The sequence below is a fragment of the Rana temporaria genome, chromosome 1 (assembly GCF_905171775.1).
Source record: "Rana temporaria chromosome 1, aRanTem1.1, whole genome shotgun sequence".
Taxonomy (NCBI): domain Eukaryota; kingdom Metazoa; phylum Chordata; class Amphibia; order Anura; family Ranidae; genus Rana; species Rana temporaria.
Window position 1 is genome coordinate 33,123,014 of NC_053489.1, and position 144,179 is coordinate 33,267,192.

Here is a 144,179-nt window from a genome sequence, read left to right on the forward strand (position 1 = left end):
AATGAATATTTTTTACTTTTTGCTATAACAAATATCCCCCATAAATATATAGAAAAACATTTTTTTTCCTCAGTTTAGGCCGATACGTATTCTTCTACATATTTTCCGTAAAAAAAAAAATCGCAATAAGCGTTTATTGATTGGTTTGCGCAAAAGTTATAGCATTTACAAAATAGCGGGTATTTTTATGACATTTTTATTAATATTTTTTTTTACTAGTAATGGCGGCGATCAGAGATTTTTTTTCCGGTACTGCGACATTATGGCAGACACTTCGGACACTTTTGACACATTTTTGGGACCTTTGGCATTTTTATAGCGATCAGTGCTATAAAAATGTATTGGATTACTATAAAAATGCCACTGGCAGGGAAGGGGTTAACACTAGGGGGCGGGGAAGGGGTTAAGTATGTTCCCTAGGTGTGTTTTAACTGAAGGGGGGGTGGCCTCACTAGGGGAAATCACTGATCGCTGTTTATACATTGTATGAACAGAAGATCAGCATTTCTCTCCCTGACAGGACTGGGAGCTGTGTGTTTACACTCTGTAACGAGCGATCGCGTGTGCCTGCCGGGCACGTGCATGGGAGTCGGGGGCGCGCACGGGCCCCTAGTGGCTTGCGCGAGAGCCGATGTATAGCTACGGGCTCTCGCGCAGGGGAGCCAACCTGCCGCCGTAAAACGACGGCAGCTGGTCGGCAACCAGTTAATGAAAGCTGCAGAGTAAAAAAAAAAAAAATGATATAAAGGACTTTTGAAATGACATTACCATGATTAGGGTCATATAAGGTTTACAGTAGCAATTGGGTTTACAGGTATTATTTTTACTAGGTTTTCATATTTTATATTGGCTCAGGTCCTGGAGGCTAAACTATTTTTTTGTTTTAATTATTATTATTTATTTATTTATTTATTTATAAAAAAAAATTAATTGGTATACTACATTATTATTTTTTTCTATATCAGGGCAGTGGAAGAATACATACTGGGTTGATTTACCAAAGGGAAATAGCCTGTGCACGTTGCAAGTACAGTTGCTCCAGATCTTAGTGAATGAGTTGAAGCTTCACTTTACAAAGAATATGCAACTTTTTTGAGTTGGGAAGGTATAACCCCTTTATGATGGAGAGTAAAACGAATCTTAATACCTGAACACAGTCTTAACCACTTGAGACGCGCGCTATTGACAAAAGACGTCAACAGTGCGGCTCTCAAGTGCCGGGTGGACGTCTTTGGACGTCTTTTTAAAAGCATTACCCGCGCGCGCCACTGGGTGGCGTGCAGCTGGTAAAAACTGTCCTGGCGCATCGCTGAAGAGCCGATGCGTGCACCTGGTGGCCACGATGTCCGCCGGGTACACGCGATCGGCGGTGACACAGCAGGTGACAGCAGGGACGTGGAGCTCTGTGTGTAAACACAGAGCTCCACGTGCTGTCAGAGGAGAGGAGACCGATCTGTGTCCCTTGTACATAGGGACACAGCATCGGTCACCTCCCCCAGTCACCCCCCTCCCCCCACACAGTTAGAACACACCCAGGGAATACATTTAACCCCTTCCTCACCCCCTAGTGTTAACCCCTTCCCTGCCAGTCACATTTATACAGTAATTAGTGCATTTTTATAGCACTGATCGCTGTATAAATGTGAATGGTCCCAAATTTGTGTCAAAAGTGTCCGATATGTCCGCCGCAATATCGCAGTCCCAATAAAAATCGCAGATCGCCGCCATTACTAGTAAAAAAAATCATAAAAAAAAAATCATAATTCTGTCCACTATTTTGTAGGCGCTATAACTTTTGCGCAAACCATTAGCTTATTTAGATTTTTTTTTTTTTGCAAAAATACGTAGAAAAATACGTATCGGCCTTAACTGAGAAAAAAAATAGTTTTTTTTTTTTTTAAATTGGATATTTATTATAGCAACAAGTTAAAAAAATATATATTTATTTTAAATTGTCGCTCTTTTTTTGTTTATAGCGCAAAACATAAAAACCGCAGATGTGATCAAATACCACCAAAAGAAAGCTCTATTTGTGGGGAAAAAACGACGTCAATTTTGTTTGGGAGCCACGTCGCACGACCGCGCAATTGTCAGTTAAAGCGACGCAGTGCCGGAAGCTGAAATTTCGCCTGGCCACGAAGGGGGTTTATGTGCCCAGTAAGCAAGTGGTTAAAGGGGTTGCAAAGGTAAAAATCCTAAATAGCTTCCTTTAGCTTAGTGCAGTCCTCCTTCACTTACCTCATCCTTCCATTTTGCTTTTAAATGTCCTTATTTCTTCTGAGAAATCCTCACTTCCTGTTCTTCTGTCTGTAACTCCACACAGTAACGCGAGGCTTTCTCCCTGGTGTGGAGTGTCGTGCTCGCCCCCTCCCTTGGACTACAGGAGAGAAAGGAGCTCTGTGTTAGTGGGCGTCTTGACTCTTCTTCAATGGGAGGAAGAACTGGGGAAGCAGTTGGACCCTGAGGACTGGAAGGTGATGACACTAACCTTGTCCAAGTGCTCACGTAATGTGTTAATTCTGGAAAATGCCTATAAAGTACTGTATAGGTCAGGGGTGTCCAAACTTTTTTCAAAGAGGGCCAGATTTGATTAAGTGAACATGCGTGAGGGCCGACTATTTTGCCTGACATTCTTTGAACCATTAAAATTCTGTCTAAGTGTGTTCGTCTGAGCACTAATACACGGCCCAACAAGAATCCTCTTGCCTTAGTGGCTGTGTGTGGTGAAGAGATGAGCTTGGGCGTGTTATTTGGATATACTGTATATATTTTATTTGTGGCCCCAACGAATCCCAGAGCGCTGCTTAGGACTAAGGATGAGCTTGGGCGTGTTATTTGGATATACCGTATTTATCGGCGTATAACACGCACATGGCTTACCATTGCCATGAATGCAGCCTCACCATTGCCATGAATGCAGCCTCACCATTGCCATGAATGCAGCCTTACCATTGCCATTAATGCAGCCTTACCATTGCCGTCAGTGCAGCCTGAACGATGCCCATCTGCAGCCTCGGAGGGCAGAGGGAGGGGGTGGGACAAATGCCGACAGATTACAAACAGGAGAATGTCTTGTTTACCCTGTGGCCTCTTTAATACAAATTCCGCCTCCTATGATAGACAGGACAGTCGTCCAATGGCATCCCAGGAGACGGGACTTCCAATAGAGACGCTGCTGAGTAAACAGGAGATTCTCTTCATGTAATCTTATGGCGCTCGTCCTGCCCCCTCCCTGTCCCCTCCAAGGCAGCGCCAATAAATACAGTATATATCTTTTGTGGCCCTGGGGGCCACAAACAATATATATATATCCAAATCCCCAGGGGAGCCATATTAAATCAACAGGGGGGCCGCATTTGGCCCCCGGACCTGACTTTGGACATGCCTGGTATAGGTGGTACTACACACCGGCAAGATTGGCTCGCTTTATTCCAAATTATTCTCCACTCTGTTTTAGGGGATGTCCCCAGGAGGGCTCCATGGCACATATTTGATGGTCGTGTCCGCGGGCGTGCAGACTGTGGGTTAGGGTATACACTCTCCTCCGCAATCTATTTCAGATTAATGTCAAAAGGGACCCTTATGTAGCTCTCCTTGGTAAGCCCATTATGGAATTATTACGTCCAGAAAGGCAACTAGCCCAGCATCTGTTTACAGCAACTAGGTTGACAATTGCGAGAGCATGGAAAACCCCCACACTTAGCTTTGAGGCAGTCAAAAACCGCCTGAACGATGTCATGGTTAACGAGAAACTAACGGCTGTCCTTTCTGACACGCATGACAAGTTTCTCAGGGTTTGGCAGCCCTGGATTACATACTACCACCCTTCTAGGTTTGACACTAAATTGGTTATAGTAGGTACAAAAGTAGATGAATGACCATATACATATACTCATGGACCAAATTGGATGGTGTAAGTCCAGAAAATGACCACAGTCCCTATGTGGAAAAAATCAGTGCAAGAGAAGGGGGTGACATCATATCTGGCCAATGAGAAAAAAGTCCAATTATGCGACTATGCTGAACATGTGAGATGAGTCGCATCACTTCAGAAGTATAAAACTCAATGGAAGGGCCACCATACAATCCAATAACACACCACATATATAGAGGGAATCAGGGCTGTCTTTTCCATTGGGCACACTGGGTAGTTGCCCGGGGGCCCCACTTGCCTGGGGGGCCCCCATCGGATGCCCAGCAACCCCAGTAAAAAATGGTGGAGAGCAGCGGGTCAGAACTGTATCGTGTCTCTGAGGAAGAGTCTGAAGAGGAGTCAAGAGTGGGAGCGCCTCCAGGATGGGGGTCACGGGAGAAGTCAGACATGAGGAGACAGTAGGATAAAACCAGAGCAGCCAAGCTGGAGCCATCTGATTGAGCCGTGCATGTTGCACCTGAGAGGAGGTCAGTGATAGCGCCGCCAGGCCAGTCTAATGGGCGGGTGGTTTCTAATGTAAGGGGGAAGTGAATACAAAAATATTAGTGACCCCCCCCTTACCTTAGTGTATTTACTCTACGGAAATTGGTCTCTGGTCACCAGAGTGCCCCACACATGAGAGTTCCTGGTGTTCCCCTTTACATCAGAGTCTGCAGGATTACCCTTTACAGTGCAAGGACCCTGATGTAAGTGGGAACTCTGATGTAAACAGAAAGCAGTGGACTCTGATATAAGGTGGTCTCTGGTCACCAGAGTCCCCCTCCACATCAGAGTTCCCCCTTACATGATCTGCAGCGTTCCCTTTTACATAAGAGTTCCCTTTCACTGTAAGGGGGAATCCTGCAGACTCTGATGTGAGAGGAAACTCTGAGAAGGCTGGGTTATAGTAACCTGACCTTCATGTCAATGAAGAAATTTGTAAAACTGTAATTTTAGGTACTTTTTTTGCAGTGGCAGTAAAAAAATGTGGTTCTGCCAGTAAATTTCATGATTTTTGTTAGTAAATTCTCGTGCACGATTGTGTAGACAGGGCCCCAGTGCACTGTATTGCCCGGGGGCCTATAATGCTCTTAAGATGCCACTGGAGGGATGGATACTCTTACCAGACGTAGTGGACACACTCACCAGCGGTGGTGTGTCAATCAGGCATGTACGAAATCCTCGAGATGATAACGTCCACGGAAGGAGCGTTTGAAGGCTGCAAAGGATATCGCAATAGTTCAGCGTCCTCAATCCAATGCGTCCACGATATGGTAATGTATGGGTACATAGCCTGCCACAGCTATTTGTTCACCACGCTTTGATACCCTTTTTGTGATCACTTGTACCCGCCTCTTCATAGGGCCAGTACTTTCTACCATTTTTATTCTATTTTAATCTTGTATATGCCAATAAAGGCTTTTTTACCTCCCATTGGGATTAACTGCACTATGTGGAGCCTCCTTTAATTTTTTCCATATTCCTCTATGTGAATCTGCTCCCCCATTGCATTCCATGAGGAGTCTCTGCTTCGATTTATCATATCGTGGACGCATTGGATTGAGGACGCTGGACTATTGCGATATCCTTTGAAGCCTTCAAACGCTCCTTAGATTCTATGGTGGCCCTTCCATTGAGTTTTATACTTCTGAAGTGATGCGACTCATCTCACATGTTCAGCATAGTCGCATAATGGGACTTTTTCTCATTGGCCAGATATGATGTCACCCCCTTCTCTTGCACTGATTTTTTCCACATAGGGTCTGTGGTCATTTTCTGGACTTACACCATCCAATTTGGTCCATGAGTATATGTATATGGTCATTCATCTACATTTGTACCTACTATAACCATTGTTGTTATTTCTAATTTTATATTTGATGCTTTATTATGCACATAGTGTTATTTATTAATATTCACGCTTCCACTTGTTACTGGACTATAGTTCATACTATATTCCTCTCAGCGCCGCACATTTTTTCTTTTTCTTTTTGTATGCAATATTGTTCTATTGTTGTTGCAGGCTGCTACATTCACCTTTATCTATTAGTAGCGCAACTTTTTCCTTCCATATTTCTTGATACTGCATTACTATCATTGTAAGACCCCTCCTGCGCGCACCCCGTGGACCTCCTACTCCCCTCTTATTTTCCTCTCTCTTGGCCTTCTACTCCTCTTCTCGTTCTGCTCTGTTTTTTTTTTTTTGTTCCTCTTTCTCTCTCTCTCTCCATTCTTTTTGTAGCGCCCCCTTACTTTCTGCTCTGCTTACCGTCGAGGTCCCTGGCTTGACCCACAAGGCTGCTCTGCAAGCGTCTCTTCCGCAGGTTGGGTCCCTGAGTTGATCATCACCTGAAGTTTCCCGATTCTCCACCGTGCTCTTTCGGTGAGAATATGGTTCTTTTAGTTACTCACTGTGGTCTCTGCTAAAGGTGGTTGGTCCCTTTGTGGCGACAGCCTCCCCTCTACCCCCGACCACTGAGAGGTTCTCTGGCCGGCAGAACCGTCACTTCTGGTTGGACTGCAAGCCGCAGTCCCAACCCTGCACTGCCCTCTTACTTCTGGATCGGCCCTTACACGACCTGGCAGCCTGATGCCCCTGGGATAGGCCCAATCTCCAGCCTAGCAGCCTGGGGCATACGACACACATCCACCCAGACAGCTGTCCAGGTGGCACAGAACCGAGATCAACTGACCTCACTTGAATATATAGGTGAAAAGGATAATGCGCTAAATCAACTAATTAAATAAGGTGTCAAACACATCAAAATTACTGGAGAAAAAAAGAGAAAATGATACAAAAAATAGAGTTCCAAGTTCCATGTGTATCGTCCCTAGTTGCTATGATCCTGAAAGCAACTCAGAGGCACTTTGCCAGACCACACACACAGATTGTGTGCGAGATATAATCAGCTTGATGGTGTAGTGATCAGACCTGTCAGGTCAAAATGCTTTTCACCAGGTATTCACATGTTGATATATGCAAAGAGAAGGGAAAAAAAGAGACCAATAGTGTGATACTGTGATTGAAACACCAATGTTTCACAGCACTCAGAACATTACTCACGAATCCCCGATATTAGATAGGCTTCAGCGTGTGTGCATGTAAACTGCTCAGCTTGTCAGGCTCCTCATCCGGCACCTCCGTGCGTCCCGTCACTCAAGCTCCTCCCCCACGCGTATCGTCACTAGACACGTGACTTAATCATGGGTCAATGTGTGACTGAGGCTTACTAAGGCTATAAATAGCCTATCACACACTCGCAACGGCGCGAACGGACCAATGGGGAGGCACCAATGACTACATCATTGCAGATACACCACAACATTTCAGCCAATTGTGGTTAATAAAAGTATCTCTTTAACAAGTTTAATATGATACAAATTGAGTTTTTTTACAAATTGTCGTTACAGAAAACACAAATAGGTTTCTCTCAGGTTCTGTTACGTACGAATCCGTGCAACTCAGGGGAAAAAACAACTTATGTATATGCAGACAGTATCCCGTAGTTCTCATTCAGTGTTATTACCACATAGGCAGGAGAATATTAATATGTATATAAATATAAATATATATAAAAACTAATATATAAAGAACTAAAAATACATATATGTAAAAAGTCACCATATTTGATATTACATGTAAATCAGACCAAGGCCGATAATCACATATCCCAATCTACATTATCAATTAGATAGCATAATGGACATAATATGCATACTAATATATAAGAGCACTACCCCACTATCCAACCAGTGGGTGCAAGCTCAAATTAAATAGCAAATAAATAGCATATGGGATAGCTATTTGGGAGATGTGAGAAATATGTACATATATATGGATAAAATATTAAAAACTTATAAAAACTTTAAAAATCAGATATAAAACAATTAAGATCAAAGTCGATATTTAAACCATTCGGAGAGAGAGATCCCATCTCATGGATCCATCTCGATTCTGCTTTACTGATCTCTCTCACCCTATGGCTTCCTCTCCAGTGGGGACTATATTTTTGTATGCCCCAAAATTTCAAGCCCTTTGGGTTCCCTTGGTGACATACCTCAAAATGACGGGAGACATTATGTTTCGGGTATGTATTTATAATATTTTGTACATGCTCTCTTAATCTTTTCCATAAGGGTCGTTTGGTGCGGCCTATGTATTGTAAGGAGCATGGACACTCCAGGACATACACGACACCCTCAGTTCTGCAGGTAATCAGGTCATCAATATTGTACTCCTTCTTGGTGACATTTGAAGTGAATTTGGTACATTTTTGACCATTAAAATTCGTATTCTTACATGCAAAACACCTCTTACATGGGAAGAATCCCTTACCCTGGAAGAAGGTGAGTGCATTTTTCTTTAATGGAGGATCAGGAACGTTTTTAGCTACTAAATCCCTTAGGGTGGGAGCTCTACGGTATACCACCCTAGGGTTACTCGGTAGAATACCCTGTAATTGCTGGTCAGCTCTCAGGATAGGCCAATGCCTTTTGAAAATGGTTTCTAACTGTCTATGTTGGACAGTATAGTTTAAAATAATCGGGAGATTTTTATCCATTTGCTCAGGTTTCACTTTATCCTGGATCAGGGTAATTCTAGGTGTGTCATATACTTTCCGGATTTGTTCTTTAATAAAATCCTCATTGTATCCTTTGTTCACAAACTTTGTTCCTATTAAATTGGCTTGCTCCAAATATGCTTTTTGATCAGTGCAATTTCTACGGATGCGTAACAACTGTCCTTTGGGGATATTAATAAGCCAGGGCTCGTAATGACAGCTATCCACCGGGATATAACTGTTCCGTTCTACTGGCTTAAAATATGTTTTAGTTGATATTAAGTTTTCCTCTAGCGTGATTTCTAAATCCAGAAACTGTATGGTCTGATTGCTGATAGTATACGTTAGGGAAATATTTTGTTGATTTAGATTCAGTTTTTCAAAAAATGTGATTAAAGATTGTTCATCACCATCCCAGATGACAATACAGTCATCTATGAATCTTTTATATAAGATCAACTGGCTGGGCATATCGTTGTAAATAGCCCCCTCCTCCCACTTGGACATGAATACGTTTGCCACGCTGGGTGCATATTTCGCTCCCATTCCAATGCCATTGAGTTGCCTGTAGAACTGGGATTGATGCCAAAAATAATTATGCTGTAAGCCATAAGCCAAACATCGCAAAACAAACTTCTTTTGCATTGGGATGAGTTGGCTAAACTGGTTCATTGCCCACTTCGTTGCACTAATCGCTTCCTCATGATTAATGTTAGTGTAGAGCGAAGCTACATCAGCTGTTGCTATCAGGAACTTATGTTGTGGGGAAATTACTACAGTTTCCAATAATTGGATCAGGTGTTTTGTATCTCTGAGGTAAGCCTTAGTATTAGGTACCAAGGGCTGTATGAACTTGTCAACATATTCTCCTAGGCGTGAGTTAATTGACTGGATACCGTTGATAATTGGTCTCCCAGGAGGTTTTATTGGATCCTTATGTACCTTCGGTACCGTGTATATGATAGGAACTCGACACATATCTGGATTTAGGTATTTACTTTCTCTTTTAGATAAAATACCTTTGTCTTTGCCCTTTTGTATGAGCACAGCCAATTCCTCCTTGTACTCCCCAGTGGGGTTACCTGTAAGCTTAGTGTACGTGTTCTGATCTTGGAGTTGGTTATTCAATTCCTCATAGTAATAGTCTTTTGACAGTAGTACTATTGCTCCCCCCTTATCTGCCGGTCGTATTATTACTTTCTTGTTCTTCTCCAATTCTTTGATGCCCTTTTGAATAATTTTGGGATCTGGTAGCCTCCTTATTTTTAATTTTTCCAGATCTTTTAGCACCATTTTGTTGAATACTTCTACGTGCTGATTGTTGTGTACTTGAGGGTTAAACAACGATTTGTTTCTTAAAGAACTGTGTTGAATTCTACCCGGCAAATTTCCAACAGATTCTTCCTTTATGGGTTGATTGAGCATGTATTTTTTAATATTTAATTTTCTTGTGTATTTCTGAATATCGACATACACATCGAATTTATTCAGATTTTTCTTGGGTGCAAATTTCAAGCCCTTATCTAATAGGGTTATCTCAGGAGTAGTCAGCTCAACCCCGCTTAGATTTATGATTCCTTGCCCTATTTGACCTTTCTTCTTTTTGGACCCTTGTCCCCCCCTACATCCTCTCTTTCGTCTGGACTGCGAGCATACATTGATTCTGCTCCCCGAGGTGGTGATCTGTCGTTCCGGCGATGATCTAAAAAAGACCTGGAATATGTTTCTTCAATATAGTTGGATAAAGGTTCATATTTATTTTGTATATGAACCGGACTTTTCCTATATTCCTGTTGAGGGTAATCGCGATTTGGCGGTACCCCTTGTGAGTGGGAATATGGGCCCTGATTTTGATACTGATAAGCATCTCTCACATCTCGGGGATCCTGATTGTATTGATTGGTGTTATATTGAGAACCTTGTGTATACCCTCCTTGATTCCCTGTTTGATTGGGGGGGTGATACACCTGCTGAGTGTTCTTATTTTTCCAGGCTAGAGGAAAACTTAATATCAACTTAATATCAACTAAAACATATTTTAAGCCAGTAGAACGGAACAGTTATATCCCGGTGGATAGCTGTCATTACGAGCCCTGGCTTATTAATATCCCCAAAGGACAGTTGTTACGCATCCGTAGAAATTGCACTGATCAAAAAGCATATTTGGAGCAAGCCAATTTAATAGGAACAAAGTTTGTGAACAAAGGATACAATGAGGATTTTATTAAAGAACAAATCCGGAAAGTATATGACACACCTAGAATTACCCTGATCCAGGATAAAGTGAAACCTGAGCAAATGGATAAAAATCTCCCGATTATTTTAAACTATACTGTCCAACATAGACAGTTAGAAACCATTTTCAAAAGGCATTGGCCTATCCTGAGAGCTGACCAGCAATTACAGGGTATTCTACCGAGTAACCCTAGGGTGGTATACCGTAGAGCTCCCACCCTAAGGGATTTAGTAGCTAAAAACGTTCCTGATCCTCCATTAAAGAAAAATGCACTCACCTTCTTCCAGGGTAAGGGATTCTTCCCATGTAAGAGGTGTTTTGCATGTAAGAATACGAATTTTAATGGTCAAAAATGTACCAAATTCACTTCAAATGTCACCAAGAAGGAGTACAATATTGATGACCTGATTACCTGCAGAACTGAGGGTGTCGTGTATGTCCTGGAGTGTCCATGCTCCTTACAATACATAGGCCGCACCAAACGACCCTTATGGAAAAGATTAAGAGAGCATGTACAAAATATTATAAATACATACCCGAAACATAATGTCTCCCGTCATTTTGAGGTATGTCACCAAGGGAACCCAAAGGGCTTGAAATTTTGGGGCATACAAAAATATAGTCCCCACTGGAGAGGAAGCCATAGGGTGAGAGAGATCAGTAAAGCAGAATCGAGATGGATCCATGAGATGGGATCTCTCTCTCCGAATGGTTTAAATATCGACTTTGATCTTAATTGTTTTATATCTGATTTTTAAAGTTTTTATAAGTTTTTAATATTTTATCCATATATATGTACATATTTCTCACATCTCCCAAATAGCTATCCCATATGCTATTTATTTGCTATTTAATTTGAGCTTGCACCCACTGGTTGGATAGTGGGGTAGTGCTCTTATATATTAGTATGCATATTATGTCCATTATGCTATCTAATTGATAATGTAGATTGGGATATGTGATTATCGGCCTTGGTCTGATTTACATGTAATATCAAATATGGTGACTTTTTACATATATGTATTTTTAGTTCTTTATATATTAGTTTTTATATATATTTATATTTATATACATATTAATATTCTCCTGCCTATGTGGTAATAACACTGAATGAGAACTACGGGATACTGTCTGCATATACATAAGTTGTTTTTTCCCCTGAGTTGCACGGATTCGTACGTAACAGAACCTGAGAGAAACCTATTTGTGTTTTCTGTAACGACAATTTGTAAAAAAACTCAATTTGTATCATATTAAACTTGTTAAAGAGATACTTTTATTAACCACAATTGGCTGAAATGTTGTGGTGTATCTGCAATGATGTAGTCATTGGTGCCTCCCCATTGGTCCGTTCGCGCCGTTGCGAGTGTGTGATAGGCTATTTATAGCCTTAGTAAGCCTCAGTCACACATTGACCCATGATTAAGTCACGTGTCTAGTGACGATACGCGTGGGGGAGGAGCTTGAGTGACGGGACGCACGGAGGTGCCGGATGAGGAGCCTGACAAGCTGAGCAGTTTACATGCACACACGCTGAAGCCTATCTAATATCGGGGATTCGTGAGTAATGTTCTGAGTGCTGTGAAACATTGGTGTTTCAATCACAGTATCACACTATTGGTCTCTTTTTTTCCCTTCTCTTTGCATATATCAACATGTGAATACCTGGTGAAAAGCATTTTGACCTGACAGGTCTGATCACTACACCATCAAGCTGATTATATCTCGCACACAATCTGTGTGTGTGGTCTGGCAAAGTGCCTCTGAGTTGCTTTCAGGATCATAGCAACTAGGGACGATACACATGGAACTTGGAACTCTATTTTTTGTATCATTTTCTCTCTTTTTTTCTCCAGTAATTTTGATGTGTTTGACACCTTATTTAATTAGTTGATTTAGCGCATTATCCTTTTCACTTATTTTGTTTGGTTTAGTTCACCGTTTTTAATTGCTGCTTTATCATTTATTCATTGATTAAGTAATATAATTACTTTCACTGTAGTAGCGCTGTAGATCCTTTACATATACTTGAATATATAGGCTCTCCCAGTAGGCCAATAAATCCAAGTAAAACCCCTGCCCATTGACTGAGATACTCCATATACTCATAACCTGACCATGGGTTGCCCTTCTCATATCTAGTACCACCATGTACCTGGCCACCTAGTGGTAGAAGAGAAAAGTGCAACAAGGCCAAACTTAGGGAGAAATCAATAGATCTCTATCAATCGACAAAGATAACTACTCTTGGCAAGGAAATTTGCGAGGAGCTCCCTGACTAAACCCCAGGGTGCTACAAGCGCAACACTGTATTTAGACATTTAATCCCACCTTCCCCACTAATGTATTGTGAGGAAATGGAAACATTTGCCAAAATCTTTTTTGATGAAATTTCAGGGAATTAAACCCTTACCCTACTGTTTTTTCGTTATACCATTGAGTACGCCATCTGAACACAATTCAAACACTAGCAGGTAGTAATTTAATCTCGTTCGGTAAACATTGCACAGTGCATCCTTTTTATCCTCTATTTTCTCGTCTTTGAGAAAAGCATTGGCAAATATTTTTATTCCTCTTAATTGGTAATGGGATTCTGAAAGAACAAGAATGGCAAATAAATATCTAAGGGAAAAAAAGGCGTATGAGATGTTGTTGAGTGTTTTTTCATGGCCTCAACGCTAATGAAAAGAAAACATGAGTCACCACTTTCGCTTCGAATGCCAGGCTCCATTACCTCAATATGTTGTGAACATTATTGGTTGTTGTGCCAAGTAAAATATATATTTTTTAATATAAACAAATATCTGCGGAATTATCTGCAGAGAGCTAAACATTTGCTAATAGATTAATGCAAGTCCAGGGCTGGAAGTAGTTGTCTGTACTTTGTACATTCAGCCAACTTGTTTTTCCAAGATAACATAAAAGTACTGTACAATCCATCGACTATTGTAGAACCACTCGACACGGAATTCTTACTGTAACAAGATTAGTGTGCAAAAACAAACATTGTACAATGCCCTTAGATACACTCTGAATATATTACATACAAGCGCATTCCTTGCTATTACACCCCAACTGCTCAGATAACCACACTGGCAGGAAGGGATACAATGAAGGGTATTGGATTAAGTAAAACATGTTAGGAAAAATAATCTTTGTACTAGGGATGCAATAATGCAATTTTTTTTTTTTTAAGGAATACCAATACTTTTTTTTTTTTATTACCCGCCGATACCAATTACCGATACTTACCACAACTGTTTTGTTTACACTTCAGCTGTCAGAAATGGTACAAAGTAGGGATGTCCTGATTCAGATTCCCCGGGTACTCGGGGAAATGCTCCGATGCTTCACCCGATACTTGGGCAGTCAGGGTGATCGGTGCGGCAGGGGAGTTACAAGCACTGAACTGCCCCCTTTTCAGCTGCTTTAGTTAAAGTTATACAGCGGTGATCGGTGCTTGGAACTTCCCCCAATGCTGCACAAATTACCGCTGATTCTCCCCATGCTGTTCCCCTCCGTCCTCAGTGCTGTCCCCCTCCGTGCTGTCCCCCTCTGTCCTCAGTGCTGTCCCCCTCCGTCCACCGTGCTGTCCCCCTCCGTGCTGTTCCCCTCCGTCCTCAGTGCTGTCCCCCTCCGCGCTGTCCCCCTCTGTCCTCAGTGCTGTCTCCCTCCGTCCACAGTGCTGTCCTCCTCCGTGCTGTTCCCCTCCGTCCTCAGTGCTGTCCCCCTCCGTGCTGCTTTCCCCCCTCTGTGCTCTGTGCTGCTCTCCCCCCTCCGTGCTGCTCTCCCCCCTCTCTGCTCCGTGCTGCTCTCCCCTCTCTGTGCTCTGTGTTTTTCTCCCCCCTCCGTGCTTCTCTCCCCCCTCTGTGCTTCTTTCCCCCCTCCGTGCTTCTCTCCCCCCTCCGTGCTGCTCTCTCCCCCCTCCGTGCTTCTCCCCCCCCTCCGTGCTGCTTTAGTTAAAGTTATACAGCGGTGATCGGTGCTTGGAACTTCCCCCAATGCTGCACCGATTACCGCTGATTCTCCCCATGCTGTTCCCCTCCGTCCTCAGTGCTGTCCCCCTCCGTGCTGTCGCCCTCTGTCCTCAGTGCTGTCCCCCTCCGTCCACAGTGCTGTCCCCCTCCGTGCTGTTCCCCTCCGTCCTCAGTGCTGTCCCCCTCCGCGCTGTCCCCCTCTGTCCTCAGTGCTGTCTCCCTCCGTCCACAGTGCTGTCCTCCTCTGTGCTGTTCCCCTCCGTCCTCAGTGCTGTCCCCCTCCGTGCTGCTTTCCCCCCTCTGTGCTCTGTGCTGCTCTCCCCCCTCCGTGCTGCTCTCCCCCTCTGTGCTCCGTGCTGCTCTCCCCTCTCTGTGCTCTGTGTTTTTCTCCCCCCACCGTGCTTCTCTCCCCCCTCTGTGCTTCTTTCCCCCCTCCGTGCTTCTCTCCCCCCCTCCGTGCTGCTCTCCCCCCTCCGTGCTGCTCTCTCCCCCCTCCGTGCTTCTCTCCCCCCCTCCGTGCTGCTCTCCCCCCTCCGTGCTGCTCTCTCCCCCCTCTGTGCTTCTCTCCCCCCTCTGTGCTGCTCTCCCCCTCTGTGCTGCGTGCTGCTCTCCCTCTCCGTGCTGCTCTCCCCCCTCAGTGCTCTGTGCTGCTCTCCCCCTCCGTGCTCCATGCTGCTCTCCTCCCTCCTCTGTGCTTCTCTCCCCCCTCCGTGCTCCGTGCTGCACACCCCCCTCCGTGCTAAATCCGGCTCCTGCCTTTTCCGAATGAACGGAGTCAGCGATCACTGAGCATCATAACCTGTGTTTTTACGATGCTTCAGTTTATGAATGGAGAGGAGCTTCTCTCCATTCATTTTAGCTGAGGCTGCCGAAAGGGACTGGGGAATCTGTGTCCATAGTCCCTTTCTCTGTCTTAAAGGGGAGATGTCAGGGGTCTGTTAAGACCCCTGATATCTCACCAAAGACCCCCCAACAGGGCTGATAAAAAAGAAAAAAAATGCAATATATATATATATATATATTTTTTTTTTAATAATAAAAATGTAAATATAAAAACCACACTGACAATCCACTCCCCCCCTAAAAACAAAAAGAGGAAAGAACTGTTAAAAAAAAAAAAAAATACTGCTACTGTCACATGACATTAAAAAAAGTATCGGTAATCGGTATCGGCGAGTACCTTTTTGTAACCCATCTTTGTAACCCATCCTCCAAAATTAAAATGTTATCTTTTTAGTGAACCAAACCTTTGATTGCCCAAAAAAATTCTGCATCCTAAAGCCTGGCACCATGGATACACACAATAAAAGATATCTCGGTAGTCCTGGCCCACGCTCTATTTGATATCTGAGCAATTACTGACTGTAAAATAATTAGGCCACTTTGTATATCTTGTTTACCTTAGCCTTTCATTTAACAATAAACTAGAGTGTGGTTAGCTAATGCAAATTTGCATTCCGGCAAAAAGACAGAAATACATTACCTGATAAATAATGTGAAAAAGACGGTAAACTCTACATGGTGGAGTCCATGAAGAGCTTGACAAAAAAAAAAACCCCCACCTATTGAGCTCTCTATAGACACTGTTGCAATATTTGTCTAAAGCATGTTCGGTGGAGAGGTTTTGTGCTAACTGAATGGAGCCTGACACCGATATTTCACTTTATTTGCTTTAACCACTTCAGCCCTGGAGGATTTGGCTAACCAATGACCGGGCCATTTTTTTGCGATTCGGCACTGCGCCGCTTTAACTGACAATTGCGCGGTTGTGTGACGTGGCTCCCAAACCAAATTTACGTATTTTTTTTCCCACAAATAGAGCTTTCTTTTGGTGGTATTTTTTTTAGTTTTTGCGCTATAAACAAAAAAAAACGATCAACAATTTTGAAAAAAAAGCATTTTTTTTAACTTTTGCTATAATAAATACCCCCCAAAAATATATACAAAAACTATTTTTTTCCTTAGTTTAGGCCAATACGCATTCTTCTACATATTTTTAGTAAAAAAAATCGCAATAAGCGTATATTGATTTGTGCAAAAGTTATAGCGTCTACAAAATAGGGGATGGTTTTATGGCATTTTTATTAATATTTTCTTTTACTAGTAATGGCGGCAATCTGCGATTTTTATCGTGACTGTGATATTGCGGCGGACACACGGACGCTTTTAATGCTATTTTCCGACCATTGTCATTTATACAGCGATCAGTGCTATAAAAATGCACTGTTAGGCCCCGTACACACGTCCGAGTGGGGCCTAACTGTGTAAATGACACTGGCAGGGAAGGTGTTAACCACTAGGGGGGCGGGGGAAGGGGTTAAGTGTGTCCTAGGGAGTGATTCTAACTGTGTAGGGGCATGGCTTACTGTTAAACAACACTGATTACTGCTCCGTGACGATCAGTGTCACTAGGCAGAACAGGGAGGTACCTTGTTTACAACAGCATCCCCCATTCTGCCACTTAATGACGCGATCGCAGGACACCAGCGGACATCTAGTCTGGGAGTCCCTCGGCACAATCACGGAGGTTCGGGTCAGGGCATGCGCGCCCACTAGGTGGCAGATTCAAAGCAACGTATATATATGTTGCTTTGCCTGTCTGTGCCATTCTACCGATGTATATCTACATTAGGCAGTCGGCAAGTGGTTAAAGAGAAATTAGGTGTACTTTAATAACATACACATTTTAAGGTCCTTAAAGCGGGAGTTCACCCATAAAAAATGTTTTAGCCTTAGATTGAGGCTCATTTTGTCAAGGGGAATCGGCTAGTTGTTTTAAAATCGAAGCAGTACTTACCGTTTTAGAGAGCGATCTTCTCCGCTGCTTCCGGGTATGGGTCTTTGGGAGCGGGCGTTCCTATTTTGATTGACAGTCTTCCGACAGGCTTCCGACGGTCGCATCCATCGCGTCACGAGTAGCCGAAAGAAGCCGAACGTCGGTGCAGCTCTATACTGCGCCTGCGCACCGACGTTCGGCTACTTTCGGAAAATCCTGACGCGATGGATGCGACCGTCGGAAGCCTGTCGGAAGACTGTCAATCAAAATAGGAACGCCCAGTCCCGCAGCCCATACCCGGAAGCGGAGGAGAAGATCGCTCTCTAAAACAGTAAGTACTGCTTCGATTTAAAAAAAAATAGCCGATTCCCCTAGACAAAATGAGCATCAATCTAACGTTAAAAAATGTTATTTCCGGGAGAACCTCCACTTTAAAGACATGGATGAGCAAGTTTGGGGTGGAGAAAGCCAGACCTTCTTGTCCAACATCAGTGCCTAACCTCACAAATGCACTTCTGGAAGAATGGTGAAACATTCCCATAGACACACTCCTAAACCTTGTGGACAGCCTTCTCAGAAGAGTTGTAACCTACTATAGCTGCAGAGGGTGGACCAACACAATATTGAACCCTACGGACTAAGACTTGGATGCCATTAAAGTTCATGAGCGTGTAACAGCAGGCGTCCCAATACTTTTTATCATATAGTGTATTTCTAATGGGCCCCCAATGTACTGTATGTCAACACAATAAATAAAGCAGATGACTCTTCCATGCACCACAATGCTTGGATGTAAATGCATGTGCTGTATACACATGTTTTGGTGTGCTCCGCTGGCAAGAAAATGAGCAGGTACATTTTTTTTTGGCATGCTGAATGAAGCTTGTTAAGAGCCCATAGACAATGAATGGGCTGCGACAACACAACACGTGCCGACTCACCAGGAAAAAAAACATTGTTAACGCCCATGCAAGAGTGCGTACCAACACAAAACATCTAGCCGGTTTGGCCATAAAGACTGTTCATAATAAAAGCATGTTAAATGTGTATATAAACCCTAACAATAAACTTCCCATAGTTTATCCGTTTTAATCTGTTAGGCTCTCTTACATCAGGCATTCCCAGCGGAGTCCCCCCTTACATCAGACATTCCCAGCGGAGTCCCCCCTTACATCAGACATTCCCAGCAGAGTCCCCCCTTACATCAGACATTCCCAGCGGAGTCCCCCCTTACATCAGGCATTCCCAGCGTAGTCCCCCCTAACATCAGGTATGATGCCCCAGCAGCAGAGACCCTCTCCGCCGCCATTATAGAACAGAGTGGACAGTGGAGGAGCCGGCCAGGTGGCTGTCAATAGGAATTGAGCTGCGGCGACTCCCACCCCCGCCCCTCCCCACATCATTTATACAGACAGACATCAGAGGGCGGAACGTGGGCGGTGCCGCAGCTCAACTCCTATTGGCAGCCACCCGGCCTCCACTTGTTTGGTCTTCAAGAAAATGGCGGCCGGCGGAGACATTGTCTCCACCCGGCCGCGGACCTCTAGCGGCGGCAACGAAAAATCGGGGGCCCTGAGGAATTTGCCGGGCCCTACGCAGCTTGCGTAGCAAGTGTATAGGGCAGATAGGGGTTGCAAAGTGCAGTTGCTCCAGAGCTTAGTAAATGAGGTGAAAATTCACTTTGCAAAGAATCACGTGCAAGGAAGATAAAGAAAACACAATTTTTCCTTGCACATGATTGGATGACGGAAGTCAGCAGAGCTTCTGCTCATTTACTAAGCTCTAGTGCAGTGGTTCTCAACCTGGGGGTCGAATCACGATTTGCCAGGGGTCACCGAATCCTAGGCTGTTCCTGAAGCCTGCACCACTCTCCCAGCCTTTTTGCGACCGAGCCAGAAACACAGCAACACTACCTGTGATTATAGTTGCCATTAAAAGTCCCCACTACAGTTCTCAGATCAGCAGATAACCTTCATCAAGAGCACCTAAGTTGGCTGATCAGAACTCCCCCCAGCACTGCCACTGATCCCACCCCTCACCAGCACTGCCACTCATCTAATTCCCTCCACCGAGGAGTAAGAGAAAGAATACAAATAGAAAATACATGGAAAGGAGAGAAAAAGAGGGGGAGGAACAAAGAAAAAAGGGAGAGAAAGAATAATAGAAAGAACAAGAAAGAAGGCTAGAGAGAGGGATGGGGGAGAAAAAATATATATAAAATTAGGATAGAGAGAGATAAAAAGGAAAGAAAGGAGAACAAATAGAAAGAGTGGTACATTCTAAAATGTACTACAAGGCCTCGTACACACGACCGAACATGTCCGCTGAAACTGGTCCGTCGGACCAGTTTCCGCGGACATGTCCGACCGTGTGTAGGGCCGACCGGACAGTTTTCCGGCCTAGCGGACAGGTTTCCAGCGGACAAATGTTTCTTAGCATGCTAAGAAACATGTCCGCTGGAAGCCTGTCCGTCGGACATGTCCGATGGTCAGTACGACTCATCGGACATGTCCGCTGGCCCGAGAACCCGCGCATGGCGTCGAAGTGATTCGACGCATGCGTGGAAGCATTGAACTTCCGGGTTCGCGCACGTCGACGCGTCGTCGCCGCCACGTCACCGCGTCGTCTGTCCGTGGGGAATTTGGTCTGATGGTGTGTACAGCCATCAGACCAAATGATCCCAGCGGACATGTCCGATGAAAACGGTCCGCGGACCGTTTTCATCGGACATGTCCACTCGTCTGTACGAGGCCTAAGGGGTTTTAATACTGTGGAAGGGACTCAGGGAATGTCCGTGGGTTAGGGGTGCAAATTACTTGGCTTGCCTTGGATGCCGACAACCCACGCTATGGAAATAATTTTACTTTTTTAGGGGTCCCCACAACTTTGAAAAATGTATCAAGGGGTCACGGCACTAGAACGGTCGAGAACCACTGCTCTAGAGCAATTGCACTTGCAGAATAAAACCGCACTTTCTAAATTGCACAGTCCATTTGCCTTTAGTAAATCGACCCCTTATGCCTCGTACACACGATCAGTTTTCCTGACAGATAAAGTGTGATGTGACGTTTTTGTCAGGAAAACCGACCATGTGTATGCTCCATCACACTTTTTCTGTCAGTTTTCCTGCCAAGAAAAGATTAAGCGCGAATCGCGTCCGTCTGTATGGAATTACGACGCACAAAAATCACGCATTGTTAGAATCAAGCAGAAGAGCCGAACTGCCTATTGAACTTTTTTGATCTTGGCTTGTCGTATGTCTTGTACGTCACCACGTTCTTGACAGTTGGAATTTCCAACAAGATTTGTGTGACCGTGTGTATGCAACACAAGTTTGAGCTGTTTTCCTGTTGAAAAAAAACACGGTTTTCCTGTCGGAAAAAAACGATTGAGTTGATGAGGACTCATTAATTAATGGATTTCCTGATGCAATCTCAGGGTTACCCATTTCTGCAGCTGATTTCAAATTACTATGGGTGAGACAATGCAATCTACAGACAAAAAGATTCACATGCTCACCTCTTAGCTGGATTCCAACCAGTGGCGTTGCTAGGGGGGTGCGGGGGGTGCGGGCCGCACCGGGTGACACCCACTAGAGGGGTGACACCATCCCGATTAAAAAAAAAAAAAAAAAAAACATTTTTTATTTTTTTTATTTTTTTTTTTTTAGCTGACATGACCAGAGGTGCAGGTGGCTGTGTAATGTAAAAGGGGTGCAGTGATGCAGGGTGTTGTGTAATGTAAAGGGGTCCAGAGGTGCAGGGGGCTATGAGATGTAAAGGGGGCCAGTGATGCAGGGTGCTGTGTAATGTAAAGGGGTCCAGAGGTGCAGGGTGCTGTGTAATGTAAAAGGGTCCAGAGGTGCAGGGTGCTGTGTAATGTAAAGGGGTGCAGAGGGCTGTGTAGTGTAAAAGGGTCCAGAGGTGCAGGGGGCTATGTGATGTAAAGGGGTGCAGAGGTGCAGGCGGCTGTGTAATGTAAAAGGGGTGCAGTGATGCAGGGTGCTGTGTAATGTAAAGGGGTCCAGTGATGCAGGGTGCTGTGTAATGTAAAAGGGGTGCAGTGATGCAGGGTGCTGTGTAATGTAAAGGGGTCCAGAGGTGCAGGTGGCTGTGTAATCTAAAAGGGTCCAGAGGTGCAGGGTGCTGTGTAATGTAAAGGGGTCCAGAGGTGCAGGGTGCTGTGTAATGTAAAGGGGTGCAGAGGGCTGTGTAGTGTAAAAGGGTCCAGAGGTGCAGGGTGCTGTGTAATGTAAAGGGGTCCAGAGGTGCAGGGGGCTATGTGATGTAAAGGGGTCCAGTGGTGAAGGGGGCTGTGTAATGTAAAGGGGTGCAGTGATGCAGGGTGCTGTGTAATGTAAAGGGGTGCAGAGGGCTGTGTAGTGTAAAAGGGTCCAGAGGTGCAGGGTGCTGTGTAATGTAAAGGGGTCCAGAGGTGCAGGGGGCTATGTGATGTAAAGGGGTCCAGTGGTGCAGGGGGCTGTGTAATGTAAAGGGGTCCAGTGATGCAGGGGGCTGTGTAATGTAAAGGGGTCCAGTGATTCAGGGTGCTGTGTAATGTAAAAGGGGTGCAGTGATGCAGGGGGCTGTGTAATGTAAAGGGGTCCAGAGGTGCAGTTGTGGAGAGGGGTACACAGTAGTAACAAAAAGATATTGAAGGATGCAGAGGTATGCAGGGGGCACAGTGGGGTGTTTTTACATTTTAACGTGGGGGGTGCCAGATATTGGATCCGCCCTGGCTGCCAAATGCTCTAGGTACGCCCCTGGCCTATAGGCTCCTGAGATGTGAATTCGGGTTCTGGAGAAAGAGAGGTGGGGGGAGGGGGACAAAGGAAAATGGAGAGAAAGAAGAAGGAATAGAACGAAAAAGAAAGATGGATAGGGAGAGAGAGAAAAGGGGAAGAAAGGAGAACAGAGAGCAAACAGTAGGGTAAAAAATATTTGAATTTTTTTATTGGGGGGGGGGGGGGGGGGGGGTGACACCATATTTTACCGCACCAGGTGACACCAACCCTAGTGACGCCACTGATTCCAACAGAGAGGCCAAACCCATTTATTGGTCTTTTTATAAACAATATGACATCACACACACAAGCACATTTGATAGGTTCACATTATACATTCCAGCACCTTATTACCATCCCACTCACCCACCCCCTCTGTGACTCTGTAGCACATGGCACATATTGCTAAAGTCCAGGAGCCATCTTGATTTCAGACGGAGATGGAAGTCCATGTTTGGGCATGCTGCCCACATCATCCAATGTAAAAAAGTTCATTCAGCTGTGCACGTTTCTGAGGAATCTAGAAGGAAGGGGTGGCTTGGGAGTGAGAGCTTAGAGTGGAGAGTGGGGGGGATGACATCTGCTCTTAATAACATGTCCTTTTGTTACTCCATTTCAAATGGTAACTTTTACAATGTAATATCTGCTTCTTTATATTTTCAATGCTGGGTTCATAACTTTAAAACAATATCTGATAAATCTTATCAAGGAAAATAAGCAGTATTGATCATTCCCATACATACATTTGCATAATGCGTATGAAACAAATAAACAGTTTAAGGAATATAAAAACAATATATAAGAATATAAGAAAAGCAACATTTGAGTGATTCTAACACTAGTAAAATATTCATTTTATTTTCACGTCCATCACAGTGTGTACAGGGCATTAGTGTCTGATTTGTCTGCCACAATGTCGCAGTCCTGCTAACCGATTGCCAACCGCTGCGATCCGATGTACGCCGGCAGAATGGCACGGCTGCGCATATTGGCGTACAGGTACGTCCCCTTTAATATGCACAGCCGTGAATCGCACGCACCGCCGGCGAGCTCGTGACTCGGTTGGGTACTCCGTGACCACGCCCGCGGGACCCATGGACCCGATCGCCGCAGGTGTCCCGCGATCAGGTCACAGAGCTGAAGAACAGGAGAGGTAAGTGTAAACAAATCTCTCCCGTGCTTCCTAGTCAGGCTGTCACTGATCGTCTGGTCCCTGTCATAGGGAACGACATTCAGTGACGTGACACGCCAAGTCATGCCCCCACACAGTAAGAATCACTCATTAGGGAAAACTTAACCACTTCAGCGCCCCTACAGGTTAACCCTTTCACTGCCAGTGTCATTTTCACAGTAATCAGTGCATTTTTATAGCACTGATCGCTATGAAAATTACAATGGTCCCAAAATAGTGTCAAAAGTGTCCGATGTGTCCGCCATAATGTCGCAGTCATGATAAAAAACGTGACGTTTGTTTGTAGCGCAAAAAATAAAAACCGCAGAGGTGATCAAATACCACCAAAAGAAATTATCAATTTACAGTACAGTATTGTACAATTGTCAGTGTAGCGCTACCCCCGGGAGGAGCCGCTGATTAGATTTGGGATCAGCGTATTTAACCGCTTGGGATCCGCGCTATGGACGAAAGACGTCCACAGCGCGGCTCTCAAGTGCCGAGTGGACGTCTTTAGACGTCTTATTGTTGTCATTCCCCGTGGGCGCCGCTGGGGGCACGCAGCAGGGAAACAACGTGCCCGGCGCATCACTCGGGAGCCGATGCGAGTGCCTGGCGGCCGTGATGTCCGCAGACACCCACGATCGTCGGTGACAGCAGGGACGTAGAGCTCTGTGTGTAAACACAGAGCTCCACGTGCTGTCAGGGAAAGAGGAGACCGATCTGTGTCCCTTGTACATAGGGACACAGCATCGGTCACCTCCCCCAGTCAGTCCCCTCCCCCCACACAGTAAGAACACAATGAGGGAATACATTTAACCCCTTCCTCACCCCCTAGTGTTAACCCCTTCCCTGCCAGTCACATTTATACAGTAATTAGTGCATTTTTATAGAACTGATCGCTGTATAAATGTGAATGGTCCCAAAATTGTGTCAAAAGTGTCCGATACGTCTGTCGCAATATCGCAGGCCTGACAAAAAAATCGCAAATCGCAGCCATTACTAGTAAAAAAAATAAAAAATCATAAATCTATCCCCTATTTTGTAGGCGCTATAACTTTTGCGCAAACCAATCAATATACGCTTATTGCGATTTTTTTAGCAAAAATATGTAGAAGAATACGTATCGGCCTAAACCGATGGAAATTTTTATTTTTTTAAAAAAAATTGGGATATTATTATAACAAAAAGTAAAAAATATTGTGTTTTTTTTCAAAATTTTCAGTTTTTTTATGTTTATAGTGCAAAAAATAAAAATCGCAGAGGTGATCAAATACCACCAAAAGAAAGCTCTATCTGTGGGAAAAAAATGATAAAAATATAATTTGGGTACAGTGTTGTATGACCGCGCAATTGTCATTCAAAAAGCGTCAGCGCTGAAAGCTGAAAATTGGTCTGGGCACGAAGGGGGTTTAAGTGCCCAGTAATGAAGTGGAGTAATGAAGTGGTTAAGTTACCTCTATACTGTGTCTAGGGGTGATGGTGGTGTTGAGAGCAGTAACAGAATGTCCAGATCGTTGGTTGACGTTTTCAATGCTTTTATTATCTGGTCAAACACGACCAACATGTCAACTTGAGGTAGACAGGATAGGTTGGTGAAGGAAGAGCAACTTCACAGAATCAGGCTATGGATATTAAAGGCAGTCCTGCCCTTTAGCAATTGTATTAGTTTAACGTCGCCACTCCAGCCGGAGTGGGTAAAGTGCCCCTGGACAGACCTCCCTCACAGGCCTGGCAGCCAGAGCGCCACTTAGAACTTCTGAGAGGAACGAGTCTCTGCCACAGACTTGGCTCTAATTTAAATTGGGATGTCCAGATGAGACCTCTGCCACAGGCCAAGTGCTTGGAAGTTAGGACGGTAGAGAAAATCCTCCCAGTATGTGTTTGGGGTCACCGACTGACAGTTTGAATGTAACCTGTCAGTATCCGGTCACCCAGATCCCTGATGGTTCGTTCAAGCCCTGTTGGATCACCTGCCTCCGGGTTCTCCTCAGACCGATCCCCCACCGAACAGCACCCAGCGCTTGGGATCTTCTCAAAAGGTTTGGGAACCCAGAAAATCAATGGGGTCCCCTGGCAGCATCAGTAGCTCTGGGCTATGAGAGCCCAGATTCAGGAACCCCGCGTAGCACGTGACCCCGGCCTGGTAGGCCATAGTGGTGGGGCCCGTGATGTGCGCACACCCGAAAGGTGGGTGCCGCACCTGGAACCAGGAACCCGTGAAGAACCCCGAACAACGGCCAGCATGCCCCGCGAGGGAAAACTCCTCCAATTGGCTCCTGGGAAGAAGCGATTCCGCCTGGACCCCCTCTGGCGCCACCTGCTGCCCAGAGATGAGACCGCATCTCTGGGGCACAGACTGACCCACAGGACAATCCAGATTTGGCGACAGCCAAATTTGACAAATTAAGGAATGAGAGCAACATAACTCTCTCATTCCCCCACTAACTTTAAATATAGCCCCTGTACGAAAGTACACAGGCGCTACATCAATTAAAGTAACTAAGTGCTGTATGGCAAAAAAATGTCCTGGTCATGAAGGGGGGGGGGGGGGGGCTAAACCTTCCAGTGCGGAAGTGGTTAATTAAACAAGCTGATGTTAGAAGCTGATTGGCTAATATGCACAGCTGCACCAGATTTTGCATGCTCCAGTTCTAGTAAATCAATGTCCTATGTCTTTATCGTTGTCCATGTCTCAGGTTTTGGCTCCGGTTCATTGAAACAAGAAATAAACATGAATGTAATAAATGATATCATGACAAGAGACCAGCAACAAATCCGAACAAAAATATTCTTGTATTTATTTTTATTGCATTTCTCGAAAGCTTTTTCGTTTTTGGCAACCTTTCCCCATGTGTATTATTTTTTGTGAATGATATTTCCACAGAACTGGGTCTAAATGACCGCGTGACGCACGTTTTTGTGTTTGTCCTTCCTGGCCAGCGGCTAGAATGCTGGCAACAAAAGCCGAGTTGTCATGGAAAAGAGAGGCTTTTTCATTTTACAACTAAGCAACGCAGACTGATCCCGGCTGGGAGGGAAAGCAAATAAAACGAGGAGACCTGCATGCCGTTAATGTCAGACAAGCTCATTTCCTGTTATTCAAAATACAAAATATTGTTTTATAAAAAAAAAATTATCAATACATTTTTTATTAAGTATTAAGTAAAAAAAAATGGAAGGTTACAACGAATGTAAAGATAATCGGTAATCGGCTTTTCCTCACTTGCGTCTGTCAGACGCGAGTAGAGGAGAGCCGATCGGCTGCTCCTCTGACAGGAGGGGGTTTGTGCTGATCGATTATCAGCACAGCCCCCCCCCCCCCCCGAGGATGCCCACACTGGACCACCAGGGATGCCACAAGACCACCAGGTGTGCAAAACACAGGTATGCCACCCTAGACCACCAGGGATGACAATCACAAATAATGGATGCCAATCAGTGCCCACAATGGATGCCAATCAGTGCACACAATGGGCATCACTGATTGGCAGGCATTGTTTGGCACTAATTGGCATCCATTAGTACAACACATACTTTAGTGCCACCTATCAGTGCCCATCTATGCCCATCCATGCCAACTATCAGTGCCCATCCATGCCGCCTATCAGTGCCCATCCATGCCGCCTATCAGTGCCTATCCGTGCTGCCTATCAGTGCCCATCCAATGCCGCCTATCAGTGCCCATCCGTGCCGCCTATCCATGCTCATCCGTGCCGCCTATCCATGCCCATCCATGCCGCCTATCCGTGCCCATCCATGCCGCCTATCCCTGCCCATCCGTGACGCCTATCAGTGCCCATCCGTGCCGCCTATCAGTGCTGCATATTAGTGCCCATCATTGCCACCACATCAGTGCCACCTCATCAGTGCCCACCAGTGCCGCCTTATCAGTGCCCGTCAGTGCAGTACCATCAGTGCCCATCAGTGAAGGAGAAAACTTACTTATTTACAATGTTTTATAACAGAAACAAAAAAAATACTTATTTTTTTCAAAATTTTCAGTATTTTTTTTATTTTTTTTGCAGAAAATAAAAATCCCAGAGGTGATCAAATACCACCAAAAGAAAGCTCTATTTGTGGGAACAAAATGATAAAAATTTTGTTTGGGTACAGTGTAGCATCACCACGCAATTGTCATTCAAAGTGAAAGCTAAAAATTGGTCTGGGCGGGAATGTGTATAAGTGCCTGGTATGGAAGTGGTTAAGCAACCTTTAAGTCTGACCACAAATTTTCTATTGGATTGAGGTCTGGGCTTTGACTTGGCCATTCCAACATATTTACACGTTCCCCCTTAAACCACTCAAGTGTTGCTATAGCAGTGTGTTTGGGGTCATTGTCCTGCTGGACGGTGAACCTCCGTCCTAGCCTCAATTTACACACAGAGTGGTACAGGTTTTGCTCAAGAATATCCCTGTATTTAGCACCATCCATTTTTTCCTCAACTCTGACCAATCTCCAGTCCCGACTGCTGAAAAACATCCCCACAGCATGATGCTGCCACCACCATGTTTCACAGTGGGGATGGTGTTCTTTGGGTGATGTGATGTGTTGGGTTTGCGTCAGACATAGCGTTTTCTTTGAATATAAAAATGCACTGATTACTGTGTAAATTACACTGGCAGGAAAGGGGTTAACCACTAGGGGGCGAGGAAGTGGTTAAGTGTGTCCTAGGGAGTGATTCTAACTGTGGGGGGGGGTGGGCTATGACTGAAATGACAGAGATCACTACTCCTGATGACAGGGAGCAATAGATCACTGTCCTGTCACTAGGCAGAACAGGGATCCCTGTTCTGCCTCTCCGTGTCACGATCGCAGGCCACCGGTGAACATCGAGTTTGCGGGCCCTGTGGGCATGGTCACAGAGAGTGTGGCAGACGCGCGCACGCCTGCCGCACGGCTTCTTAAAGGGAACATACAGTTACATCCATTTGGCCAGCGCTGCCATTCTGCCGACGTATATTGGTGTGAAGCGATCGGAAAGCAGTGTTGCCAACCGTCCGTATTTTTACGGACAGTCCGTAAAAACGGGCACTTTTTTCCCCCGTTCGTAAAATGTTCGTGGTTGCGGGAATGTTCCAGTAAAAATAGCCGAGATCAGGTAGGCTTGAAACTGCGCATGAAGATTGGAGGCAGGGGGTGATGGTGGCTGCAGTGGCACCGCAGAGGGGGATGGAGGCAGGGGGAGATTGGAGGCAGAGGGTGTTAGTGGCAGGGGGTGATTGGAGGCAGGGGGTGTTGGTGGCACCGCAGAGGGGGATGGTGGCACCGCAGAGGGTGGGGGATGGGGACAGGGGTTGTTGGTGGCACCGCAGAGGGGGATGGAGGCATGGGACGATGAAGGCAGGGGGTGATTGGAGGCAGGGGGCCTGGGGGAGATTGGAGGCAGGGGGTGTTAGTGGCAGGGGGTGTTGGTGGCACCGCAGAGGGGGATGGTGGCATCGCAGAGGGTGGGGATGGAGATAGGGGTTGTTGGTGGCACCGCAGAGGGGGATGGAGGCAGGGGACGATGAAGGCAGGGGGAGATTGGAGGCAGGGGGCCTGGGGGAGATTGGAGGCAGGGGGTGTTAGTGGCACCGTAGAGGGGGATGGTGGCATCGCAGAGGGTGGGGATGGAGACAGGGGTTGTTGATGGCACCGCAGAGGGGGATGGAGGCAGGCGACGATGGTGGCAGAGGGCCTGGGGGACATTAAAGGCAGGGGGAGATTGATGGCAGGGGGAGATTGAGGGCAGGGGGAGATTGAAGGCAAGGGGGTGAAGGCAGGGGGTGTTGGTGGCAGAGGGTGATGTGACTAAATAATTTGCCTTATTATATAGAAAATATTTAACACAAATGTTTTCTTTACCTTAAATAACATTGCTATTTATTTGTAGCCTAAATACTGAAATTTGCACCCAAAAGTTTAATTTAGTAACTTTTGTGAAATGCCAGTAAAAACGTGGATGTGCCAGTAAATTTCGGGTGTCGTGCCAGTAAATTTCAATCTGGTAGGTTGGCAACACTGTCGGAAAGTGGTTAAAGCGACACAGTGCCAGATCGCCAAAAAATGGCCTGGTCATTAAGAGGGCAAATCCTTCCGGTCCTTAGGTGGTTAATATAATTATTCCCTGCTCACGACTATTACAGATAATTGTAACCTAAAAAAAGAGCAATTATAGGATTCTAAGTATTTTGAAAGGAAACCTTGCAAAAGTATGATATTCGTGTTCTGTGCTCCATGGGTGGAACCTTTTATATCGTCCTTTAAACAAGCATCTACCTGTAATTGCTCTTCAGGGCCGGAATAAAAGGGATAAGCAGTCCCCGATGGAAGAGAATCTCCAATAGATAAGCGTGCTTCCAGAAATTGTGCTTCTCTACCTACGAGTTTCACTCCCACACAGCAAATTAGCTGTACAAAAGTTCTGTGTCTGTCCTCATTATCTAAAAAGGATGACCTGCAACAACAAAAAAAGCTTTATTGATTTACTTATACCGCTACAAGATGCTAACATGGCCTGCTTATGTTTAATAAATGAAAAAGAGAAAGAGAAAGATGGAAGCTTGTAGTGCTGGACTCCGAAAAAAAAGATACTAGGGGCCAGATTCACAGAGCAGATACGACGGCGTATCTGTTGTTCTATCTATGCGACTGATTCATAGAATCAGTTACACATAGATAGCCCGTAGATCCGACAGGTGTAATTGTTTTACACTGTCGGATCTTAAAGCGGATCTCCACTCTAAAGTGGAGTCCCGCTGATCGGCACCCTCCCCCCCTCCGGTGTCACATTTGACACCTTTCAGGGGGGAGGGGGGTGCAGATACCTGTCTACAGACAGGTATCTGCACCCACTTCCGGCTCTACGATGCGGGAAAAAGACGGGTTTTTCCCTTGCTTCCCGTCCGTCCCCCGTTGTATGCTGGGAACACTCGGCTCCCAGCACACAGCGGGAGCCAATCGGCGGGCGCAGCGAGACTCGCGCATGCGCCGCAGGGAACCGGGCAGTGAAGCCGCCCGGAGCGCTTCACTTCCTGGTTCCCTCACCGTGGATGGAGGGGGGAGCAGCAGGGTGACGAGCGATCGGCTCGTCATCTGCTGCGATCACTGCTGGACTCCAGGACAGGTAAGTGTCCTTATATTAAAAGTCAGCAGCTGCAGTATTTGTAGCTGCTGGCTTTTAATATATTGTTTTAGTGGCACATCCGCTTTAAGATGCAATACCGCGGCCGCCGCTGGGGGGAGTTCGCGTCGTAAACCAGCGTCGGGTATGCAAATTAGGAGTTAGGGCGATTCCCGTTCGCTATGTCGCCGCTAGTCTAGTTTCCCGTCGCAAAGTTAGTTGTTTTTTTTGGTGCCTTAACTTTACACAGCAATCGTATTGCTGTATAAAGTATGGCCGTCGTTCCCGCGTCGAAATTTAAAAAATAACGTTGTTTGCGTAAGCCATCCGGGAATACGGAATTACGCTACGCGCGTCGCCGTTCGCAAAAATTACGTCACCGCGCGCAAAGCACAGCGGGAGTTCGGAAACGGAGCATGCGCAGTAGGTCCGGCGCGGGAGCCCGCCTAATTTAAATGGCACACGCCCATTTAAATTGGCCCGCCTTGCGCCGGAGGCTTCCAGCGTAGGTTTTCATCGCAAGTGCTTGGTGAATCAGGCACTTGCGATGAAAAATTGCGGCGGTGTAACTTATCTACGATACACTACGCCGCCGCTGCCCTACGTGAATCTGGCCCTAGATTCCTGGCTGGAGTTTCAATGTTTTCTGAGTCACCAACGTGAAACTTTTCTTTAATCACTTAAAGCGGAGTTCCGCCCAAAAGTGGAACTTCCACTTAATCCACTCCTCGCCCCTCTACATGCCACATTTGGCACATAATTTTTTTTGGGGGGGGAGTGGGGGGCTTCAGGAGGAGTGGGACTTCCTGTCCCACTTCCGCCGAGGGGCTGCAAAGGCGAATAGTCTAATCGCCTTTTGTCAGCCCCTCCTGTAGGCGATCGCCTGGGACACGTGACAGGTCCCAGGCGATTGCCTGTCCAATCAGATGGCGCAGCGCCGCTCGCGCATGCGCAGTGAGTGCCCGGCCATGAAGCCGAAAGCTGTCATGGTCGGGTGCCCACAGTTAGGATGGAGACGCCGGCGGAGAGGGGGGGAGAGAAGCGGAGCTCCGTGCGGCGCTGGACGGCAGAGCAGGTGAGTGTATGTTTATTAAAAGCCAGCAGCTACACTTTTTTGTAGCTGCTGACTTTTAATAAACATAAAAATTGAGTGGAACACCCCTTTAAGGACCGCCGCACGCCGATGTTAGGGTGACCACATTTCCAAACTACCATTCAGGGACACCCTCCCTTCCCAAAAATCAGCTTGTGCTGTAACGAATCACAGCACAGTGATTGGACACAAGAGGCGGGATTTATGATTTCTCCAATCACACTGTATTGTCCTGGAATGAATGTGCCCGGGACAGACTGCAAAATGCGGGACTGTCCCGGGCCATGTGGTCACCCTAGCCGATGTACGTCGACAGAATGGCACGGCTGGGCACAAAGGCGTACAGGTATGTCCCCTATAAGATCCCAGCCTGAGCTACGTGACCGCGCCCGTGGGACCTGCGGGCCCGATCGCTGCCGGTGTCTCGGGATCAGGTCACAGAGCTGAAGAGCGGGGAGAGGTAAGTGTAAACAAACCTTTCCCAATTCTTCCTAGTGGCAGCGTCAGTGATCGTCTGTTCCCTGTCTCAGGGAATGACGATCAGTGATGTGTCACGCCAGGCCACGCCCCCTACAGTAAGAATCACACACTGGGGCACACTTAACCCCTACAGCGCCACCTAGTTGTTAACCCCTTCCCTGGCAGTGACATTTTCACAGTAATCAGTGAATTTTTTATAGCACTGATCGCTGTAAAAATGACAATGGTCCAAAAAATTGGTCAAAAGTGTCCGATGTGTCCGCCATAATGTCGCAGTAACGATAAAAATCGCAGATCACCGCCATTACTAGTAAACAAAAACTATTAATAAAAATGCCATAAAACAATCCCCTATTTTGTAGTCGCTATAACTTTTGCGCAAACCGATCAATAAACGCTTATTGCGATTTATTTACCAAAAATATGTAGAAGAATAGTGATGGACGAACATCTGACGGGACGGTTCACGAAAGCTAACCGCAAACTTTCGCAAATGTTCGCGATCCGCAAGTTTGCGGCGGGCCCCCCTGACTTTAATGGCAAGCGAACATATTTGCAGAGGAAAGTCAGATGATGTAGTCAGACACCTGTCAGTCTAGGCCAGGGGTCCTCAAACTTTTTAAACAGGGGGCCAGTTCACTGTAGCCTCATAAATGCCCAGCAGCGCAGCCTGACCAGTGCCAAGCAGCACAGCCTGACCAGTGCCCAGCAGCGCAGCTAGCCTCTCCAGTGCCCAGCAATACAGCCTGAACAGTGCCCAGCAATGTAGTCTGCCCAGCAAGGCAGCCTGATCAGTGCCCAGCAATGCAGCCAGCCTGTCCTGTGCCCAGTAATGCAGCCAGCCTGTCCTGTGCCCAGTAATGCAGCCTGCCCTGTGCCCAGTAATGCAGCCTGCCCTGTGCCCAGTAATACAGCCTGCCCTGTGCCCAGTAATGCAGCCTGATCTGTGCCCAGTAATGCAGCCTGATCTGTGCCCAGTAATGCAGCCTGACCTATGCTCAGTTATGCAACCTGACCTGTGCCCAGTAATACAGCCTGCCCTGTGCCCAGTAATGCAGCCTGATCTGTGCCCAGTAATGCAGCCTGATCTGTGCCCAGTAATGCAGCCTGACCTATGCTCAGTTATGCAACCTGACCTGTGCCCAGTAATGCAGCCTGACCTATGCTCAGTTATGCAACCTGACCTGTGCCCAGTAATGCAGCCTGACCTATGCTCAGTTATGCAACCTGACCTGTGCCAAAAAGGCCAGGAGGGACAGGCAAAAGACCTTGGTGGGCCGTATCTGGCCATAGTTTGAGGACCCCAGGTCTAGGCGTTCCCTGATGCTGGATCCGGAGGACAGCTGTCGATGGGTCGGCTGAAAGAATAATCTCATATCATTAGTGACCAAGACATCTTCAAATCGCCCTCTTCTTGCAGGCGCTGTTGGATTGGTTCCCCCGAAACTGTTTCTCTGTGAGTGGAAATTCCTCTGCCATAAACAAAAGAAGACGACAATTAAAAAAAAAAATTGCAATAAGCGTTTATTGATTGGTTTGCGTAAACGTTATAGCGTCTACCAAATAGGGGATACTTTTATGCCATTTTTATTATTCCTTTTTTTTACTAGTAATGACGGCGATCTGCGATTTTTATCGTGACTGCGACATTATGGCGGACACATTAGACACTTTTGACACAATTTTGGTATCATTGTCATTGATACAGCGATCGGTGCTATAAAAATGTGCTGATTACTGTATAAATGTCACTGGTAGGGAAAGGGTTAACACTAGGGGGTGATCAAGTGATTAAATGTGTTCCCTTATGTGTGTTATAACTGCAGGGGGATGGGACTTACTAAGAGGAGGGTGAGAGATCGGTGTTCGTGCATTGTATGAACACACAATCTGTCTCCTCTCCCCTGAGAGAACCAGGATCCATAGGTGTGCCCAGCCTATTACATTAGGGTGTGCATCCCAAAGCTCAAACACATATGCGGTGTCAGTAAAACAGTGGATGGTGTCATAAGGTCAAGGATTGGTGGCAGTAGGGCAGTGTCAGTCGTTTTTATTTTGATTATTTTTTTATTCATAATTTTTTTTTTAAATTGTATTATGTATTTTTTTATTTTTTTAAGAGCTTTAGTGAAATATCAGTCTAAACCAGGGAATCTGCGCCACACGGGGTGATTAGGGTGTGCCCAGGCACACAAGGTGATTAGGGTGTGCCCAGGCATACGGGGTGATTGGGGTGTGCCCAGGCACATGGGGTGATTAGGGTGTGCCCAGGCACACGGGGTGATTAGGGTGTGCCCAGGCACACGAGGTGATTAGGGTGTGCCCAGGCACACAAGGTGATTAGGGTGTGCCCAGGCACACAAGGTGATTAGGGTGTGCCCAGGCACACGAGGTGATTAGGGTGTGCCCAGGCACACAAGGTGATTAGGGTGTGCCCAGGCACACAAGGTGATTAGGGTGTGCCCAGGCACACAAGGTGATTAGGGTGTGCCCAGGCACATGGGGTGATTAGGGTGTGCCCAGGCACACAAGGTGATTAGGGTGTGCCCAGGCACACGGGGTGATTAGGGTGAGCCCAGGCACACAAGGTGATTAGGGTGTGCCAAGGCACACAAGGGGGCATATTCTTAAAGATCTGAGGCGGCGGAACGTATGTCCTTTACGTTACGCCGCCGCAAGTTTAAGTGGCAAGTGCCTGATTCCCAAACCACTTACCTGTAAACTTGCGGCGGCGTCGCGTAAAGTCCACCCGCGCAAGCCCTCCTAATTCAAATGATCCTGGTAGGGGGCGTGGATCATTTAAATTAGGCGCGCTCCCGCGCCGATCATAATGCGCATGCTCCGTCGGGTAAATTACCCGACGTGCATTGCGCTAAATGACGTCTCACGGACGTCATTTGTTTTGACTGTAACGTAAATGGCGTCCAGCGCCATTCACGGACGACTTGCGCAAACGACGTTAAATTTTCAAATTTCGACGCGGGATCGACGGCCATACTTAACATTGAGTACGCCACCTAGGGGGCATGTTTATCTTTACGCCACGTATCGCTTACGGAAACAACGTTAAAACACTACGGCGGGCAAGCGTACGTTAGAGAATCGGCGTGACTAGTCATTTGCATATTCTACGCTGACCGCCACCTAGCGGTCAGCGTAAATATTGCAGCCTAAGATACAACGGCGCAGGCCGTCGTATCTTAGGCATGTTTAAGTGTATCTCAGTTTGAGAATACACTTAAACATAGGATCGGACTTACGTCGGCGTATCTGCTGATACGCCGGCGTAAATTATTTGAGAATATGGCCCAAGGTGATTAGGGTGTTCCCAGGCACATGGGATGATTAGGGTGTGCCCAGGCACACGGGGTGATTAGGGTGTGCCCAGGCACACGGGGTGATTAGGGTGTGCCCAGGCACACAAGGTGATTAGGGTGTGCCCAGGCACACGGGGTGATTGGGGTGTGCCCAGGCACACGGGGTGATTGGGGTGTGCCCAGGCACACAGGGTGATTAGGGTGTGCCCAGGCACACAGGGTGATTAGGGTGTGCCCAGGCACACAAGGTGATTAGGGTGTGCCCAGGCACATGCCAATGCCAGGATCTTTGTGATCTTTACACACACAGATCCCGGTTCTCGCTCTGCCATGAGTGATTGCGGGTGCCCGGCGTTCATCGCGCCCACCGGGCACTCGCATCGGCTCCACTGGCGAGCCCCCTTAGTTGCCAAAAGGCGAAGCTGTAGGGGGGCTGGGCTACTAGTGACACGACATTGATCACTGCTCCCGATGACAGGGAGTAGTAGATCACTGTCCTGTCACTAGGCAGAATAGGGAAATGCCTTGTTTACATAGGCATCTCCCCGCTCTGCCTCTCCCGAGCGCAATTGCGGGAAGACGGCGTACATTGAGTTCCTGGTACGCGCGAGCACACTCCTGAGGCACGCGGCAGGCGCTTGAGCCCGCTGGGCGGCAAGTTCAAAGGGATTTGTACAAATGGTTTAATGGTTTAAGTGGTTAAACAAATATATATAATATAATTTAAATATAAATAAAATTGTAAAAAATAATACAAAAATTAAATAATAATAATAAACTACTGACATCATCCATTATCCTACTACATTTTAAAATGTTTACATTTATTTACAGTGTGTGTATATATATATATATACACAGTATACACACGCATGTGTTTTTGCGTTTTGGGGTGAACACCCTAATGCAATGGGCTGCGCACACCTATGGTGCTTCGTATGATGATATGAAGTCAAATGGCGGCCATACACTTGGCAATGTTGTTGGCGGTTTTTGTTGAACACACGCACCATGAAATTGAACAATCTGTCGCACAGTTGGAATCATCTGCCAGCTTCAAGCATAAAAAGGATGAAATCGAGTTGGAAATGGATGTAAAAGGCTTTCAAAATTGTCATCTGGTTACCGGATGTCATGCGATGGAAACACTAGCTGGGAAATTGCCGTGGTTGGAAACATCCAAAATTGCCAGACGATTGCCTAATGGGTCGCCAATGTAATACGGCGATGTTCAGCAAGCCATAGGCCGGGATTTAAACCGAAGGCACCATGGAGGGAGCTCTGCTGCCATCTGGTGGTAAAAAATAGAAGCTGTTGATGTAAACCCCCAACTGAAAGACGTTTGCTACAGCAAGATGTGATATAACCACTTAAGACCCGGACCAAAATGCAGCTAAAGGACCCGGCCAGGTTTTGGGATTCGGCACTGCGTCGCTTTAACACACAATTGCGCGGTTGTGCGACGTGGCTCCCAAACAAAATTGGCGTCCTTTTTCCCCCCACAAATAGAGCTTTCTTTTGGTGGTATTTGATCACCTCTGCGGTTTTTATTTGTTGCGCTATAACCAAAAATAGAGCGACAATTTTGAAAAAAATTTAATATTTTTTACTTTTTGCTATAATAAATATCCCCCAAAAATATATAAAAAAACTTTTTTTTTCCTCAGTTTAGGCCGATACGTATTCTTATACATATTTTTCGTAAAAAGAAATCGCAATAAACGTTTATTGTCTGGTTTGCGCAAAAGTTATAGCGTTTACAAAATAGGGGGTAGTTTTATGGCATTTTTCTTAATATTTTTTTTTTACTAGTAATGGCGGCGATCAGCGATTTTTTTTCGGTACTGCGACATTATGGCGGACACTTCGAACAATTTTGACACATTTTTGGGACCATTGTCATTTTCACAGCAAAAAATGCATTTAAAATGCATTGTTTACTGTGAAAATGACAGTGCAGTTTGGGAGTTAACCACAAGGGGCGCTGATGGGGTTATGTGTGACCTCATGTGTGTTTACAACTGTAGGGGGGTGTGGCTGTAGGTGTGATGTCATCGATTGTGTATCCCTATAAAAGGGATCACTCGATCGATGCCGCCGCCACAGTGAAGCACGGGGAAGCTGTGTTTACATACTGCTCTCCCCGTTCTTCAGCTCTGGGGACCGATCGCGGGACTCCAGCGACGATTGGGTCCGCGGGTCCCGCGGTCCCCGAGCTTCGGACCGGGTCGCGGGCGCGCGCCCTCGACCCACGGCTGGGTACTAACACAGGACGTACCTGTACGTGCTTGTGCCCAGCCGTGCCATTCTGCCGACGTAAATGTGCAGTCTCTGGTAATCTTGTGCAGTATGTCCGCAGTCTCTGGTAATCTCCTGCAGTATGTCCGCAGTCTCTGGTAATCTCCTGCTGTATGTCCGCAGTCTCTGGTAATCTTTTGCAGTATGTCCGCAGTCTCTGGTAATCTCCTGCAGTATGTCCGCAGTCTCTGGTAATCTCCTGCAGTATGTCCGCAGTCTCTGGTAATCTTCTGCAGTATGTCCGCAGTCTCTGGTACTCTTGTGCAGTATGTCCGCAGTCTCTGGTAATCTTGTGCAGTATGTCCGCAGTCTCTGGTAATCCTGTGCAGTATGTCCGCAGTCGCTGGTAATCCTGTGCAGTATGTCCGCAGTCTCTAGTAATCTTGTGCAGTATGTCCGCAGTCTCTGGTAATCCTGTGCAGTATGTCCGCAGTCTCTGGTAATCTTGTGCAGTATGTCCGCAGTCTCTGGTAATCCTGTGCAGTATGTCCGCAGTCTCTGGTAATCCTGTGCAGTATGTCCGCAGTCTTTGGTAATCTTGTGCAGTATGTCCGCAGTCTAATCTCCTGCCCATTTCGAGTCCTTCATTACTAACAGTGTCATATTTTAGTTTGTTTGCACCGATCTGTAAGGCTGCGCTATATACCATGATTTGTGATGCTGGGGCTATATACTCTGTGCTGTGACGCTGAGCTGTATACTCCTGACATTGAGTGGAAGCAAGTGGAATACAGGGGACGGAGTGGTGGATTCTATAAGGGGTGTGGCTTATGAGAAGTGGGAGGGACCAAATGTGGAAGGGCGGGGTATTGCGCCCCCCCATCATAAAACTTCACCAGCTGCCACTGATGTATACGTTTGTAGATGTAGAAAAATGATCCCTCTTGAAGGTTTAGGATTGCAGGGGATGGTTCAATTTTTGGCTCTTATACTTGTTGATTCTAGGAATTTGCATGGGGACAACGTTAGGTGTTGGTCTTGTAGGCTAAGTAATGTAACTTTCCTTTTTGGAATACTTGTGCCGTATTGTCATACCTTTTGATTGTCATAATTGTTTCATATTATTTTAGAATATCTGGAAAATTTCGTAAAAAAAAATTATTGTTTAATAAAAAAAATGCACTACATATGAAATGGAAATATATTGCAATAAATACAGTGAGGTATGAATGTGAAATCAGATGATTCATTTCATACTTATTATTTATAAACACGTTAAACGGAACATAGCAAATCTTCTGAAATAAAAGAACAAAAGAACAACAAATGAATACTCTCCCGAAATATTGAGTGGTTCCGAAAAAATAAATTATTCAAACATAACAATTATGATTTTAACCACTTGGCGACTATGGACGTCCTCGGCTTTGTGCGGTGATATCTGAATGATGGGTGCAGCTACAGGCATCATTCAGATATCACCGTCTTCAGCCGCAGATTCTGTGCACGATAAGAACGATCAAAGCGGCAGTTCCGCCGATTGATGTCCCCCCCCCCCCCCCCGCTGCCATCCGGTGCTTCTCCGGGCTCTCCCGTGCCATCGGGGGCCCGGAGAGCGAATCGGCCGGCGCTTGCTGGGAAAGCATAGAGATGACTGGTGACCAGATGGTCACCAGTCATCTCTATGACCGTCGGAGGTCCGGGCGCGACGTTATGACGTCACGCCCGGTACCCAGAAGTAAACAAAGCCACAATCGCGGCTGTGGGCATTAGATCGGTGAATTTTTTTCACCGATCTAATGCTTGTAAGCCTGAGGCCCTGTACACACGAGCGGATATCCGCTGAAAACGGTCCGCCGGACCGTTTCCAGCAGACATTTCTGCTCCGGATTTTGATCTGATGGGCTGTGCACACCATCAGATCAAAATCCCAGCGGAAAACATACGCGGTGACGTGGCCGCGCCGTCGCCGCGACGATGACGCGGCGACGCGCGCGACCCTGGAAGGTAAATACTTCCACGCATTCGCGTCGAATCACTTTGACGCATGCGAGGGATGGGGATCGCTTGGACTTATCCAGTGAGTCTGTACAGACGACCGGATCAGTCCGACGGACAGGTTTCCAGCGGATAGATTTCTTAGCATGCTAAGAAATTTTTATCCGCTTGAAAACCGGTCGGCTGGACAAATGTCCGCCGAAAAATGTCCGCTAGGCCGTACACACAACCGGATTTGTCTGCTGGAACTGATCCGCGGATAAATCCCAACTGACAGATCCGGTCGTGTGTACGGGGCCTGAAGGAGAGATGTGGGGTCTTATTGACCCCACATCTCTCCATAAAGAGGACCTGTCACAGTGATTCCTATTACAAGGGATGTTTACATTCCTTGTAATAGGAAATAAAAGTGATAAAAAAAAAAATACGTAAAATAAAGTGTAAAAATAAAAAAATGAAGTAAAATAAAAATGTCCCCGGTAGCTCGCGCTTAGAAGTGAATTTGCCTGCAAGTCCCGCCCACATATGCAAACGTCCTTCAAACCCCACATGTGAGGTATTGTCTCGTGCGTTAGAGCGTGTGCAACAATTCTAGCACTAGACCTCCTCTGTAACTCTAAAATAGTAACCCGTAAAAAAAATTAAAGCGTTGCCTATGGAGATTTTTAAGTACCGAAGTTTGGTGCCATTCCATGAGTGTGTGCAATATTAAAGTGTGACATGTTAGGTATCTATTTATTCTGCGTAACATCATATTTCTTATTATACAAAAAAATTGGGTTAACTTTACTGTTTTGCTATTTTTTAATCCATGAAACCGTTTCCCCCCCCCCCCAAAAAAAGGCATTTGAAAAATTATTGCGCAAATACCGTACGAGAAAAAAAGTTGCAATGACCGCCATTTTATTCCCTAGGGTGTCTGCTAAAAAAAATATATATAATGTTTGGGGGTTCTGATTAATTTTCTAGGGAAAAATTTAGATTTTTACATGAATGAGAAAAGTACAGACAACCAGTTTTAGGAGCATTCTTCTCAATGGCCACCAGTGTAAGGAGCATTCTTCTCAATGGCCACCAGTGTAGCAAGGTCTCTGCCTTGTCCAGTCTAATGAGAACTTTCCCAGCCGGAGATAGCTGACATCCTTCTGTATGTGGTGGGTTGTGAGGCATAGTGTGGACAAAGTTATTGGGTGCCAGACACAATTCTTGGATGTAAAAGAGGTTTTATTTCTCTTAACAGTCCTTTTTATAGTTTTGGAGGAAAAGAAAGGCCCCAGCCAGGCGCCACGTCTGCACATGCAGGATTGCTGTCTCCTATGACAACAGTTCCTAACTCGAACGTAACAGGTTTTTTAGCTTCACTACAACTACAGTACCTCTTGTAGTTGTTCAACACTTAGCTCCTGGTCTCTCACTAAACCCTCTGATTTACTGACTCTGAATCCCTTGAGCTCCTCCAATATCTGCAGTGGTATCTCCCTCAAGCGTCACCCCCGCTTCCCTGCTGGGTCCCTAGCTTGGCACTACAGATACTTCTCAAGCTTCACCACTGCTGATCGGCTCAGTCCCTGGCTTGACTCATGTTGTGGAAATTTTATGAAGATGTATTTAATATGTATTGTCATGGTGTCGCCCAGTGTTGGTACTCCCGCAGCCTTCTCTCTAAAGAGCTGACTGGGGCAAACTGACGCTGGTTGAGTCCCATCTGGTAGTGGAAAACTTCTTGAGGTTGGAAAGAGGTGTTTGCAGAGTGTTTGCTGGCCAAAGGGCCCCTGTGTGATGCACAGAACGATCGTCTGGGTTGGATATGTTCACTCTGCAAAGACATTATCGGTTATAGGCAGATATACACTCTTGTCTCGGCAGTGTCTGATCAGCACAGGTCGAGATTCGTAGCGTACACCGGCAGATATCATCCCATCCACAAGGAACGGTAGTATAATCCGGGTATGCGTTGTTCTCTGGAACAACACAGAATAAGGATTCCTATCAGCGGTAATACGGGAGCTTTTGGGTTGTTATGGTCAGAGTTCATGTTTGTTCAGCCATGTGGCTTCCTTTGTTTAGTTGAGCCTCATGGATTCCAGGTAAAGACATGCACCCTGTCTCTGCTCAGATATGCCCATAAGACTCCTTTAGCTATTATTCACTGGTTGTTTGTATTAACTCATCCTGTTGGAAGGATTTCCTGTGATGTCATTTCCCATGGAGGAAGCGATTGGCTGCTGGAGCCATTACTTCCTGTTTGTCAATGCTTTTGTGATGTTACGAATAAAAAGCCAAGCACACTGCTCCTGGGGAGGTCATGCTGATGGAGCTGAGACGTAGGCTGTGGTGATGTCTGTTTACTTGGGGATATATGGGAAATAGAGCTATAGGTAAGATGCATTATATCATTAGACGAAATGTGTGCTTATTAGTACAGGATGAGCACATAGCATACAGTCAAATTTCCCTGACACTCACAAGGCTGCTCTGCAAGCATCTCCTCCACTGGTCGGGTCCCTGAGTTGATCACCGCCTGAAGTTTCCCGATTCTCCAACGTGCCCATTCTGTGAGAATACTGCTGCGGTACTTGCTTCAGTTACTCACTGTGGTCCCCAGTAAAAAGGTGTTTGGTCCGTTTGAGGCGACAGCTTCCCCTCTACCTCTGACCACTGACAGGTTCTCTGGCCAACAGAACTGTCACTTGCAGTTGGACTGCAAGCCACAATCCCAACCCTGCACTGCTCTCTTACTTCTGGATAGGCCCTCACAAGCCTAGCAGCCAAATGCCCCCCAGGATAGGCCCAATCTCCAGCCTAGCAGCCTGGGGAGTACAACACACGTCCAACCAGACAGCCATCCGGGTGACACAGAACACAGATCACCTGTCCTCACATGAATATATAGGCTCTCCCAGCAGGCCATGGTATTCAAGAAAATCCCTGCCCATTGTCTGAGATACACCATATACCTATAACCTTACCTTGGGTTGCCCTTCTCATATCTAGTACCACCAAGTACCCGGCCACCTGGTGGTAGAGAAAAGTGCAACAAGGCCAAACTTAGGGAGAAATCAAAGGATCTCTAACAATTGACCAGGGTAACTATTCCTGGCAAGTAAATTTGTGGGGAGCATCCCTGACTAAGCCCCAGGGCACTACACCAGTGTAAGGAGCATTCGTCTCAATGACCACCAGTGTAAGGAGCATTCTTCTTAATGGTCACCAGTGTAAGGAGCATTCTTCTCAATGGTCACCAGTGTAAGGAGCATTCTTCTCAATGGTCACCAGTGTAAGGAGCATTCTTCTCAATGGTCACCAGTGTAAGGAGCATTCTTCTTGATGACCACCAGTGTAAGAAGCATTCTTCCAGTATAAGGAGCATTGTTCTCAATGACCACCAGTATAAGGAGCATTGTTCTCAATGACCACCAGTATAAAGGGGGCATTCTTCTCGATGACCACCAGTGTAAGGAGCATTCATCTCCATGAGCACCATTGTAAGGCGCATTATTCTCAAATGCCACCGGTGTAAGGAGCATTCATCTCAATGAGCACCATTGTAAGGAGCATTCTACTAAATGGCCACCAGTGTAAGGAGCATTCTTCTCAATAACCACCACCAGTATAAGGAGAATTCCTCCCATTGACCACCAATATAAGGAACACTCCTCCCAGTGACCACCAATGTAAAGAGCATTTTTCCCAGTGACCATCACATTAATGTACCATGGTTGTTGATTCCCCTGCTGCTTTTACTATGTATTAGTTTGTAAATGAACAGTTGCTTAGCACAGAGCACTTCCCATTCATTTACTGTTCTGTGCAGCTGAGGCTGCAGAGAAAGGGAAGGGGGAATCTCTGTCCTCAGTCCCTTGATCTGTCTCAAAAGGGAGACATCAAGGGTCTGTTTAGACCCCTGATATTTCACCAAACCCCCCCAACAGGGCTTATAAAAAAAATTGTAAATAAACAAAATATATTGTAAACAATAATAAAAAATAACATTGAAAAAAATAAAATAATAAAAGTAAATAACTGCATACATCGTCCACTTTCCTACTGACAACAATCTCTTCCCTACTCACACCGTCCCCTGCTCTACTGACACCGTCCATGTTTGAATGCAGGCCAGTCAAGTCCCCCCCCCCCCCCACCTCCAAACTTGCTCATCCATGTCTTTATGGACCTTGCTTTGTGCACTGGTCCAAATCATTTGGTGGAGGGGGGATTATGGTGTGGGGTTGGTTTTCAGGGGTTGGGCTTGACCCCTTAGTTCCAGTGAATGGAACTCTTTAGGTAAGGTGACCAGATTTTTTAAATGAAAGTAACCCCGGCTACTACTGGGTGGTGAGTGGAGGAAGATCACTCTGCCAGGGAAAAGACAGAGATAAGCAGGCAGGCGGCTGGCCGGGTCTTGAGCCAAGGCAGAAGAACATGCGAGCGGAGCTGAATGGGAATGCACCCGAAACTGAAGAAATATTCCCTCCACTCCGACCAGCACATGATTATCAGAAAGGGGCACAGATAATGGAAACAAAGCTAGTAGGAGCGACGGAGCAGGGGGTTTAATTCAGATTTAATTCTGCAGTCTGACTGTCTTTGAACCCCAGCCCACGTTCAAATCCAATCCGGGGACTGTCCCCGGAAACCGGGGATGTCTGGTCACCCTATCTTTAGGGGTCAGCATACCAAGACATTTTGGACAATTTTAGGCTCCCAACTTTGTGGGAACAGTTTGGGGACGGCCCTTTCCTGTTCCAATATGACTGCACACCAGTGCACAAAGCAAGGTCCATATAGACATGGATGAGCGAGTTTGGGGTGGAGGAACATGACTGGCCTGCACAAAGTCCTGACCTCAACTTGATAGAACACCTTTGGGATGAATTAGAGTGGAGACTACAAGCCAGGCATTCTCATCCACATCAGTGTCTGACCTCACAAATGCGCTTCCGGGAAGAATGATCAAACATTCCCATAGACACACTCCTAAACCTTGTGGAGAGCCTTTCCAGAAGATTTGAAGCTGTTATAGCTGCAAAGGGTGGATCAAGTCAATATTGAACCCTACGGACTAAGACTGGGAGGCCATTAAAGTTCATGTGCGTGTAAAGGCAGGTGTCCCAATACTTTTGACAATATAGGGCCAGATTCTTGTAGTTTTCCCGTGGCGGTAGCGTAAGCCATTTACACTATGGCGCCCCAACTTACAGGAGCAAGTGCTGTATTCCCCAAACACTTGCTCCGTAGTTTGGGGCGGCGTAGTGTAATTGGTCCAGCGTATCCCCGCGTAATTCCAAGGGGGCGGCTTGTATTTAAATTAAGCGCGCCCCCGTTTCGATCGAACTGCGCATGCGCCGGGCTAAAAATAGCCCAGTGCGCATGCTCCAGTTCTCGGCGGAAAACGTCAATGACGCCGACGTGTGCGTCATTGACGTAAAGTCGTATTCAAGAACGACTTAGTAAAACGACGTACCCGACGGGAAAAGACGACGCGGACCCAACGCCATACTTAACATGGCATACGCGGGACTGGCGTAAGGTTACCCCTCATATAGCAGGGGTAACCTTACGCTTACGCAAACGACGTTAGCGACGGTTACGCGACACGATTTCGTTCGGGAATCGGCGTACCAGGCTCATTTGCATAAACAAATGAGACCTGAACGTAAACGCCACCTAGCGGCCGGCGGCGAATTACATTTAGGATCCGACAGTGTAAGTGACTTACACTAGTCGAATCCTAGCCTAAATCCGGCGTATCTTGTTTTGTGAATACAAAATAATGATACGCCGGCGGGAAATTCGATTTACGCCGGTGTATCAGTAGATACACCGGCGTAACTTGTTTGAGAATCTGGCCCATAGTGTATATATGATTAGTATTTTAGGTTATTGACATGGCCTCCCTGCAGTTTACTTTTTCACCACTAGATGGCAGTATGCTACAACAATACCGCCTTCATACTCTGCAGTAATTAGGATATGTCTGATTTTGCTCTTTCTGACTGATGATTAAGGTGACTTCTGCTCTGACGGCTCTTCAGGATGCTCTCGTTGCTACGGAAACTCACCCTATGATAACCAGATGTTCAACATGCCTGATGCTTTGGCTGGAAAATGAATATAATGTCTGAATATCAGCCAGAAATTCAGTCACATAAACACGTAATTGCTTAAAGTGGACCTTGCATTATGATGCGTGCGTTGCTCAGGCCCCCTCCCTCCCCACAAATCACCTGCTATAGGTAGGTGTAATGTGTACCTGTAAAGAAAAAAGTTTTGATTTATACTTAGCTTACCCCCATCTTCCACCCATGGGGCCGGATTCAGATATGAGATACGACGGTGTATCTCCTGATACGCCGTCGTATCTCTGAGTCCGGCCGTCGTATCTATGCGCCTGATTCATAGAATCAGGTTACGCATAGATCTCCCTAAGATCCGACAGGTGTAAGTGACTTACAACGTCGGATCTTAGGCTGCAATTCCAGGCCGGACGCTAGGTGGCGCTTCCGTATTATTACGCGAGCAATATGCAAATGAGGAGTTACGCCGATTCAGAAACGAACGACTGCCCGGCGCTTTTTTTTTACGTTGTTTGCGTTCGGCTTTTTCCGGCGTATAGTTACCCCTGCTATATGAGGGGTAGCTAATGTTAAGTATGGCCGTCGTTCCCGCGCCGAGTTTTGAATTTTTTTACGTCGTTTGCGTAAGTCGTTCGCGAATACGGATGGACGTAATTTACGTTCACGTCAAAATCATGATGATTTGCAGACGTCATTTGGAGCACGCGCACTGGGATTCAGTCGCGGCCGGCACATGCGCAGTTCGTTCGGCGTGGGGACACGCTTGATTTAAATGTTACACGCCCCCTACTCGCGGAATTTGAATTCCGCCAGGGGGATTTACGCTACGCCGGCTCAACTTTACAGGCAAGTGCTTTGTGAATAAAGCACTTGCCTGAAAAACTTGCGCCTGCGTAACGTAAATGAGATACGTTACGCCAGCAGAAAGATCCGCTGATCTTTCTGAATCTGGCCCCTGGTGTCTGGTTGATGTCTGGCTAGATCCTCCAGAATACAGAATACCCCAAATCCCATGAGAAGACGCTCTTGCAATGGAGTGGAGTGTCTTCTCGGGAGATTTCCCCCGCTCTGCACTCCCTGATGGGCCAAGGATATGGAAAACCGGCCTATGGTAAGTATAAATCTATTTTTTTTTCTATACAGGTACTGTCACTGTCCGGTCACAATCACACTAGGAACTGCATGTGAATCACATGTAGGGACTGCACCGCGTTCCTGTGTGATTCGCATGCAGTTCTGTGCAGTGCGATTGCGGCCCTACTCATTTTGAATGGGCTGAGTGAGTGAAAAACTTGTATAGCGCAAAACATGCGAACTGAATCACCTCAAGGCACTTGGTATCCATTCCCTACTGTATTTTGCTTTCAGAATAGATGGGTTTTGAGTTTTTTTCTGAAGGGTGATTCACTTCCGTTCGGATGCTGGTTGGTAGAGCGTTCCACAGTCTAGGTCCTTGGACTGCAAATCTTCGTCCTCTTTTGGACTTGTATCTGGCCTTGGGTATCTGGAGTAGATTTTGGTTAGTAGAACGGAGGACGCGATGGGGGTTGTGACATTTTAATTTTTCACATAGATATTGGGGGGCATTTCCTTGAACACATTTATGCGTCAGGCAGAGTGCCTTAACCACTTCATTAATGGGCACCTAAACCCCCTTCGTGCCCAGACCAATTTTCAGCTTTCAGCGCTGACGCATTTTGAATGACAATTGCGCGGTCATACAACACGGTACCCAAATTATATTTTTATAATTTTTTCCCCACAAATAGAGCTTTCTTTTGGTGGTATTTGATCATCTCTGCGATTTTTATTTTTTGCGCTATAAACATAAAAAGACAAAAAATTTTGAAAAAAAACCACAATATTTTTTACTTTTTGTTATAATAATATCCCAATTTTTTTTTTTTTTTAATAAAAATTTCCCTCAGTTTAGGCCGATACGTATTCTTCTACATATTTTTGTTAAAAAAAATCTGAATAAGCGTTTATCGATTGGTTTGCACAAAAGTTATAGCGCCTACCAAATAGGGGATAGATTTATGATTTTTTTTTAATTATTTTTTTTTACTAGTAATGGCGGCGATCTGCGATTTTTTTGTGAGACCTGCGATATTGTGGCAGACGTATCGGACACTTTTGACACAATTTTGGGACCATTCACATTTATACAGCGATCAGTGCTATAAAAATGCACTAATTACTGTATAAATGTGACTGGCAGTGAAGGGGTTAACACTAGGGGGTGAGGGAGGGGTTAAATGTGTAGCCAGGGTGTGTCCTGGGTGTGTTCTAACTGTGTGGGGGGAGGGGGGTGACTGGGGGAGGTGACCGATGCTGTGTCCCTATGTAAAGGGACGCAGATCGGTCTCTTCTCTCCCTGACAGCACGTGGAGCTCTGTGTTTACACACAGAGCTCCACGTCCCTGCTGTAACTGACGACCGCGTGTACCCGGCGGACATCGCGACCGCCAGGCACACGCATCGGCTCCCGAGCAATGCGCCGGGCACGTTGTTTCCCCGCTGCACGCCCCCAGTGGCGCGCACGGGGAAAGAAAACAACAGGACGTCTAAAGAAGTCCACTCGGCACTTGAGAGCTGCGCTGTGGACGTCTTTTGTCCATAGCACGGATCCCAAGTGGTTAAACATAATTCTGTCTTTTACTGGCAACCAGTGAAGGGATCTCAGGGAGGGAGAAATTCGTATTTTGGACGACTTGTAGACAAAAGCGATTTGGTACTTTGGGAGTCCGAGGTAAAGGGCGTTTGCATAGTCAAGTCTGGAGTTGATAAGTGTCCCCACCACGACTGCTGCTGTGTCTTCTTTCGGGATAAAGGGAATGAGTCTACGTAGCAGGCGCAGCAGATGGTGGGATCCGATGACTACTGAACTTATTTGTGCATCCATTGACATGTCGGAGTCAAAAGTGACTCCAAGACTTTTGACTTTGGTGCTTGGGACGATGATTTGTCCCAGAATGGGCGGGGGTGTCCATGTTGTCGTGGCAAGTCGCTTTCGGTTGGCGTGGAGCAGAAGAAGTTCTGTTTTTGAGCCATTGAGTTTAAGGTAACTCTCCGTCATCCAATTTTCTATCAAAGTAAGGCATTTCGCCGTTGTCTACGGTGCCCGTTTTTGTGAAAATATCTCCTTAACCATGTACTGTAGGTTAAGGAGATATTTCTTGCACCTACAGGTAAGCCTTAATCCAGGCTTACCTGTAGGTGGAAGTTGTAACAGTGGGTTTACAACCACTTTAAGTCATGATTAGTTAGTTATTATTTCAGATTTTCGAATTTTCGGATTTTTAAATATTCGTTCTTATTTTTGGATTTTTGTTCTTTTGAATTTTCGTTCTTATTTTCAGATTTTCTCATTTAGAATTTAGAATTTCCAATTTTCCCACTTTTTGAATTTACGACTTTTCGAATATTAGAATATTCTGAAAAAAATGATTAATCAGGTTTTCATTCATTTGGATATTTCATAATTAACGAATTTGTTGAAATTAGTTAAAAAACAAATTCGGAACTAAACGAATTGCACATGTCTATTGTTGGTCTAACAGGCTCCCGATGTCTCCATAAAGAGTATATGTCACCTACCTAATGCCTATGCTATCACATAGCAATAAAGTTTAAAAAAAAAAGTAAAAAAAGAAAATGAAATTGTAATAAAATAAATAAAAATTCAAATGCATGCATAGGTTCCACGCCTATCTGTAAATAGCAATTGCACCACATGTATTACTGTGAACATAATGTATATTGCTGTGAGAGCAATAATTCTAGCAGATTAATGGTTAATTCTAAACCAATAAACTTTAAAGGCTCCTAAAGAGTCACCTACAAATTTTGTATGTACCATAATTTTTCTCCATTTCATGGGAGCATGCAATTTTAAGTTTTGACATGTTTGGTATCTATTTTACTTGAGGAATTGCCATATTTTATTTATTTTTTAATATTTTTTAATGGATATTAAAAAAAAAATAGTGTTTTTTTCCTGAAAAAATGCGCAAATAGTGTGAGATATAAAATATTGCACCTACCACCATTTTATTTTCCAGAGCCTCTGCTTTCAGAAAATATAAAATGTGTGGGGATTCTAAGTAGCTTTTTAGCAAAAAAGAAATATATATTTTTTTAGATTTTAACATAAAAGTGAAAAATTGTAAAAATGTCCCAAACAAAAAGTGGTTAAAGTGAAACAATGAGAAATGCAATGTAAATGTAAAATGTCAGTTCTCAGTTGATTTGTTCCGTTTTTTTTTTCTCTCTAAATTAGGGTATCATATTGATGTTAATGGGGGACCCCCTGCAAATTCTATACTATGTATGGATTTTAAGGGGTATTCCTATGCAAAAATCGTAAAACAAAAAATAATGAGGTCCCCCCCAAAAATCCATACCAGACCTTTATCCGAGCATGCAAGCCAGGAAAGGTCCTCAGCATGGGGGTGCCATTCCAAGAAGGGACCCTCCAAGGAAAGCACCTTGTCCACATGTTGAAGAGGACAAGGGCCTTTTCCACTCAACCCTGGCTTGGTGGTTTGCAGGTGGGGGGGGCTTACTAGACATGTGCACTGTCGAAAAACGTGTTCCTTTTCGTTTTATTTGTTTATTTGTTTTTTCCATTTTTCGGGTCATTGGTTATGATCAAAAATCGTAAATTAGAAAATGCAGAAAAAGATGTGGTATTCGTTATTTGATCATTTCGGTAAACAAAACTAAATTTGAAAATCCGAAATTTGAAAAACTGAAATTCAGAAATTGGAATTAATAACCAACTAATAATAACTACTATTAAATTATAGGTATTGGAATTTCCTTGCAAATTTGGCTGTTAGTGAACTTAACGAATACAAATTTATCCGAAGTTACGAACTATCCAAAATAACGAATGCCACATCTAAACGTCTGGAACGTAATGCATTAATAATAATAAATAATAAGAATGATAACAAACAAAAGTTTAGTTACGTTCCATTAGCTTAGATGCGGCATTCGTTGTTTTGGATAATTTGTAATTTCGGATAAATTCATATTCGTTACGTTCACTAACAAACAATTTTGAAAGGTAATTCCAATACCTATAATTTAAAAGTTAGTAATAGTTATTATTATTATTATTATTATTATTATTATTATTATTAGTTAGTTAGTTATTATTTCCAATTTTCTAATTTCTAAATTTTCTAATTTCCGAATTTTCTAATTTCAGACTTTTTTCCTTTCCAAATTTCAGTTTTTGGAAAAATCTGAAAATTAGTTAATTTGAAAATTTGTCGAGGGCTTACAGGAATCTGAAATCCTCCTTTAACCACTTGGCGCCCGCGATATAGTCGAATGACGGCTACAGATATCCTCCCCTTCGCACGCTCCCTGTGCGCCCCTGCAGGGCGCACACGGCGCGCGCTGTGATCACCCGAGTCACTGAGACTCGGTTGATTACAGATCCGAGTGAGGGTCCCAGCCCCTTATCACATGAACAGCTGTCAGCCAATGACAGCTGATCACGTGATGTAAACAAAAGCCGGTAATCATTTTTTTTTCTCCTCACGCTGACAGCATAAAAGGGACATCGGTCTTGAAGAGGAAGGAGGCACATCATCCTCTGTGCCGCCAGTAACCCCTGCCAGTACCCCCTGCAAGTGCCACCTGCAAGTGCCCGCAGTGCCCACCAGTGCCACCTATCAATGCCCATGAGTGTCACCTGTCAATGCCCACAAGTGCCACCTATCAATGCCCACCAGAGCCACCTATCAATGTCTCATCAGTGCCACCTAGCAGTGCTGCCTATCAGTGCCCATTACTGCCACCCATCAGTGCCAATTACTGCCAGCTATCAGTGTCACCTATCAATACCAGCTTTTAGTGCCACTTCTCAGTTCCCACCAATGCCACCTATCAATGCCCTTCAGTGCCACCTCTCAGTGTCACCTCTTAGTGTCCACCAGTGCCACCTATCAGTGCCCACCAGTGCCACCTATTAGTGCCCACCAGTTCCGCCTTATCGGTGCCCATCAGTGTAGCCCATCGGTGCCCATCAGTGCAGCCCATAAGTGCCCATCAGTGCAGCCTCATCAGCATACATCAATGAAGGAGAAAAATTACCCGTTTGCAAAATTTTATAACAAAATATAAACAAAAAGTAAAAACTGTAGAGGTGATCAAATACCACCAAAAGAAAGCTCTATTTGCGGGGAAAAAATTCATTTGGGTGCAGTGTTGTATGACCGAGCAATTGTCATTCAAATTGCGTCAGCGCTGAAAATTGGTCTGGGCAGGAGGGGGGTTTAAGTGCCCAGTAAGCAAGTGGTTAATGATGAGTGGATACCAGGACAGTTTTTCTATGTTTTGCATTTTCCCGCGGCCGGCAATCGAAATGTTCCTATCCTGAACATATTGCTGGGCGAATGGTTTAGCCCGAGCATGATTTTGGGCCAAACTATTTCCTGTTCGACCATTCGTAGAACGTCCGAATTTGCAGGGTGTTCGCCGCGCCAAACACTCTGCAATGCATTCTGCACCCTGGTTGGGCAAAGCTAAGTCTAAGCTGGTTATTAGGGAGCGGGGCCAGAAAGCTGGCCAAGGCATCCTCAACTGAAGAGTCATCAGCTGTCAATGGGCTTTCCCGCTGACAGCTGGAAAAAAAATGGCGTTGAGTTTATGAGCTTTGGCAAAAAGAAATAAAAAATGCCAAAAGCTCCTAAACTCAAGTTTAGGAGCTGCTAGTGTACATGAAGCCTTACTCACATTCATGTATACACATACTACACCTTTTTTTATACATGAGCCAATTAACCTACCAACATGTCTTTTGGGGTGTGGGAGAAAACCCGAGTACCCATGCATGAAGAACATGCAAACTCCAGGTAGATAGTGAGGATTTGAACCGATGACCCAAGTGCTGCTAGGTGCCAGTGGTGACTGGTGCTCAAATTTTTTGGGGGGGACACAAACAAACTGAAAGATTCTGAAAAATACTTATAACAAAACATCAATTGAAGCCCATCAGATGCAGCCAATGTGCCCATCAAATGCAGCTACTGTCCCCATCAAATGAAGCCACTCTGCCCATCAAATGTAGCCACTCTGCCCATCATATGCAGCCACCGTGCCCATCAAATGCAGCCACTCTGCCCATCAAATGCAGCCACTCTGCCCATCAAATGCAGCCACTGTGCCCATCAAATGCAGCCACTGTCCCCATCAAATTCAGCCACTCTTCCCATCAAATGCAGCCACTGTGCCCATCAAATGCAGCCACTGTGCCATCAAATGCAGCCACTGTCCCCATCTAATGCAGCCACTCTGCCCATCAAATGCAGCCACTGTGCCCATCACATGCAGCCACTCTGCCCATCAAATGCAGCCACTCTGCCCATCGAATGCAGCCACTGTGCCCATCAAATGCAGCCACTGTGCCCATCAAATGCAGCCACTGTGCCATCAAATGCAGCCACTGTGCCCATCAAATGCAGCCACTGTGGCCATCATATGTAGCCACTGTGCCCAGCAAAAATAGTCACTGCGGACCAGCAAATACAGCCACTATGTCCATCATATGCAGCTACTGTGCCATCAAATACAGCCAGGCGCCTCCCCCGGTTGTCACTTCACCAACCCCCCGTGGCTGGGGAGGCGGCACTTATCGCTCATGTGGCAGGGCTCTGCTCCTCTCCCAGAGTGACGGGGCCCTCCTCCTCCTCTCTTGCAGTGGTGGGCAGTGAAGTGGCCTAGTGCTTTGGGCAATCGGGAGACATGTCTCACTGACCTGCCTCCTGATTGGCAGGGAGAAACGTTAGTGTGAAATTAGCGAAAATTCTTTTGCTATGTCACACAACAGGGCGGGATCGGGAAGTGGTGCTTTGCCCCCCGAGCCCACCCTCTTTTGAAGCTTTAATCACAGGCTTCAAAATACAATACACCCCCCCCCCCCGCCATAGTTTTTCATGTGTCCGACGTCCTTAAAGGGGCCAGGCACATGAATAGGGAGGGCGACGGGAGGTGTTGGGGGGCGGCGCTCATGTGCCCACAATGCACGGGCCACCACTGCTAAGTGCCATGTAAGTGAATGGGACCAGTGATGTTACTGGTTGGAGAGGAGGGGCGGTGACATCACAATCTCCACTTTATCCAGAGAACACATTGCATTTATTGAGAAAATGTAAAGTGTTCTCTGAAAGATGCCCATGCCGACGTTCGCTAAGCAGCAGGGCATGGGACCCAGAAGCTAGGGCAGATCATCGGAGTAGCAAAGCCTATTTCCAGCTTCCACAGCTTTGGCACTTAGGCCGCGTACACACGATAGGATCGCCAGAGGAGAACGGTCTGAAGGACCGTTTTCATCAGTCCAAACCGATCGTGTGTAGGCCCCATAGGTTCTTTAACCTTCGGTCAAAAAAATGAGAACTTGCTTTAAAATTGAACAAATAGACATCTAACCGATAGGTCAAAACCGATCGTTAGTATGCAAAAGCATCGGTTAAAAGCCCAGCGCATGCTCAGAATCAAGTCGACGCATGCTTGGAAGCATTGAACTTCGTTTTTTTTTTCAGCATTTTTTTTCAGCACGTCGTTGTGTTTTACACCACCGCGTTCTGACACGATCGTTTTTTTAACCAATGGTGCGTAGGCACGACGGACCATCAGTCAGGTTCATCGGTTAACCTATGACAACGGTCCTTCAGACCGTTCTCATCGAATGGACCGATCGTGTGTACGCGGCCATACTGTACATACTTTCATTGGTCCAAGCTTGACTAATATACTATGTAGAAAATTGTCATACCTGAAAATCAGCTTAAAGCGGGAGTTCACCCGAAATTTTTTTTTTAACATTAGATTGAGGCTCATTTTGTCAAGGGGAATCGGGTATTTTTTTTTAAATCGAAGCAGTACTTACCGTTTTAGAGAGCGATCTTCTCCGCCGCTTCCGGGTATGTGGGTAGATTCAGGTAGGGGCACGCAAAACTAGGTCGGCATAGCCTAGCGTGTTTACACTACGCTGCCTTAAGTAAGAGAGGCAAGTACATGATTCACAAAGTACTTGCCTCCCTACTTAGGACGGCGTAGTGTAAATGCGGCGGGCGTAAGGGCGCCTAATTCAAATGGGTTGGGGGGGGCGTGTTTAATGGTAATGAGGCTTAACCTCGCGTTTTTGACGTGTTTTTGTCACTGCGCATGCGCTGGGCGACTACATTTCCCAGTGTGCATTGCGGTTACGTACGCCGCACGGGCCTATTGATTTCGACGTGGACGTAAACAACGTAAATCCCGATTTGTGGACGACTTACGCAAACGACGTTAAAATTTCGAATCTCGCGGCGGGAACGGCGGCCATACTTTAACATTGTTATTCCACCTAATAGGTGGAATAACTTTAGGCCTCCTAAGGCCTTACGGAAACGGCGTAAAACGACTGCGGCGGCCGGGCGTACGTTCGTGAATCGGCGTACAAACTCATTTACATAATCTACGCCGACCGCAATGGAAGCACCACCTAGCGGCCATCCGAAAAATTGCAATCTAAGATACGACGGCGCAAGCCGTCGTATCTTAGATATGTTTAAGCGTATCTCTGTTTGAGCATACGCTTAAACATACGTCGGCGTAGATTCTGAGTTAGGCCGGCTTATCTACTGATAAGCCGGCCTAACTCTTACTGAATCTACCTAATGGTCTTCGGGACCGGGCATTCCTATTTGATTGACAGGCTTCCGACGGTCGCATACATCGCGTCACGAGTAGCCAAAAGAAGCCGAACGTCGGTGCGGCTCTATACGGCGCTTGCGCACCGACGTTCGGCTACTTTCAACCTGTCAATCAAATAGGAATGCCCAGTCCTGCAGCCCATACCCGGAAGCGGCGGAGAAGATCGCTCTCTAAAACGGTAAGTACTGCTTCGATTGTAAAAAAAACTACCCGATTCCCCTAGAGAAAATGAGCATCAATCTAATGTTAAAAAAAAAGGTTTTTGGGTGAACCTTCACTTTAACTAATGAATGTAAGATGATTTCACATCAGCACGATGATGTGATTTTTAGTAAAGGGAGAGAAAACGTGTAAAAGTTTTTTTTTTTTTTTTTTATATTTGAATAGTAATCAATTGTAATGAGCCGGTTTTAGTAATTATATTATCTCTGCAATTTGCAGGATATCGCTGCTGAGTTCAATCAGAGTTTGGCAGTCAGCAATAAAGATCATTTCATTTTATTTTTACAGGATATCAGGCAAAACGGTTATGTGTGCATATAAAAATTTAGGAAGCAGATTAGGCAAATCGTAAGTAAACGCCATAATTGCGTCTCCGAAGCTGCCCCTCCACTGTGAGGCTGATTGCAGCCACAATTCACCGTATTCCTTTGATAATCAACAATGAAAGGAATGTTCGGTTTCAAATTAAAGGCAAAATAAAACTATCAATGGCGATCATAGATTTGTAATACATTCAATTAGGTGGAACTGGTGGCCGTAGATCTGCCTTCCAGAACCTCTTAGACGATGCGGCTTCCTTCTCCATTATCTATGTGCCAGAATTTGTTTATGAGTAGAGAAATCTTCTCTACGCTTTTTTTTTTTTTTTGTAATGTATCCATGGAAACGCTACTCAGGCTCCATCTAAAGAGAGCGAGCGAACCGCGCTTCATTAAGAGGGAGCGAGCAAAAAAAAAATGTGCAGCAGACTAACCTCGATTCACTCTGCAGGTCTGTGTAATAGGTTTCGCAGTGACAGGTTATTGTATACGGGAGGGCAATCTGGCGTTATAAAACTAGGCTGCTTAGCTGAGAAAGGTAAAATTCATTGAATTCATACTTAGAAAAGTCTACATTGTTTCATATATGACTTAACAGGTTCCTGTCTGAAAAAGGAATGTACTGTAACTTGTGTTACCTTTTATTTTCCTTCAGAAACCTGCCTAATTTGCCCTATGAAGTTATAGACAAGATAGGGGGCCATATTCAGAGTAAAGTTACGATGGAGTAACTCAGGATACTCCATCGTATCTCCCTTTTTTGACCCGTGTATCTATGCTCCTGATTCTTAGAATCATTTTTGCATAGATACACTTAAGATCCGCCATCTGTAAGTCACTTACACTGGCGGATCTTAAATGCAATGACACCGGCCGCCGCTAGATGGCATTTACATGAAGGAGTCATTTGCATATGCAAATGATCCTTCTACGCCGATTCACGAACGAGTTTGCGTCGCGTAACCGTCGCTAACGTCGTTTGCGTAAGCGGAAACTTACCCCTGCTATATGAGGGGTAAGTTTCCGCAAGTCTCGCGTAGGCCATGTTACGGATGGCGTCGGGTCCCCGTCGTGTTTTTTCGTCGGATACGTCGTTTACGTAAGTCGTTCTTGAATACGACTTTACGTCAATGACGCACACGTCGGCGTCATTGACGTTTTCCGCCGAGAACTGGAGCATGCGCACTGGGCTTTTTGCAGCCCGGCGCATGCCCAGTTCTTTTGTATCGGGGGCGCGCTTCATTTGAATAGAAGCCGCCCCCTTGGAGATCCGCCAGGCTACGCCGGGACACTTACACTCCGCTGTCCCAACTTATGGAGCAAGTGGTTGGGGAATACAACACCTGCTCCAGTAAGTTGGGACAGCGGAGTGTAAGTGCCCTAAGCGAAGCAGGCGGATATTTACTCAGAATATGGCACATCTAAAAAGATCTTCATGGGGAATTATAATCTTTTAAAACTAAAGTCGAGTTTTACTTTTTATTCTTACAAAAAAATCTGTTGCCCAATTTTTTGTTAACCACTTAAGACCCGGACCAATATGCAGGTAAAGGACCAGGCCCCTTTTTGCGATTCGGCACTGCGTCGCTTTAAATGACAATTGCGCGATTTCAATTCATTTCCTGTAAGCCTCTGCACCGGTCCTCTGCTGGGTTGATATGACATATCTTACCAATCAGTCCACTTACTGTAAGCCCCAGATAAGGTCCTCTTCTAGGTTGAATGATGTCCATCATCATTCAATCCAGTTCTTGTAAGCCCCAGAGTAGGTCCTCTTCTGGGTTGAATGAAATCTATCAGCATTCAATCCATTTATCAAAAGCCCCAGAGCAGGTCCTCTTCTGGGTAAATGACATCCCCATCATACAATCCCATTCCTGTATGACCCAGAGAAGGTCCTCCTCTGAATTCAATTACGTCCACTGCCATTCAGTCCACGTCCTGTAAGCTCTAGAGCAGGTCCTCTTCTGGGTTGATATGACATATATCACCATTCAGCCCCAGAGTAGGTCCTTTTCTAGGTCGAATGAGGTCCATCATCATTCAATCCACTTCTTGTAAGCCCCAGAGCAGGTCCTCTTCTGGCTTAAATGGCATCTATCATCATTCAATCCACTTCTTGTAAGCCCCAGAGCAGGTCCTCTTATGGGTTAAATGACATCCATCATTTAATCCACTTCTTGTAAGCCCCAGAGTAGGTCCTCTTCTGGGTTGAATGACATCCATCAGCATTCAATCCATTTCCTGTAAGCCCCAGAGCCGGTCCTCTTCTGGGTAAATGACATCCCCATCATACAATCCACTTCCTGTATGGCCCAGAGAAGGTCCTCCTCTGGATTCAAGTCCCAGAGAAGGTCCTCCTCTGGATTCAAGTCCAAGATTATTCTACATAGAGAGAAAAGATTCGACATTAAAGAGACAGTGTTGGGGGAGACATTCGACATGAACGACGAAGATTTGATGAAGCAGCAAAAAACATACAAACGTTGAATTTGTCATTGAAGGCTTATGGTGTCTGTCGAAAGTTCTAAGAAGACTCGACAAGCAGCTAAACTGTACGACGCCGCAATCATACATTTCAGGTCAAATGCTCGGCCCATAGGCTTTAGAAGAATTTGAATGTTGGTTGACTAGTAATAATAATTTATAAATATAATTATTACTAGTGTCATATAACATTAGATCTCTTCTATAGCTTGTAGGCGGAGCATTCGACCGGAAATGTACGATCACGGCGTCGTACAGTTTAGCTGCTCTGTCGAATCTTCTTAGAAACTGTCAGGACCTGGATTTGAACCTGGGACCTCAGCTATGTCTGGCAGTGAACCTTCTCACTGAGCTATCTGGGATGCTGGACAGCTCCCTGTCTGATCTGCTGGACAAACCCATCTGATCCATTGAACATTCCTGCCTTGTGTCTTGATTGTCTTGAACCTTGAACCCCTTGCTCCTCCCACGAACTTCCTGATATAAGCCATGTCTCTGCACTTCCTCCTTGCCAGAATATTGTGCTATCTCCAGCCTATATCTCGCTCCTGTCTTCCCTGCTGCCGTCCATATTTGCTACTGCTCGTTACCGACCACTTGGCTTGTTATCGACTACGCTTCTGCCTGATCCCAACCTACAAATACTTATTACCGACCCCTTGGCTTGTTATCGACTACGCTTCTGTTTGATCCTCACCTGCTTATCTGCTATTGGACCCCGGCTTTCTCACCTCCTGGTGGGGCAATCCTGAGGACCGCGACCTGGCGCTAACACGCAGCAAAATCCATCTTCACCTTCAGAAGCTCTGGTGAATACCGGTTAGCGCTTAGATTCCGCACCTCAGGTGACCCCGTGTCATCAGCCAGGGTGACCTGTTCTGCTGCTATAGCTACTGGCCTCTGAGCCTGACTCCAGACCGTGACAGAATATTCTGGCCCAAAACATGGAGGCCGTTGTAGCAGCTGCTGTAGCTCCTCTCAGGGTGCAAATCGCTGAGTTGCAGACGTTTGCTGTTAACTACCAGGAAAAATGTTCTGAGTTACAAATCGAAGTGAAAGCACTACAAGAGGAAATCCTTGATATGAATAAACAATTGCGTGACTTTCGTGCTCGAGACACTGCTGCCGTAGATACTAATACACGAATGCCCCTACCACTTAAGTTTAACGGAGACCGCCGCCATTATAGAGGGTTCCTTAATCAATGTCGCATATACTTTCAGATGCAACCTGCTGCATTTACTTCGGACAGGAAAAAGGTGCTGTTTATTATCAACCTCCTGACTGAGGAAGCTTTAGCCTGGGCCTCCCCTTATGTGGAGAAAGATGATGTCGTCCTGGATGATTTCAATTCTTTTGTGACTGCGATGAACCAAGTTTTCGATGATCCTAACCGCTGCACTACTGCTGAGGCAAAATTGCACAATTTACGGCAGGGTAGACGCTCTGTTGCAGAGTACACAACTGAATTTCGACGCTGGATCTCAGATACCAATTGGAATCCAGCAGCACAAAAGAGTCAGTTCCGTCAAGGACTCGCGGAACAAGTAAAAGATGAGCTTGCCAGAGTAGAAAGTCCTGACGACCTTGAGGCTTTTATTAAATTGTGTATTCGAATTGATCAAAGACTTACTGAAAGGAGAAAGGAGAGACTGGGAATCTTAGGCAGTAATGGTGGCATGCGTTTTTCTACTACTCAGTATCCTCCTAAGGTTTCAAGATTTACTCCTGATTCTGACACTCCTGAACCTATGCAGGTGGATGCTCTTAAAAGATCTATTACTACTCAGGAGAAAGAAAGACGACGTTCAGAGAACTTATGTCTTTATTGTGGAGACTCCGGACATTACGCAGTTAATTGTCCCAATAAATTTAAAAGAACAATTGCAGCAACAGATATTACAGTATCTGAACAAATAAACTCAATTTCTCAGTCCGTCTCTCCTTTAATTCAGGAAGCAAATAAGGTTAATTCTTTATTAACTCATTTTGTCATGCCCATTAAGCTAATTTCTGAGGGCCGTGAAATCCCCTGCTCTGCTATGCTGGACTCTGGGGCTGGAGGAAACTTTATGGATATAGAGTTTGCCCACCACAATAACATTCAAGCCATAAATACATCTTCTCCTATTGAGATGGAGACAGTTGATGGTTCACCCTTATCCTCAGGACCTGTTACCCATAAAACCGTTCCTTTGGTAATCCAGTTTGAGGCGGATCATCGTGAGACCATCAGCTTTCAGTTGATCACATCACCCAAATTTCCCATCATTTTGGGCATTCCGTGGTTCTCCACTCACAATCCCTCTATCAACTGGGGAGCACGGACCATAGATTTCACATCCTCCCACTGCAAGGAACACTGTAGGGAATCTTATCAAACAAGTTCTCCGCTGGTCAAGGAATTGCAAGTTGGTGTGGTAACTACCCAGTCATATGACGACTTGCCTCCACAATACCATGCATTCCGGGATGTCTGTGATAAGAAAAATGCAGATCAATTACCTCCTCATCGCCCATACGATTGCCCCATTGAGCTGCTTCCAGGGGCCGAAATACCTTTTGGCCGCCTTTTTAATCTCTCAGAACCTGAATTAAAAGTGCTCAGGGAGTGGCTTGATGAAAATTTAGAAAAGGGTTTTATTAGACACTCAACATCTCCTGCAGGAGCAGCTCTATTCTTTGTTGAAAAGAAAGACTCCACCTTGCGTCCATGCATTGATTACAGGCACATGAATAAGGTCACAATTAAAGACCGTTATCCACTCCCCTTGATCTCGGAAATGTTGGAAAGACTTCGTTCTGCCAAAGTGTTTACAAAACTTGACCTACGGGGGGCATATAACCTGGTCCGTATTCGTTCAGGAGATGAATGGAAAACCGCCTTTAGAACCAGATATGGACATTTTGAGTCCTTGGTCATGCCTTTTGGTCTCTGCAATGCCCCTGCGACCTTTCAGCACTTCATAAATGATGTTTTTCGAGATCTGTTGGACCAATTTGTCATTGCTTATCTGGATGACATCCTTATCTTTTCTGATAACCTGGAAGAGCACCGCAAGCATGTTTGCATTGTCTTTGAAAGATTAAGGCAGAATCGACTTTACATCAAATTGGAGAAATGTGAGTTTGAACAAACCCAGATCCAGTTCTTAGGGTATATTATTTCTCCAGATGGTGTGGGCATGGATCCTGAGAAGATTAAAGCAGTGGTAGATTGGCCTGCCCCCGGAAACATTAAGGAAATCCAACGATTTGTCGGGTTTGCCAACTTTTATCGAAAATTTATAAGGAACTTCTCTAAGGTGATAGCTCCAATTACCCAGCTAACAAAGAAAGGGGTGCCCTTTGTGTGGTCATCTGAGGCACAGGCTGCTTTTGGAAAGTTAAAAACTCTTTTTACTTCTGCACCAGTATTGGTACATCCCAATCCTGAATTACCTTTTATAGTGGAAGTGGATGCTTCAAACTCTGCCGTGGGAGCTATCCTCTCCCAACGACATGGTGAAAAGATGCAGCTACATCCTTGTGCTTACTTTTCTCGTGTAATGTCTTCAGCCGAAAGAAATTATGACATTGGGAATAAGGAGTTGCTAGCAATTAAAGAAGCATTTTCTGAATGGAGGCATTTGCTGGAAGGCGCTAAGCATCCTGTAACCGTCCTCACTGATCATAAGAATCTGGAATTCATTCGTTCTGCCAAGAGATTGTCTTCTAGACAAGCACGTTGGTCATTATTCTTTTCCAGGTTCAATTTTATTATCTCATATCGACCTGGGTCAAGGAATGGTAAGGCTGATGCCTTATCACGAATGTTGTCTGGGCCTCTCCAGGAAGACAACTCTGAATACACAGTCCTGCCTCAAAAGAACTTTCTAGGTGTCACAAGTTCTAAAGCATTCTTGAGTCTTCTCAAGGAAGGGTATGAGAATGACCCACTCCTCAAAGATCCTCCTATGAACATCATCCTTGATTACAAGAATGGCTTCTGGACTCAAGCACATCGCCTCTATGTACCTGAAGTTGCTCGGGTTGAAGTCCTCAAGTTGGTTCATGACTCCAAACTTGCTGGACATTTTGGAGTTTCTAAGACGGAGGAACTTTTATCCCGTTCCTTTTGGTGGCCTGGGTACAAAAGAGATGTCAAAAGTTATGTAGCCTCGTGCCTGGTCTGTGCTCGCAATAAGACACCCCGAGCTTCTCCTTTGGGGTTGCTCCAGCCACTCCCTGTCCCATCAAGACCATGGGGATCAATTTCTATGGACTTTGTGGTTGATTTACCCCCCTCTAAAGAAATGACCACTATCTTGGTTGTTATTGACCGCTTCACTAAGATGGCTCACTTCATACCAGTGAAGGGGGTACCCTCTGCAGAACAAACTGCAGAGTTGATGGTTCGAGAAGTCTTTAGACTACATGGAATTCCAGAAGATGTAGTTTCTGACCGAGGAGTACAGTTCACTTCAAAATTTTGGAAAAGCTTTTGCTCAGCTTTAGGAGTAACAATTAATCTATCTTCTGCTTTTCATCCTCAGTCTAATGGTCAGACCGAGAGGACCAATCAAACGTTAGAGCAATACCTCCGATGTTTTGTTAGTTATCTTCAGGATGACTGGGTGGACTATCTTCCTACAGCGGAGTTTGCTTATAACAATTCTAAACATAGCTCCACCTCTCAGACCCCTTTTTTCCTAAATACCGGGCTTCATCCAGCTTTTATCCCTGATCTCCCTATCTCAACTCCAATTCCTGCTGTTACCAACAGATTAACTGCTTTACAGGAGATCCAGGGAAAATTGATCGAGACTTTGAGGGAAGCTCAGGAAAGTTACAAGAAGGCTGCAGATAGACATCGCAGAGCACTTCCTACCTTTCATGTGGGTGATCAAGTTTGGTTATCTACTAAAAATCTGAAGGTTCATGTTCCATCTGCAAAGTTGGGACAAAAGTTTGTGGGACCTTTCCAGATCTTGGCCCAGATCAACCCAGTTGCCTTTCGCCTAAAACTTCCAGCAAGTATGAAGATTCACCCTGTGTTTCACATTTCGCTACTTAAACCTTTTCACGAAAATACTTTTTCTGGAAGAACACTTCCACCCCCTCCACCTGTTGAGGTACAGGGTGAGGAAGAATACGTGGTGGAGAAAATTCTTGATTCCAGGATCTATAGGAACAAATTGCAATATCTGGTTCAATGGGAAGGATACGGGACAGAAGAAAATTCTTGGGAGCCTGAGCAGAACGTTCATGCTCCTAGATTAACAAGAGAATTCCACCAGAGGTTCCCTCACAAACCAGGCCCTAAGACGTCCAGTGGACGTCCTGGGAGGAGGGGAGTACTGTCAGGACCTGGATTTGAACCTGGGACCTCAGCTATGTCTGGCAGTGAACCTTCTCACTGAGCTATCTGGGATGCTGGACAGCTCCCTGTCTGATCTGCTGGACAAACCCATCTGATCCATTGAACATTCCTGCCTTGTGTCTTGATTGTCTTGAACCTTGAACCCCTTGCTCCTCCCACGAACTTCCTGATATAAGCCATGTCTCTGCACTTCCTCCTTGCCAGAATATTGTGCTATCTCCAGCCTATATCTCGCTCCTGTCTTCCCTGCTGCCGTCCATATTTGCTACTGCTCGTTACCGACCACTTGGCTTGTTATCGACTACGCTTCTGCCTGATCCCAACCTACAAATACTTATTACCGACCCCTTGGCTTGTTATCGACTACGCTTCTGTTTGATCCTCACCTGCTTATCTGCTATTGGACCCCGGCTTTCTCACCTCCTGGTGGGGCAATCCTGAGGACCGCGACCTGGCGCTAACACGCAGCAAAATCCATCTTCACCTTCAGAAGCTCTGGTGAATACCGGTTAGCGCTTAGATTCCGCACCTCAGGTGACCCCGTGTCATCAGCCAGGGTGACCTGTTCTGCTGCTATAGCTACTGGCCTCTGAGCCTGACTCCAGACCGTGACAGAAACATTCGACAGACACCATAAGCCTTCAATGACAGATTCGACTTTAATTAATTCAGATTTTCAGATGAATACATTTTTTTAACGAAAAAAAATAAAAAAAAAGGATTTCGGGAGTGACTAAAGACTTTTTTTTTGACGAAAATAAAATTCAGAAACAAAACATTTCAGTGTGCACATGTCCATTATATTTGTCCCCAAGCTTGGAGCTGGATGAGAGGCATCCTCTCTGGAGCTTTAATCCACTTTTGCTTCTCATGAACAGGTTGCCTTTGCATTTACTCGTGGCTCAAGCTGTGAGACTGTGAACCATATACTATAGTATAACGTGTATAACAAGCATCTTGCTGGGATGTCCTTGTTGGATCACACAGGCTTTCTGATCAAGGTTGCAGGCAGTTAACCTTCTACCTTTTCAGAAGGATAATTACTGATGCCAGATTCAATTTCAGTGATGTTCTGCTCCTTTTCCTGCAGTAATGGTGGAGCTTCTAGCAGAACACCCAGCAAAAGAGCAGAAGACAGCGGGGAGAGAGGACAGCGCAGAGAGGGGAGAAGGACTGGCAGAGGGAGGAGCTGCCTTAATAAAATATTTTAAAAACCTGTGTCATGTGTTTATTTTTGAATTTTTTTTTAAGTGAATGAGTAGGGGTTCCATGTACCCCATACTCATTCACCTAGGGTGGTTGTTAAAGGGGACTTCCAGATCCCAATAACCACTGGGGAAGGGTTGTCGAGAAGAGGCCCTTGTCCACATCAACATGAGGACAAGGTGCTTTAAGGTGGGGGGCCCCACAGCACCACCCCCCATGTTGAGGGAATGTGGCCTTGTATGGTCCTGGAGGGGGGGCTCGCTCGCCCCATCTTTCCTGACCTGCCGGGCTGGGTGCTCGGATAAGGGTCTGGTATGGATGTTGGGGGGACCCCCACGCCATTTTTTTTTGGCGTGGGTGTTCCCCTTCAGATCCATACTAGACTGAAGAATTTTGGCGGAGTCCCCCCTTCGAGATTCTCAGCACACAAGTCGCATCGCAAGTCGGATCATCTTGATCGGACTTCTATTCAATTCAATGGGCTCCCATAGGGAACCATTGATTTTGAATAGAGACAGAAACACGGCTGAAAGTCAGCGCAGCTAAACGTGCATTGAATTCAATGCAAAACACGAATAAAATCAAGTTTTTAACTCCGCTTTTGTCCTGGTGTCTGTTCTAGCTTTACAGACGTTTTTTAAAACGTCCGTGGGCATGAGGCCTTGTTGTATTGAACTGCATCAGGTAATTTTTCTGGTTTTATACCAACAACTTGTTTTGATTTGGTGTCTCCTCCTGTTCTGCCCTTCAATTTAGTTCTAGCTAGTTCAGTCCTGGCTAGACCCTTCCTGTTCCTGAGAGGGTTCACCTTGTGGCTGAGTGCAGGAGATGCTACGCCCAAAGAAGCACAGGTTGCCAGCTGCAATAGGCTGAAGTGCTGAGATGATGTTCACCAGATGATGGCTGGATAAGCCGTGTCCCTTTAGAATTACCAGGTGATACTTGGCAGCAGGGGGAGGCAGGCTCACTGGCTGAAGAAGAAAACAATGAGCTGTTCCGAAACACGTCCCGCCTCTATGACACACTTCCTGTCCACTTCCTGTTTGTGTTCCATGCTAGTTTCTGTCTCGCTTCCTCTAACGTCATCCCCAGGCTCCAGCGTTATTGTGTCCTCTGAACATTCACAGCATAAGTCGACTGTTATCTCGTGGACTTCCCTGGAAGCTTTACCATCACAGACTGGGACTTCCCTGCCACTGGAACATCTCCTGGACGCACTTACCTGCTACATGCCTGTTCCATCCACTATCTTGTGTTTTTAACCCCTTTAAGGGATATTAAAAGTTTTATACTTCTGCACTTAGAGGCGCCTTGTTTGTTTTTTAGCAGGGGGAGGCAGGAAGCAGGATCTGGAGCGAGGCCAGTGGTCATGCATGGGAAGTCAGCTAGAAGCAGAAGCAAGAAGCAGAGTCAGGGACATGGTGGGTCATACTTAGGAGATCAGGCAGCAGCAGAGTCAGGAGAACAGGCCATGGTCATACACGGGTATTCAGGTAGCAGCAGAGTCAGCAGAACAGCCAGGGGTCAGAGCCAGGGATAGGGACAAGAGAGGTCAAAGGCAAGCCGGGTCCGTAACAAGGAATTAAATAATAGCATAAACAGGAGCACAGGAACACACAGGGGGACTGACAAACATCCACCAACTTGTGGATTAGACCACTGGCTTTACAGTAAATAGGCCACTGGGCTCCAGGATCTATCACGTATCGTGCGGTTTGCGCACCAAGGTGTACAGCCATGCGTGTGCACGCGCATTCTCATGGGCGCAAATTAGCGTAAAAAAATTGGAAAAAACATCTTCTGTACGGCAATTAGTTAAAAGTCAAATTGTGTTGGATTCAACATCTGTATCTTTTTGAAGATGGTGCCAAGTCAGCAGGTCACCATACTGTCCAGACAGCCTGGGTCTAAGGAGGTATGTCAAAGCATAAAGTGACAATTTAAACAGAACAACAATGTTCCCATTTGGTTGACTTCTCTTTAGGAACATGTACAGTATCTCACAAAAGTAAGTACACCCCTCACATTTTTGTAAATATTTTATTTTATCTTTTCATGTGACAACACTAAAGAAATGAAACTTTGCTACAATGTAATGTAGTGAGTGTACAGGTTGTATAACAGTGTACATTTGCTGTCCCCTCAAAATAACTCAACACACAGTGTCAGGACCTGGACTTGAACCTGGGACCTCATCTGTGTCTGGCAGTGAACCTTCTCACTGAGCTATCTGGGATGCTGGACAGCTCCCTGTCTGATCTGCTGGACAAACCCATCTGATCCATTGGACATTCCTGCCTTGTGTCTTGATTGCCTTGAACCTTGAACCCCTTGCTCCTCCCACAGACTTCCTATAAAAGCCTTGTCTCTGCACTTCCTCTTTGCCAGGTTATTGTGCCTTCCCAGCCAGTGCCTTGCGATTTGTCTGCTCTGCTGCCATTGTATCTGCAACCACCTGTGTTTGACCCTCGGCCTGTTCCTGGACTTCTCTATTGCCTGATCCCAATCTGCAACCACCTGTGTTTGACCCTCGGCCTGTTCCTGGACTTCTCTATTGCCTGATCCCAATCTGCAACCACCTGTGTTTGACCCTCTGCCTGTTCCTGGACTTCTCTATTGCCTGATCCCAATCTGCAACCACCTGTGTTTGACCCTCGGCCTGTTCCTGGACTACTCTACTGTCTGTATACCTGGTCTGTCACTGCTATAGCAATTGGCCTCTGAGCCTGCTTCCAGACCGTGACAGAAAAACGTGGCCTAAAACATGGAGGCTGCTATAGCAAAGGCTGTGGCTCCTCTCAGGCAGCAACTTTTGGAGCTCCAGCAAGAATTTCTGTTACTGAAAGGTACAGTAGGCCCATCCCTGGAACCAGCATGCCCTGAGCCATTTGTGGTCATGCCAGAGAGGTTTGATGGTAGCCGTGCATCATTCTTGTGCTTCAAGGTGGATTGCGAGCTGTTGTTTGCTCTTAATCCTAGGACCTATGCCACCGATTATATAAAGGTTTGCGCTACTATTAACCTGCTCACTGGATCAATCAAAACATGGGCTCATCGGGTATTACAGGAAAAGAGTCCAGTCTTGGACAGCTGGGAAGCATTTATGTTAGCTCTGGACTCTCACTGTACAGTTGCCAAGAAAACCAGGGTTCCCAAGTCTGCTCCTAGCTCATGTGGCCTACGGGAACCCAGGGACAGGAATACCCTGTACAGATACGACTCTGAGCCATCCCAGTATGTGCCAAGCCGTGAAGCCCTAACACCACAAAGCCTTAGCATTCCTGTGGATATACACACACCTATCCTGGAAGATGTGGAACCAATGGAGATCGGGGTCATCCAGACCAAGCTGTCTAAAGGTGAAAGAGAGCGGAGGAGAGGCTATGGCCTTTGTTTCTATTGTGGAGAAAGAGGTCACCTTATCTCCCTCTGCCCAACTCGCCCACCTCGACCAAAGGTTCTTCAAGTGTGTACTATTGGGACTCATCATGCTATCCCTGCTGTTCGGCCTGTGAACTGCCAAGGTTGCTTTAAGGCCTGTCCATGTGCAATGGCACAAGTGGGTTCCCAGACTACGGTGGTCAACGATACCAGTGCTCCTCTTGAACCTGCAACCAATACCCCTGTGAAACCCCTACCATCTGGCCTAAAGGCAACTATGCATCTTCCTGACAACAGATCAGTTCCAGTAGTCATCCCACACTCCACAGTGGTAAATACAGTAACATCACCCTGTCCTGCCAAAGAACCACCTCCTGCTCCAGAAACACCTTCGCTACTTCTTAAAAAAACGCCTGTTCCTGATACCGTCACCACTTCCGTAAAGTCTGGTTTCATCACTAATTCCTGTCCTGCCAAAGAAGTTCTACCACCTGACTGTATGTATGCCTCCAATGGCACCCTTATCCGTAAGCAGGAGCTGGAGATGTTTGAAAAAGCCTTGCGAGCGAGGAGAATCTCCCCGGAAGGAACTTCTGAAGCAATAATAAGGTTCACTCCCTATATTAACAAGAGTATTCCACCAGAGGTTTTCTCACAAGCCAAGTCCTAGGACGTCCGGAGGACATCCTGAGAGGAGGGGAGTACTGTCAGGACCTGGACTTGAACCTGGGACCTCATTTGTGTCTGGCAGTGAACCTTCTCACTGAGCTATCTGGGATGCTGGACAGCTCCCTGTCTGATCTGCTGGACAAACCCATCTGATCCATTGGACATTCCTGCCTTGTGTCTTGATTGCCTTGAACCTTGAACCCCTTGCTCCTCCCACAGACTTCCTATAAAAGCCTTGTCTCTGCACTTCCTCTTTGCCAGGTTATTGTGCCTTCCCAGCCAGTGCCTTGCGATTTGTCTGCTCTGCTGCCATTGTATCTGCAACTACCTGTGTTTGACCCTCGGCCTGTTCCTGGACTTCTCTATTGCCTGATCCTAATCTGCAACCACCTGTGTTTGACCCTCGGCCTGTTCCTGGACTACTCTACTGTCTGTATACCTGTTCTGTCACTGCTATAGCAATTGGCCTCTGAGCCTGATTCCAGACCGTGACACACAGCCATTAATGTCTAAACCTTTGGCAACAAAAGTGAGTACACCCCTAAGTGAAAATGTCCAAAGTGTCAATATTTTGTGTGGCCACCATTATTTTCCAGCACTGCCTTAACCCTCTTGGGCATGGAGTTAACCAGAGCTTCACAGGTTGCCACTGGAGTCCTCTTTCTCTCCTCCATGATGACATCACAGAGCTGGTGGATGTTAGAGACCTTGCGCTCCTCCACCTTCCGTTTGAGGATGCCCCACAGATGCTCAATAGGGTTTAGGTCTGGAGTACATGTTGGCATTCATGGTTCCCTCAATGATCTGTAGCTCCCCAGTGTCGGCAGCACTCATGCAGCCCCAGACCATGACACTCCCACCACCATGCTTGATTGTAGGCGTCTACTTCCCAAAGACAACCTCTGGATATGACACTGGGCACGTGCACTCAACTTCTTTGGTCGACCGTGGTGGCCTGTTCTGAGTGGAACCTGTCCTGTTAAACTGCTGTATGGTCTTGGCCACCGTGCTGCAGCTCAGTTTCAGGGTCTTGCCAATCTTCTTCTCATAGCCTAGGCCTTCTTTATGTAGAGCAACAATTCTTTTTTTCAGATCCTCAGAGAGTTCTTTGCCATGAGGTGCCATGTCGAATTGTATTTGGGTACAACACAATTGTCAGTTAAAGTAACGCAAAAAATGGCCAACCTTCCGGAGCTGAAGTGGTAAATCAAATGACATTTGACAATCATGACATTTCAGTAATGTTTTTTTTCTCGTTTTTTTTTTTTTGTACTAATCGCTAGGTACGCATTTTTAAATAAACTCAATTGGATTTAGCGTGGCATTTCACTACCATTATTTATGTTACGTATTTTATCCTATGCATTCATTGCTTCAGCTTTTCAACAATTTTTATTACAGTAAAACCTCTGATTGCGATTAACGCAGTTTACGAGCGTTTCGCAATGCAAACTGTTTTTTTAAAAAAATCCTGCCTCGGTTTGCGAGCGTTGTCTCGCAAGACGAGCAGGATTTAAGCCTCTGGGGTGTGGAGTACAGCATGTGACCAGAGGTGCAGGGGCATCGTGACACTTAAAGACCTTTGGAGCCACTCGGAGACACTCAAAACTGCTTGGAGACACTCAGAAACACTCCCGAGTGTTTCTGAGTCTTTCCCAGCATCTCCGAGTGGTCTTCGAGCTTCTTTAAATGTCTCCGGCGCCCCCCAGCTCTGCCCACATGCGGTACTGCATACACTAGCAGTGACACTGGAACAAATTATCTAAGTTTCCATTGATTCCTATGGGGAAATTCGCTTTGATATACAAGTGATTTGGATCACAAGCATTCTTCTGGAACGGATTATGCTCGTAATCCAAGGTACTACTGTATCATCTTAATCCTATCTCTCACCATTTGCGCATTTTCTCCCTTTTTTTTTATTTTTGTAGTCCATTTAAATGAATGGGCTGGGCTGTTAAATCCGGAATGTGGGGTAACATGTGCATTCCAGTGTGAACCGTCCTTCCATATGAACAGTGTTTTTAAACATTGTGTCCGATTGTACGTTTCCTATATTTTTTGACAGCAGCTGCTGTACTTGCAAAACAACTCCCTGCTGTCAGTCGGGAATTGCAACCAAGGTTAAGGTTGGAAGTTGCAGAAGGACAGAACATACTGACCAATGAGAGGTTGGCATGAAGTGGCCGAAAGAGGCTGCAGGACAACCATTGAAATGCAAAAATGGATGAAAAAAAAAAAATCATATTCACAAAGGACTTACGAAGGCGTATCTCCGCGTACGCCGTCGTAAGTCCGAATGTGTGGCGTCGTATCTTTGCGACTGATTCATAGAATCAGATACGCCTCACTGTTGCCAAGATACGAGCGGCGTAAGAGACGTATCTTGGGGTGCATATTTACTCGTCGAATATGCAAATGAGCTAGATACGCCGATTCACAAACGTACTTGCACCCGGCGTATTAAAATACGCTGTTTACGTAAGGCGTACGACCGGCGTAACTTTACCCCTCATAAAGCAGGGGTGAGTCATGTTAAGGTATGGGCGTCGGAAACGTCAGAACAGCGTCGTATTTTACGTCGTTTGCGTAAGTCGTACGTGAATGGGGATGGGCGTAGGTTATGTTCACGTTGACTAAGCATTGAGCCGGCGTAATTTAGGGAGAAAATTCGACGTGATACTGAGCATGCGTGCGCATGCGCCGTTCGTTAGGCGCGTCATTTACGTGGAGTCACGATTCATTTCCATACAACACGCCCCCTACCAGCCTACTTTGAATTACGCGGGCTTACGCCGGCCCATTTACGCTACGCCGCCGCAACTTACGGAGCAAGTGCTTTGTGAATACTGCACTTGCCTGTCTAAGTTGCGGCGGCGTAGCGTAAATAAGATACGCTACGCCCAACTAAAGATACGCCATTGTATCTGAATCTGGCCCCAGCTGTTTATGATACAGGCTTTAACAAACTATTTGTCATCCAGTTTACAGCTGCTTTAAAAAGTACATAGACAGTATTTTAGTACATTGTACTTCTGGGAACCACTGAGGAGGCAAATACTCATTAATCTCCATATACAGTAATAACAGAGACCACACTCATCAACGTTATCCCACCTGGAAACAGAAGATGGCAGCATTTCACCGTAGAACGTTTACAGCCCCATGTACTAAAGCCCATTATTCATGGATGACATGTCTGTAATATACACACCTATATTACTTGAGTGATCTGTGTCATGAAAAATTCACATGTATCAAGAGACCCCGACAGGCACATTGAATGATTATTATTATTATCATTATACCACTCAGAAAGAAAGTTACCTTTTGGTTTTACCGCTGTCTCTTCCTGAAGACTAAAAAAATGTTTTTATCAAATAAACTTTAAATTTACACCCTCAGCAATTTTTAGCTTAACATATTGAGCACAATAAAATAAAATAAACATTCCCCAGTAAACTTTTTGTTACATTTTTTACCCCAGCACTAATGCTGCTGGCTCCTGCCCTCTCCGTGCTGCCAGAGCGTGTTCAAAGGAATTTGGGGGCCCCAAGCAAAATGGGGGCCCCCAAGCACCCCCCCTCCGCATGCAAAGCCTACGTTAGCACTACACAAATTTTTTAAACCCATGTTCTCACTCCCCCCCTCCCTTGTCCCTATGTTTTTCTAATCTCACCTCCACATCTTTCCTGTAGGCTGCCGCTGTAGCGTGGCCAAGCTCCTCTTCCTCCTGTCAGTTCGGTGTTCTATCATTATAGGTCCCCAGCCCCCTATCAGATAGTGCCTGGGCCGGGCCGGGTACCGCGCGGTACAGGAGATTCAGTTTCCTGTGTTCCCGGCTGGACTGAAAGGAAGTGAGCACTCAGTAAGCACTTCCTGGCAGTCCGGCTGGGAACAGGAAACAAAATCTCCTGTACCACGCGCGGTACCCGGCCGGACTGACAGGACTCCAGGAAGAAAGGAAGAGGAGCTCGGCCACGCTACAGCCTGGGAAGGAGAAGTTGGGGGCCCCAGGCCAGCTGGGGGCCCCAAGCAATTGTTTGTTTTGCCTGTCCTGTAGCGACGGGCCTGCGTGCTGCTTCCTTGAACTTTCAACATAGCTCCCAACTGTCCCTGATTTGGAACAATGTCCCTCTGTCCCTCATTCATCCTCATTTGTCCCTCATTTTGGTCGGATCTATATAGTTGTATGAAAACTGCACTTTTTATCTTTGAAAAAATGTTCGCCAGGGATAAACCTTTCATCCAATTTATAAATTGCTGCATTTATAAATTTCAAAAGCCAGTGTATCCGCGGGTATCAGCCGCTAGCGGTACGGTATTAACCCCCGCTAGCGGCCGATAAAGGGTTAATACCGCCCACAATGTGCCTCTATAGAGGCGCATTGCAGGCGGTATTGCCGCGGTTTCCCATTGTTTTCAATGGGAAGGAGCGGTATACACGCCGCTCCTCTCACCGCTCCAAAGATGCTGCTGACAGGAGATTTTTTTGTCTCCCGCCAGCGCATCGCCTCAGTGTGAAAGCCCTCGGGCTTTCACATTGAGTCTGCAGTGAAGGAGTTTTTCAGGCAGGATAGCAGCGCTATTTTTAGCGCTGTACCGCCTGAAAAACTCCTCAATGTGAAAGCGGTCTAAAGGAATAGTAGTGGTAAAAAAAAAAAAAAAAGCACTTTTGTATTTAACTAATCATTTTTTTGTATAATTCTAAGTGGGAGTGGCAGGGGGTGTGTCCTATGCCTTTATAATTTTGCTAATAGGTGTCCTTCGTTCGCATCTCAAAAAGTTGTGAGGTATGCTGTCAGTCGTCACAGGAAAGGGTTAAATGTGAATAGTGCGGTCTCAGGTCATTCTGCAGGGAGGAGGAGAAGGGGGGGGCAGGGGAGTGCCTTGTCCTCCTAGGCTATGGGGCTGTGTGATTCTATTGATGCACACAGTATAGAGAGACATAACTGTCACTGCATGCAAGGGTGGCTCCATAGGAGGCTGCAAGATAAAGGAGCCACCTTAAAACATGAAACCTGGGGTAGAGGTCATGGCACCAGTTTCAGCTGGAACATAGGCAACAATTACCGTTTTTTTGGCATATACTGCGTGCCGGCGTATAGCGCGCACCCCAAGCTGAGAAGGGAAGTTTAGGGAAAAACGTACATTTTGGATGTCTTGCCCGGCGTCCATCGGCGGCCTTGTCTGGCGTTCGTCTGCGGCCTTGCGCGGGGTCCGTCCAGCCTTGTCGGTGTCCGTCTGCTGTCTTGCCCGGTGTCCATCGGCGGCCTTGTCCGGCGTCCGTCTGCGGCGTTGCGCGGGGTCCGTCGAGCCTTGTGGGTGTCCGTCTGCGACTTTGGAGGTGTCCAGCCGCACCTTGCCTGGGGTTGCGTTCCGTTGTGTGTTTGAATTTGGCGCGCTGTGCAGAGCCGGATTTCCTGCACACTCGGCTTCTCTCGGCTCCTCTCGCGTGGCTGTGGGCGGAGCCGAGTCTAGCCGAGCCTAGCCGAGTGCGCAGTACACTCGGCTCGGACAATGCTCGGACAATATCGGAGACAGCGGGGATTGGCGGGGATGCTGCCTAAAGACCCAAGGTGTTTTTACAGTTCGGGACTGCGTCGCTTTAACAGACAATTGCGCGGTCGTGCGACGTGGCTCCCAAAACAAAATTTACGTCCTTTTTTCCCACAAATAGAGCTTTCTTTTGGTGGTATTTGATCACCTCTGCGGTTTTTAGTTTTTGCGCTATAAACAAAAATAGAGCGACAATTTTGAAAAAAATTCAATATTTTTTACTTTTTGCCATAATAAATATCCCCCAAAAACATATATACATTTTTTTTTTCCTCAGTTTAGGCCGATACGTATTCTTCTACCTATTTTTGGTAACAAAAAAATCGCAATAAGCGTTTATCGGTTGGTTTGCGCAAAATTTATAGCGCTTACAAAATAGGGGATAGTTTTATTGCATTTTTTTTTTTTTTTTTTTACTACTAATGGCGGCGATCAGCGATTTTTTTTTTTTTTTTTTTTTTTTTTTTTTTTTTTTGTGACTGCGACATTATGGCGGACACTTCGGCCAATTTTTACACATTTTTGGGACCATTGTCATTTTCACAGCAAAAAATGCATTTAAATTGCATTCTTTATTGTGAAAATGACAGTTGTAGTTTGGGAGTTAACCACAGGGGGCGCTGTAGGAGTTAGGGTTCACCTAGTGTGTGTTTACAACTGTAGGGGGGTGTGGCTGTAGGTCTGACATCATCGATCGAGTCTCCCTATAAAAGGGATCACTCGATCGATGCAGCCGCCACAGTGAAGCACGGGGAAGCCGTGTTTACATACGGCTCTCCCCGTTCTTCAGCTCCGGGGATCGATCGCGACGGGGCGGCTATAAACGTTTATAGCCGCGCCGTCGTCCCGGATCGCTCCCCGAGGGAACCCGACCGCCGCATGTACCGGGGGGGTCCGATCGGACCCCCGACCCACATCAAGCAGAGCACGTACAGGTACGTACATGTGCCTGTCCGTGCCATTCTGCTGACGTATATGTACATGAGGAGGTCGGCAAGTGGTTAATGCATTCTATTAAGGTGAAAAATCTCCTGTGATGCAGCAGCCCCCCCCCCCCCCCGGAGTCTTCTTTTACTTACCTGAATCCAGGCTTTCCAGCGACGGGACGAGCACACCAGCTCCAGCTGATGTCTCTGGTCCTGATTGGATAGATTGATAGAAGCGCAACCATTGGCTCCTGCTGCTGTCAATCAAATCCAATGACGCAAGAGCCGGGGGAGGGGGGGGCAGAGTTTTGCTGTCTGTGTCAATGGACAGCAATGGACACGAGTGCCCCGAGGGAGAGCGGCTCTCCAGCGGGGCACTTGAGAAGAGGAGGAGCCAGGAGCAAGCACACACTGAGGGACCCCAGAAGAGGAGGATCAGGGAAACTCTGTGCAAAACCAACTGCACAGAGGAACCTTGAGATACCCTTTAAAGCGAAACTCCACTATTGTTGAGAAAAAAACATTCCCCTCTGGGTGATCTATGTACATTACAAGGATTTTAACAAACTTTGTTGCAGATTCCTACCTTTGTTATTCAAAAAAAAATCACTGTTGTGCCCATGATCCAATAGGAGAGGTTTTGTAATTATCAATCAGCTACTACACCTGCAGGGCTCCAATGAGGAAAGTGTCAGAGTCTGCATCCTTTTAGACGTGATTTCCTTTTGGGAGTATCTTACCGAAAATGACATATTTGTTGCAGGGGATGCCTGAAATCTGACTTGTAGCTTAGTGCAGACTTCTGGGAAAATCAGTGAGCCAATCACACAAGCAGGAAATTATGTTTCTGGGGGACGTTCTGTACACTCTCTGCGTACAGAATATCTCCAGGTGGCCATATTGCGTTTTACAGAAAATGACAGTGGTTGCAGATTGAAGAGGATAGGTCATTTTTAATAACATTCAATCATAATATTTTTTCGATTTGGCATTTATTTCCCCCACAAAAGTGGAGTTACACTTTAACGTCACTTTTTTCTAAAATGGGGGTGTGGGACTACATATTAATATCCATATCCAGGCAGAATAATGTAATGCAGACAAAAAAGTAGTAGACAAAAAAAAAGGTTTTGTTTAGTACATATGAAGGGTGATCAGTAACTACAGAGGGCCAGATTCTGGTAGATCCTGCGGCGGCGTCGCGTAAGCCATTTACACTACGCCGCCACAACTTACAGGAGCAAGTGCCGTATTCCCCAAACACTTGCTCTGTAATTTGCGGCGGCGTAGTGTAATTGGCCCAGCGTATCCCCGCGTAATTCAAAGGGGGTGGCTTGTATTTAAATTAAGCGCGCCCCCGTGCCGATCGAACTGCGCATGCGTCGGGCTTAAAATAGCCCAGTGCGCATGCTCCAGTTCTCGACGGAAAACGTCAATGACGCCGACGTGGGCGTCATTGACGTAAAGTCGTATTCGCGGACGACTTAGGAAAACGACGTAACCGACGGAACAAGCCGACGCGGACCCGACGCCATACTTAACATGGCATACGGCGGACTGGCGTAAGGTTACCCCACATATAGCAGGGGTAACCTTACGCTTACGGAAACGACGTAAGCGACGGCTACGCGACGCTAATTCGTTCGGGAATCGGCGTATCAGGCTCATTTGCATAAACAAATGAGACCTGAACGTAAACGCCACCTAGTGGTCGGCGTTGCATTGCATTTAGGATCCGACGGTGTAAGTGATTTACACCAGTCGGATCCTAGCCTAATTCCGGCGTATCTTGTTTTGTGAATACAAAACAATGATACGCCGGCTGGAAATTCGAATTACGCCGGTGTATCAGTAGATACACCGGCGTAACTCTTCTGAGAATCTGGCCCAGAATCTTTCTTAACTTCTAACCTTTGCCTCCTTGGTTATGGTAATAAGAAGTTCATTGCCATGTAAGGATCCATTCACTAAATGGTTGAGTCATTTTAAAGCTTAAAGTGGTTGTAAACCAAAGGCCTCGTACACACGACCGTTTTCCTCTGCAAAATCCATCAAGAAAGGAGCATTTTTGCCAAGAAAAACTGTCGTGGATCTCGACGAGAAAAAAAGAGAACATGCTCTCTATTTTCTCGTCGGGAGTCCAAATTTCCTCGTCGGGCTGGTTTACGACGAGAAACACGTTTGTGTGTATGCTTAGAAACCCGAGCATGCTCAGAATAAAGTATGAGACGGGAGCGCACTTTCGGTAAAAGTAGCGTTCGTAATGGAGATAGCACATTCGTCACGCTGTAACAGACTGAAAAGCGCGAATCGTCTTTCACCAATCTTTTACTTAACACGCAGTAACATGAGATTAGCAAAAGCAGCCCCAAGGGGGGCGCCAGTGCAATGGAACATCCCCTTTATAGTGCCGTCGTACGTGTTGTACGTCACCGCATTTGAGAACGACGAGATTTTTTTCTTGACAGTGTGTATGCAAGGAAAGCTTGACAAGAACCTCGTCGAGGAAAACAACGTTTATTTTACGACGAGATTCTCGGTTCTGTGTACGAGGCCTTAGGCCCCGTACACACGGTCAGACCAAGCCGATGAGAATGAACCGAAGTTCAGTTTCATCGGACCAAACCGACCGTGTGTATAGGCCATCGGTCTGTTTTCCTTCGGTCCAAAATGTTAAAACATGCTTCAAAACCGAACCGATGGACCGCTGCCCCATCGGACCAAACCGATAGTTAGTACAGAAAAGCATCGGTTCAAAACTCGCGCATGCTCAGAATCAAGTCGACGCATGCTTGGAAGCATTGAACTTCGTTTTATTCAGCACGTCATGTGTTTGACGTCACCGCGTTCTGACCCAATCGGATTTTGGACTGACGGTGTGGACACATATCAGGCCGTACGGCCACTTCAGAGGTGAACCGTTGAAAGCGGTCCGACGGACCAGTCACATCGGTTTGGTCCGACCGTGTGTACAAGGCCTTAGACATGAAATATGAACAAAGTACATCCCTCTATAGTGTGTACTAGTCTCAAATAAGAACACTAACTGTCATTTCTGTCTGTTGCTTAGCAGCATGTTAAGTACCCCGTTAACATTCATGTATGGGGGAGAACCAGATATCTGAAGGCCTCCTTGTTCTAAAGGGAGCTTCCAGATACTGATAAGTTTTCCTCCGCAGACTCCCACATCCACCAAGCCAGGCATGTGAGGATGAGGCCCTTGTCCCCATCAACATGCCTCTTTGGCAAGGTGCCCTTCTAATGTTGAAGGCATGTGGTTTAGGCATGGTTCAGGAGTGGGAGCCATATGCTTGACCCCCCTTCTTTCCTGGTCAGCCGGGCCGCATGTCTGGATAAGGGTCTGGTTTTGATCTTGTGGGGAACCTACATCGTTTTTTGCTTTTTGCCTGGGCTTCCATTCAAAGTCCATATCATGTCCTTATCCAGCCTAAGGGTCTGGTTGGATTTTTGCATGCATTTTGTTGTTTTGCATGGGGTCACCCTCAATATCCATACAGACCCTTATCCAGGCTTGCATCCTGCTTGGCCAGAAAAAAGGGTGGGGGCAGCAAGAATGCGGTTTTCCCACTCCTGAAGCATATCAAACCACATGCCCTCAACATCAGAAGCGTGTCTTGTCTGGATGTCCTCCTTTCGGCAAGGCAATATAAAAAAATGTCCTCAAAATCTGTACCTTTGAAAAGGGTCTGGTATGAATTTTGAAGGGGACCTCAGGCAAAACAACTAAATAAAAAAGGTAGGTTCCCCCAAAATCCATACCAAACCCTTATCCTCGATGGATTGCCCTCAAAATCCATCCTATAAACTTTGAGGAAATCCCCAGGCAATAAAAAGCAGCATGAGGTTCCCCCCCCCCCCCAAATACATAACAGACTCTTAGTGGAAGTAGTTGGAGGGGGGGGGGCGTCGTTCATCATTTGAAAATGGATCCACACCACTGGACAGCATGACTGACTTTGGATTTACATCAGGGGACTATAGCTATTTATTACATTTTTTATAAAGCACGTTTTCTGTCTGTGTGTTTATTTACTATTTCATTCATTTTTGTGAATATGTACTGTACCCCTTACTTATTCACATAGGGGGAGGGGGGACCAGATATCTGGGGGCCCCTCATATTGAAGAGGGCTTGCAATATCTGCTAAGTCTCCCCGACAGACCCCTACATTTACCAAGCTGGGGACGTGGAGATGAGGTCCTTGTTCCCATCAACATGAGGACAAAGCACCTTGCTATTGGTCCCCCTGGCATGGTATCTTCTTGATGTTAAGGAAATATGGTATATGGTAGATTTGACTTTCTGCCCCCCCCCCTCCTTTGCAAGCCTGGATAAAGGTCTGGTATGGATTTTGAGAGGGACCCCACGCTGTTATTTTACAAAAAGAACAAAGCCGGCTGAAAATTTTCATTTAGCAGCCACATTTTATTTCTTCTTTCTTAATGTTACTTTTGCAGAAGTAGATTCTACTAATTCACCACTTCCCATGCAGGTTTAAAGGGGTTGTAAAGGTTTGTTTTGTTTTTTCTAAATAGGTTCCTTCAGGGGTCGACAAAATCCGGGCGCCAGGTCACAATTGCGGCGGCCGGTAATTGAAGCCGCTGCCTCAATTACCAGCCGCGGCGGGCACGCCGCGGCCGGTAATTGAGATTGCGGCTTTGCGGCCTTGTGAAGTCCCAAGCTCTTCCCTCTGTGAGCTGTGACCTTCTGTGAGCTGGCACCATCTGGTGGTGGCCGTTGGCATTACAAGTTAAACAGCTGTTCTAATGTGTAATCTTTCACTATTTTCACTGCCATCTCCTTCCCTCTAAGTAGAACCCCCAAACATTATATATATTTTTTATTCTAACACCCTAGAGAATAAAGTGGTGATCTTTGCAATACTTTCTGTCACGCTGTATTTGTGCAGCGGTCTTACAAGCGCACTTTTTTGGGGGAAAAATACACTTTTTAGAAAAAAAAATAAGATAACAGTAAAGTTATCCCAATTTTTATTGTGAAAGATAATGTTACGCTGAGTAAATCGATACCCAACATGTCACACTTCAAAATTGAGTCCGCTCGTGGAATGTTTTGAGTTACAGAGGAGGTCTAGAGCTAGAATTATTGCTCTCGCTCTAACCATCGCGGTGATACCTCACGTGTGGTTTGAATATCGTTTACATATGCGGGCACTGCCCACGTATGTGTTCGCTTCTGCTTGCGAGCTCGTCGGGACGGGGTGCGTTTTCTGGCTCCTAACTTTTTTAGCTGGCTCCTAGATTCCAAGCAAATTTGTCAAACCCTGGGTTCCTTTAAGCTAGTGCATTGTTGGTTCACTTACCTTTTTCTTCAATTTCCCTTCTAAATGTTTATTTTCTTTGTTTTCTTTGTTTGAATTTCTCACTTCCTGTTCCTCCTCAGTAAGCTGTTCTGGCTGACTAACCCCCATGGATGATGGGGGCGAGCTTACTGAGGAGAAACAGGAAGTGAGAAATTCAGACAAAGAAAAAAAACATTTAGAAGGGAAATCAAAGGAAAAGGTAAGTGAACCAACAATGCACTAGCTTAAAGGAACCTATTTAGAAAATTAAAAACTAACCTTTACAACCCTTTTAAAAGAGATGTATTTTTTTTCTCTTTTTATACTTACCTAGGTGGATCCAGCATAGGACTGATGCTGCATCTTTCCCCGGGCGTCTCTACACTGAGAACCGAGCCATCGAACATCCCCAATCGCTCGGTTCTCAAAGATTCGAGAGGAGAGCTGCTTACTCTCAATCAGCAGCTTTCCTTCCTGCTCCTCCACGCTCTCTGGAGAGCTGAGAGGACAGGTATCAGTCCTGGGATCTAGCGGATCCAGACTTCATTGTCATGATGACGTGGTGCCTGGACTGATTAGTGTGACATCAGCAGAGAGCTGCTGAAAATGGGTCACAGGAGTGCAAAACGAATTGCACTCCTGTGACCCTTAGGAGAAGCCCAGCCAAACAATCTCAGGCTGGACTTCTCCTTTAAGGCAAGCCCAAGTGCCTTATTTACCCACTTCAATACCAGGAACTTTTAGTCCCTTCCTGCACAGGCCAGTATGTAGCCTTAAGTGCTGTCACACTTTAAATTACAATTACTCAGCTATGCAACACTCTACCCAAACAACATTTTTATAATTTTTTGAGACAGATAGAACTTTATCTTTTGGTGGTATTTGAACACCCCTAGGTTTTTTTTGCGATATAAGTGAAAAAAGGCTGAAAATGTTGAAATTTATTTTTCTTCTAATTTTTGGAAAGTAGACAGTCCAAGGTATTTAGTAAGAGGCATGGTGAGTTTTTTGATGTTGTAATTGTTTCCCACAATTCTTTGGAAAATAAAGAAAATAAATATTTTTTTTACAACATTGTCAAACTAGAAAGTTCTTTCTCACACATGGCATAGGCATACTTGCAACTACACCCCAAAACACATTCTGCTACTCTTCCTGAGTGTGGGAATACCACTTGTGTGAGACTTTGTCACAGCCTGGCCACATACAGAGGCCCAACACCCAAGGAGCACCTTCTAGGGCCATAAATTACACATGTTCACATTTTGGAAAGCAAAAAGTCCAACATATTTTCTATGAGGCATAAAGTCTTTTGAACAAGTCATTATTTGGCACACGTTTTTGGAAAATGTGGAAATAAAAATAAAAACGTATTTTTTTACATAGGAGGTGTCAATTTATAAGATTCCTTCCATGTAGATAAAGTCGGCAACTAGACGAGGACAAATAAAATGTATTTTTATTTCGTCCAAGGAGTACACTTGTGTAGAACATGTGTACTCCTTGGACGAAGAAAAGAGACAGTTTATTCATCCTCACCTGGTTGCCATGGAAGGAGTGTGTTATGGAGTGGAGACCGCAAGTCGGACACTGGGAGTGGAAACAGAGAACTCTTGCCGGCCCTGATTGCATGATTGGGTTGCAGTGCTATTATCTTGCATTTGTGTCTCAATATAAAAGATATTTCTAACAAACAGCATTAACATACCAAAAAAAAACACCCCAAAATACATTCTGCTACTTTTCTTGAGTATGGCAATACCATATCATAAGTGTGAGACATTTTCACAGCCTAGCCACACAGAGAGATCCAACATCCTAGGAGCGCCTTCAGCAGTTCTACAGGCATAAAATACAAATTTCTAACACTTTATCAAATTTTTGAAGGCCCTGAAGCACCAGGATAATGGGAACACCCTCAAAATGATCAGATTTTGAAAAGCATAATGAGTCTTTTGAACATGTCATTTTTTTCCACGTTTTTGAAAAAAAACATTTTTACACAAAGTTGTCAATCTATAAGTCATTTCTAACACATAGCATGTACTGTACATACCAATAATTACACCCCAGAATACATTCTGCTACTCCTCCTGAGTATGGCAATACCACATGTATTTAGGTTTAGGCATTTAGGTTTCTTTTAGTTTTCCTTACTGTAACTCGATTGACCAGGAGTCCTAAGATCCGAATGGCTGCGAGTGCTAAATCCTGATTGGCCAGGAGGAGAAGCGACCGCTGGGACTCGGGAGGAGACACAGGGGGGAAAGCTGACGAAGCCACGACCTGGATTGGGTAAGTGTCGGGGTTGGGGGAAGCAGAGATCCATCCAGCGAATTCTTGGGGGCTGGCTGGCTGGCTGGCTGGCCGCGGGCCGCCCCCATAATGGAATTGAGTACCAGCTTCCACTGCCAATTTGGTTATACCACTTACCCCAAGTCCTACTTATGAGATCCAGCAGGCCTAAAACAATTGTTTACATTTGGGATTAAACTGCTTAATCCTGTAAATTGCATATCTTAAATCTGTCTTGATTGCTATAAAAAAATATGTCTTAAAAACTGGAATAAAAATTTGTCATGACATTACGTGCAAGAAACAAAGATTGTTTATTTTGCCGTCCTTTTTAATTTTTTTTTTTTAACAAACTGAAACATAACCCTGCCCCAAAGAAGGATAATTTTAGGAGGATTAAAGCATTCCTTATTTTTCATAAGTTTTGGGTTTTAACGTAAAATGTTATATAGATATTAAATATTAGAATATTGCTTTTACTTAAAATCAACTGATGTTTTTAATAATTTTCTAAAGAAATTTCTGTCCCTGCACCCCGTAAAATGGTGTTTCATATTTTGAATTTTTCTTTAACAAATATACAACAAAAGAGCAACGTGCATTATACAAAATAAATGAATAATAGAAAAAGCCATAAAAAGAACTTTCAAACTTTTTATCTTTTTATCAAAGCTATTCTAGCATGAAACATATTTGTAATTTCTGAAGTTTTTTAACCACTTCTCTACTTTGGGTGTTTTTCAGATTTGGCGTTTACAAGACTAAAACATTTTTTTTTGCTAGAAAATTACTTAAAACCCACAAACATTATATATATTTTTTTTTCTAATACCCTAGAGCAGTGCTCCCCAACCTTTTTATCGCCGCGGACCGGTAAACGTTTGATAATTTTTCCGTGGCCCGCTTGAGCATGAATTATACTTTGTGACCTGACACATTACCCCCTAAGCACACAGGGAAGCCACCGTATTTCTTATTAGCAAGACCTAGCATAACGTGACCCCACAGTGAAATTATTTAAAGTTCCTCGGGCGGCCCGGTACCGTTTGATCCACGGACCGGTACCGGTCCGCGGCCCTGGGGTTGGGGAACACTGCCCTAGAGAATAAAATGGCGATCATTGCAATACTTTTTGTCACACCATATTTGCGCAGCGGTCCTACAAGCGCACTTTTTTTGGAAAAAAATCACTTTTTTGAATTAAAAAATAAGACAGCAATAAATTTGGCCCAATTTTTTTATATATTGTGAAAGATAATGTTACGCCGAGTAAAATGGTACCCAACATGCCACGCTTACAAATTGCGCCCGCTCGTGGCATGGCGTCAAACTTTTACCCTTAAAAATCTCGATAGGCGACGTTTAAAAAATTCTATAGGTTGCATTTTTTGAGTTACAGAGTAGGCCTAGGGCTATAATTATTGCTCTCGCTCTAACGATCGCGGCGATACCTCACTTGTGTCGTTTGAACACAGTTTTCATATGCGGGCGCTACTCACGTATGCGTTCGCTTCTGCGCACGAGCTCGTCGGGACGGGGCGCTTTAAAAAACATTTTTTTTTTTTTCTTATTTATTTTTATTTATTTTATTATTTTTTACACTGGGAAAAAAAAAAAAAAAAAATGATCACTTTTATTCCTATTACAAGGAATGTAAACATCCCTTGTAATAGAAAAAAGCATGACAGGTCCTCTTAAATATGAGATCTGGGGTCAAAAAGACCTCAGATCTTATATTTAGACTAAAATGAGAAAAAAAAAAAAAAATTGGAAAATGTCATTTTTTCAAATGACAAAAAAAAAAAATGTTTCTTTAAGAGGCTGGGCGGGACTGACGTTTTGACGTCACTTCCGCCCAGCCGAGCTATGGGGACGGGCGAAGGAGATTTTTCCTTCAGTCTCGTCCCCGCTCAGCTCCCGAACGGTCGCGATCTCCTCCGCCGCTACCGACGGCTCCGGTAAGCGGCGGAGGGCGCGGGAGAGCGGCGGGAGGGGGGGGGGCCCTCTCCCGCCACCGATAACGGCGATCTCGCGGCGCATCCGCCGCGGAGACCGCCGTTATCGTTACCAGAACCGCTGACAGTAAAGATACATACCTCGGTTGTGGCAGCAGCTGCTGCCGTTACCGAGATATGTATCTTTAAAGTTAGGCCGTATATAGTCGTACAGCGGTCTGGAAGTGGTTAAAAACGAATGGTAAACTTTCATAATTTGAATTTGAATATGTTCACCTGGGAATTCTGTTTTAAGATCAGCTCCAGAAGAACCAACATTAAAGATTAAAGTACTGTATTTCTAAAGCCAAAACTTTTATTCTTTTGGATAGAGAAAACAATGGCAATATACCCTTTCAGATTTTTAAAAAAAATGTTTACATTCTTTATTTTTTTTTTGCTGTCTGTTTGCCATAGGGGAGACTTCCCAGAAACACAACAGAGATTGTGTCCCAGAGACACAACAGAATGTTAGCAGAAGGAAACCCCTTTCTTGCCACCTAAGCAAGTGACCCTATAGTAAGATTTACCTTCACCTACTGTTCTGGGGAAAATTGTAAAAATATAGATTTTTCCCATTATGTTCCGTCCTGCTGACAATGCTGAAATCCCAAATACTGTTGTGTCAGAAACCATGAATCAGATCGAGACAGAAGTACAGTTAAATCACACTTGTTTAATAATACAAGTAAATAGAACAAACGTAGTAAAAAAATAGCCAAAGTTCAGTAACCGGAACGGATAGTCAGACAAGCCAGAATGTCAGGAAGCCAGGGATCAGCGAAGTGGAACAGCAAGCAGGATCTGGAGCCAGAAGGAATGTCAGCCAAGGAAGTCTTTAACAGGAACGCAGGAGGCAGTCTCTGTGATGTTGACCAAGGCGAATGCAGAGATCGTCTGGGCTGGACGGCTTAATTAGGCAGGACTGATGAGCAGGAAATCATCAACAGGTGAGTCACTGTGGATAGATAGGAGCTGGCAATTAGCTAACAACTGAGCTAATTTACTAAAATAATTGCATTTCCATGTTCTGTGTATTGTGGGAGACATGATATAGTCAATGCAGGCTCCTGGGTTTAGTAACACTTTAAGTAGGTGTTCTGTAGTCCAGCAGGGGAGAACACATGCAGGACTGACAGTGACAACACTGATTGAGGTTTCAGTGCCTCAGACAGGAAGTTATCAGCTCACTGGATTTCTGGAAGATCAACAGGAATTTTGTCTTTAAAGAGACAAAACACAAGAAAATGTGCATGTATTTCGGTGATGTACGGCCTATATTTTTTTTAATCTTATTTGGACATTCACTTGACTAATTTAAAAAAATTTAATTTAGTTTTATCTTTGCAATGATAATGATTTTACAATTGGATTTTTTTTCTTTCTTTTTTAGCTCAATCCTAAGGCCTCATGCACACTGGACGTTTTTACAGCAGCTGTTTTTGGCTTCAGACGTTTTTATTCTACGGTCAATAAACTCTCCAGCATGTTATCATATGTGTCCATGCACACATACGCTGTTATCAACTGTTTTTGGCTGGGGTGTTTTTCGGCTGTATAAAAAAAAAACTAGTGGGTTCTGAGAGGAGTTATTCAGCTGTAAACACGCTCTAATGTCCAAAAATGACTAAAAACGCAGATAAACGCTCATAACGCGTATAACTGTGGCGGCTGGTCCGGGAAGCGGGTATATTACAAATAAACATTTAATAAAGGGTGCACAGAATTGTGTTTGCGTCAGAACTGCAGACGTCTGTGCTACTGATGGAATGCTACGTTATAATATCCTGGAAGAACGTTTTCATATACCGGTTTCTGAAAAATGTAATTACGATCTTATAAAACATTTTTTGGATGACTTGCCATGTGATTCCAATTTAACGTCACTGTCAAAAATGGAATGTTTATGTCGTAAATTCGACCGTATGCAAGGTCATATTTCAAGTATTTACTCTATTTTGACAGCGTCTTCAGTTAGATTGAAATATATGGTAAAATGGGATGAGGATATCCAGGAAAATATTGAGCTTTCGGACTGGTTCAAATTGGCACAGGGAGCATCACGTTCGCTTATGAACACTTCAATAATCAAAGCGAATTACAAAATACTCTTGAGGTGGTAAATGGTTCCCTTTAGACTGGCATCCTTTGTACCTAATGCTTCTCCTCTTTGCTTCCGTGGATGTGGACTTGAGGGAACGATGTATCACATATGGTGGAAATGCCCCAGAGTGAGGCGCTATTGGATCAGAGTTTATAATTTTATATATACTCTTACTCAAATTAATTAAATTAAATCTCCGAAACAATCGCTGTTGGGATATGATGTGAAAAACGCCTCTAGACCTCAAAAATGCCTTATAAGATTTATATTTATTTAGGCTAGAATGGTTATATCAAGATCGTGGAGGTCAGCCATGCTCCCATTCGACCACCTTAAAAATAAACTCTCCTGGATCATGCTCAACGAACATATGACTGCTATCCTTCATGACAAACTAGATTTCTTCAAAGCTGTCTGGGATCCATGGATCAATTACTTATCAAATGATCCTAGGTCTCTTCTGATCTAGCTATTGGATATTTCATTGGCTGGCACGGAGATACTTCCCCCCACATACCCTTTATGTTTTTGTTTTTTTTTCTTCTTTTGATTTTACTACGTTTATTTGCCTTGCTTAACTTGTAGTAAAAGATTTGAGATACCTAAATCTTTCTCACGCTGTCCCAATACCAAGCCTGATATTCTGTGTATTGGGAATGGTGTTGGGCCTCTGAAATTTGTTTTATATTATTCATTTTTATTGATGATAATACTGTTCTGTCTTTCCACGCATTTAATTGTTTGATGAATGCCTTGGATTTCGTTGGCCTTGACATGAGTTTTGTTAGCTGACTTCTGATTGATTGGCATACTACTGTGTATGTCGAATGGTGAACTCTACTGGGAATTCTATATTGTATACATAGACTACCATCAGTTGAGGATACATTCTATGTATGTTTTACTCTAGTTAATGTGGCTTACTTATACGATTTTATATGTTCCATTTTGTTATGTGGAAATTGAAAATGCCTTAATAAACATATTGAAACAGAACTGCTTCCCCCCCCCCCCCCCATACAAATCAAAGGAAACGCAAAAGCAGCTTGAAGCAGCTTAACCCTAAGAGCCGGTTCACACTGCGGCGGCACGACTTCGGGGGCGACTCTGCAAGTCGTCCTGAAGACGACTTCAGAGGCGATTAGCAAAATGACTTCTGTAAAGAAGTCAATGCAAATCGCTCGAGCCGCCCCCGAAGTCGTACAAGAACTTGCGTCGCTCCTATTACAACGGTTCTATTGCATAGAATGGGACGCGACTTGTCAGTCGCCCCGGTGTGAACCGGCTCTAAAACTTAGCCAGCTGCAAGTCAGAAAAAGTTCATGTTCAGATCAAAAGGTCAACTGCAGGCCAAAAGGAGGTTAGTTGTAAGTCAAATACGCATATGAATGATGTCCATCTTCTGTACAGACTAGGGCAGCCTTTCTTAACTTTTTTTACCCCAAAGGAACCCTTGCAATAATTTTCAGGTCCCAGGGAACCCATACTAAGATTAGTCCATTGATGGCCATAGGGAAAATGACTTACAGTACATTGGTGAAGAACAGTTGGAAGATTGATTCCCTTACAGGCAGTGCCGGGACAAGGTAAAAAAAATCACCTTCTAGCACAAATCTTCTACTCAAATATCCCCTACGAATACACATACTCCCCCCCCTCTCCAAATTCCCCCTCCCAGCACAAATCCCAAACCCCCCTCCTAGCACAAATCCCCCCCCCAAAAAAAAATCCCTGTCTAGCACAAATACCCTCCAATCATCGCTACTAGCACAACTACTAGCACAACCCCCCCAAAACATAATTCTCCTCGTAGTAAATCCCCTCCCCCTTCTACCATATCACCTCTTCTAGAACAAATCCTTTTTCCCCCATCCTCTTTCTTAACACAAATACCCCCAAATCACCTTTCCTAGCACCCCTTCTCCAAATTTCCCCTCCTAGAACAACTCTTACCACCTGTTGCCAATTACACCCACCCAACACAAATCCCCCCCATCTACTCTTGCCACCCCCACACCTCACATGATACCACAGTGCCCAGGGCAGCTTCCCCTTCCGCCCACCCCTTATTCCGGCCCTGCCTACAGGGGTGGTCAGTCTGCCGCCCTTAAAGTCATACCTCTGATTCTGCCAAGTGTTGTTGGACCTGTAACTAGACACCCTTGCCTGGGAAGACAGACAGCCATAGCTCAAGGGAACAGCAGGGCTCAAGTCCTGCGGGAACGCGTAGGAACGGAGTTCCTGCACTTTTTTCACAGCAGGAACTCAGTTCCCTTTGCAAGACAAGAGCAGCCAAGCCGCCTGAGCCAATCCTTCACTAAGCGGCGATGCCCAGCTCGAGTCACTGTCTGGGGCAGGCGAACCTTAGTAATCCTTTATGTTACTGGCCGCTTCCTGTATATGGATTCATCGGGTAGTGTGCGGGTATTCCGTCACTTCCTCCTGCGGCATTGAGGAAGTGATGGAATACCCGCACACTACCCGATGAATCCATATACAGGAAGCGGCCAGTAACATAAAGGATTTCTAAGGTACAGTGGATCGAAAAAAAATAAAAAACATGCGGTTCAGTAATTATGCATATGAGCGTATCATTTCTTTTTTTTGGTGGGGGAGTGGATCTTGGGTGGGAGTTCCCACACTTTTTTCCCCAGGACTTGACCCCTGGGGAACAGCAAACAACTTTAAAGTGGGCGCAAAATGAAAGGATCGCCAATGCATAGTTCAGACCACCAGAAGGCAGCTCAAAGACTGCTGACTTTTAATAATCGGACACTTACCTGTCCTGGAGTCCAGTGATGTCGGCACCCGCAGCTGATGTTTCCATTGGCTGTCGGTTGCTGTCGCCGCCATTGCGGGGAGGGGAACCCGGCAGTGTAGCCTTATGGCTTCATGTCGGGAACCCTACTTCGCTTTCATCCTGGCCCGGCGGCAGGGGAAGGGGAAGGGAGGAGGAGGGAGCCGAGCTTTGATGTAATGTGGCCCAGACTCCTGGAAGTGTGGACAGGCAGGATACCTGTCAAAGACCGGTATCCGCTCCCCCCCCCCATGGTGCCAAATGTGGCACCAGGGGGGGGGGGGGTGACGACGACAAATGAGCGGAAGATCGACTTTTAGGTGGAACCCTGCTTTAATAATGACTGGGCGAAGAAATGGGGAGGGTCTGGTTAGGACTAAACTAACTACCACTAAACAGGAGCGGGGACAGAGCAAGATACCAAAATCCCATTAATAAACAAGTTGTAGTGGCTGGAAACCACCACTAGATGTCAGCATACTAATGAACAATAATAATCAGATGCATTTCCATACAAGACATAAAAGTGGGACACCTTCTTTTCTCCTGGTTGGCCAGTCCAGCAGAGTTTTTCGCAGTCCTTCACGTTTCCCTATAATCGTCTGAGATCCGATGCTTCCTCTGAAATTTCCTTTTCTCTGCTTCGTGTCACTTGAACACGGAGGTCTGCCAGTAAACCTAATCATCACCGACTGGCACTCAAGGTACAGGACGACGAGCGGGGGGGAATTTACCATGAGGACGTGAGGACACCAAATGTCACACTAATACGGCGGCTTTCTTTGCCGTGCCCTTTGGCGGCGTCAGAAGATTAGGGATTCTGACATTGCCGGAATATTTATGTTTCTGCCGACTGTGCTGACGAGACGTTGTGTGACTTGGAGGCTGATCCACCGAGAGTCTTATGGGCATCAGCGGGCTACGAGCTCAGATGTCTTCTGTATGTTCGCTTTAATCGCTCGGCCGTGTTAAAGCCGCACTCCGGGCCAAATGCAAAGTTCAGTCATGAGAATGCAAAGTGAGAAGCCATTTAATTGGGTTGACTTGGAGTTTAGAGGAATGTAAAAATTTCCTGAAGAACTCCACAAATCTATTTGTCTTGTTAAAACTGAACTCCGGGCAATCAGCTGAGTATACAGAGAAAGTGCATATACCCTAACCGACCTCTTTATTAGGTACACCCGTTCAATCGCTTGGTAACACAAATTGCTAATCAGCCAATCACATGGCAGCAACTCAGTGCATTTAGGCATCCAGATGCGGTGAAGACGTCTTCAAACCGAGCGTCATAATGGGGAAAAAGAGCCCATTCACACCTAGGCGTTTTGTCGCCTGTAGTGTGACGCCCGCTGCCGCCCCGACACGCCAGAGGGATGATCTAACATTGCCCTCTATGGAGATGGTTCACATCTCCACGCCTGCCGCCTGCCGCCTGAAAAAAAGTCCCGGACCTTTTTTTCAGGCGGCTTTCGGCGTTCGGCATAGGAGATGGGAACCATCTCCATAGGGGGACAATCTAGGGGCACATCTAGGCGGACAATCGCGGTACAAAACGCCGCTATTTGTCGCCGCAATTCGCGGGACAAAACGCCGCGATTCTGTCCGCCTAGATGTGAATGCAGCCGAAAGGGGATTTAAGTGGCTTTGAATGTGGCATGGTTGTTTCAAAAACTGCTGATCTACTGAGATTTTCACACACAACCATCTCTCAGCTTTACAGAGAATGATATGAAAAAGAGAAAATATCCAGTGAGCGTCAGTTGTGTGGAGGAAATGCCTTGTTGAGGCCAGAGATCAGAGGAGAATGGGCAGACTGGTTCCAGATGATAGAAAGGCAACAGTAACTCAAATAACCACTCGTTACATCCAATGGCCCGGATTCACAAAGCACTTATGCCGACGTATATCAAGTTACGCAGACGTAAGTGCAAATGTGCACCATCGTATCTGTGCGCCGGACCCACAAACTAAGATACGCCTAAAAACAGGCTTCATCCCTCTGACGTAACTTGCCTACGCCGGCGTAGGGTGGGCACACATTTTCGCTGGACGCATGGTGGCGCTGCCATTGATTAGCCATTCAAATATGCAAATGAGGAAAATACGGCGATTCACGAACCTGCGCGTGCCCGACGCAGGCTACGAGAGGTGCGCGTAAGTTGTCCGCCTGGCGTAAAGTTAAGCCCCATAAAGGAGGTGTAACTCAGCAGCAGACATGTAAAGGTCTGCATCAGGGAACACAAGCCGGCGTATTTTACATAGTTTATGTTGGACGTGTGTCTGGCTGGGCGTAGGTTACGTTCATGCCATAGGCAGTAATCCGGCGTATCTTAGGCAGTTGTTGCGACGTGGTTGTGAGCATGCGCAGGGGGATGTGTCCAAGTCACGGCGCATGCGCAGTTGTTCGTTAAACGTACTTGTCTGGGGCTCGGACCATCATTTGCATGGGGTCACGCCTCATTTGCATGGGTTTGCATGGGTCAAGCCCACTTCCACCTACGTCGGCCTGTGCCTTCGAAACCTACGCCACGCCGACGCAGCGTTGGGAGCACTGGCTTCCTGAATTCCATGCTTGCCTCTCTGTGCTGCGTCGGCGTAGCGTACATTGGTTTTCGCTACGGCGGCGTAATGTGCACCCGCTCTCTGTGAATCTGGGCCAATGTATGCAGAATACCATTTTTGAACGCACAACACATCGAACCTTGAAGCAGATTGGCTACAGCAGCAGAAGACCACACCAGGTGCCACTCCTGTCATCTAAGAACAGGAAACTGAGGCCACAAGCACGCAAATGGACAATAGAAGATTGGAAAAATGTTGCCTGGTCTGATGAGTCTCGATTTCAGCTGCGACATTCAGATGGTCGGGTCAGAATTTGTTGTAAACAACATGAAAGCATGGATCTATCCTGCCTTGTATCACTGGTTCAGGCTGGTGGTGGTGAAATGGTGGGGGGGATATTTTCTTGGCACACTTTGGGCTCCTTAGTACCAATTGAGGATCATTTAATCACCACGGCCTATCTGAGTATTGTTGCTGATCATGTCCATCCCTTTATGACTACAGTGTAAGGAACGAAGGGCGCTCTGGATAGAAAGACTGGGCAGAGATGGTGTCTGCAGTGTGGGATAGATACAGATTGCCAAAGGATAAAATGCACTTACAATAGAACCTTGAATTACGAGCATACTCTGTTCCAGGAGAATACTCGTAATCCAAAGAACTTGCATATCAAAGCGAGTTTCCCTTAATAATTTGTTCTGCATTGACTTCTATGGCATGCAATACCGCATGTGGCCAGAGGTGGGGGCGGCGGAGAGCCTCGGAAATACTCAGGGACGGCTCAAATGAACACGGAAACTGAGTATTTCCGAGTTTTAATGAGTATTTCCAAACGGCTCCGATCAGCTCCACTCAGCTCTGATCAGCTTCGGCGCCCCTGCACCACTGGTCAAATGCGGTACTGCACACTGCTGTGGCTTGAATCCTGCTTATTTTGCGAGACAACAAACCGAGTCAGGATTAAAAAAAAAAAATGTGTTCACCAGAGCTCCTGATGGTGGAGAATGGAGATGGATTTTGCTGCGTGTTAGTACCAGGCCACGGTCCTCAGGATTGCCCCGCCAGGAGTTGACCAAACCGGGTCCAGTAGAAGATATAATTGGTAGGGGTCAAGCAGGATTTAGACAGTAAATAGACCAAAGGTTGGTAACAAGTGGTCACAGGTTGGGATTAAGCAGAAGCAAAGTTAAGGAACAAGCCAAAAGTCGGTAAGAAGTGGTAGCAGAGATACGGATGGCAGTAGAAGACACAAGAGCGAGATATTGGCTGGAGAGAGCACAATAATTTGGCAAACAGGAAGTGCAGGGTTAAAAGGAAGTTCATGGGAGGAGCAAGGAGTTTGACGTTCAGCAGAAACAAGGCACAAGGCAGGATTGTCCAATGGATCTTAGGTGGCTCAGCAAGAAGAGGCATTGCCATATACAGCAGAGGTCACAGTTTCAGACCTAGGCGTGATCAGTCGATGTTAACCACATCCCTACCGCGTCATTGTGAAATGACGGCGGCAGGAACCCCTTCTCGATCCGGGTGGACGTCATATGACGTCCTGCGTTCCCGGCGATCTAGGGCACGCGCGCCGCCAGCAGCAACGCTCGTGACCTGGCACGGGTGCCCGGCGGCCGCGATTGCCGCCGGGTGCCCGCGATTGTCGGTAATCACGGCAGGAGTGTGGATCTGTGTGTGTAAACACACAGATCCACCTCCTGTCAGCGGTGAGGAGACCAATGTGTGTTCCCAGTACAGAGGAACACACATTGGTCTCCTCCCCTTGAGAGTCCCCTCCCCCTACAGTTATAACACATCTTAGGGAACATATTAACCCCTTCAACGCCCCCTAGTGGTTAACCCCTTCCCTGCCGTCACATTTACACAGTAATCAATGCATATGTATAGCATTAATCGCTGTATAAATGTGAATGGTCCCAAAAACGTGTCAAAAGTGTCCGATGTGTTTGCCGCAATGTCACGGTGACAGTAAAAAAAAATCGCAAATCGCCGCCAATACTAGTAAAAAAATTAATAAAATAAAAATGCCATAAATCTATCACCTATTTTGTAGACGCTATAACTTTTGCGCAAATCAATCAATATATGATTATTGCGATATTTTTTTTTAACAAAAATATGTAGAAGAATACGTATCGGCCTAAACTGAGGAAAAAAAATGTTTTTTTTTTTTAAAATTGTGATATTTATTAAATAAAAAAGTAAAAAATATTGTGTTTTTTTTTAAATTGTCGCTATTCTTTTGTTTATAGCGCAAAAAATAAAAACCGCAGAGATGATCAAATACCACCAAAAGAAAGCTCTATTTGTGGGAACAAAATTATAAAAAAAATTGTTTGGGTACAGTGTAGCACGACCGCGCAATTGTCATTCAAAGTGCGACAGCGCTGAAAGCTGAAAATTGGCTTGGGCAGGAAGGGGCGTAAGTGCCTGGTATGGAAGTGGTTAATAAAGTCATGAAAGAATGTACTAGGGCACCTACGTCACTAAAGGCAGCTGGCCAAGTAGCCTATCAGGGCTATTTTTCTCAGAGAATAGGTACAGGAACTCCTCCCTTCCAAGCCACCCTTGACTCCGCCCCCTACCCACCTCCGAGCAACAATAGAACTCCCTGCAAAAATAGATCCCCTCCAGCAACAATAGATTCCCCAGTAGCCAGCATCAATAGACCCTCCAACAGCCAGCAACAAAGACCCCTCCCTCAACAGTACATCCCTCCTAGCAACGACTGACACCCCACCCGGTAACAATAGATCCCCCACGAGCAACAGAAGAAACCAGAGTACCCAAAGAAAACCCATGCTAGCTGTGTGCAGATAGTTCTGTGGTTGAGATTAGAGCTGACGACCCCGGTGCTGCCAGATGGAAGTACGAACCCCTTAGGCCCCATGCACACGAGACGCTGCTAAACTCGAGTTCAGAGGCATTTGGGCAATTTTTTCAACTGCCCCTGAACACATTTAATGTTATTCTATGTGTCCATGCACACAATCACGTTTTTTGGCGTTTTAAAGCAGTTGGGTTTATGTCCGTTTTTTCAGACGCACATAAGTGGTAGCAGAGATACGTTTTTTTTTTTCAGCCGCAAACGCGGTAAAACGCTGTAAAACGCCACAAAATTTGCGGCAAAAACGCAGTTTTTTGCCTTTGAAAACGTGAGTTTAGAGGTGTTTGTAATTGCTTCTCGTTTGCATGGGGCCTAAGTCTCCATGCTACCAATATGATTGATATGGTATAAGGATCAGTAATGAAACCAAAAAAGAAAGGCCGTATCATCAGAAACACTTTCGTTCACCTCTTGTTTTTTTGCAAAATACCTCCGTTCTCTCTAGAAAATAAGGAAACATTAAATAAGTAATTGGAAGCACATACTATACTTATGGTAATGAAAATGCTTTTACTACATTTCAGGAAATGTTAAGACTATAATCTTACAGTAAAAAGCATACTAAATTCAGATATGTTACGGGACAGACTTCACTGCTGTTCGTTTACTGTACACATATATTAATAGAGGAGTTTTATAACTGCGTTATAACCGTTAAAGACACCTTGCCCATATGCGCCCATCTATAATAATGTTGTATTTTACTTTTAGGGGTACCTAATTGCTTAGGTCATTTATTTTATTTTTATTGTTAAATTTTATATTGCTTTTATGCATTCCCAGCTGTTCTGTTGTGGAAGGATATTATATCTGGAGTTTCACCAAGCTCTTAAATACACATTATATGGAAATATGGTTTCTTTTAGAACAATGTTTGAAGAGCTGTTGTTTTAGAGGGAACCAAAGAGGTTCAGTAGAGCCATTGGGATTGTGCATGAAGCATATCTAGGGCCTTTTTTTGGGGGATAGTGCCGAAAAGTGTTTGAACTTTGTATTGCTGTCTGTGTCCCCACTAGGGATGAGCCGAACACCCCCCCCGTTCGGTTCGCACCAGAACCTTCGAACGGACCGAACGTTTGTGCGAACATTTAGAACGCCATTGACGTCTATGGGACTCAAACGTTCGAATTTAAAAGTGCTAATTTTAAAGCCTATTATGCAAGTTATTGCCGTAAAACGTCTTTGAGAACCCGGGTCTTGCCCCAGGGAACATGTATCAATGGAAAGAAAGTTTAAAAAAACGGTTGTTTTTTCAGGAGCAGGACTCCTGAAAAAAATACAGTTTTTAAAACTTTTTTTCCATTGATACATGTTCCCTCGGGCAAGACCCGGGTTCTCAAAGACGTTTTCACAGGCAAACTATAGACAGGCAAACTATAGACACCCAGCAGGTACAATATTTAAAGGAATTATTCAGTTTTATTTTTTTCCTTAATTTAAGCATCATTAAAATCACTGCTCCTACATATTGTACCTGCTAGGTGTCTATAGTATGACTGTGATAACGTCTTTAAATAGCACAATCACCTGCCTGCCAGTCAGTAAATTAGGAAGAACTGATCTAGCTAAGCTATACAGTGTATAAATATATGTACAACACCTGGGATGTATATATATCCTCTACACACTGTAACATTAACTGACTAGCCTGTCTGCCTGCCTGCTCTATCTACCTGCAAAAAATTACACTCTCTCTGTCTCTCTCTGTTTTCTGTTAACTGCCGCAACACACTACACAAGGCCGCCCTGCAGGCGGCCTTTTATAGTGTGGGGCGTTTACTAAACCCCCTGAGCCATAATTGGCCAAAGCCACCCTGGCTTTGGCAAATTATGGCTCTCCGTTTTTTCCACTCGAACACAAAGCTCATCCCTAGTCCCCACTGAAGAACTTAAAGTGGTTGTATTCCCGCTGACAGTTTTTTTTTTCTTCTACCTGTAAGGCAAAAGGCAGAATGAGTTAGTATGCACCACATACTAGCTCATTATCAAATACTCACCTTAGAATGAGACATCGGTAACTTACCTGGTCCACGCTGAGGCAGATGACATGTTGTCTTCCGGGTATCGTGGCTCCAGCGCTGAGTGGCTGGAGCCGCAATGTCGTCACTCCCATGCATGCACGCGGGAGACTTCTTTCCGGCAAAGTCTGGGGTCTGCCGGGCTTTCAGCTGAAAATACCCGATGCACATGCGGCGCATTGCAAGGGGAATATCTCGCTTAGGAGATTTTCTTTTTACCTACAGGTAAGCCTTACCTGTAGGTAAAAGTCAAAATTCTGACTATACAACCACTTTAACCCTTTTTCTACTTGTTCTGGTGATGATCTAAAATTGTACAGTTGTCACCATAACAGAAAGGAACTCATCCAATGGAGGACACTTGTTCTGGTGAAAAGTTTGTAAGACTTGATTTCCTCCTACTTTGCAGAGATTTTGGGGCAGATTCACGTAAATGGGCGTAAATTTGGGCGGGCGTAACGTATCTGATTTACGTTACGTCGCCGCAAGTTTTTCAGGCAAGTGCTTTATTCACAAAGCACTTGCCTGTAAAGTTGCGGCGGCGTAGCGTAAAACACCCGGCGTAATTCAAATTTGGCGGGTAGGGGGCGTGTTTCATTTAAATGAAGCGCGTCCCGCGCCGAACGAACTGCACATGCGCCGTCCCTAAAATATCCCAGCGTGCATTGCTCTAAATGACGTCGCAAGGACATCATTGGTTTTGACGTGGACGTAAATTACGTCCAGCACCATTCACGGACGACTTACGCAAACAACGTAAATTTTTACATTTTCGACGTGGGAACGACGGCCATACTTAACATTGACTGCGCCTCATAGACCCAGGGGCAACTTTACGCCGGGAAAAGCCTAACGTAAACGTTGTAACTTTACTGTGTCGGCCGCGCGTACTTTCGGGAATTCGTGTATCTAACTAATTTGCATACTCGACGGGGAAATCGACGGAAGCGCCACCTAGCGGGCAAAAAAAAATTGCAGTTAAGATCAGACGGCGTAAGAGACTTGCGCCTGTTGAATCTAAGGGATGTCTATGCGTAACTGATTCTAAGAATCAGTCGCATAGATACGACGGCGCTAGGCAGAGAGTTACAACGGCGTATCTGGAGATGCGCCGTCGTATCTCTTTTGAGAATCTGGGCCTTTGTGCTCATTTGTGTTGTGTATCCCAGACAGGAAGTGAAGGGAAATCTTTCCTATGGGATTCAGATAGCAAAAAGGAGTTCTAACCATCCAAAATTAAAAAATAAATAGCTTCAGCTACATTTTAAACTGGAACTGAACTGTAGAAGCTCAGAAATACACAATCAGAGGGCAAATAACTAGTCAACAGTATTGCCTGTGGTCTCCCTGAAGCCATCTTAGTGGAGTAGCGTGGCTTTACTGTCAGGAACCATAAACCAGACGGAGACAGAAAGTGCAGTTAAAAAAAATCCCACCTTTAATGAAATTACATAAATAACAAAAAGCAGAAGCCAGGGTTTAAATTCCAAGGCAGGTAATCAGAGGAACCAAAAAAACAGACGTCAGCGTAGTCAGGAGCAAAAATCAGGAACAGGAATCGGAAGAGAAGTCAGCCAGGCCAAGTCATACAAAGGAACACAGGAAGAAATGCACTTAGAGATCATAGACCACGCAAGGGCCTGGAGGAAATGAGCTAAGCTGCCTAAATAGCAAAAAGGGGCTGGCTGTAGGCTGGACTAATAAGACAAGGTAATTATAACCAGGTGAGTCACTGTGGTAACACTGAGTGGCTGGTAGCTGAGCAGCTTTTGAGCACTGAAAGAAAAGAGTTGCTCGTTAAAGCGGTGGTTCACCCTCCATAACAACATTTTAGCATAAAATTAGGCATAGTAGCGCGAGCTACAGTATGCCTGTATTTATTTTTTTAGCCCGGTACTCACTGTGCAATCGTATATTGAAGATTCCGACTCCCCGCGGGGAATGGGCGTTCCTATCCAGAGGGAAGGTGATTGATGGCCGGCTCTGGCACGTCACGCTCCCCGAAGACAGCCGGAACAGGTCTCGGCTCTTAACGGCGCTATACGGCGCCTGCGCACAGACTATGCGCAGGCGCCGTGAAGAGCCAAGTCCTATTTCGGCTATTTCCGGAGAAGCGTGACGTGCCAGAGCCGGCCGTCAATCACCTTCCCTCTGGATAGGAACGCCCATTCCCCGCGGGGAGTCGGAATCTTCAATATACGATTGCACAGTGAGTACCGGGCTAAAAAAATAAATACAGGCATACTGTAGCTCGCGCTACTATGCCTAATTTTATGCTAGAGGACATTTTTTTTTTTTTTTTATAGGGTGAACCCCCGCTTTAAGTAGCAGAAGCCCAGCCCTGATAGTTACTTCCTCATGTCCAAGCCTCCAGCAAGTAGAACAGTGACCTGAGAACAGAACCAGGAACTCTACTGGAGAAGTCTAGTCTCTGAAGTTCTCCATGGATACAACATCCCATTGGGTTACTAAGACCATCGCTCTTCACCTGTAGCAGGAATAACTCCTCTGGATGGAAATTTGATTGCAGGAGTCTAAAATATTCATCCACTACTGTAACCCTTCTGTAGATTTGTACTGTTTCTAAGCGTGATGAAACCTGTATTATACACAATATACAATGCACCAAACCCCAGCTGAAAATTCCTTCACTTGACAATAGCGTTCTTGGAAAGCTACCAATAGCTTAGGTCACGTTACAAGCCAAAAAACCCAACAGAAACACAAGCGTTCCCACCTCCTCCTTCCCTCTTCCCTTTCATCATTATTTCATGAGATTTTGCTCTTCTCTCCTATTAAATTATTTTGCTAAGAGTATTCGTATTTGCAACACGACTTACGGGAATTGAAATATCCAGTTACTGTGGTAATGTTCATTGGGAGTATTTTTTTTTTCCTGGCTTGCATTTTGTCTAATTTTAATCACGTTACGGAGGCATAAACAAAGTTGGCAAGCTGCCACGTTTCTGTGGAGACGGAAGCGGGGAAGAAGATCTTTTATGCATGCACATATTGAGGTGGCATTTAAATTATGTTGATGCTTCTCACTTGGAGAAAAACATGTCTCCAGCGCCAGGTTCCTCGGTCTGGAGGGAGTGGGTTATCATAATACAGTATGTGATCACTTTCCATCAAACGCGCACATCACATGGGTGTGTGCATATTTCATTTACTGAATAAATGTATTAATTAGAGGGACTTTACCGCTCTTCTGCATGCTGTTTATCTAAGATTTAATGTCTTTTTTTTTAAAACGTATATATATTTAATATCATTATTATTTAAAAAATTTTATTAAAAGGTTATTCTGCAGATCTCCTTTGAACCACTTGATAACGAAAGAGGTACTCACATAAAAATGAATTAAGCTAATTTAATTAGTAAAAAAATGTGTATTAAACCACTTAAGGACACCTTCACGCCGATATACGTTGGCAGAATGGCACGGCTGGGCACATCAACGTACCTGTACGTTGCCCTTTAAAGCGGGGGTTCACCCAAAAATACATTTTTAACATTACATTCAGCCGAGTTGTCCTAATGACAATCGGCTGTTTTTTTTTTTTTGTTTTTTTCGTACATACCGTATTTTCACCGCCGCTTCCGGGTATGTCTTCTGCGGGACTGGGCGTTCCTAATTGATTGACAGGCTTCCGACCGTCGCATACAGCGCGTCACGAGTTGCCGAAAGAAGCCGAACGTCGGTGCGGCTCTATACGGCGCCTGCGCACCGACGTTCGGCTTCTTTCGGCAACTCGTGACGCGCAGTATGCGACAGTCGGAAGCCTGTCAATCAATTAGGAACGCCCAGTCCCGCAGAAGACATACCCGGATGTCCCCTTGTGCTCGCATGCAGAAAAAAAAACGCATATGTAGGTCACGCCACATATGTAAACAACGTTTGGACAATACATCTGATGTATCGCCGCAAACGTTAGAGCGAGAGCAATAGTTTTTAGCACTAGACCATCTCTGTATCTCTAAACTGGTAACCTGTAAAAAAATTTAAAGTGTCTCCTAATTGAGTTTTTTTTAGGTACCAATGCCTAGATTCAGGTACATTGCCGCAACTTTGCGGTGGCGTAGCTTAAGGCATTTAAGCTACGCCGCCGTAAGTTAGCGAGGCAAGTACATGATTCACAATGTACTTGTCTGCTAAGTTACGGCGGCGTAGCCTAAAGCGGGCGGGCGTAAGGGCGCCTAATTCAAATCTGTGTAAGGGGGCATGTTTTATGTTAATGGGACTTGACCTTACGTTTTTGACGTTTTCTTTTACTGCGCATGCGCCGGGCGCCTACATTTCTCAGTGTGCATTGCGGCTAAGTACGCTGCACGGGCCTATTGATTTAGACGTGGACGTAAACGACGTAAATCCTGATTCACGGACGACTTGCGCAAACGACGTAAAAATTTCGAATTTCGTCGCGGGAACGGCGGCCATACTTAACATTACTATTCCAACTAGGGCCTAGCTCTAACTTTAGGCGGCCTATCTCTAACGTAAACGGCGTAAAAGTACTGCGTCGGCCGGGCGTACGTTCGTGAATCTGCGTATCTACTAATTTACATATTCTACGCCGACCGCAATGGAAGTGCCACCTAGCGGCCATCCGAAATATTGCAACCTAAGATAGGACGGCGCAAGCCGTCGTATCTTAGATATGTTTAAGTGTATCTCTGATTGAGAATACACTTAAACATAGGTCGGTGCAGATTCTGAGTTAGGTCGGCTTATCTACTGATAAGCCGGCCTAACTCTTACTGAATCTACCTAAATGTATCTATTTACTCAACGTCCCTGAGGAAGTCACGTGACCAGTGACGCAACGCAATAAGGTGGAGCCTTGTGATGTCAGTTCCGGATTGTGGTTTACGGAAGTACGGTGAGGAGGCGAGTGTGACACTACTCCCATTATTTTTTACTGCGGTTTTTACTCTTACTTGATGTAAGCAGTTTCTTTTACTAAATAAATTTACTTTTCATTTGGCAATATTGCACTATGGCTGTTCTTTGTTTCCTTTGAGCGCCATTTATACAAGAAGTGTCATTCCTTGGAGAGAGCTGTTTCCTCCATATGTGGAATTACCCAAGATGTTTTGATGCCAAGCTTTTTGTTGTAGTTTTTGCCTGGAACCTGGATGCCTTTACAGATCCATCAGCAGGATTCCTTATCTGACTATCTGATGAGCCTTGTTTGACCCTTGGGTCATTGTTGGAGGTGTGCGGCCAATTCATAAATTTAACAGTCAATGTTTGGATAGATGTTTTTTCTTCTATTAAGTTATCCCTATGAGATTTTTACATTTATATGAACTGACTCCTACCATAGTCTTTAGTTGGACTTTTATTCACATTTATTTATTTGTGTTTGGATACTCATCATATTCATTCTTTTTCTGTGTACAACCTACAAGAAATTTGGATTTTTTCTGACGGAATGTTGGCTCAAACTTGTGTTGCATACACACGGTCACACAAATCTTGTTGGAAATTCCGACCGTCAAGAACGCGCTGATGTACAAGACGCACAACGAGCCAAGATCAATGAAGTTCAATAGGCAGCTCGGCTCTTCCGCTTGATTCTGAGCATGCGTGTTTTTTTTTTGCATACAGACGAGCGGATTTTTCGATAGGAACTTTTTCTGTCGGAAAAATAGAGAACCAGCTCTCAATCTTTTGTTGACGATAATTCCGACAGCAAAAGTCCAATGGAGTCCAATACACACGGTCGGAATTTCCTACCAAAAGCTCACATTGGACTTTTCTTGTCGGAATTTCAGATCGTGTGTACGCAATATTTGAGTATATTACTTTATGGCACATTATTGAATAAGCGCGTCATTCTCATATTTTCCTTTTACATTTATTACGCCGTGTTTTTTGAGTACACTACTGTGATTGCAGCTCATTCACTGTCACTATACATGTACTATATATTCCTTTTTCTGAGTTTATTTTCACTATATTCACTGGAGGTTGATGGTTTATATTTGCTTAAAAATTACCGTATATACTCGAGTATAAGCCGAGTTTTTATGCCCATTTTTTTAGGCTGAAAAACTGACCCTTGGCTTATACTCGAGTGAGCCGTACCTTTCATTACTAAAACACGCTGTGTCTCCCGCTGTATAATGCATTCTGTTCGCCCGTCCATTGTAACAAAGCCCCCGCCTCCTCCTCGTCTGTGATAGGCCGAACCCCAGCCACCTCTTCTGTGATAGGCGGAACACTGATACAGTTTCCCAGCATCGTATCAGTGTTCCTCTATCACGGATGGACGGCGATGAGGCGGGGCTTTGTTTCAATGGACGGCAGAACAGACTGCATTACACAGAAGACACACGCTGCTTTAGTAATGAAAGGTACGACTACAAATGGGCACAGTGAGACTGCAATTGGGCACAGTGAGACTGCAACTGGGCACAGTGAGACTGCAATTGGGCACAGTGAGACTGTGGCTGGGAACAGTGAGACTGCAGCTGGGCACAGTGAGACTGCAGATGGGCACAGTGAGACTGCGGCTGGGCACAGTGAGACTGTGGCTGGGCACAGTGAGACTGCAGTTGGGCACAGTGAGACTGCAGATGGGCACAGTGAGACTGCAGATGGGCACAGTGAGACTGAAAATGGGCACAATTGGACTGCAACTGGGCACAGTGGGACTGCAACTGGGCACAGTGAGACTGCAAATAGGCACATTTAGACTGCAAATGGGCACAATTAGACTGCAAATGGGCACATTGAGACTGCAGATGGGCATCGTTTACCCAGTAGTTGTTGCAATTTCCCACCCTAGGCTTATACTCAATGGCCCAGATTCACTTAGGAGATACGACGGCGTATCTCCAGATACTCCGTTGTATCTCTGAGTCTGAGGCGTTGTATTATGGCGCCTGATTCACAGAATCAGATACGCCAGAATTTTTCTAAGATACGACCAGCGTAAGTCTCCTACGCCGTCGTATCTTAACTGCATATTTACGCTGGCCGCTAGGGGCGTGTACGCTGATTTACGCATAGAATATGTAAATCAGCTAGATACGCAAATTCACGAACGTACGCCCGGCCGCCGCAGTACAGATACGCCGTTTACGTTAGGCTTTTTCCGGCGTAAAGTTACCCCTGCTATATGAGGCGCAGCCAATGTTAAGTATGGACGTCGGGCCAGCGTCAAATTTTCAGTCGATTACGTTGTTTGCGTAAGTCGTTCGCGAATAGGGCTGTGGGTCATTTACGTTCACGTCGAAAGCATTGGCTTTTAGCGGGTTAATTTGGAGCATGCGCACTGGGATACTTTCACGGACGGCGCATTCGCCGTTCGTAAAAAGCATCATTTACGTGGGGTCACAATAAATTAACATAAAACACGCCCACATGTTCCACATTTGAATTAGGCGGGGTTACGCCGGCCTATTTACGCTACGCCGCCACAACTTTGCTTTGTGAATACTGCACTTGGCTGTCAAAGTAGCGGAGGCGTAGCGTAAATAGGATACATTACGCCCCCTCACAAATACGCGCTCCCTACGTGAATCTGGGCCAATATGTTTTCCCATTTTTTTGGTGGAAAAATTAGGTGCCTTTGCTTATATTCGGGTCGACTTATACTCGAGTATATACGGTAGAATATAGTAGCGTGCAATTTTTCCCCTTATAACACATATCTATTTACTCAACGTAACATCATCTTTTAGATTTTATAGGTAGAAGGCAAGGCATTTTGATTTTCGGTGGGACTGGGCTTTTGTGAATGCACTATTGTGAATGCATTTACAAAATTGCTCAGGTGAGTGGGGCCTGCAGGTACAGGCGCTCTTTACAGAGACATCTAAAGAGCAAAGTTTTGGCTATACATTTCAACCCGATACGGCAAATGCTGTCAATTCAGTTCAAATCTATGGAAAATAGAACAGATTGCTAAAGAAAAATCCGCGGCTTATTCTTTCAGCCATAAAACAGACTGACAGTTCATTTCTCACTGCTGATGTTTCCAGTACAATAGAGGATGGCAGTTATCTCAGCTTCCCTATCACTATGCATTTCACTCTTTCCATTTCCCCAAGAACGTCAACAAACAAAATGGGCAGATATAATACTAGACCGGATCCCATGTATCTGCCGCGAGATGAGCAACACTTTTTTTTTTTTTATTTAACCACTTAAGACCCGGACCTTTTGGCAGGTAAAGGACCTGGCCAGTTTTTGTGATTCGGCACTGCGTCGCTTTATCTGACAATTGCGCGGTCGTGCGACGTGGCTCCCAAACAAAATTGGCGTCCTCTTTTTCCCACAAATAGAGCTTTCTTTTGGTGGTATTTGGTCACCTCTGCGGTTCTTATTTTTTGCGCTATAAACAAAAATAGAGCGACAATTTTGAAAAAAATTCAATATTTTTTACTTTCTGCTATAATAAATATCCCCCAAAAATATATAAAACATTTTTTTTCCTCAGTTTAGGCCGATACGTATTCTTCTACATATTTTTGGTTAAAAAAAATCGCAATAAGCGTTTATAGATTGGTTTGCGCACAATTTACAGCGTTTACAAAATAGGGGAAAGTTTTATTGCATTTTTATAAAAAAATTTTTTTTACAACTAATGGCGGCAATCAGCGATTTTTTCCGTGACTGCGACATTATGGCGGACAATTTTGCCACATTTTTGGTACCAAATGAAACAAAAACAAAGAATGTTTTGGGCACTGCCACTGCCGGACCAGCCGCCGCAGTTATACTGCGGCAGGCTGGCCTTCCTGCCCGAGCCATCGTAGCTGTACGTCGGCTCTTTAAGACGACTCCGAGACTGGTTGTGTGCTCATACAATTCATGAACACCGATCAAAATCTTCCCCTAGTCAGTCCCATACCCCTTCAGTTAGAACACACATTAGGGAACACAGTCAACCCCTTGATTACCCCCTAGTGTAAACACCTTCCCCGTCAGTGACATTTTTACAGTAATCAGTGCATTTTTATAGCATTAATCGCTGCATAAATGACAATGGTCCCAAAAATGTGACAAAAGAGTCCGATCTGTGCGCCGCAATATCGCAGTCCCAATAAAAAAAAATCGCTGATCGCCACCATTATTAGAAATAAAAATGCTATAAATCTATCCCCTTTTTGTAGATGCTAAAACCTTTGCGCAAACCAATCAATATACGTTTATTGCGATTTTTCTTACCAAAGTGTAGAAGAATACCCATCGCCCTAAACTGAAAAAAAAATAGCTTTTTTTTTAAAAATTGGGGATATTTATTACAGCAAAAAGTACAAAATATTGTGGGCTGGATTCACAAAGAGTTACGTCGGCGTATCAGTAGATACGCCGACGTAACTCGGAATCTAAGCCCGTCGTAAGTTTAAGTGTACGCTCAAACTGAGATACACTTAAACCTAGCTAAGATACGACGGCCTGCGCCGTCGTATCTTAGGGTGCAATTTTTCCGCTGGCCGCTAGGTGGCGCTTCCGTTGATTTCGGCGTAGAATATGTAAATGACTAGATACGCCGATTCACGAACGTATGCTTGCCCATCGCAGTAAAGATACGCCGTTTCCGTAAGAGATACGCCGCGTAAAGATAAAGCTGCCCCCTAGGTGGCGTAGCCAATTTTAAGTATGGCCGTCGTTCCCGCGTCAAAATTTGAAAATTTTACGTCTTTTGCGTAAGTCATCCGTGAATGGGGCTGGACGTAATTTACGTTCACGTCGAAACCAGTACGTCCTTGCGGCGTACTTTGGAGCAATGCACACTGGGATATGTACACGGACGGCGCATGCGCCGTTCGTAAAAAACCGTCAATCACGTTGGGTCACCAATCATTTACATAAAACACGCCCCCTCATCCTCATTTGAATAAGGTGCGCTTACGCCGGTCCCATTTACGCTACGCCGCCGTAAGTTAGGAGGCAAGTGCTTTGTGAATACAGCACTTGCCTCTCTGACTTAAGGCGGCGTAGCGTAAATACGATACGCCGCCGTAAAAATGCGCAGATCTACGTGTAAGTGTAAGTGTAAGTGTTTTTTTTTAAATTGTCGTTATCTTTTTGTTTATAGCGCAAAAAATAGAAATTGCAGAGATGATCAAATACCACCAAAAGAAAGCTCTATTTGTGGGGAAAAAAGGACGTCAATTTTGTTTGGGTACAGCGTCGCACGACCGCGCAATTGTCAGTTAAAGCGGCGCAGTGCAGAATCGCAAAAAATTACCCGGTCATTGGGCAGCCAATTCTTCCGGGGGCTGAAGTGGTTAAAATACATAGTAGATTTTGCCGATGATATGTAATTAAACTAAAAAAAAAATGTATATAAAATTTCTTTGGCTCCTTTTTTTTAAAATGTCTTTGTACAGCATGCTAGGTATACAAAGACAATAGTTATTTGCTGTGAATGTCAGATTTGCATCATGCTGTCATCTCCGAGAGATGATGTCTTCGGAGCAATCAGATGGTCATGGCATCTGCTAATACCCATGATTCTTTTCATGTCAAAACACGACATGTTATTGTCATTCGCTGTCCTTACTCTCCAACCGCCAGACTGCGCCATCCTGAGGAACAAACTCTTAAGCCCTGTACACACGATCGGTTTGTCTGATGAAAACAGACTGGGGGAGATTCAGATAGAGATATACGACGGCGTATCTCCTGATACGCCGTCGTATCTCTGAGATCCGACGGTCGGATCTATGCGACTGATTCATAAGAATCAGTTACGCATAGATCTCCCTAAGATCCGACAGGTGTAAGTGACTTACACCGTCGGATCTTAGGCTGCAATCTCCCGCGGGCCGCTAGGTGGCGCTCCCATCTGTATACGCGACGAATATGCAAATGAGGAGATCCGCCGATTCAGAAACGAACGCCCGCCCGTCGTTTTTTTTTTTACGTCGTTTGCATTCGGCTTTTTCCGGCGGACAGTTACCCCTGCTATATGCGGCGTATCCAATGTTAAGTATGGCCGTCGTTCTTGCGCCGAGTTTTGAATTTTTACGTCGTTTGCGTAAGTTGGTCGCGAATATGGATGGACGTAATTTCCGTTCACGCCGAAACCAATGACGTCCTAGCGACGTCATTGGGAGCAATGCACGCCCGGGAAAATTCACGGACAGCGCATGCGCAGTTAAATCGGCGCGGGGACGCGCCTGATTTAAATACCACACTCCCCCTAGCCGCGGAATTTTAATTCCGCCGGGGGATTTACGATCCGCCGGCGCAAGTTTCGAGGTAAGTGCTTTCTGAATACTGCATTAGCCTCTCAAATTTGTGCCGGCGGATCATAAATCAGATAGATTAGCAGATCTAAAGATCCGCTAATCTATCTGAATCTAGCCCACAGTTTTCATCAGTCAAACCGATCGTGTGTGGGCCCCATCGGTTTGTTTTCCATCGGTCAAAAAAAATAGAACACGTTTTACATTTTTTATATGGATAAAAAAACAATAGAAAAAACGATCGTCTGTGTGGAAGTCCGTCGGTCAAAAATCCACGCATGCTCAGAATCAAGTCGACGCATGCTCGGAGGCATTGAACTTCATTTTCCTCAGCGCGTCGTTGTGTTTTACGTCACCGCGTTTGGACACGGTCGGAATATTGACCAATGTTGTGTTGGCAAGACTGATGAAAGTCAGCTTCATCGGATATCCGACGAAAAAATCCATCGGATTAGATTCCATCAGATATCCGATCGTGTGTACAGGGCTTTAAACTTCACTAGAAAAATATAACAATCACTTCATCCATCTCTTCAGTGGGCAGTCCTGTAAACGATAACAGCGGTCTCTGCGGCGGATTCACCACGAGATCGCCGTTATCGGTGGCGGGAGAGGGCCCCCCCTGCTGGGCGGAAGTGACGTAAAAACGTCAGTCCCGCCCAGCGTCTTAACCCCTTAACGCCCGCCGCACGACTATTTACGTCCGCATAATGGCACAATGTCCTTGCCTTCTAGCGGGTGGGGGGTCCGATCGGGACCCCCTCTGCTGCGTGCAGATCCCCTCGGGGAGCGATCCAGGATGACGGCGTGGCTATTCGTTTATAGCCGCTCCGTCGCGATCGCTCCCCGGAGCTGAAGCACGGGGAGAGCCGTATGTAAACACGGCTTCCCCGTGCTTCACTGTGGCGGCATATCGATCGAGTGATCCCTTATATAAGGGAGACTCGATCGATGACGTCAGACCTACAGCCACACCCCCCTACAGTTGTAAACACACACAAAGTGAACACTAACTCCTACAGCGCCCCCTGTGGTTAACTCCCAAACTGCAACTGTCATTTTCACAATAAACAATGCAATTTAAATGCATTTTTTGCTGTGAAAATGACAATTGTCCCAAAAATGTGTCAAAATTGTCCAAAGTGTCCGCCATAATGTCGCAGTCACGAAAAAAATCGCTGATCGCCGCCAATAGTAGTAAAAAAATAAATAAATAATAAAAATGCAATAAAACTATCCCCTATTTTGTAAACGCTATAAATTTTGCGCAAACCAATCGATAAACGCTTATTGCGATTTTTTTTTTACCAAAAATATGTAGAAGAATACGTATCGGCCTAAACTGAGGAAATTTTTTTTTTATATATGTTTTTGGGGGATATTTATTACAGCAAAAAGTAAAAAATATTGCATTTTTTTCAAAATTGTCGCTCTATTTTTGTTTATAACGCAAAAAATAAAAACCGCAGAGGTGATCAAATACCACCAAAAGAAAGTTCTATTTGTGGGGAAAAAAGGACGGCAATTTTGTTTGGGTGCCACGTCGCACGACCGCGCAATTGTCTGTTAAAGCGACGCAGTGCCGAATCGCAAAAAGGGGCCTGGGCATTTAGCTGCAAAATGGTCCGGGGCTTAAGTGGTTAAAGAAACATTTTTTTGTTGTCATTTTTTTAAATGACAAAATTTCCATTTTTTTTTTTTGCATTTAAGTCTAAATATGAGATGTGAGGTCTTTTTGACCCCAGATCTCATATTTAAGAGGACCTGTCATGCTTTTTTCTATTACAAGGGATGTTTACATTCCTTGTAATAGGAATAAAAGTGATACATGTTTTTTTTATTATTATTTCAGTGTAAAAAATTATAAAATTAATAAAAATAAATAAGAAAACAAAAAAACATTTTTTTAAAGCGCCCATTCCGACGAGCTCGCGCGCAGAAGCGAACGCATCCGCGAGTAGCACCCGCATATGAAAACGGTGTTCAAACCACACAAGTGAGGTATCGCCGCGATCGTTAGAGCGAGAGCAATAATTCTAGCCCTAGACCGACTCTGTAGCTCAAAAAATGCAACCTATAGTATTTTTTTAAACGTCGCCTATCGAGATTTTTAAGGGTAAAAGTTTGACGCCATGCCACGAGCGGGCGCAATTTTTAAGCGTGACATGTTGGGTATCATTTTACTCGGCGTAACATTATCTTTCACAATATATAAAAAAATTGGGTCAAATTTATTGTTGTCTTATTTTTTAATTCAAAAAAGTGATTTTTTTTCCAAAAAAAGTGCGCTTGTAAGACCGCTGTGCAAATACGGTGTGACAAAAAGTATTTCAATGACCGCTATTTTATTCTCTACGGTGTTAGAAAAAAATATATATAATGTTTGGGGGTTTTAAGTAATTTTCTATAAAAAAAAAACAGTTTTAGTCTTGTAAACGCCGAATCTGAAAAACACCTTCTGTCCTTAAAGGGTCACTAAAGGAATTTTTTTTTTTAGCTAAATAGCTTCCTTTACCTTACTGCAGTCCTGGTTTCATGTCCTCATTGTTCGTTTTTGCTTTGATGTTGCTGTAATTCCTCTCTGTTCTGGACACTTCCTGGTTGTCTGTTTCCTGATCACCACAGTACTGGGAGATTTCTCACGGTGGTGACTAATCAAGGAGGTGTGATTACTGTGTGTAAAACGAAACTGGATTGGTGCTGAGGAGTTTTAGACAAAGTATCACTGCTCTCTATTGGCTGACAGCCCTCTAGTGGCTCTCTGTACATCAGAGAACCAGCAAACAACAGCAAAAACTAAACTAAACTGCAGGTACATCATATGATTGGTTTTTATCTATTTTTAATCATTTTTAAAAGGAATCAGTTAACTATTATGGGCCAGATTCTCATACATTAACATTGCTCCTGGGCAGCGTAATGTATGTGCTGTACGCTACACCGCCGCAGGTTTATAGGTTTACATCCTGATTCTCAGAACACTTACCTGTAAACTTGCGGCGGTGTATCGTTAATTCGCTCGGCGCAAGCCTGCCCAATTCAAATGGGGCAGGCACCATTTAAATTAGGCGCGCTCCCGCGCCGAGCGTACTGCGCATGCTCCGTCGGGTAAATTACCCGACGTGCATTGCGCTAAATGACGTCGCCCCCGACGTCATTTGCTTAGACGTTTACGTAAATGGCGTCCAGCGCCATTCACGGACGTCTTACGCAAACGACGTATTTTTTTTAAACTTCGACGCGGGAACGACGGCCATAGTTAACATTGGTTGCCCCTGCTAATAGCAGGGGCAACCTTACGCGTCGCGTACGCTACGGAAACGACGTAAATTCTCAGCGTCGGACGCGCGTAGGTTCGGGAATCTCGCGTACTTACCTCATTTGCATAGACGACGGGGAAAACGACGATGCGACACCTAGCGGCGGGAAAAAAAATTACATTTAAGATCTGACAGCGTAACAGCCTTACGCATGTCAGATCTAATGGTTATCTATGCGCAACTGATACCCGGGGCCAGATGAGGAGTTACGACGGCGCTAATGGTGTTGCGCCGTCGTAACGCCTTTGAGAATCTGGCCCCATGTCTCTATACCCTGTAAACAGTCATTTCAGCTTAATTTTTTTTTTTCCTGTAGTGACCCTTTAAATACATCTTCATAAAATTTCCACAAGCATGGCCACAGGAAGTCAATCCAGAGCAATGCTGCCAACGCCGCAGTGCGTGAATACAGACAGGAAGTAGCCAGGAGGGGAATTTTATTTACCTCACTAAAACTGGACTCTTACATTTGCCATCCAAATATGTATTTGAAAATCATTTTGAAAAAAGCCGTAGAAGAAAGACGCAATCATAAAAAGAGCCCATTTTACGCTTTACAACGCATCTAAATATTTACTGCTTAAAGGACAAAAAAAAGAGGCACAATGGATAGAAAAAGATACATCTGTAAGAGGAAGAAATGATTGAGCGCACTTTGAGGCATAACAGGACCGTGGAGACTGCAGAAAAAGGGCACATAAAAGATTTTATTATTCAAAAACTGTTGTTACATACAATGAGCACATCTGTCTATCATTCCCGGCAAAATTCTTGGCAGCGATATTTTGCTTGTGGCGATCATGAATACATTTTGATGCACAAACAGTTTAGCAGGCCTATTATTAATGTTAAAAAACCGTACAGCTTGCCATGTGCGTCTGAGGAGATACCTTGTTAAAAATTTCAGCTATGTTTGCTAAAATGTTCCACTGGGGACATAACCCACGTCGAAAACTTTTAATGTGTTGCAGAATCCTGGAGCAATTCTGAAAACTGCGGGAGTTTCATGAGCACAAAACACGCAGCAGGACAGAGCGCAGCCTCTCCATCTAAAAACGCAATTACATTCTTGAAGTTTGAAATTGAATGTCACACCTATTTGCTTGAAATTGGCTTCTAAAAAGGACTCCACTGCCTTTCGAATTTATTCCTTGGACTGGAGAAAAATAACAAAATATCTTTTGACGTTAGCGTCCGCTGCGGCTACATGTATAGAAAATGTTATCTGAGGATTTGTTCCTTGTGGTCTGACCTTGTTGGATTCAAAGGGATTAATACCGATGTTAAAATGTACATCCATCCAACGCTGATATCCAAAAGCCTGCGGCCCCCGATGTATCTTTAGGCGTGCGTAGCGTATCTCCTATACGCTACGCCGCCGTAACTTTGAGAGGCGAGTATGGTATTCAGAAAGATTATGCGCCCGAAGTTACGGCGGCGTAGCGTATAAGGGCCTGGCGCAAGCCCGCCTAATTCAAATATGGAAGATGTGGGCGTGTTTTATGTAAATTAAGTGTGACCCCCACGTAAATGACGTTTCTAACGAATGGCGCATGCGCCGTCCGTGAACGTATCCCAGTGCGCATGCTCCTAATTATGCCGCAAATAGTCAATGGGGCAGATTCAGGTAGCTTTTACGGCGGCATATATCTCCAAATACGCCGCCGTAATTTGAAATCTGCGCCGGCGTATCGTTACGCCGATTCTCAAAGGCAGATACGCTAAAAAAATATGCTAAAAAAATAGGCTTCCGCTGACGTAACTTGAATGCGGCGGCGTATAATTGTGTGCAATATTACGTTGACCGCTAGGGGCGCTTCCGTTGTTTTCGGCGTAGAATATGCAAATTACCTAGTTACGTCGATTCACGGCGGTAGTTTTTTACGTCGTTTGCATAAGGCTTTTTCGGCATAACGTTGCTCCTGCTATTAGGAGGCGCAGCCAATGTTAAGTATGGACGTCGTTCCCTCTTCGAAATTTGAATTTTTTACGTCGTTTGCGTAAGTCGTTCGCGAATAGGGCTGGACGTAATTTACGTTCACGTCGAAACCAATACGTCGTTGCGGCGTACTTGAGAGCAATGCACACTGGGATATGGTAACGGACGGCGCATGCGCCGTTCGTAAAACACGTCAATCACGTCAGGTCATCACACATTAGAATAAAACACGCCCCCCCTTCCACATTTGAATTACGCGGGCTTACGCCGGCCCCATTTATGCTACGCCGCCACAACTTACGGAGCAAGTGCTTTGTGAATACTGCACTTGCTCCTGTAAGTTGCGTCGGCGTAGCGTAAATACAATACGCTGCACCGCCGTAACTAGGCGCGCAGGTACCTGAATCTAGCTGAGTGCTTTCGACGTGAACGTAACTTACGCAAAGCCCTATTCGCGAACGACTTACGCAAACAACGCAAAATTCGACGCTGGCCCGACGTCCATACTTAACATTGGCTACGCCTCATACAGCAGGGGTAACTTTACGCCGGAAAAAGCCTTACGTAAACGGCGTAAAAAAAAATGCGCCGGGCGGACAGACGTTTCTGAATCGGCCTATCTACCTAATTTGCATATTCGACGCGAAAGTCTAGGGAAGCGCCCCTAGCGGTCAGCGTAAATATTGCACCCTAAGATACGACGGCGTAGGAGACTTCCGCCGCTCGTATCTAGGCAACATTGAGGCGTATCTGATTCTATGAATCAGGCGCCGAGATGCGACGGCCCGCATTCTGAGCACAAGACGTTAAAAAATCTGGCACGATCAACCGTCATTTTTCTGAATTTATTAAACAGATATAACAAAATGCTTTAAATGGTATGTATAATCGAGCAACTATTACAATTTTTCTCGGGCTTAGATACCGTTTAATGAGTTGACAAGTTCCTTTGAAGTCTTAAATATTCAGTTTGATAGATATCGCAATGTCAACCTCATTTTTCTTAGTCTTATCTCATTTTCCTGTTAAGGCAGTTGCTCATTGTGTCTAAACATGATTTCGCAGTCCAATGGGCATAAAATGTCTGACCACCGTGCCCAAGGAACTCTGTGTGCTAACATACCTGCCAAACATGCCCGTCCCCTCTATTCAGCACTACAAATATGCTACAGCCCCGTTGCCAAACCTACAGCCACGGGGCTACACGTGTCCTCTGCCACTTGTTGTGAGGACCTTAGGCCTCGTACACACGATAGGTTAACCAGAGGACAACGGTCTGAAGGACCGTTTTCATCGGTCCAAACCGATCGTGTGTGGGCCCCATAGGTTATTTAACCTTAGGTTAAAAAAATGGCAACTTGCTTTAAAATGTAACCTATGGATTGCTAACCGATAGGTCAAAAACGATCGTTAGTAGGCACAACCATCAGTTAAAAATCCACTCATGCTCAGAATCAAGTCGACGCATGCTTGGAACCATTGAACTTCGTTTTTTTCAGCACGTCGTTGTGTTTTACGTCACCGCATTCTGACACAATCGTTTTTTTAACTGATGGTGTGTACGCACAACGGACCATCAGTCAGCTTCATAGGTTAACCTAGGACAACGGTCCTTGAGACCGTTGTCCTCTGGTTAACCTATTATGTGTACGAGGCCTAAGGGCCCCTGCACATAGCCGCCTTGTGTTTTTTATTACTTAGGTGCTTTCTCGGGCCAGTAAGGGTTCTTTCGTAGTAGCAGCTACACTAAATGCATGGCCACTAATATGCACTGGGAGGAAACAGGGCCAATGTTAAAATCCTGGCATATTGCACTGTTTACTTTTTTTTGGTAGAACTTTCTTGAAATGTTGCAAGTGACTTCTCATTAAGATCTATTGGACGCAACGGTGGATTGCAGTCTCTGACCATCTCTTGTGTCATGTGTGTAGTCTCTGACCATCTCCTGTTGTATGTCTGTAGTCTGACAGTTTTTTTTTAAATGAGTATCCCTGGTCCACAGCACTGCTCTACTTGGCTACTACTGTAACCAGCATTCCCACAATCTCTCTGTCTTTCAGGCCACCAGAGAGTAGACATGTACACACTGAAATATTTTGTTTCAGAATTTAGTTTTCGTCCGAAAAATACAATTATTTTGTTACATACTGTTGCAAGGAAATAATGTCTGAGTTTTGAACATAGTCTGTTTCCAGTCCCAACGATCAGATAAGCCCTCTGCAGGAATGTAAGCTGGTACACCAGACTCCGAAATGTCTAAGAAAAGTCTTATATTAGCCCCTTGGCAGACAATAGAGAGGTGTGACCGTCAACATAGGTGCGATGATGAAAGGATTAGCAATCTGTTGGAGATTTTATGGGCAAATATCGCCCCCCAGAGGCTAGGTATGGCATAAGAACCACGAACAAGGAGGTGAGTCATGGAAGTGCAACGATTGGTCGAACATCAGATGGGCGGGCAAATGGGAGGTAGTGTGAATGAGTAATTAGTGAGGTTTGGTAAAAAGGAGTTTGAAAGAGAGCTCAGTCTATTCTCTTGGGAGCAAGCTTGCAGTGAGGTTGTTGCTCTGTTATCTGAAGGCCTGTCACACAGTTATTACCATGCCAAGCAGACAGCAAGGCATGGTCGTGCCCCAAGTGGCTCTGGGTGGTATTGCACCTGGGACCTCTCTGTTGCTGCTGCGGTTCTTTACCTCTGAGCCGCTCCTCAGTTTGGTATTCTGCTTGCTTTCCAGCTAAGGTGGTTCTGAATGATGTGCTGATCTCCTTGCAATCTGCACCTGTCTCTCCTGGTCCAGCTGAGGCAGGTTACCCAATCAACTAGGGTATTAAACACTGCCTCACTCTGAGGGATTGGTCAGTTCATTGTGATTGTCCTGTCATTGCCAAAGGTTCTGTGTACCTGTATGCCTGTGCTTTGTTTCAGCTACAAGACTGACTCCGGCTTCTGACCCTGGCTATGTTTATCGTGTATTCTGAATTCTGGAATCCCTGACCACAGCTTAACTTTGACCATCCTTTGGCAAATCCCTGTCAAGCCCCCGTGCACAGACTCACAGCCCAGGTAGCTTCTTACTTTGTTACTGTGGGCTGTGTGTATTTGTAAGGGTGAGCATACAACTCTGCAATATGGACTCCAGCCAAGGTAAGCCCTTACAAGGCCTATGCTGAAGCCACATGAACTAGGCCTCATGGAAGCCTGCTGGCCATCTTTGGGTCTAAGATATGTGGCCAAGGCCTACCTCTTTTTACATCGTGAGCTCAGCCAGGGCGGAGAGCGAGTGTTGAGTATATTTCTATCTTATTTGCCAGTATTGTTTATTAGGCCATAGACATTTTCTGTTAGAATGTGATGTTCCTACTTTGAAGGAAATAAATATATGTTGAACTATCAATGCTTCTGTCTTTATAACTAGCATTGTAGCCATAAGCCTAATATACACTCTGGTCTTATATACTAGCAAACAAGGGACTCATATACAGCAATACAGATGCACTATATATATATATATATATATATATATATGACATATAGTTATTTTTATTATTATTGTATGACTTAAAATACTTCATTTTGATATTACACATACGAAATTAGATTTTTATTTAGTTTTGTTAAATGCATTCGTCTGAAAATCCGAATTAATTAAGGTCGAATCTGTCATTGAAGGCTTATGGTGTCTGTCGAATGTTCTAAGAAGATTCTATGAAGCAGCTAAACTGTACGCCGCCACAATCGTACATTTCCGGTCGAAGGCTCAGTCCACAAGTTATAGTAGAATTCTAATGTTGTATGACACTAGTAGTAATTATATTTATAAATTATTATTACTAGTCAACCAACATTAGAATTCTTTTATAGCCTATGGGCCGAGCATTTGACCATAAATGTCCACTCGCGGCGATCGTATGTTGTTAGCTGCTCCGTCGAAAATTCATGTCTCTATAATGTCGAATCTTTCCTCTCTATGTTGAATAATTTTGGACTAATAGCGTTAGGTTAGGCACATTCAGACACAGATCACTATTGTCACGTCATGTCGAATCTTCTATCTATAATGAACTGTTGTCGCAACAAAACGAAAATAAAGTATTTTTTATGTTGTATCTTTCGGATTTTGGATTCTGCACATTCGTTATCGTTTGCTAAAACGAAACCGAAAATCCCGAAATTCGGACAAAAATGCATTCGGAAGAAAAGAAATGCACATGTCTACCAAAGAGTCAGAGTGGCTGTGTAAGGAGACAAGGGAGAGAGAGAGTACACAGATAATGTAGGGTTGTGTTCAGCCAGAGGAATACCCTGCCACCACCCAGGAAAACAGAGAAAGAGGTAAAGAACTGTTGTGCAGCCTGGCCTTAGTTTGGTGCTGTAAAACAATGGGAAATTACAGGTCCCAGACATCTGCAGAGGAGGAAAAGGGCAGAGAGTTCTTTGGACTGGGAAAAGTCATTTGAAGGATGCTATGGGGTACACAGTGGAGCAGGCTATCTACCAGACAACTTACCGCAGTATCGGAAAATGGTGGGCCAACTCAATAATAAACCCTACAGACTAAGAATGGGATGACATTAAAGTTCATGTGCGTGTAACGGCAGGCGTCCCAATACTTTTGGTAATATAGTGTATCTGCAAATGTCTCTGACAGTATACCATACTTTGCTATAGTTGTTTGCACTGCATTTGTCTAACTCAGACTACCCTTCTGGAGTTTGTACCTGTTTCAATAAAGCTCTTTAAACTGTTCTGGAGTTTTGGAATGTCCTGGTACAGATATGGTCATCAATGGGAGTGGCAGGAGGGCCCAACATCTCAGCAAATCCTTAAGAAGGCAGGGCTACATACTACAAAGCGTGTAGGCGTAGGGCATGCACCTTCCTTGCCTCCTTGATTTGAGGCAATAAAAATTAATATTCTGCCTTTTTAACGGCTTACCGTAAGTCCCGGACCATTTGGCTGGCCAAAGACCAGGCCACGTTTTGCGATTCGGCACTGCATCGTTTTAACTGACAGTTGTGCGCCGTGGTTCCCAAACAAAAGTGACTTCCTTTTTTCCCCACAAACAGAGCTTTCTTTTGGTGGTATTTGATCACCTCTGCGGTTTTTATTTTTTGCGCTATAAACAAAAGTAGAGCGACAATTTTGAAAAAAAAATGCAATATTTTTTACTTAAATAAAGATCCCCCCAAAAATATATATATAAAAAAAATTCCACTTAGTTTGGGCCGATACGTATTCTTCTACATATTTTTGGTAAATAAGCGTTTATTGATTGGTTTGCACAAAATGTATAGGGTCTAGAAAATAGGGGACAGTTTTATGGCATATTTATTAATATTTGTTTTACTAGTAACGGTGGCGATCAGCGATTTTTATTGTGACTGCGACATTATGGTGCACACATGGGACACTTTTGATGCCATTTTGGGACCATTGTCATTGATACAGCGATCAGTGCTATAAAAATGCACTGATTACTGTAAAAATTACACTGGCAGTGAAGGGGTTAACCAGTAGGGGGCGCTGAAGGGGTTAAGTGTGTCCTAGGGAGTGATTCTAACTGTAGGGGGGGTGGGCTGTGTGTGACACCACACTGATCACTGCTCCCGATTACGGGGAGCAGTGATCAGTGTCCTGTCACTAGGAAGAATGGGGAAATGCTTGTTTACATTAGCATTTCCCCCGTTCTTCCTCTCTGTGTAATGATTGCGGGTATCCCCGCGGACATCGTGTCCCCGGCAACCCGCGGTCAGACTGACGGAGCTTGCGGCGCGCTCCCACAGCGCTGCTTCTTAAGATAACAAATGCAATCATTCAGACGTTAGATGAAACATTTAGTGCAGTAAAACCATTTGGATGGTTAAAAAAAACTTTTTTTTTGTGGAGGTCTGTGCATCAGTCCAAAAAGAGGTAGGAGAGAGGGGCAGAGGGATTTAATACCAAAAAGAGATTATCTCTCCAAATTATCAACAGTTGGGAACTATGGCTACCAGGAGCGGTTCATCCTTAGAGGGCGCCGGAGCGCCGCCCCCTCTGGCTCTCGCACAGCCACTAAAATATATAGATTCATGCATTGTATGAATCTATATATTTTCGCCGCTGCCGCCCACTAGTCAGCTGGCCTGGATGTTGAGCGCCAGCCAGCTGAATAAAGACAGCTGGTTGGCTGTGTGGAAGTGCCTATCAGAGCCAGCGGCACTACAGGAGGCTGTAGTCGGCTTCCTGAATGCTTATCCTCGGGACGTACCAGCGGTGCGTTCCTTGGATAAGACTGACAGGCGTCTCAGCCAATCAGGTAATCTGATTCTGGTAATCGGTAACCTGATTGGCTGAAGCGTCATCGAGGGCGGGACGAGGGACATCGAGGGACGGTAGAAGCACGGCTGACCCCAGAAAGGTAAGTGCCAGGGGGGGGGGGGCATTTTACAGGTCACAGTGGCAGCATTTTACTGGGCACAGTGGCGACAATTGCGGGGCACAGTGGCGACAATTGCGGGGCACAGTGGCTACAATTGCGGGGCACAGTGGCTACGATTGATGGGCACAGTGGCGACGATTGTGGGGCACAGTGGCTACAATTGATGGGCACAGTGGCAACAATTGATGGGCACAGTGGCGACAATTGATGGGCACAGTGGTGACAATTGATGGGCACAGTGGTGACAATTGATGGCAAAGTGGTGACAATTAATGGCATGGCATAGTGGTGGCAATTGATGGCAAAGTGGTGACAATTGATGGCATGGCACAGTGGTGACAATTGATGGCAAAGTGGCTGTGTTTGATGGCATGGCACAGTGTCTGCGTTTGATGGCATGGCACAATGGCTGCGTTTGACGGCATGGTACAGTGGCTGCATTTGATGGGCACAGTGAGGCTGCAATTGTTGTTTTTTTTTTTCTTTTTCGTTTGCGCCCCCCCAAAAATTTTGAGCACCAGCCGCCACTGATGGCTACCCTACTGCACCACCTTCACTGATAAATACAGAGATAACAAGGTCCTCAGACCTCATAAACGGGGGTCACTCTAAAATCCACTGCTGGTTATTTCGCATAGAATAATCTGTTCTCTGAATTTCCTTCTCTCCAAACATTTACTTTTCTCTCCTATTGTGAAAAATATCTTGATGAATTCTTTCCCATTCATGATCAAGCACAGTGATTTGCCATGCAGGAAGGAAGCTGATTAGTAGCGTATTGTGTTTTCGATGAACTTAGTGTTTTTTGGCTCGGCTCATTTTTGACCTACATGAGGTCTGAATGCAGTCACGAAGTCCTGGGGCACGGCATAATGGAAAGCCAGGTCTGAAATGCCTTTCTATTTTTCATCTTTCCAACGTCTTGAAAAGCCTATGTACCGCTAAGTCAGGGGCGCTCAATATGGTTCTTTCATTTTCTTAAACAAGACTTTCTTTCAAAGCCCGTCATCGCATTCGGTTGACGCCATTGAAATGGACTTTTCATGGTGACAAAACAGCTGTTAGGTCCTTATTTTCTTTTTTGCTTCTCCTCACAATGCACTGCTGAGATTTTATAAGATGGACGTGAGTCACTTAGCTACGCATTGAAAAATCTATCAGCCGGATTTTGTATTGAGCTAAAAAAATACACTTCTGGACAGGCAAAACAGAGAGGTGTGATTGCAAGTGCTGTGTCAAATGCTATGCGCATTAATGGCCCCGCATTTGGCAAACTGTTATTGCCAGTGGACTATTTTTTTTTCCAGCTTGAAAACTATTGGATATCATAAGGTTAAGATAATAGCGGTTCTTGTTTTTAAAGACAAAAGAACAAAGGAAGAAATAGGTTGCCAGAATTTTGGAAGATTGACAGAAAGGGACTTTAATGCCTCGTACACACAACCGTTTCTTGGTCGAGAAAACCGTCCGTGTGTAGGCTCCCTAGCAGTGTTTCCCTATAGGAAAACTGACGAGCAAATAAATGCCGCGCTCCGCGGCAAGAAAAATTTAGAGCTTGTTCTCGAAAATCGCTGGAGAGCCTACACAAGGCTGTTTTATCGTCTAAGGCCTCGTACAGACGAGGGGACAGCGGACATGTCCCCTCAGAGATTTCTGTCTGATGGTTGTACACACCATCAGACAGAAATCCGCGCGGACAGACAGCGCGGTGACGTGTCCGCGCCACAACGTGCGCGACGCTGGAAGGTCAATGCTTCCACGCATGCGTCGAAGTGATTCGACGCATGCGAGGGATGGCGGCCGCTCGGACATGTACGGTGAGTCTGTACAGACGACCGAACATATCCGACGGACAGGATTCCAGCGGACATGTTTCTTAGCATGCTAAGAAACATTTGTCCGCTGCAAAACGGTCGGATGGACAAATGTCCGCTGGAAACCTGTCCGGTCGGCCGTACACACGACCGAACATGTCTGCTGAAACTGGTCTGCGGACCAGTTTCAGCAGACATGTTCGGTCGTGTGTACAAGGCCTAAGAGAAAACATGACAGTTTTCCAGATGAGAAAACCGATCGTGCACGTACGCGGCATTAGGAGAATACCTGTAATGAGTGGAGACCAATGACCGACAACGTCAGATAAGCTCAGTTCTCAGGTCTGCGAGAGATAGGACATTTTTATTGGACCCAACGTGGACCTTATTCATTCCATTGGAATGTCCGTACAGTACCTTGTACACTAAGGCCTCGTACACACGACCGAACATGTCTGCTGAAACTGGTCCGCGGACTAGTTTCCGCGGACATGTCCGACCGTGTGTAGGGCCTAGCGGACCGGATTCCTGGCCGAGCGGACAGGTTTCCAGCGGACAAAAGTTTCTTAGCATGCTAAGAAACTTGTCCGCTGGAACCATGTCCTTCGGACATGTCCGATGGTCAGTATGACTCATCGGACATGACACATCGGGCCGAAATCCCGCGCATGCGTCGAATTGATTCGACGCATGCGTGGAAGCATTGAACTTCCGCGTCAGAGAACGTCGGTGTCGTATACGTCACCGCGTTCTCTCTCCGCTGGGATTTTGGTCTGATGGTGTGTACACACATCAGACCAAAACTTCCCAGCAGACATGTCCGATGAAAACGGTCCGCGGACCGTTTTCATCAGACATGTCTGGCCGTGTGTACAAGGCCTTACTCAATAATGAAATCACTCTGTGAGTCAATTTGTTCTTACCTAAGCTAAGATCCATAATTGATTTCATAGCGGAATGTTGAAAATGAGCAAGATCCGCAATAACTAACGGAGGAGGAGAGGCCGCGTTCCACGGGGGAAGTTTGAAGACTTTGCCCTGGACCTTTTCAAAGTAGCAATTACCAGACCTTGACATGAGTCCTGTTATAGGCCTAGACTGCTGGTTAACAATACAGATGAATTATGCATGGCATTCTTATTTTAATTACCTATTGATCGGTCCTCAAGGGTTTTACAGGGAGTGCAGAATTATTAGGCAAATGAGAATTTTGACCACATCATCCTCTTTATGCATGTTGTCTTACTCCAAGCTGTATAGGATCGAAAGCCTACTACCAATTAAGCATATTAGGTGATGTGCATCTCTGTAATGAGAAGGGGTGTGGTCTAATGACATCAACACCCTATATCAGGTGTGCATAATTATTAGGCAACTTCCTTTCCTTTGGCAAAATGGGTCAAAAGAAGGACTTGACAGGCTCAGAAAAGTCAAAAATGGTGAGATATCTTGCAGAGGGATGCAGCACTCTTAAAATTGCAAAGCTTCTGAAGCGTGATCATCGAACAATCAAGCGTTTCATTCAAAATAGTCAACAGGGTCGCAAGAAGCGTGTGGAAAAACCAAGGTGCAAAATAACTGCCCATGAACTGAGAAAAGTCAAGCGTGCAGCTGCCAAGATGCCACTTGCCACCAGTTTGGCCATATTTCAGAGCTGCAACATCACTGGAGTGCCCAAAAGCACAAGGTGTGCAATACTCAGAGACATGGCCAAGGTAAGAAAGGCTGAAAGACGACGACCACTGCACAAGACACACAAGCTGAAACGTCAAGACTGGGCCAAGAAATATCTCAAGACTGATTTTTCTAAGGTTTTATGGACTGATGAAATGAGAGTGAGTCTTGATGGGCCAGATGGATGGACCCGTGGCTGGATTGGTAAAGGGCAGAGAGCTCCAGTCCGACTTAGACGCCAGCAAGGTGGAGGTGGAGTACTGGTTTGGGCTGGTATCATCAAAGATGAGCTTGTGGGGCCTTTTCGGGTTGAGGATGGAGTCAAGCTCAACTCCCAGTCCTACTGCCAGTTTCTGGAAGACACCTTCTTCAAGCAGTGGTACAGGAAGAAGTCTGCATCCTTCAAGAAAAACATGATTTTCATGCAGGACAATGCTCCATCACACGCGTCCAAGTACTCCACAGCGTGGCTGGCAAGAAAGGGTATAAAAGAAGAAAAACTAATGACATGGCCTCCTTGTTCACCTGATCTGAACCCCATTGAGAACCTGTGGTCCATCATCAAATGTGAGATTTACAAGGAGGGAAAACAGTACACCTCTCTGAACAATGTCTGGGAGGCTGTGGTTGCTGCTGCATGCAATGTTGATGGTGAACAGATCAAAACACTGACAGAATCCATGGATGGCAGGCCTTTGAGTGTCCTTGCAAAGAAAGGTGGCTATATTGGTCACTGATTTGTTTTTGTTTTGTTTTTGAATGTCAGAAATGTATATTTGTGAATGTTGAGATGTTATATTGGTTTCACTGGTAAAAATAAATAATTGAAATGGGTATATATTTTTTTTTTGTTAAGTTGTCTAATAATTATGCACAGTAATAGTCACCTGCACACACAGATATCCCCCTAAAATAGCTAAAACTAAAAACAAACTAAAAACTACTTCCAAAAATATTCAGCTTTGATATTAATGAGTTTTTTGGGTTCATTGAGAACATGGTTGTTGTTCAATAATAAAATGAATCCTCAAAAATACAACTTGCCTAATAATTCTGCACTCCCTGTATATTTACCCAGAGGGTTTTATCAGAACATATTGTGAGCTTTTTTCAAGCAATTATCTTTGTCAGCTAATGGAAAAGTAAAGCACTTTACTTGAATTCAAAAAGCAGAATATTGTCCAAAGCTGACGTCTGGGCAGTCAGCTAAATACAGTACATAGATGAAATACATGTAAGGAAGATGTTTTATTTGTATTCCTGTCCATCAGACCTGACATTTATACAGCTCTGTTACACAGCACAGCCATGCTTTGCAAGACAGAAGACCTGATTTTACTCTGCTACAATAAAGTAACACTTAGGCCTCGTACACACGACAGGACCTGTCCGATGAAAACGGTCCGCGGACCTTTTTTTATCGGACATGTCCGCTGGGATCATTTGGTCTGATGGCTGTACACACCATCAGACCAAATTTCCCACGGACAGGATACGCGGTGACGTGGCGACGTGCGCGAGCCTGGAAGGTCAATGCTTCCACGCATGCGTCGAATCACTTCGACGCATGCGAGGGCTTTTGGCCGAGCGGACATGTCCGGTGAGTCATACAGACGACCGAACATGTCCGACGGACAGGCTTCCAGCGGACATGTTTCTTAGAATGCTAAGAAATTTTTGTCCGCTGGAAAACGATCGGCTGGACAAATGTCCGCTGGAAAACTGTCCGATAGGCCGTACACACGACCAAACATGTCCGCTGGAAGACATGTTCGGTCGTCTGTATGACTCACCGGACATGTCCGCTCGGCCGAAAGCCCTCGCATGCGTCAAAGTGATTCGACGCATGCGTGGAAGCATTGACCTTCCAGGCTCGCGCACGTCGCTGCGTCATCGTCGCGGCCACGTCACCGCGTATCCTGTCCACGGGAAATTTGGTCTGATGGTGTGTACAGCCATCAGACCAAATGATCCCAGCGGACATGTCCGATGAAAACGGTCCGCGGACAGGTCCCGTCGTGTGTACGAGGCCTTACAGGCAATGCTGTATCTTGTTCTAGGCCAACAAGGCCCAGGCCTAGGGCAGCACTTTGCCGGGGGGGGGGGGGGGCAGCACGAAAAGAGTCCCAGTGGCTTGCGCTATGCTTTTAGTGTAGTGCCACTCTTGGGGCGAACTGGGCAGTCTACTGCCGGTATAATAATACTGGCAGGGCCACCATCAGGGGGGGAGGACAGTCCATACACATGGAGGAGGCTAGGGCGGCAGACACCAACCAATGGGTTGTTGTGTGGGCAGCGGCGTTCCGCAACTGTTTGACTTTGCGTCGCTTCTAGTTTTGACTGTTTTATCATAACAGTGGACCTCCCACCTGAGTTCTCAGCTAGAGAGAGACAGATGCCTTGTCGGGAAGCTAAAAACTGTCAAAAAGTCAGCCGACGGGCTCCATAGCAAAACAGGAACAGGGAGTAAATCCCTTCAAATTAAGGGACTCTACTGCCCCCCCAAGGTCCTCAGAACTAGTGTCCCCACTGGAAAAGGTCAGGGCGGGTCTTAAATGGGGGTGTGGCCTTAACAGGGAAGGGGTGTGTCATATTTTAAATTAGGGGGTGCATGAGTTTCGTCAGGCCTAGGGCAGCACAAAACCTAAATACACCACTGCTTACAGGTCTTGTCCCTCCTCCAGCATGTTACTGGACAGTGAAAGGAGAAGCAGAACAGCGATAAGCTGTTAATTTTCCTATTACTCTTCCACCTCCTCCCAGCATGTACTTTGTTTTCACATGAGCACTGCAGCACAGCTGAAAGGATCCTTGTCAGGGCTGTTGTTAGAAATCACAGGGCCCTGTACAGCCTCCCCACCTTCCCCCGGAAATATTGGATTGAATTTTTGCTAAAATTTCACAGCCACAATGCTATGCTTTGCAGCCATGGCAGAAATTATACCCCCATTGAACAAGACCCATTCAAATGAAAAGCGCTGCTCTGCAAGTGCCCTAGCAGTCCCTTTTTTGCAGGGTCAGCAGCACGGGAGATGAATGAATAGGAAGCAATCTGAGGCTTCCTGTTCATTCACAAACTGAAGCATAGTAATTACAGTTTACTATGCTTCAGTGAAGAATGGACACATGAGAGATCAGTACTGATTGCTCACTGTGTTCAATCAGGAAAGGGCCAGTAAATATGGCATATTTACCACCCCCAGCTCTCCATCCTGAAACGATCACCATGTGTGCCCTCAGCAGCTACCGGTGGAAAAATAGAGGAAGGAATCTGGCAGTGCTGCTGGGGAGGGGGGGCACCAGGGAGGCCCAAGCAGCAGGTGAAAGGGGATGCAGATTCAAGAACTGATCCTCCTGCAGTGTGTCCTGCTTTCTCCCACTGTCTGCACTGCTTGGGCCCCCCTTTTGAACTGATGGGTCCTGGGCCCGGTACAGAAGGGCTGGCTGTACTGTCGTACTGATCCTTATGCTGTGTCTCACTCTCCCAATCTAAGCTCTGCTGTACAGGGGATTGCATGGGGCTAATTCCAAGTCAAATTCTGGTACTTATACATCTTGGGCTGGATTCAGATACAATGGTGTATCTATCTGCCCGGCGTAACGTATCTCAGATACGTTACGCCGCCGTAATTTAGGGCGCAAGTTCTGTATTCAGGAACAACTTGCACCCTTAGTTACGGCGGCATAACGTATCTGTGTCGGCGTAAGCCCGCCTAATTCAAATGTGGATGATGTGGGCGTGTTTTATGTATATTAACTGTGCCCCCGCGTATTTGATGTCATGCGCCGTTCGTGAAAAATCCCAGTGCGCATGCTCGAAATTCCGGCGCAAATCGTCATTGCTTTTGACGTGAACTTAAATTACGTCCAGCCCTATTCGCGAACGACTTACGCAAACAACGTAAAATTTTCACAAAAGCCATACCTCGCTAATCCCTGTGGAAGCTGCACTATAGTAGCTGCTGCTACTACAATGATTGTGGCTGTCTTCTGGGTCCCTTGGTGAGTGTTTGCCCACAGCATTCTGGACACAGGAGGTCAACTGCTGGGCAGTGGGCACAGGCATCATTCAGAGAATGCGTTTTTCTCAGTGAATGCAAGGTGTTCTCTGAATGGGCGAGTTGCGGAGGTGGGGTGGTGATGTCACAATCTACACCCTGTCACAGATCAGCTGTTGAGCTGATCTGTGTCTTATCTTTTACTTTTGTAGGTCGGCTGGCACCTGTGGTTCTCACTGCACTCAGCAGCTATGGGTGTCACCGGCTTCACCTGTTCCTTAATACATCCTTCTTTCCTGCTACTTCCTGTCCAGCCTCCCATGTGCCTCTCTAGTTAAATTCTGCTCAGACCAGTTTCTGGTTGCTTGAGCAACACTTGTTCCTGAGCACCCTTCCTGTAACCTGCTTAACCTAACCTCTCGTGAACTGATCTCTTGTGTACCGACTCGGCTAGTTCTCCTGATTACGTTGTCTGCTGCCCGCCCTGACCTTGACTCGCTATCTGGCTCTCCTTTTGCTTCATCCATCCGTGTCTGCCAGTGTCTTCTTGTACTCTCCTTGCGAGCAGGGTGAACCTGGGGGTCGTGACCTGGGGTCAGAACGCAGCTAAGCCCAAACCCTTGTGAGGAGTCCCTGGCAGATTAGCGGCTGGCCCTTAGATTCCACGGCCTGGTGGGGTCCCGTGTCATCTGCTCACCTGTTGGCTCACATCAGTAGCACCGTGACACACCCCATCCAATCAGAGAACATCTTGTAATCCTTGTGGAAATCTGAATGGCGCCCTATGTCAAGCGAGTGAACCCCTGTAGTTAATATGCAGCAGAGCAGACACTTGACACAGTTGGGTAGATTCAGGTAGGGGCGCGCTAATTTGCGGCGGCGTAGCCTAGCGTGTTTACACTACGCCACCTTAAGTAAGAGAGGCAAGTACATGATTCACAAAGTACTTGCCTCCTTACTTAGGGCGGCGTAGTGTAAACGCGGCGGGCGTAAGGACGCCTAATTCAAATGGGTTGGAGGGGGGCGTGTTTAATGGTAATGAGGCTTGACCTCACGTTTTTGAAGTTTGTTGGTTACTGCGCATGCGCTGGGCGCCTACATTTCCCAGTGCGCATTGCGGCTAAGTACGCCGTACGGGCCTATTGATTTCGACGTTAGGCCGCCTAAGGCCTTACGGAAACGGCGTACGTTCGTGAATCGGCGTACAAACTCATTTACATAATCTACGCTGACCGCAATGGAAGCGCCACCTAGCGGCCATCCGAAAAATTGCAATCTAAGATAGGACGACGCAAGCCGTCCTATCTTAGATATGTTTAAGCGTATCTCTGTTTGAGCATACGCTTAAACATACGTCGGCGTAGATTCTGAGTTAGGCCGGCTTATCTACTGATAAGTCGGCCTAAGGCCCCGTACACACGACCGAGGAACTCGACGTGCAAAACACATCGAGTTCCTCGTCGAGTTCAGTGTGGAAGCCGCCGAGGAACTCGGCGGGCCGACTTTTGCCATTGAACAACGAGGAAATAGAGAACATGTTCTCTATTTCCTCGCCGAGGTCCTCGTCGGCTTCCTCGGCCGAAAGTGTACACACGGCCGGGTTTCTCGGCAGAATTCAGCTCTGAACCGAGTTTCTGGCTGAATTCTGCCGAGAAACTCGGTCGTGTGTACGGGGCCTAACTCTTACTAAATCTACCTAATAGTAAGCAATACTTTAGCTTCCAAAAGGATTGGCCAGGCATGGAAAATGTATACTTATATTGGTCCAAGCTAGACTAATGCAACTATACAAAAGGAAAAAAAGAAAAAAAAAAACATACCTGGAATTCAGTTTTAACTCCAAGTAAAAACGTTCTTGCTCATTGCTGCCTATGTCCCATTACTGGAAACCCCTTTAATTCAAGAAGGGCCTCCATTTGCAATGGCGCCTTGGCATGGTGTGTGTAATCCACAGCTATTTGCATATGTATGCAACACCATCTCCTGCTTCCATAATGGACCCCCTTCTCCCTATTTATCATTGTTCCAGGTGCCGATTAATCAAATATTCCTCATATCATTTGGCTTGATAGGTTTAGGTTTCTGCAAAGATTTGATTCAATGAATATTGAGTCTATTCCACGCATCAGGCTCGTTACGGGTTGTGTAATAAATCTTTAATTTGTTGTGCTTTAGCTGCCGTCATTTTTACAGCGAGCGCCATTAGTTTAAACTCGTATTCATTAATTTGAATCAGCACGTTCGCGTTTAATTGATGAAACGCGAAAGCGGCTCCTTTCCGAGGTATGCATCACACTTTGTGTGAAGTGACAGTTACATAAATACATTGGATTAATATTCCAGGCTTGGGAAGTCGTCAAGCAAATCAAAACATTCTCAATTCAATGGATACAATCTGAATATTGATCATCTGTCGTTGCAGGATGATTTTACCATTTTATTTAAAGGGTAACTCCACTTTCGTGGGAAAAAAAAGCAAATAAAGAAAAAATAAAATAGCGTTTTTTTTGTTTTTGTTTTTCAAAGATGGTATTGAGCTTTAAAGTGATCCTGTTGCTTTGCCATGCATGGGCAAAATACAGGTTAATAATACTTTATATTAAACATTTTTAGCTAGATTCACATATATTGCCTTAACATTAAGGCGGCGTAGCTTAGCGTATTTACGCTACGCCGCCTTAAGTCAGAGAGGCAAGTACTGTGGGCCAGATTCACAGAACAGATACGACGGCGTATCTCCTGTCGTAACTATACGGCTGATTCATAGAATCAGTTACGCATAGATAGCCCTAAGATCCGACAGGTGTAATTGTATTCCAACGTCGGGTATGCAAATGAGGGTTTACGGCGATCCACGAAGGTTTTCGCGTTCGTTACGTCGTCGCAAGTATTTTTTTCCCGTCGCAAAGTTAAGCAATTTTTCATTGCTTGACTTTACACCAGCCATGTTAAAGTATGGGCGTCGTTCCCGCGTCGCTTTTGAATTTTTTTTTTCCCGGCGTAAGTACGTTACGCACGTCGCGATTCACAAACACGTCGGGCCGCCGTAATTTCGCGCAAAGCACGTCGGGAAAATTGCGAACGGAGCATGCGCAGAACGTCCGGTGCGGGAGCGTGCCTAATTTAAATGGTACACGCCCCATTTGAATTGGGCGGGCTTGCGCCGGATGACTTTACGTTACACCGCCGCAAGTTTACAGGTAAGTGCTTTGTGGATCAGGCACTGAAAACTTGCGGCGGTGTAACGTAAACGGGTTACGTTACGCCGCCGCATTTATTCGTTAATCTGGCCCTGTATTCTCAAAGTACTTGCCTCCTAACTTACGGCGGCGTAGCGTAAATGCGGCGGGCGCAAGCGCGCCTAATTCAAATTCGGCTGAGGGGGTGTGTTTTATGTTAATATGCTTTGACCCGACGTGATTGACGTTTTTTGTAAACTGCGCATGCGCCGGGCGCCTACATTTCCCAGTGTGCATTGCGGCTAAGTCCGCCGCACGGGGCTATTGATTTCGACGTGGACGTAAACAACGTAAATCCCTATTCACGGACGACTTACGCAAACGACGTAAAATTTTCGAATTTCGAAGCGGGAACGGCGGCCATACTTTAACATTGGTTACGCCACCTAGGGGGCATCTTTAACTTTAGGTGGCCTATCTCTTGCGTAAACGGCGTGAATGTACTGCGGCGGCCGGGCGTACGTTCGTGAATAGGCGTATCTACTGATTTGCATATTCTATGCCGACCACAATGGAAGCGCCACCTAGCGGCCAGCAAAAATATTGCAACCTAAGATAGGACGGCGCAAGCCGTCGTATCTTAGATATGTTCAAGCGTATCTCTGTTTGAGAATACACTTAAACCTAGGTTGGCGCAGATTCTGAGTTAGGTCGGCGTATCTACTGACCTAACTCTTACTGAATCTAGCTATTTACATTTGCCCCATGTGACACGTTGTTTGGTTTGTGTCCCTAGCACAATATGTACTACACTGAGGAAACATTAGATAAGGTAAAATAAATTAGAGAAGAATCTATCCTTTCCCTTCAATAGACTCTGAAATATGACTTTCTTTCTTCATGAATTTAAAATGCAGCTATCTATCCGCATGTGTCTTATTACCATAACTCATGGATTAAACCCAGTGTGATATACTGCATTTTGTTTTTGGTTGACAGTAGATTGCAAAACAGTTTTTTTTTTTCCGCTCGCCTGAAGAAATATTTTGTAGCTGTCGGACAAACAGATTTAAGGAAAAGATAACACAGCAGAAAAAAAAAAAAAAGCCATTTCTATGAATAAGGCTCCGATGGCGGCGCAAAACACCCAAATGCTTCATCTGTCACTGAGTTTTGAGAAGCGTTTTAAGTGATTTATAACAGGTGTCAAGCCAAGTATGCCATCGCTGACAGACAGATAAAAACATTTCCAAGTTCTGTATGAGCGCTATCACAAAGCTATGAATTATTGATCACTGTTCCCTGGGCGCTGATGTTATTAGCAATGGAAGAAAAGCAACAAGTGAATGCCATTGTTCATTATCGCCGGTTTAGGAAGCGAAAAGCTTTTTAACAGGAAGCTATCATGTATTTTGAATTTTTATTTATTATTCTGAAGTGTTACTAAATAAACATGACAGTAATGTATGAGTTTATTTTCACCCCCTGGAGAAGGTATTTAAATCCGGGATAGTCACTGGACAAAGATGTACCCATAGACACATTTCAGTAAAAGTCAAGAAGTTCTATGTAACCTAATGGAATCAGAATTCAGAGAGTATCTCACAGTCTCACTGGGAGTGTACAACCTAAATCATGTGCAATGTTTCTACTCTCTGTACTTCCTTTATCTCCAATCACGTTTAAATTTGAAAAGCAGGTCTGAATTTGATTGCTGCTGCCAGAAACTTTTTGGTACAAACATCTACACTATGCATATGCACTTCAAGAGAAAAAAAAGAAATGCCACCTGCAGGGAAAAATTACAATTTGTACCCATATTCTCTGTAACGGGGTTAACACTGTTATGATATTCCATTCCACCAACCCAAGACAGCTTCCGACACTCCTCAATCCAGCAGACAGGACCCATTGGATTTCCCCCAGAAAACGAGACACACAGCTCTGTTCTCTGGTTCCAAACGGATAGGTTTTAATGACAAACTCAGGCTCTTTTTATACAGTCAGTAACCAAGTGAACAATGAATCAACTCCACCCACAACATTACACAAGGAACTCAATACACATTTAGACTTTCTGGCACCGAATCGACATGAGTAAATCACTATCATTTACCCAGACATTGTGACTCCGCGATAAGCTTTTCTCACCTTCTATACAATCCACATTCCTTTAGTAAACATAAGTCAGACATCTAAACTTTAGATTGTGCTAATTCACATCACATATTATCATCAATAGACTTTCACACAATATAGTGTCAATTAGCATACACAATAAACTATCTTAGGAGCCAGACTTAATTAACACAATAGACCAGGGATAGGCAATTAGCGGACCTCCAGCTGTTGCAGAACTAAAAGTCCCATGAGGCATAGCAGGACTCTAACAGCCACAAGCATGACACCCAAAGGCAGAGGCATGATGGGGCTTGTAGTTTTGCAACAGCTGGAGGTCAGCTAATTGCATATCCCTGCAATAGACAATAGAATGCAATCACAGCAAGCTTTATCACTACAGCCAGGTAGCTGGAGGTGATTAACACCAATTAACATCTTAACAGTATGTGTCCCCACATTGAATGAATCACACTATTATTGACCGGTTGTGTTCAGAATTAACCAAATGTAATATTTCAAGATATCCTGCAATATATTGTGAATTATCATTACTGTCCCATCTCATGTAATTCAAGATATAATTTCTCAGTCATCCTATGCGCCTAGTGGACATAGGATGACCCTAGACCCAAGAGTCATTGGTGAAGCTGAACCAGGAGTACCCCGTATACTTCAAGAGCCTCTGGGTCCCACGGGCCATACCGTTACATTCTCCTTCCAAGATACAGAATCAGCTGACTCTCTGCCTCCTGACTCGTCACCCTCCAGTCCAGTACATGATTAGTCCTTCATCATTGTCTCCTAGTCGAAATGATCATCTGTCTCTCTTTTCTCCACTCAACTCCTAGCCGGGCCATCTTTAATATTGATTGGACCCTGGGCAAACATTTTCTTGGACCTTCACCCATGCAATTTCACTCTCACATTACACAGGACTCCCTCTCCCATACTACCCCCATCATTACACAGGACCCCCCCTCTCCCAAACTAACCCCATCATTACACAGGACCCCCTCTCCCATACTAACCCCATCATTACACAGGACCCCCCTCTCCCATACTACCCCATCATTACACAGGACCCCCCCTCTCCCATACTACCCCTATCATTACACAGGACCCCCCTCTCCCATACTACCCGAATCCTTACACAGGATCCCCCTCTCCCATACTAACCCCATCGTTACACACATGGGCCAATGCAATTTCACTCTCACATTACACAGGACTCCCTCCCCCATACTACCCCCATCATTACACAGGACCCCCCTCTCCCATACTACCCCATCATTACACAGGACCCCCCTCTCCCATACTACCCCTATCATTACACAGGACCCCCCTCTCCCATACTACCCGAATCCTTACACAGGATCCCCCTCTCCCATACAAACCCCATCGTTACACACATGGGCCAATGCAATTTCACTCTCACATTACACAGGACTCCTTCCCCCATACTACCCCCATCATTACACAGGACCCCCCTCTCCCATACTACCCCCATCATTACACAGGACACCCCCTCTCCCATACTACCCCATCATTACACAGGACCCCCCTCTCCCATACTACCCCATCATTACACAGGACCCCCCTCTCCCATACTACCCGAATCCTTACACAGGATCCCCCTCTCTCATAATAACCCCATCATTACACACATGGGCCACCATCTGGGGGGTACAGGCATTACACCTGTAAGGGACCTGAATGTCCCCAGGGGAGAAGAAGAAGAGGAGATGACGCTTCCAGTTTCTTGGCCGTCCCCCCCCCCCCCGGTTAACAGTTCGCTGTTGGAGAGGGGGGGGGAGAAGTAGAGGAGATAGCATTTTCAGTTTTTCAGTGTCTCGGCAGCACCCGAGACACTGTAAGGGGCCCCAAAATTTGATTACACAGGACACCCCTCTCCCATACTAAACCCATCATTACACAGGACCCCCCCTCCTCTAAACACCCCCATCATTACACCGGACCCCCTCCCCATACTACCCCCATCATTACACAGGACAACTCCCCCATACTACTCCCGTCATTACACAGGACCCCCTCCCCATACTACCCCCATCATTACACAGGACAAATCCCCCATACTACTCCCGTCATTACACAGGACCCCCTCCCCATACTACCCCCATCATTACACAGGAGCCTCTCCTCCATACTACCCCCATCGTTACACAGGATACCCTCCCCATATTACCCCCATCATTACACAAGACCCTCTCCCCCATTCTACCCCCATCATTACACAGAACCCTCTCCCCCATACTACCCCCATCATTACAAAGGATTCCCTCCCAAACTTTCCCCATTATTACACAGAACGCCCTCTCTATACTACCCCCATCATTACACATGACCTTCTCCCCCATACTACCCCCATGATTACACAGGACTCCTTTCTCTTCCTCCACAGATCCCTGCATTGCCCCTCCCCCCACCCCCACCCAGAAGTATCACCTTGATAGTGTCCAGAGAATGTCTGGCGAACACCAGGTACACCCCGCCGAACCCTCCGGCAAAGAAGTTTTTTAGAGGGTCGACAGTCTGTGGCTTGTTGGACATGGCGAGGGAGAGGGGTCGGTGGGACTGTGGCCAGGACTGACAAGTGTTCTCCCCAGACAAGGCTGCAGGCAAGGCTGCAGACCTAAAACTCAACCAATCACCAGCACTCCCAACATTTAATTCCACCTTCATCTCCTGTGTGATAGCCAAATCCACTTATCAACTATTTTCGGGCAGCACATGGTCAAGAGGCAACCCAAAACAATGACTGGGCCCGGGGCAGCTGACCCTTTTTGCCCTGCATTAAAAGATGACCCTGCTCCCTTCTCAGTATTCCTATTCTCTCCCCTGTCTACTGCAACCTGCCTTGCTGCTTCCTCTCTTAATGGAAGTAGTCACCTGCCTCTACTCTCTCGGCTCCACCCTTCAGCAACACTATTTTCCTTCGCTCCCTACTCTCCCCTTGCTCCCTACTCTCTCCCTTGCCCACAGTCTGCTGTCTCTCTGCCTCCTCTGCCCTCTCCTTTCAATCCATGATCAGTCCCTCTTCTGCATCCTCTCTTAGTGGAAAACAATCGCTTGCCTCTATTCTTTCAACTCCACCCCTCAGCAACACTCCCTTCTCACTCCTCCTACTCTCTCCCCTGTTCAATGCCAGCTTTCTGCCTCCTCTACCTTCACCCTTCAAATCATGATCAGTCCCTCCTCTGCATCTCCTTTTAGTGAAAAACAATCATCTGCCTATTCCCTCAGCAACACTCTCTTCTTACGCTTCCTACTCTCTCTCCCTTCTCCACAGTCAGCTATCTTCCTGCCTCCTCTACCTTCACACTTTAATAAACGATCAGTCCCTCCCCTACATCCTCTTTTAATTATAAAACAGTTATCTTGCAGTCTTTATCCCCCACTGTAGATGGCGCTCGACCAAAGGGACATTGCAGAAGGGGAAGCAATGGGAACTTACTGTAGTTCCACTATGACTTCCTGCCATCACAGGGAGACAGCTGTCCAATTAGACGCTGGTGCCCCACTTGACCCTGGCGCCCATTTTAGGTCATGCAGAGTCTAATTAAGACTCCGGCTCCAGGTTTGGCATGCTTTGTGCTTTATGCAAATGGTTAGTATAGGGGCAGGTTCCCCATCAGGCAGCGACAGTGCTTTGTGATAGGGAAAGGCTCCTGAGGAATAGGGAAAGTGCAGGGACTACGCCATCTATTCGTTGGAAGCCTCCTATTTGGCTGTGGACTGGCCAGGCTACATTCCAGCTCCTCACGGCAGAAGTTGTCGGCATCAGTCCACAATCTTGATGCTCTACTACTGTTTGTGAGTGGCTCCGGTCAGCTGTGCCTTCCATTGTTGGAATTCTTACAATATACTGTTTTCATCCAGCTCGGCCTCTAAGTGTATTTCTTGCCGCCAGCACACCATGCTGCACCCTATCCACACTCAGGCCCGGATTCTCAGAGGACTTACGACGGCGCAGCGCCATGTACGCCGTCCTAAGTCCGAATCCGACCCGTCGTATCTATGCGCCTGATTCTTAGAATCAGTTACGCATAGATATCCATTAGATCCGACAGGCGTAAGTCTCTTACGCCATCGGATCTTAACTGCACTTTTTCTTCCGTCAAATTCCTCGTCAAGTATGCAAATTAGCTAGATACGCGAATTCCCGAACGTACGCGCGGCCGACGCAGTAAAGTTACGGCGTTTACGTTAGGCTTTTCCTGGCATGAAGTTGCCCCTGCTATATGAGGTGCAGCCAATGTTAAGTATGGCCGTTGTTCATTTGAAAAAGTTACGTCGTTTGCGTAAGTCATCCGTGAATGGGGCTGGACGTCATTTACGTTCACGTCGAAACCAATGACGTCCTTGAGGCGTACTTTGCAGCAATGCACACTGGGAAATTCCACGGACGGCGCATGCGCCGTTCCGCAAAAACGTCAATCACGTCGGGTCACAGTAGTTTAACATAAAACACACCCCCCCTGATCCAAATTTGAATTAGGCGGGCTTACACCGGCCGATTTACGCTACACGGCCGCAACTTACGGAGCAAGTGCTTTGAGAATACAGCACTTGCCCGTCTAAGTTGCGGCGGCGTAACGTAAATCGCATACGTTACGCCGCCGCAAAGATACGCCGCTGGACGTGAATCTGGGCCTCAGTCTCTCCACTCCACAACTCAGCAGACACTCCCTTCTCACTCTTTCTACTCTCTCCCTTGTCCACAGTCAGCAGTGGCTCTGCCTCCTCTATCTGTACCCTTCAATCCATGATCAGTCCCACCTCTGCATCCTGCATTAGTAGAAAATAATCATCTGCCGCTCCTCTATCCACTGCACCCCTTTGCAACACTCCCTTCTCATTCTTTCTACTCTCTCCCCTGTCCACATTCAGCTCCCTCTCTTCATCTTGTCTCCTTATATTCCAATCTGTTAACAAATCCTCTCCTAGTAAAAAACATTCAGCTGTGCCTTTTTCCACCCAATACTTCACAATACTACTCCTTTCTCACTGTTCCTACTTGTTCACTGACCATAATCAGTTCCTTCTCTTTCTCTCTACCTTCCTCCCTGCCGCCATCTTCCACAATGCTCCCTAGCTATGCTTAAACTTATGCTGGCCTTACATTTTCGTTTGAATGTTCAACAGTAAACAAATCACTCATCTGACCATTCAATGTGGCCTTCATGGGCTCAACTGGTTTCAACTGTGTGAAGAAAAAAAATACGGACGACTGCACTTCCAAAAATCCTTTTATTGAAGCTTCATATGACAAGTGGTTGACAGGTGGAGCAGGGGACAAAGTGGTAGATGCGTTTCGCCAAATGCTAGCGCTTAGTCATTACCAGACTAAGCGCTCAACTGTGGTATGCAGTGGCCCGTAAACTCCTGGGACCTATGATGTGTTCCAGAAGATTGCAGGACGCAGGCTGGGATGAGGGGGGACTTCTGCTTCGATCGCAGGTACCCGCCCCCCCCCCCCCTCCAAAATCAAAACTCCAAACGTGAGAGAGAAGGGGTGAAGGATGAAGGGGGGGAAGGAGGTGTTAAAGTGGAACTTTTTAGAGTAAAGTTCCGCTTCAACAATCCTGCGAAAACTGTAGCTCAGTTTTGCCTTTTCTAGCCAGATCACCCTGCAACCCCTCCTCCTGCATGTATAAGAATCACTGAGTACTCTTAGTAACTGCCTCTTAAAGGGACCACAACTCAAACAATGGGGACACATACACTATATTGTCAAAAATATTGAGACACCTAGCATTACATTAGTGTTGCTCACGAATATTCGCATTGCGAATATTCGTTACGAATATGGCATATTCGAAAATTCGCGAATAACTCGAATTTCGCGGCCAATATTCGCTATTCCGAATATTCGTATTTTTTCAATTTTATTTTTAAAACAGATCACATCCTAGTGATCTCCATCGACGTCTAAAAGCATTGCTGGTATGATTAGAGACCCTGAGCCGAGTAGCTAAGCTGTGGCGATCCTTTTATGTTGCTGAATATTCGCAATCGCGAATATTCGATTTCCGAATATTTGCGAATACTTTCTCCGCCCTTCTTTTGCATCAGAGCCAATCAGAGTTCTCCTACCACAGTTGTCATAGGAGAGAGTGGAGTGTTTCTTTTTTTTTCATTCAAATTTAAGTTTATTTTCAATAAAAGTACATACATTTGTACTATAACAGCAGTATACAAGTCAGTAATATACAGAAAATAATAAATCAAATGCATTGCTTTACATATTAGACGGTCCTGTCGTAGAAACTGTCTATCATATACAGCCATTTCATATGCTCATCACCATACGGTGAGAGTAAAACAGTTTGTATAAGCTAAGAAGAAAAGTTAGGTTTAACTAATAATTTATAATTAAATAAAAGGATATTTCAATATGCTATATAATTCCTTAGGGTTATCGTTGCCACACAATAAAAAACCCCATGTGTGTACTGGATCTAAGTTCATGGAACGAATAAAGGATAGGATTTCTGGAGAACAATAACCTCTCTGACACCCCCACCGGGAACTGTCTGTGTCCAAGAGGTCAAGCAAACCTTTCAATCCCCCCTCCCTCCCTCCAATAATTATCACTAATACCCACCGGTATCTGTAAATATATATTCTCAAAACCCTTATCAAACCTAATATCCCCAAAAGTTTGGTGGAATCCTTTAACAACCTAAATATAGGCAAATACAAATGTTTATATATATTTTATTTATTTTTTCTAAACATAACACTCTGAGAATGAGAAATAGCAAGGATTCTATCCTCGTATATAAGACAACGAGATAAAATCAAAGAAAAATCAATGAAAAGAAGAGAAAAAAAGACAGAAGACAAAAAGAGGAGTAAAAAAGAAAGTACGAAGAAGATCAGGAGAAAGAAAAAGGAAAGAGATATGGCAGCCTGCCTGCCAACGGACAACATCGTCCTCAGGATATAAATATCATCACAGCCTTTACGGGGTAAAAGATATTCCCATAAATTTCATCCAAGGTTCCCATATTTCATGGAAAAGAGTAGACATATCCAACATGGAACAGACCCTCTTTTCTTGTTCCATAATCCATGTAACCTTTTGTTTCATATACCGAATGGAGACAGTAGTCTTTTTCCACGCAGCTGCGATTGTGATCCTGGCACCTGTCAGAATGTATAGGATGAGTTTTCTAGTAACCTTGGAGGTCTGGGGTAACATCCCGTGAAGTAAAGCAATAGTGGGGGATTGATGCAAGTTACAGCCTGTGACACGTCTTATTATGTTGAACACCTTATTCCAGTATCCACGTATTTTGGGACATTCCCACCATATATGTACCATAGACCCCAATCCCTGACAACCTCTGAAGCATAGGGGCGAAGTTGACGGATACATGGAAGCCAGTTTAACGGGAACTAAATACCACCTAGTATACATTTTTACATTAGCCTCTACAAGGGATATATTCACATATCCTTTAATGGATCTAGTATAGTTACTACACCAGTCAGATAAATCCCATTTGTTATTAAGTTCCCTTTCCCAGGCCAGCATATGAGGTAATTTGGTGCAGTTATTAGCAAGCGATTGATATATGATTGAAATATTCCCCTTCCTGATCAAACCCTGATCACAATTACTTTCATAAGGTGTCAATAGTCCAGAGATCGAGTCACTATCCCATAGGCTTTGTGCATAGTCATGTAGTTGAGAAAATCTTAATTTTTCTGAGACAGGAAGACCTAGCTTGTCAATGAAGTGTTGTTCAGGAAGTGGACCCGAGCGTGAAAAAAAGCGACCTATACGATACAACCCTTTGTCATGCCACCATTTGAAAGAATCTATATCAATTTTAGCAACAAAGAGTGGGTCTAGAAAAACACTCGATAAAGGTCTGCCTTTAGAAATTAGAGAGGGATTGTTTTTAAGTGAATCCCATAAAACTTTGAGAAAGAGTCGGAGACAATATAGAAGGCCTATTCTTGGTAGGACTCCACATTAACTCCACATTAACTCCTCTATCGTTAGAGTCGGGGTCGCCTGCTCTTCTATATCTAACCAGTCAGGGCGTTCATGTTTAAGAAAAGTTTCCGATAACTGTGCCAATCTCGCTGATTGATAGTACCATAATAAGTTGGGTACCCCCAGACCACCCTGTTCAGGCAAGTTATAGAGAGTGCGAGATGGAAGGCGTGGACCCTTATTGTTCCAAATAAACTTGATAATCTTTCCTTGAAAAGATTTTAGATGACTTTTAATTATCGGTATGGGTAATGATCTAAAAAGATACAAAAGCCTAGGGAGAAGAGTCATCTTAACCGAGTTAATTCTACCAATCCAACCTATATTCTGAGTCCCCCAATCTTTCAAATCTTTCTCAAGTTTTCTATACATAGGGGGATAATTGGCCAAATACAAATTTTGGATGTTGGGGGTCAAATAGATACCCAGGTATTTGATATAAGAGGTGTCCCATTTGAATCCATAATTTTTCTTCAGTAGAGAAACCGTGGATTCAGAGAGAGAAACATTGAGGGCCCTAGACTTGGCCATATTCACAGTTAGACCTGAAACCATAGAAAATTTGTCTAAAAGAGAATATATTTCCGGTAGGGATGTATCTGGAGCGGTCAAAAACAGTAAAAGGTCATCTGCAAATAAGGCACATTTATGCTCCATTTTGGCACATCTAACTCCCCTGATATTTGAGTTTTCTCGAATAGCTATAGCCAGGGATTCCATCACTATTGCAAATATCAGGGGAGATAAAGGGCAGCCCTGCCTAGTACCCCTATGGATCTCAATAGGTTCCGAAAAAATACCCTGAAAGCGTATATTAGCTTTAGGGTGAGAGTAAAGTGCAGATAAGACTCCAAGAAATTTCGTGCCAAACCCCCAACGTTCCATCACTCCGAACATAAATGGCCATGATACTGAGTCAAATGCCTTCTGAAGATCTATAGAAAGAAGCATACCCCTTTGATTAGTATCACCAGTCCAACCCGAGTTCAATATAGAAATTAGATCTACAGCCCTCCTGACCTGATCTGGACCTTGTCTTCCAACGATGAAGCCTACTTGATCTTTACTAACATACTGGCCAATGAAAGAGGACAATCTATTGGCCATTATCTTAGTGAGTATCTTAAGATCGTTATTAATAAGAGATATTGGTCTATAGTTTTCCACCAGGCTATGATCCTTTTCTGGCTTAGGGATAACCGAAATATAGGCCAAATTGAGTTGCCTTTCTATGGGAATTCCACCAGTCATTTGGTTGAAAAATCTAACCATGTAGGGTGTCAAAATGCTCGGATATGTTTTATAATATGCACTTGAAAACCCATCAGGGCCCGGGGCTTTATCTAATTTTAGGTTTTTAATTACTAACAATACTTCTTCAGCTGATATGGGAGACTCCATCACCTCTCTATGTATTTCAGTCAATTGAGGAAGATTCAAATTGTCCAGAAAATCATCCATTCCCTCTGAAGAAGAATCATCAGTGGATGCATAAAGCTTAGAAAAAAAATCATGAAAGGCCTCCATTATCTTCCTAGGATTCAGGGTAAAAGAACCATCAATCATCCTTATTTTAGGGAGAGGCCGTGATTGAAATCTAGGTGAGAGTTTATGAGCTGGCATTGGGCCTATTTTATCTTTAAATTAAATTAGCACCAGTCCATTTCATGTCTTCCCCTGCTTTAGTGGTAAGTACCAAGTTTAGGGCAGATCTAGCTGCATCAAGTGCCTGAGTAGGAAAGTTAAGAGGATCAGATTTATGTTTTTTACGGAGGTCTAAATAGTTGTTTTCCAGTCTCCTTATGTCCAGGTTTCTTTGTTTCTTGAGGCCAGCGGCCACTTGTATAATTTTGCCTCTGATAGAAGCCTTGTGGGCAGCCCACAAAGTTTCAGGGGACACATCTTCTGTATCATTATGCTTAAAGTATTCTAGAAGAGATCGCTCAATATCCTTCATTAGGACAGGATCCTTCAAAATAGACTTATTTAGTGTCCAATGAGACACTTTAGGAGAAGTGTCCTCTCTCCTCAGTGACAATAGAACCATCGAGTGATCTGACCAAGAAACATCAACTATATGAGACTTAATGGCAGCTGGGACGTGATGGTTAGAGATTAATATATGATCTATACGAGAATAAGAGTGGTGAGGGTTAGAATAGTGAGTATAGTCTTTAATTTTGGGGTTCAACTCCCTCCAGATGTCAGTTAATCTAGACTGATGTAGAATGCGTGCTACTTGCAGACTAAGTTTAGTTGGTCTGACGATTCCATTGACAGAAGGTTTGGACTTATCCAATCCCGTGTCAAAAGCTAGGTTAGAGTCTCCACCCATAAGAATGATCCCCTCCATAAATGGTCGGAGGGTATCAAGCATCTGTGAGAAAAACTTTTTCTGACCTCTGTTAGGAGCATAATAAGAAATAAAGTCTGCCATCAAGGGTACCTTGTAACAAAAGAAACCTACCTTCCGGATCTCCAAATTCTTTAATCAGGTTAAAATTACAATACCTAGAAAACAAAATGGCCACACCCTTAGTTTTGTTTTCTGTTTTAGCTAGGTAAAATAATGGAAAGTGGGCATGCATAAAGGAGGGGTTGTATCGTCTAGGAAAGTGGGTTTCTTGAAGGAAAACCACATCTACACGGAGAGACTTGTATACTTGAAAGGCTTTGCGCCTCTTAACAGGAGAATTCAACCCCTGAGTGTTGTGAGTAACAACACTAAGGGGTTTAGATACATCATTCGATCCAGCCATAAGTCTTGTCAACATCTATGAACAGGCAGGGCCGTACAGATATCATCAGTAGTCTCGTAAATACGAACAATGGCAGGCAGGCTGAAGAAATGAAGAGAGTATGAAGAAGAAAGAAAAAGAAATGAAAAGAAGAGATAAAAAGAGAAAAATAAA